This window comes from Phascolarctos cinereus, unplaced genomic scaffold (assembly GCF_003287225.1).
Source record: "Phascolarctos cinereus isolate Bilbo 61053 unplaced genomic scaffold, phaCin_HiC Scaffold_5;HRSCAF=322, whole genome shotgun sequence".
Lineage (NCBI taxonomy): Eukaryota > Metazoa > Chordata > Mammalia > Diprotodontia > Phascolarctidae > Phascolarctos > Phascolarctos cinereus.
In genome coordinates, this window is record NW_027555958.1 from 465,271,887 (window position 1) to 465,416,065 (window position 144,179).

Sequence of the window (144,179 nt, forward strand, 5' to 3'; positions counted from 1 at the left end):
AATCAACCCGAGAGTAGGGGGTTTAATTTCTGATGCTGGTGTCCCCAGTGCCTAGTACGGTGCCTGGCTCGTAGTAGGTACTTAATAAAAGCGTGTTGACTGATTGATTTAAAGTCAGATCTGACTCCAAATTCAGTGCTCTGACCCTGTGCCATCTGTAAAATGGGCAAAATCATACTTGGCCTACCTATCTCATAGGGTGGTAGTGAGACTAGCACCTTATAAACAATAAAATCACCATATCATTCTAGGTGATTCTTCTCCTCCCCCTCCTCCTCCTCCTCTGCCTCCTTCCCTTGACACTCAAATACTTTGTTTGAATTATCATTGATTTGAGGGTTTTTGGTACCACGTGTAATTTCAGTGATTATCAGTGTTTTTAGTACCATGAGGGTGTTTTCTATTCTAAGCAAATTCCGTGGATATGGGGATAGTATATGTGTACTCCCAGTGCTTGAGCATGTACTGGCACAGAGTACGCACATAATAAATGTTTATTGCCAACCCCTAATTTTGAGCCCATATGGGCATGGCTGTCTCAGTACTCAGAGGGCTTAACCCTGTTCTTCTTGGCCTTAGAGGCCTGAATGAGGAACAGTCATTAGAGAGTTGCAAGGAGCCAACTTTGGTCTTGGGTGGGGAGGTCAGCTTCCCTCTCCCTAGAGGTCTTTAAACAAAGATGGGATGATGGCTCTCAGGGCTGTTGCTGTTGGAATTTGGTTTTGGTTTAGAGTTGAACCAGATGGCCCCCAAGGCCCCCTTTCCAATCCTGAAGTGTTAAGGCTCCTGCTGACGTTAGAATCCCCTGCTCTAGCCACATCTGAGCAGAGTGGGCCCTTGAGGATGTATTTGAGAAAAATGGCATCCAGGAAGCTCTCCCGAGAAACCAACTGCCATTCTGAAAAACGAGACTCATGAAAAACCATATCATCCATCCTGGAAAAGGGCCCAAAGGTGGCAGGACGTTTGTGGAGGCCCACCCTGGGCCGGAAGCAGTGAGCACTGCCTAAGCCTGGGCCGCCATCTGCTGCCTTTCCCAAAATGCCCAGCTTCTAGAGGGAGCATGGATGGGATCTCCCAAGCTCTGAAAATACAGTTATTCTGAGCCTGTTTACATAAGAACCAGAAAATAAAGGCAGAGAGAGAGAGAGAGAATGAATGAGGGGGAGAGAAGGAAGGAAGGAAGGAAGGAAGGAAGGAAGGAAGGAAGGAAGGAAGGAAGGAAGGAGGGAGGGAGGGAGGGAGGGAGGGAAGGAGGGAGGGAGGGAGGGAGGGAGGGAGGGAGGGAGGGAGGGAGGGAAGGAAGGAAGGAAGGAAGGAAGGAAGGAAGGAAGGAAGGAAGGAAGGAAGGAAGGAAGGAAGGAAGGAAGGGGAAGAAAAAAAATGAACCATTCATGCGTATCCACAGTACCAGCAGTTGAGTAAAGTTTCCTTTTAAAATAGCTTTTATTAATGACCTCTATTTGTGGGTAGAAAGATAGACAAAGACACATAGACAGACAGATAGATGACAGATGGGTATGTAATCACTCTCTTAAATCAGGGGATCACAGACCCGAGACCCAGACGGCTCAGAGGTCACCATCTGCACCACATAATCTTCAAGAAGAGTATGCTAAGGCAGAGAGAGGTGACTTACCCAGCATCTCACAGTAATCAGTATCAGAGGCAGGATCTAATCCCAGGTGCTCTGAACTCCAGCCTCCGGAGCCAGGGCTCTTCCATGGAACCTATGACTCCTCCCTTGTAGCTCAGAATTCATCCGGCCTGGCCAAACCGACCGACAACCCAGTCTGACGATGGACGCCTGGCTCCATCTGTACGTTCCATCATGTTTCTGATGAGAAGCGGAAAGCCTGCTTCCCTGCTGAACCCCTGAAGCTGGGAGTCAAAGGCTTTCATGGTTGTTTTCCTGAGAAAAAAGTTTTTTAAGAAATTCCCCCATGGCTTCACCTGCTTCCCAGAACAAACGGCCAATGCAGCCAAAGACAATTTTTGCCCCTTGACCAGACAGTCAGAGAGTGGATTCTCTTTCGGAGGTGACAGAATCCCTGATGCTAGATTTGGAAAACACCTTAAAGGTCATTTAGTCTAGTCCTTTTATTTGGTCCAGGTGGAAACTGATGCCCTAAGAGAGGATGGGACATGCCCAGTCACACAGGTGTGAAGTGACCGAGCCCACGCTCAGAATTCCTAGAGCCAGGAGGCCAAGGCTCGGTGAGCTTCCATCAGTAGGGGTGAGAGTCAAGATTGAAACTCATGTCCTCTGACTGCAAATCCAGGACTGTCTCTCAGGACCTGGAGTCAGGAAGACCTGAGTTCAAATTTGACCTCGAGTGTTCACTGGCTGTGTGACCCTGGGCAAATCTACTTGCCTCAGTTTACACATCTATAGAATGATAATAACATCTACCTCCCAGGGTGATTGTTAAGAACCAAATTATATATTTGCAAAGTTCTTTACAAAACTCAAAGAGCTATAAATGCTAGTTATTGTTGTTGTTACTGTTATCATTGCCAACATCATCAATCCCCTCACATGTCACACGTTATCAAACTGGGCTGGTCTTTCCATTCCAGAGGCAGGGGCACCTCGCCTTCCTTTCTGCTAAAGGGTCCCTGGTCTTAGAAACATCTTCTGTGACCTCCTGTGACCAGCTGGTCCACTCAAATGAAAATCTTGTTGCTGTGACACATTTCAAAGAAATAGAAATTAGATTTCAGAGGGTTATATTTACTCCTATGTCAACATCAAATAAAAGAGAAAGAAGAAAGGAGAAGAGAAGAGGGAAGGGAAGAGGAGAGAGGGAAAGAGAGAGAGAGGGAGGGAGAGAGAGAGAAGAGAAGAGAGGAAAGAGAGAGAAGAGAAGAGAAGAGAAGAGAAGAGAAGAGAAGAGAAGAGAAGAGAAGAGAAGAGAAGAAGAGAGAAGAAGAGAAGAGAAGAGAGAAGAAGAGAAGAGAAGAGAGAAGAAGAGAAGAGAAGAGAGAAGAAGAGAAGAGAGAAGAAGAGAAGAGAGGAGAAGAGAAGAGAAGAGAAGAGAAGAGAAGAGAAGAGAAGAGAAGAGAAGAGAAGAGAAGAGAAGAGAAGAGGGAAGGGAAGAGAGGAGAAAGAGAGAGAGAGAGAGAGAGAGAGAGAGAGAGAGAGAGAGAGAGAGAGAGAGAGAGAGAGAGAAAGAGAGAGAGAGAGAGAGGAGAAAGAGAACTTTTGAACCATACCAAGGTAGATGTGTGTTGACTCTGGGAAACACAAATGTTAACAATGAAATGAAAGCCCTTCTCAGTTCCAAAGAGCTATGTTGCCTTAGAGCATACACCCAACTGGACCCATCCTGTCCTTGGGCTAATGGAAGGCGCTGATGAAGAGATAGGGGCCGGGCCCTCACTCATCCCTTTCTCCCTTTGTACTTAGTTTACTTTGTCAGGGGGCTTGCCTGTGTATTTTACACTTCTTTACATCTCGTACATCCCCCGCATGACAAATACTTGTCAAACAAAAGCCGGGCAGATTTATAACTCCCTTTTCTCTTGAAATGCACCAAAATGGAACTGCCAAAAGTTTATGACTTCATCTTCTTTCATACTTTTCCATGGGACGTTGGTTCAAACAGACAGACCCCGCTTGAGGTCAGCCGGAGGTCACATCACTTTCATTACTGAAATATAATTTACAATATGCCAGACCTAAACAAGTTTAGCCTAAAGGATTTGTCTAACGTAAACCAGCTGTTCCTGAACAATAAGGCTAATTTCCGGCCATCCCCCGTACAGTCTACTGGCTGCCTGTGGAAGCGTTTTTATGATTTCTTAAATGAGTACGAGATTTATGGGAAATTCAAAAATTCATCTCCGTGGAAGAGCTTGAGAATTTTAAAAATGCAAATTGCACTTTTATGGTTTCTGTGAGATGACGAAGGTGGCTGCTCATGTTTGACCATTTTACAGGTGTCCTGGAGGAAGTCCTTGGATTTCTCCATCTTGGGGTCTTTTCATATCTCTTGAGGCAAAGGGAAAGCTTCCTAACAAAGCCCAACCTTCCCAGCCTCAGTTTTCTCACCTGTAAAAGGAGAGGAGTGGGCCATGACTATTAAAGGTGTCCTAAAGCGGGCTCTCTGAGTCTAGGCATCTTAGAACCATAAGACCTGAAGTCCTTAATGATCATCTAGTCCAACTTCCTCATTGTTCAGGTGAGGAAACTGAGGCCCAGACCTTGAATGACTTGACTGAGGTCACACAAAGAGAATCAGTGCCTTTGACTTGCAATTCAACAGTTGTTTCCCTTCAATATGCTGACACCATGGGAGATGCTAGAGAGTAATTCTTAATATGTTTGGGTTGGACCAGATTGCCTCCAAGGTCCATTCTGGCTCAGAGATAATGGAATTTCCTAGGGAGGTGTAGTCACAGAGTGGGCTTACCAATGGTCTTCCACCGACTGCTACGAGGTGATGTGATATGTAGGACTAGAGGGAGCTGGGAACTGCTGCAAATGTCAGACAAAAAGAGAAAGGACAATTTTGTTCCAGCAGATTGGATGAGAACTGGTGTTAGACCTCATGGCCACCTCACGTGTCAGATCCCTGACTTATCCTTGTGAGACGCTCCAGATCAAACTGGGTTTGCTGGCCAACAGCCTTCTCTGATTTCAAACAGAGTTGCACTCTTCTAGGCAGTGAGCCCTATTTTGTCTAAGCAGACCCCTTCCACTCAAGAAACCCAGTCACTTTTCTGAGTTTCTTTTCAAAATGGAAACACCACAAGAAAACATAGTGTGAGAAAGAATTCATTTCGATCTGGGTAAAATATTTAGGGTACCTCAAAGGAAAAGATATCAGTGACAGCTGTTATCTTTATTTACTACCACATTATGTCCTCCAGAGATATGTCCTTGAGATTACTTTAGCCGAAGGGAGGGAGGGAGGAAGGAAGGAAGCATGGAAAGAAAGAAGGAAAGAAAAGGAAGGAAGGAGGGGAGGAAAACATTTGTTTAGCGCAAACTATGTATCAGGAACCGTGCTAAGCCTTGACAAATATAGATATGTAAGTTTTTTATTATTAATAAACATGAACATGACCTACTGTAGGCCTTATGTCATCCGAGTTGATGGGGGCATATGATAACAAAAGCAAAAATAGCCCCTGTCTTCAGGGAGCTTACAGAGTCTATTGCACATAAGCAATATATACAGATAAATAGGGGAGGGGAAGGCCCAGTTGGGGGATCAGCAAAGGGCTCCAGTCAGCAGGAACCCTGCAGCAGAGGGTTGAAGAATTCTGGGCATCTAAGAGGTGAAGGGAATGAGAGAAGGAGAGATGAGATGGAATGTTGTGTAGGAGAACAGGAGCTTGGCCAGTTGAGGTAGAAAGTAGCAGGTGAGACCCAGCAACAGATTTGATGGGGGCAGGGGGTAAGAAAGGGAGAAAGAAGATAACTTCAGGGTTGTGAACTTGAGCGACTTTGAAAGAAAAAGAGAATTTAGGAGACGTGGTGGATTTAAGCATGATAGATCAATGCTTTCTATTTTGGATGCATTGAGTGTGAATTACTTATGGGATATCCAGGTAGAGATGTGCCAGGCAGTTAGAGATTGAACATGCGGAATTGGAACCCATCTATCCGTCAATAATCATTTATTAAGCACCTACTATGTGCCAGGCACTGTGCTAGGTGCTGGGGATACAAAAAGAGGCAAAAGAGACAGTGTCTGCCCTCAAGGAGCTTAGATCTAATGGGGGAGACAACATGGGAAAGAATGCATATATACAGGCTAAATAGGAAATAATTAACAGAGGGAAGGGACTTGCATTAAAAGGGCATGGGGAAGGCTTCCTGTGGAAGGTTGGAGTTTAGCTGGGACTTAAAGGAAGCCAGGGAGGTCAGTAGTTGGAGCAGAAGAGGAAGAGTGTCCATGCATGGACTTTTCTATATAGAGATGATGATTGAACCCTTGGGACCTGATGATATTACCAAGAGAGAATGTGTAGAGAAAAGAGAAGATAGCACAGGACTGAACCCTTAGGTTCACCCATGCATAATGGTAAGAGTCAAAATGACTCCCCACCAAAAAAAAAAGAGATAAAGAGACTGATAAGGGGTTGGGAACTATAAAGTGGGGAGGGGAGACAGGGTCAACAACATCAATTGCTTCAGAGAAGTCAAGAGAGATGAATACTGGGAAGAGACCATTGGAGTTAACAATTAAAAGACAATCAATGGCCTTGGAAAGGGCAGTTTCTGTCTGGGGGTAAGGGCAAGAAGCCGGATTACAAAGGACCAAGAAGTGAATGAGAAGTGAGAAAGTGATGGCCACTAGTATTTATGGCTTTTTTAGGAGTTTGTGAAAAGGAAGAGAGACATAGGCTGGACAGCCTGGAATGGCTAAAGGCAAGCAAAGGTTGTCTTAAGAATGGAGAACAGGGTATGTTTAAAGACAGCAAAGTAAGAGCCATTAGATAGAATGAAAATTAGAGAGTGTGAGGAGATAACCAATGGGTTATCCATTGGTTAGCCTCTGGGGCAAGCTCCCAGAGGTCAGGGAATGAGATTAAATATACAAGTAGAGAGGTTAGCATTGGCAAAGAGAAAGGTCTCTAAGAGTGGAAAAAAGGAGGGCTCATGCTGAGGGGATTTGAATTCTGTGATTGGGAAGAAGAGGGACCTTGTGGCAGAACGCCTCAATTTTCTTATGGAGGCAGCATGGTTAGGTCTAGGAGCTAGAGCTCTGCGCTTATAGTCAAGAACTAGTATGGGTCAAAGGAGAAATTTGAACCCAGGTCTGCCTAGCTCTGAAGCTGGTTCTCTCTCTCTCTCTCTCTCTCTCTCTCTCTCTCTCTCTCTCTCTCTCTCTCCCCCTCTCTCCCCCTCCCCCCTCTGTCTCTGTCTCTGTCTCTCTCTCTCTGTCTCTCTCTCCTCTCTCTCTCTCTCTCTCTCTCTCTCTCTCTCTCTGTCTCTCTCTCTCTGTGTGTCTCTCTCTCTCTGTCTCTCTCTCCTCTCTCTCTCTGTCTCTCTCTCTGTGTGTCTCTCTGTCTCTCTCTCTGTCTCTCTGTGTCTCTCTCTCTGTCTCTCTCTCTGTCTCTCTCTCTCTCTCTCTCTCTCTCTCTCTCTCTCTCTCTCTCTCTCTCTCTCTCCCCCTAACCCCTCCCTCCCTAATTTGCCCTGGTATTTCTTGAATTATTCACAGTATCACATAACAAATACATCAACAAGTTATAAAACAAAGTGCAAAATGACCTAAGGATCATAATCTAACCACTTTAACTTCAGTTCAAGAAAATGAGGCTTGTTGAGATTACGTGACATCTCTCCAAGGGGATATCTCTAACTATAGTGTCTGAGGTTACATTCAAACTCAGGTCTACCTGATTCTCAAGTCATTAGGAAGTGTTTCCTGACATCAAGCCTAAGATTTCCTCTTTTAAACTTCCACTCATTGCTTCTTGTGCTACCCCATGAGAAGGGGGGCCAAGCAGAACCATCCTGATCCCTTTCCTAACTGACAGGTCATCGAGTGTCACATCCCCACCCTCCCTACACACCAAATGTTCTCGTAGGATCAGAGATTTGGAGCTAAAAGGGACCTTATTAGTGACCGAGTCTAGTCCCTTCACTGAGTACAGCTGCCTAATTTACAGATGAAGGAACAGAGACACAGAGAATGCCACAGCTAGTAAGCATCTGAGGCCGGATTTTACTCCATGTCCTTTTGATGCTTAAGTCCAATACCCTTTCCATACTGCCTCTCCAGGCTAAACTTGCTTCTACTAATTCTTCATCCTTTGTCCATAGGACATTCCATCGTTATCATCATGCCCTCAAATCCTTTCTTCTCCAGGTTCAAAATCCCCACTTCCTTTAAGTGATGTTTCTATGGCATAATTCCAGTGTCTTTCACCATCCTGGCCACTTCCCTAAGGATGCTCTCTAACTTATCAGTGGTCCTCCTAAAACATGGCTCCCAGAACTGAAGACAGAACTCCAGATGTGGTCTGACTAGGTTGAAGGATAGCAGGATGAGGACTTCAGAGTCTGATAAATTTGCATTAAGAATTAAAAAAAAAAACTCACAGTAACATACTTTCCCCCCCTCCCACAGAGCAAAGCCAAAGAGTTGCCTCTGTCTGCTGTCCGTTTCATGGAAGAATTGGGGGAATGTGCCTTCGGGAAAATATACAAAGGGCATCTCTATCTCCCAGGAATGGACCATGCTCAGCTGGTTGCGATCAAGACCCTGAAAGATTTTAACAACCCGCAGCAGTGGGCAGAGTTTCAGCAGGAAGCTTCCCTTATGGCGGAGCTCCATCACCCCAACATCGTCTGCCTTCTCGGGGTGGTCACCCAAGAACAGCCGGTGTGCATGCTGTTTGAGTACATGAACCAGGGTGACCTGCACGAATTCCTCATTATGAGGTCCCCGCACTCTGATGTGGGTTGCAGCAGCGACGAAGACGGAACCGTCAAATCGAGCCTGGACCACGGCGACTTCCTGCACATCGCGATTCAGATCGCTGCGGGGATGGAGTACCTGTCCAGTCACTTCTTTGTGCACAAGGACCTGGCCGCTCGGAACATCTTAATCGGCGAGCAACTCCACGTGAAGATTTCCGACCTGGGGCTCTCCAGGGAAATCTACTCCGCCGACTATTATAGAGTGCAGAGCAAGTCTCTGCTGCCCATCCGCTGGATGCCCCCCGAAGCCATCATGTATGGCAAGTTCTCTTCGGATTCCGACATTTGGTCCTTTGGCGTCGTCTTGTGGGAGATTTTCAGCTTTGGACTCCAGCCCTATTATGGCTTCAGTAACCAGGAAGTGGTTGAGATGGTCAGGAAGCGGCAGCTCTTGCCATGCTCCGAAGACTGCCCTCCCAGGATGTACAATCTGATGACGGAATGCTGGAACGAGATTCCTTCCCGGAGACCGCGCTTCAAGGACATCCATGTCAGACTCCGCTCCTGGGAAGGAATCTCGAGTCATACGAGCTCCACATCTCCCTCCGGCGGTAATGCCACCACCCAGACAACGTCGCTCAGCGCCAGCCCCATCAGCAATCTCAGCAACCCAAGATATCCCAACTACATGTTTCCAGCCCAGGGGATACCTCAGGGGCAGATTGCTGGCTTCATTGGTCCCCCCATACCTCAAAACCAACGATTCATCCCCATCAATGGGTACCCGATACCTCCTGGATATGCTGCTTTTCCAGCAACTCATTACCAGCCCCAGGGCCCACCTAGAGTCATTCAACACTGTCCCCCTCCCAAGAGTCGTTCGCCCAGCAGTGCTAGTGGCTCCACCAGCACTGGCCATGTGACTAGCTTGCCCTCTTCGGGATCCAATCAGGAGGCTAACATCCCTTTGCTATCCCATGTGTCCCTTCCAAATCATCCAAGTGGAATTGGCATAACCGTTTTTGGAAACAAAACTCAGAAACCTTATAAAATGGACTCCAAACAACCATCTTTACTAGGGGACTCCAATATTCATGGTCACACTGAATCAATGATTTCTGCTGAACTGTAAAACCCAATTTTTTATATAAATATGATATACAGTACAAACTAGAAAGGCGTAGAAAAGATTTATATTCAAATATTTTATTAAAGTAAGATTTTTTTGATTGTTTAGCAGACATTGCAACAAGTATCTTCTGTGAAGTGTAACTGTGTGCTTAGCAGGATGGGCCGATAACAGGCAGCAAAAAAAAAATCATTTGTTCAATCAACAAAAATTACTAAGCACCCATTATGTGCTAAGCGCTGGGAATACAGAGACAAAAGTGACGCAGTCCCTGCCCCAAGGAACTTCTGTCCTGTTCCTATTGTGCCTCGAACACCATGTTATGTTGTGTGACCTGGCATCAGGATTGTTGCACATCACGTTAGGTACTCAAAACCATCATCCAATGAAGAGTCATTTTCAAAGAGATGTCAGGATGGGATATCAAAGTCAAAGCGTGCATTGGATATCCAGTGGCTTTAATATTCCCCAAAGTCTATCCAGTAGCTTTTATGTGACTACCATGTTTAATTGCATGTTTAGAAAGGGCAAGACTTTAGTTCAGTTTGAGCATTGTGCACATTGGTATGAAAGACTGATGTTTACTTTTTTCTTTCAGTCCAGACCTGTGATTTCATCATTTAAGGAACTCCCGTTGTGGAAATTCCTTACACCCTTGCAGATTGGACCACTTGGCTGTTACTCACAGTCTTAGAAAGTTGCCCGAGGAACTGAGAGGCTAAGTAATTCACTGAAGATCCCTCAGCTAAAGGCAGGAAGTCTTCTTGACTCCAGTGCCAGACCACTAGCCACTCCATTCCTCAGCGTTTCAAAAAAGTAAGGGAATTTGAGAGCAACAACATTAAAATATAGGATTCAAGATGAGCCATGAGATGTTTTCATCATTTCTCCATGGGTTTTCTCTATGGTGAGGTGCCCATACTTTTTCTTGGATGTAAATTTCTTTTGCCCAAAGGGCAGGCCTTGTGATGCTTCTCATGACTCCTGATTCAGTTGTGTTAGAGCTAGAACTTTTCTCCATATTTATTCCACTCCAGCCTCTATAATAACTTGGGATCCAGGAATGTCAGGCATGGGAGCAGAAATAAATGCTGATGGAGGCCTGATTATTGTATAACACATGTCCTAATATAGTAGATGGCTTAAGCTGAAGTGATAATGAAAATGAACATGACCTCAAGGCCTGATTCAGGTCCCAAAGGATAAGCCCAAGGCTAGAGAGTCTCTAGAGATGTTCCTCTGGATTGACAAAGCCAATGAGTGTTGTATGGTGGCTGGTACCAGCTGAATGCCCCTTCCCCATTTTGTATTTATACATTGCCAAGAATTCAGAGAAGCATAACACCAACAAGATGGTTTACCATCAATTAATCGGGATTCCCAATTTTTTTTTGCCCCAGTCTGACCCTAATGATAACCAAATTTCTTGCTAACTTAATTAAAGGGATGCATTTTAAATGAGCTGGATATGTCCTATGGGCTTTCCTCAAATCCCAACATTTAAATGATTGTGGTTGTTGGAAGTTGATCGGAATCCAAAAAATATGATTCCTATATGACAATTATATTATCATAATCCACTCCCCCACCTCCCATGGGATTATAATGGATAGCCAGGATTTTCATTTTATAGAGAACCAATAACTTGGCTATTTCATCTGTTAAGCAGAAGCAACATGATATTATCTAGTATACGCAGATGGAATTACAGGCATGGAGTAAATGACCTTTACCAGCCAGACACGTTTTACTGAATTTGGAATTTGCATGCGTTTCATGTTTCTATACAGAAGGGATTTTTATATTTGATTTTCGTTTCTCTTGGGAAAACATTTCCCTTTTCTAAGAACAGTGCCTCATATAAAAAAAAAACATTAAAGAGACTCATAGGATGTGAAGTAGATCTTGCAAACAATATTTAGCATGAGAGAATTAGAAACATCTCGATGTTTCCATTTTAAAAATATTGTTAGAATGAAGAACAAAGCAAGTATGTGTTCAGAAAAAATGTCTCGGGGTTTTCCCAAATGCTGTCTCCTGAAATACCCAGAAAATAGCGTATCTAAACTATTAAATGGAGTTTATTTGCATTTATTGTGAGGCTACAAGAACAAATATTCATTGATTTCATGGCATGAATAAGCTCACTCAGAAGCTGTGTGTCTTCATTTTTAGGTAGGTTAATTAGGGCAAGATATTTTCTTCCTTTTGTTGCTATGCAACTGTTTACTGATGATGCTTCAAACCACAATTTTATATATGTTCATATGACAATCATTTTTTCCAAGAATATTTATTATTTTAGGTAAATACGGAATTTTAGTGAGTCTGAGTTTTTCCAGCAGTCCCTAAAAGGGAAAATAGCATTCCATGAGCCATTTAGCAATTCTTTGAAAAAAAAACATTTTTATAGCAACGAAGTAACATAAGTTTGAATTAATGTTTTATGAAGAAGTACGGCATTGTTTTTCAGCATTTGCATAATTATTGTGCTATATTCAGGTACAGGCCTTCTGGATTTTGAAACCACTTCTAAGAAGATCTAAAGTGCCATGATAAGACATCGTGGTATCTCTGTTTTGTATGAAAAGAGTATTTTTTCACAAATCTAAAAATATCATTTGCTCCATTGACAATACTTTTTGGTAAGATGCCTTTGTTTTCATATCTTTTTTTTTTTTGCACAAAACAATGTCCACGTTTTGTATTGCAGAAGTGAAAATAGAGTTCTGCCTTTTCTATCTCATCTGTTTCTCTTATTTTTTAATGATGTAGATTTTCTTCTAATCTCTCATGGCAATATTTGGATTGATTGCCTTGACTGTGTTTTCTTATTTTCACTGCATGCATTTTAATCACTGTATTCCTTGATGTTTGATTTATTAATTATGGGCATTTCAATTAGAAGAGCATGGAAATGTACTAAGAAAGGCTATTTTATATTGAGAATATATGCGTTTTGTATTCCACACACCAGAGATGATATTACACACTGATTATTTTATGCTGCTGTTTATTAAAACATTTTTAATATAAAATATTGGCATTTCCTGGATCTTGCTATAACAGATTTGGGGGAGATTGAAATAATAAGAGTAATAATAATTTCTTTGATAACTTTCTTTGATGTCACCAAAACAATGCATGACTATAATTTCTACCAGCTTCCTATCAACATCAGGACAACATGAGAAAGGTCCTCCAACTCACTGGGTAACTAACCCTACTCTCCAATGGTGAACTTATGGGAGGAAGTGAATGAGGGACACACAAAAAAGCACAAGCATGGGTGAGCTGAAATATTCCTCATCGGAGAGAAGTCCACCTTGGTGAGATCAGAGATCCACTGGAATGTAGGGATAGGGATTGGACCCTTGATTACACTGGTCTACCCATTCAGGCTAGCACCACCCCTGCCTTGGGGAGTTGTTTCAAGTACTGAAGTTAAAGTCACTTGGCCAGGGTCACAGGGCCAATGTGTGTTTTAGTGGTAGGTTTGAGCCCAGGTCTTCCTGGCTTTTTGGATAGTTCCTTATCTACGGTGCCATGCTGGAATACAGCAACAATAACAAAACTCACATTTGTTAATGCTAAGATTTTCAAAACACTTTACATATAGTATCCCATTTAAACAACATCCCTTGTCATGTTTGCTGTTAGCTTATACGGGAATAAATAAAAATAAGTGACCACTAGTCTATTTGAGAGAAATGATAAGAGGACAATGGGCATTTACGTGGGTTATACCATCATATCCATCAGTTTGACCTGTAAATCATCTTGGCTTGTAGAAGAGCCCAAGAATGCTATAAGAAAATCCAATAATTATAGGATAAATGTTGTAAGTTTTCTTAATTTGATGTCTGATACTTTCTAGTTCATGGGTTTAAATTCATTGAAGAGAAATCTAGTGTGTCCTCATATACATTTCAAGATTTCAGCTTTCCAAACCAAACCTAACACAATAAATCATTGCTTTGATCTGAAATGCAACCATCAGAATTGCAGGCATCATGGAAATTGAGAGCTTGAAAGCAAAACTTGGCTATGCTCACACACATGTGCACACACATGTGTATATATACACATATATACACACATGTGCATATATGTTTGGGTGTCTATATGTGTATGTACAGACACATATTTGTATCTCTGTGTGTGATTTGTTCTTTTCCAGAATTTGACAGCTGTGTGATTCTGGACAAATCACAACTCAGTTTCAGTTTCCTCATTTGTAAAATGGGGATAATTATGTCACTTACCTCATAGGATTTTGTTATAAAGACCAAATAAGATTAATATATATATATTGCAGGTAGCGAGGATCAATACAAGTGTTAGCCATAAATTCAACAAGATACTCGAAAAAGTAACTGGAAATTTTGACACTGAGGGCAAGTAGCATGAATGGAACCCTCAAATCAATTTTGTAATCCATGATGTGAAAAAAACCACAATTAATTAAGACCAATTCAGTTAAACAAAAGGGGAGCAGATTGTTTTCCTTAGTAATTCTATGCTGCTAAATGAGGGCACATGCTGCTTGGTAGTGTCTTTGTTGCTAAAGGAGTACATTTTTGTGGATTCTACATTTCAGTGCCCTGGTAAAAAGTCTCTCTCATCTCATCCTGGCTAAAGCTATATAGTTCCCTACTATGTGTGAGGAAAGATGAATCTTCTTTCAGAAATCAGATCCTGCTATAGATCTTAAAAGGGGGGAAAACCACCGTGTACTATATCACGTAGCTCCTAACCATATAGACCTGGCCCTTCCCTCGATACATTGATACCCTGAAAGATGTATTACTGTCTAGTAATTGTCACAGTTCAAATGTACTTTGCCATTTCATCAAAAGAGAAAATGCCCCGACTGGTGATTAAGACAAACTGTCAAGGAAAATGCTCATCACAACAAGAGCTGAGAAATCTTGTCTGTTCCTGCCATTGCTAACAGGACAAGGAAATACAGTGAAGTCTTCAGGGAACAATCTGTCATTGTGAAGCAGAGATCTGGTCATCACCTCTGTTGACTATAGGCTCAGCATAGCCATCACTCCACGGGGCAAGAAGAGCTGTGTCAACTTGAGTTTCTCCCTCCTGCCTCGGGCCACCATCTCCTCCTCATTTCTCCTCACTCTTGCTCCCAGGCACATAACTTCTCCATTCTCCAGACTATCCTCCTACAAACCATCCTCTGGGCACTGTAACTGACCATAAAGGCTTCCATCCCCTAATTCTCACACGCTACTAGCTTCCAGCACACCCTTCCCATAGTGCCTGGAAGAATAGCATTCCTGAACAAATGCAGAGATCTAGCACTAGGAGAGATCAGAGGCTTTCTCACCCAAACCTACCATTTTAAAGGGAAGGAATAGTTCCACAGAGGTTAGGTGATTTACCCAAGGTCACGCATGTAGGATGCATCAGAGACAAGATTTGAATCCTGGTCTTCTGAGTGCAGAACCTATATACTCTGTGTGTTCTATCAATACTAACTAATGAGAAGGAAGACTCAGTTCACTTCAGTGAAAATTTATTAAGCATCTACTATGTGCCAAGCACTATATTAGGGGATGAGAGTATTTGGAATCAAAACCACAAATATGCCTTTCAGTCAGTATGGGACACATGCAAAGTAAACACAAAGGAGGGCTGCTAAGCGTGGGCAGAGGGGAGAACTAGCTGGGAGAGCGTCCATAAAGACCTCTTGGAAGGGGTGGCCTTTGAGCCTAGTCTTGGAGGCAGGTAGGGATTGTAAAAGTCTGAGATGAGGATGGGCCACAGCCTGGGCAAAGCCATGGAGGTGGGATGCCACACAGGAACAACACAGTAGGAAACATGAGAAACTGTGTGATGGGGAATGATGAGGAAGACAGAGAGGAGCCAGGCTGGGAAGGCTTTTTCACGTCAAATGGAGGAATTGATATTTTGACCTAGAGACCATTCTTCCTTTTGGAATCTGAGTTCTCTATCAAGGCTCAAGTCTAGGGCCCCTTATCTGAGGCCTCTTCTGGTAGCCAGCTTTCTGAGTTCTTTCCCTACCCTGAAATTATTTTGCATAAATTTACATGTCTTCATGGTGTCCCTTGCCCCCATAGAATATAAGTTTCTTGAGGGCAGAGACTCCTTTTTATCTTTGTATTTCACTGGCTGGCACTGCGCCTGATAGATAATAAGCATTTAATTAATGTTGGTTGGTTGGTTAAACCCTAAGCTCCTTGAGCTGGGGAGTAGCAAGGTTATACCTGTATCTGGTGCTTGTTCAGATATAACCCAGGAGGATGGAAAGAGTCCTGGCTTTGGGGTCAAAGGACTTGCATTCAGATGTCACCCCTGCCGCTAGTGATGACCTTGGATAAGTCACCAAATGTCCCTGAGTCTCAGTTTTCTCATCTGTAAAATTATGGAGTTGGAGTCAATGACCCCATAGAGTTCTATTAGTTCCATGATTCTATGACTTCTAAGGTCCCTTCCACCATGGCCCTATGGCCTCCAAGATTATTACAGACACTTAAAGGAAGATCTCAGTAACTCATTCTTAAAATGGTTTGGAAGCCTTCTCCGTCACCTTCAAAGGGAGGAAAATTCCATTAAATTGAAACTATACACCAACACATTGTTTCCTTTGGCATCCTTTGACAATCTAGGGCACCTTTGTTGGTAGTTGTTTGAAAGGACAGACCATGGCCAATAGCCTCATGCAAAACACTTTGTTCAGTTTGCCCAAGACGCAGTTTCCCAGAGAGCCACCAAGAGTGTTTGTGTGGCCCAGTTGAAATAAGGGGAACTCCCAGGGAGTCTTCTGGGCCCTTGATGCAATGATTAACCAAAGGAAGAAAAAAAATGCCTCCCCTTCCATGGAGCAATCGAATATGGCAGGAAGGTCAAGGATGGGCTGCTTTGGGCCCATTTCTGAGCAGGTTTCCAGGCAGGAAGCTCCTGCTTCTGCTCTCGCTCCCACTCCTCCTCCCTTCCCTCTGTTTCCTGTTGAAGGAGGCTGACTCTCTGACCCAGTTGGCTGAATCGAATCACCTGTGGTTTGTTTCCATGTTTCCTTCAGCAGCTGTAGTCCATTAGCCCTTGGCTGGCTGTGTTATGCTGGGGGTGTGCTCCTTACTCCGTGCAGATGGCTAAGAGCTCCAGGGGGAAGAAGGGAGGGGGCTTCCAGAGCCTTCTCAGCCCAGAGAAATCAGGGAGATGACTTGGAGGTGAAACTTTGAATACTTTTCATTTATAGAACATTTTTCCTCCAACTAATAGCCTCACATGCTGGAGAAAAACAGGACATCAAAGAAGAAGGCTGGGAAGGGCATGGGGGTGGCAGCCCAAGAGAATGGGAGAGGAAAGAGATTCTTCAGGCCAAAACCTTCCAGCACCTGAAGGGTGTTACCATGAATACCAAGAGTATTAGGGCAGTGGGATCTCAGGGGGCCACAAACCCTGCAGAGACGTCAAAGCCCGACAGGTCAATCTAATCCTGCAAGAAAGAAAGCTGCACCAGAGTAGCCACATGGAGGCCGAGGGGGAGAGCATCTGGTGGGGCATTTGGGATCAGAGATCCCAAAGCTCCTGGTGTCAAAGTCACTTAGATCAGAAACAGCCAGAGGTTGAACAACCCTCACAGTGTTGAAGCTGGGAGGGACCTTAGAACAGAGGATGTCAAACTGGAAACGACCTTTGAACAGAGGATCTGAGAGCTGGGAGGGATCTGAGAACAGCAAATGTCAGGGCTGGGAGGGACCTTAGAACTGGGAATATCAAAGCTGGGAGGAGCCCTAGAACAGAAGATGAAGAACTAAGATTTATCTTAGAACATAGAATGTCAGAACTGCAAAGGACCCTAGAACATAGACTGTTAGAGTGGGAAGGGGCCTTAGAACAGAAGATATTAGAACAAAAAGGGATCTTTGGACATAGAATGTTAGAGGCAGGTGGAACCTTAGTATAAAGAACATTAGATCTAGAAGGGACCTTAGAACATACAATGTCAGTGTTGAAAGGGACCTTAGAACAGAATGTCAGAATGGAAAGGAACCTAAGAACAGAGAATGTCAGGGATAACAGCTATACTTCCCAGGCAGAATTACTGCAAACTTGGGCCTTTCGCTCTCCCTCATAACTAACATAACAAACCCCCAGTGATACTTCATACATAATCCAAAGAGTTCCAAAGGTTCCAAAAGATGCCTAAGTGTATCAACACTCTCTCCCAATGGACTCTGTGCGTGTCATCCAGAAGTCCTGCCTGGCTAAGCTCAGACATGCTTCTCAGCAAGTGTTTGATTACCAGGTAATGAGTAAGTTGGCTACAGCAACTCGGGGGAGAGTTCACACTGAAGAAACAGAATAGAAAAACAAGGTCACTCCTCCAGCTCCCATGGGGTACCATGCCCTTGGTAGCTGCCTCCTCTGTCTCCCCTATTCCTTGCTCATGAACCTCATAATAATGGCTCATACACACATAGAACTTGGCCAAGCACCTCCCTCATGACCACTCTGGGAGGGGGTAGTGCAGGTTTAATGACTCCAATTTTACAGATAGGAAAATAGGCTGAGAGGTGCCCAAGGTCGCTGAGCTAGAAGTACCCAGGCACATTTCAAATTCAGGTCCCTTGAAAATGATTAATGTTCTTGCTGCCTCGTGACCTACCTTTGCTATGAGCCAGGACTCATGGTTTAACAGTGTGCCAAGAGCCAAAACTCTGAGGGAACGGAAACATTTATGGTCGGTTTTCTCTCTGAAGAGAATGCTTTACTGGTACGCTCACTCCTCCAGCTGAGATGCTTAGTCACTTCCTCACCCCAACGATGCAAGCTTTTCAAACTCTATTTGAGATCCGTGGTCAACGTGAGGATTTTGTCATTTCACACAAAGGAAGACCATCTAGTGTAGCCTAGCCCTAGCCAGGAATTTCCTCTATAACATGCTCCCCAGTGGTCATCCAGCTTTTGCTTGAAGAACAACAAAGATGGGGACCTCACTACCGACCTGAGATAGCCCTTTCTACTTTGGCACACCTTTCGTTCCTGGAATGTCTTTGCTTCCACTGTCCGACTAGGATCCGCCCATGGCTCCTTGTTCTGCCCTCCCAGGCCAAGCAGAACAATGCTAATCCCTGGAGACAGGGCACCCTTCCACCGAAATTTCTTTTTGCCCCTTTTAACCAGTATTCTTGAGCACTGTGAGGGATCCCAAAGAATTGGACACAGCCACTGCCTTGAGCTTCTTAAAATATCATGGAAAAGGCACAACATAGACACTAACGAGATGAGTTAGGGAAGCACCACAGTGTACAGAGAGCCAGGCCTGGAGTCAGGAAGACTTGAGTTCAAATCCATCCCCAGACACTTTCTAGCTGTGTGAGCTTGGGCAAGTCACTTACCTCTATCTGCCTCGGTTTCCTCCTCTGTAAAATAGGGGTAATAACAGCACCTACCTCACAAAGCTGTTGTGAGGATCAAATAAGATAATAATTGTAATGCACTTAGCACGGTGAAAGGCACCATAAGTGTTATATAAATGTCAGCTATTATTATCAAATAAAGAAACATATTCAGAGCCTTCAGGAAATCTTAAATCCTCCTATGCAGCATTATCCATTCATTCATCTACTGCTTGACCAAGCATGAGTGAGAGTGCCAAGAGGAAACTCTAGTTTGGACAGAAGGAAGAAGTTCCTAACCAGCAGAGAGTGGACTGTGAGTGGACTGCAGTGCCTCAGGGGGAATCCCGTAGTCACAGATTTGGAGCTGGGAGAGACCTCAGAGGCTGTTTGGAGAAGGGAAGAGGGCAGGGAATAAGCATTTCTACAGCAGCTACTATGTGCCAGGCACCATTAAGCACTCTTCCAAATATTATCTTCTCTGATCCTCATGACAACCCTGCAAGGATTATCCTCATTTTACAGTTGAGGAAGCTGAGGCAAACAGAATAAGTGACTTGCCCAGGGTTACACAGCTTTGCCCTGTTCTCTTCCCTAGAAGCTGCAGAGAAGGCTTGGAGCTTGCAATGACTGCTTCTTGTATGGATTGTCAGTCATCACGTAGCTTCTTATCGCTCGTCATGGTACTGGGTGTTGTATTGTTGTGATTTCCACAAATGTCCTACTCAGAGGCTTCATCATGTGGAATCAACATTGACCTTTCAAACCCTGTGCTAAAGGAACCCAAAGTCTCTCCGATTCTGCCAAGATGGCGGAAAGAACCTAGGATGTTGAGCCAAATCCCAGTTTTGAAACTTGGTTGTGTAAGCTTGGGACAGTCACTTCATCTCTTGGGTCTCAGTTTCCTCACCTGTAAAATGAAGAGATTGGATTTAGTGACCTTTAAAGGCTGCTTCCAGTCCTGATTCTGTGATCCTTTGATGGTTATGTTAATAGTACCTACCTTGCAGTGTCATTGTGAGGCTCTGATGATATAAATCTTGTAAAAAGAAAACCCAACAACTTAGCCCAGTGTCTGACACACAGTAGGCACTTAATTAGTACTTATTCACTCCCTTCCCCCTCACATGGCCCAATCTCTCTGGGCCTGCTCCAACTTTGTTTTACTCTCTTTGGTTGCTATCAGACCTGCCATTACACAATACACACACACACACACACACGCGCGCGCACACACACACACACACACATACACACACACACACACACACACCCCTCTTTACCCACTTCATCACTAATGCTGAGGTTTGAAATGGATAGTGTGCTGGATCTGGAATAAGGAGAATGTGGTTCAAATCCTGCCTCTAACATTAACCAGCTTTCGTATTTTCAGTGAGTCAGTTTCCTCATCTGTAAAAAGGGAGGTTTGGACTAGACCTTGATGTCCCTCCCATCACTGAAGCCATGGCCATGTGAGTCCTATTTTCCAGATGACAATCCATCCATAACCTCTCATTCTATGTGACTCTTTTCCACCTCCTCCCACAAATCCTCCTATAGGATCTACCCAACACTGTGGTCGCCTTCCTTTGGTTTTTTGGGCATCTGTGGGTACCATTGTAGCCCTCCTTTATCTCTAGCTCTCACTGCAAGACCACCTCGCTTCCTTTTCCAATTTCACTTTTTCTGGGGCTGGTCTAGGTAGACAGATCCTGGATTCAGGCTCAGAACACCTGGGCTGGAATAGCGGTGCGTAGTCACACAGCCTTGCACAGGCTGGACTCTGGGCTTACGATGCACCCTCTCTTTCCCTCTGCCTTTTGTACATGTTCCGTATTCACTTATTTGTGAACATGTCGCTTCTGCCCGATATAATGTCGAATCCTTGAGAGGCAGGATTCTCCTGGCTTTGTCTTTTGTCCCCAGCGTAGCGCCTGACACGAAGTCAGTGCTTACAAGCACCTGGTCAATCTAAGTCCTTCTCCTTCACAGCACAGGTCAAGTACCACCTTCCACAAGTAACTGTTGCTAGTGGCCTCAGTTATTTTACTGCCTCATCTTCCCTAAATTACTTGGAATGGCTGTGTGCCTGACTGGGTGGAAAGCTTGGCCTCTGAGCCAGGAGGTCCTGGGTTCAAGGACCACCTTTGACACCTGTTTCACCCTGGGAAAATCTCTTCTCTAGACAACTCTCTGAAGCTCTTTGAGTTGCCAACCTGCGTTGAGAAAGGGGGTTTGCTCATCCAGAATGTCCCACAGCGATGACGCTGGGTCCAGTTTCCACCCCTTGCTTTGCCCACATTGTACATTGCCCTATCCGGGCTGTCTCTCTGCTCAGTAGAGTGTGAGCTTCGTGAGGGCGGGGGCTTCTTCATTTCTGTCTCTGTATCCTTAGTGCTTAGCGCAATGCTAAACATGCAGTAGGCACTTCACTAATGCTTATTAAATCAAAGAATGAAGTCACTTCCCTTTCCGAAGTTTCCATTTTCTCTTCTGCCGGTGAATGGATTGTTTTAAACCTTCTCTAAGGCCCTGCCCAGATCTAAATGCTAAATTCTTTTCTCACCTGGGTAAGAATATTTGTTGATGATTCTTTGGGCTTGGGATTCAGTGTGCAATGCCTGGGTGCCTGGGAAAAGCAGCATTTGCCAAGGCCCCAAATTAAAAGAGTGTGAGCTGAGGAAACCCACACAAAGAGAACGCTTTTTCTCTGAGCCTTCCCATTGCATTTCTGCAATGCTGTGTGCCTGCAGAAAACGGTCACCACTCGATGCACTCAGATGAGGAGCAGAAGGAAAGAAAGCTTGGTTCCCCTGAAACATTTCAGCCTCATACGTAAAGTCCCCAGAGAAGTTGCTCAAGGCCTAGAGGGCCTGGCTTAAGTCCTTGACACATAGAACCTTTATGAGCAAACCACCTCTCTGTGCCTCAGTTTCTTCATCTGTAAATTGGGTAGAGATAGGGCGGAACTAGATGAACTCTGACGTCCAACCAGCTCCAAATCTTATGTCATAGAGTCACAGATCTGGAGTTAGAAGGGACCTCTGTGGCCATCCAGTCTTGCCTCTTCATTTTACAAATGAAGAAACTGAGGCACAGGAAGTTCAGTGTTTTGCCCAAGGTCATATAAGTAGTGAAGTTGAGAGAAGGTATTCGAATCCAGGTTGTCAGATTTCAAGTCCATAACTCCTTTCATTATTACCACTCTGTGATATCACTGATGACCATTCTGCTGCTGCTGCTGCTACTGCAGATAATAATACTGGAAACCGAAAATCACATGGCAATTCAGGCTTGCAAGATGGTCCACATAAACCATCACTCGAAGTCTACTTTTAACAGAGGCCATGCTCACATAAAATAGGATGGATCAAGCCAAAAGTATTTATCAAGCACCTCCTGTGTGCCACACGCTATGCCTTAGCACTGGAGATACAAAGACAGAATATGAAACAATCCCTTCTCAGACAGGCTTGGAATTCTTTCTGGGAGCATGGACATCTATACAGTGACACCTACAGGTTGCATACAGAATAAACATAAACAGAATAAATACGTACAAACACAAAGTCGTTAAATACAAGGTGGCTTGGGAGGGAGGGCACCAGCCATGGGGAGGATCGGGACAGGCTTCATCCTTGAGATGGAGGGTGATGGAATCAGGGTGCTGATGGAGACAGTTTTTGGACAAGGCCAATGAGGGCATTTGTTCTGCTTGACTATGCACATGTGTTTTTTAACAAAGGTTTTGTTGTTGTTTTCAACAGGAGCAGGGAAATGGGAAGAAAATAAATGTTTTCTAATTAAAAAATTAAATTAAACAGGAATAAAACTAGATGACGTTTGAGATCTAGCTTGCAGGAAGAGGGGGATTCTCTGAATTTTCCACATAAGAAATTTCAGGAATTCACATCTCCGACTTCATACCCAAAGCTCTTTCTGCTGTTTGATCTTTAAAGATTAACATTCAGTATTGCTCCTGACATTTATATTGAGGAGGGAATCGGCGATTATTAAAAACAGAGAAACTTAATATTGGGAGTGAACATCAAAAGGTCTTGCAGACAAAGAGGGGATCATATGATTTGAAGCCCAAGCGACTCAAAGCATGTGTGCTGGGCTTTGCTTGCTAGTTAACAGTGCAGCCTACATCAAAATATGATTTAAAACACTTCTCACAGCTGAGCTGACATTTGGCAAGAGGAGGCCTGCCTTTGCTCTGGAGGATGAGAGTTCAAATCCAAACGAGGTTAACACTTTGTACGGCTGCATATTTTCCTGGTGGATGAGGGGAATGCTCTTTTTTTCTTCCCATTCGTATAAAATGAAAACATCTGTTTGAGTCCCTAGGGATCACATTAGAAAAAAAGCTGGTTGTTAAAGCTGCCTACGGCCTAGGTAACATTTAAAGGGGCTGATAATTATGCTGTCCATCACACTGATCTCCTAGGCTGATGAAAATTTTTATGCCAGCACTGGTTTGGTCTCCCATTTCATGGAATGCTGGGGCCACACTCACCTCTGCCCCCATGATTTCTGGAGCCATATGTTAGTAAAAGTTATTAACAGGGTGCTAAGTATTTCCCAATCTATCTTTTAAAAATTCGTATGAGTGTGTGTGTAAATACTTGTATGTGTATCTATTTTTTTAAGTTAGCTGAAGAAGGCAACCTGAGATGAAGAAGATGAAGGTGGCACCTGCCAGATGAGAGATGCTATCCCCACTGCCTTGGCTACTGCTTCCACCAAGACCTTGGTAGAGAAAGCCCAGGAGTCTGAAACAAGAGCCTGGGCAGTAACAATACTCCCCAGACCACTGGTCTTGCTTCTAGCTCAGGCCATAGTTCTCTTGAGGTGCAAGGGTTTGCCTGTTCCCTCACTACCAGTGATGAATAGGTAAGTCCAAGAACCCCAGGAGTGGCAGCACCACCTGCTTCTAACCCAGCCCCCAAAGCCATCTTCCCAAGACATAACTCTGTGGAGCCACAGACTGACAACTGGTCCTTCAGGTATTGCAGCCACAGCTACTGAAGACCCGGAAACAAAAGTTTTTGATTTTATCAGTGAAAATAACATTAAAACGACATTATTGTCTGCTTTGCTGCTCCTCCCTAAGAACCCCAGGGCCTTTCCATCTGACGTGCAGCTGAAACCTTTTAAAAGTGTTGTCCTGTTCATTAGAATGGGAAATCCTTGGACGTAGGGATTGTCTGATGGTTTTTATTTGTAGTTCTAACATTTAGCGCAGAGCTTTGCATGTATTAAATGCTTAATAAAAGCTTTCATTCATTCGTTCATTTTACATCCCTTCACTATAACTCTCCTGCTGCTCCACCCCCTCTTTTGCGGGGAGCCATCCCTTGGAACAAAGAATTTTAAAAAGACAAAGAAAAAAATAGACTTTGGCAAAAGTAACTATGCATCCACCAAATCTGATAGTATATGTGATGCTCCATCCCCATATCTCCAAACGTTGGCCGAAGGGGGGAGGGGCGTCGTGTGCATTTTCTCATCTCTTCCCTGGGGCTAAGCTTGGTTATGGCAATCCCATGAGGTTCAATTTGTCTTTGTCGGGATTCTTTCTGTTCCTATCATTATAGCCATCATGACTATTGTTTTCGTGGTTCTGTAAGCTTCTCCCTTCATCAGTTCACAGTCTTCCCATGCATCTCTGGCCTCTTCATATTTATCTGCTCTTTTATTATGATTATCAATTCTAACAGTACAATATTTTCCCATTGCATTCATGTACTTTTTCTTCATCCATTGCCCAGTCAGCAAGCAGCAACTTTGTTGCCAGTTATTTCTATCAAAAAAGTCTTCTCTGAATATTTAGGTCTAAATTGTCTTTTTGTTCTGTCTTTAGATTGAGTAGTTTCAACCCTATTTTCAAGGAAAACCAAAAAAGCTGTGATTTGCTTTTAATGACACGATATTCATTTAATAAACATTTATTAGCACCAACCATGTACCAGGTACTGGGAGTCTAGAGAAGTAATTAATATCTCCCTTTGCTCTCCAAGAGCTGAATGTTTAATGCAGGGAGAGAGGGTAGAGAGGTCTGTGACCAGGACAAGAAACATGTTCTCCTCAAGTCGCTAGACCTGCTCCAAAAACAATAATTATCTTAATGATCATTCACATCTTGTTGTTTATGGAGCACTTTCCTTAAGAGGAAAGATGAAAAAATGCAATTTTGGTAACACCCCAATGGACAGCCTGAATTCCTTACTTGTATCCTCTGAGGCCATGTCAAGAGAAAGTGAGAAAGACCCTAGAACTCTGAGCAGACCCCACTTGGAAAATTTATGGGAAGATATGGACAAGTCACCTAAGATAGACGAGTATGTATGAGTTTCAATCTGCCTTATTGGGTGGAACTCCTAAATCCATGATATCTCAGACCCATTTGAGCATTTGAATGAATCCATTTTATAGATGATCACAGCATTTGGAGGTAGAAGGGACCTTAGAGATCCTCCGCTCCAGTCCCTAATTATGCAGATGAAGAACTGAGGGGTTTACCCAAGGTCACACAGACAGTCAGTTGCAGAGCCAGGATTTGAACCTGGGTGTTTTTGAGCCTCCAATGTCCTTAAAGGAAAAGATATGCCACCATTTTATGTATTGGACTGGAGCAAAAGAATGGTAAGATCTTCAACTGTGACAGATTCCTTCATCCCTTATTCCCAACCTGTAGAACATTTGGAAAATAAATGAATTCCATCTATCCATTCATAGGGGGTTGATTAATGTCACTCTAGCTCTACCACTTACTGCCAGCGTGACCTTGGTAAGTCATTTCTCTTCTCTAGGTTCCACTGTGAAATCAGGGGGTTGGACTAGGTGACTGCTGAGGTCTTTTCCAACCTCTAAATCTTTGATCCTATAAGCTTTCAAAGAGGTGAGCCTTAGCTTGGAACTTAGACAACGTTTTCCTAAGGAGTATATGGATTTGCTATCCTGGAGAGCGCTGGGAAACATCTCCTGGAACACATTCACCAGCACCTCATCAAGGCTGAGGGCATCTCCTGAAATCTCACTCATTGGGAATGAACTGATTCACTGGCTTGGACTGGTTTGGATTGATTAGGGATGAATTTACTGACTAGGACATTCATGAACAGCAGCCATCCCTTTGAGCTGAGCCAGTAAACAGAGGGGTACAGTGATAGTCAATCCTTTTTATAAAAATTATAGGAGATCAGAGACAGAAAGCAGGAGAGCTGAGAGTGAACTGAGGTCCTAGGACGGGGTGTGACTTGAGTATGGACACCGTGGGAAGGCTCTGCATGCATACTTCTTTACCCTTAATGACTATACATTTTTTTAAAAAGGATTTGATTTGGTGGAGGAAAAACTCGGCCTTAAAGGCACTCCTCCAAAAAGGTTCCTCCCAAGCATATGTCAAATCACATAAGATTCTTTGAAAGATGTAACAACAGGCATAACCGTGTTTGATGACTGATTATTAATAGCAGGCCACACATAAGACAGGCAGACATATGTTTGCCAAATGTGTTTGCCACTGTCATGGAAGATATCCAGCAGAGAGTACAAATTGAAAAGGGGTTCCCTATAGATGGTTAGGTCCTCCAGATGCTGCTGTTTGCAGATGACATTGTAGTGATCACCCCAAGTCAAACCTCCTAAGAGCAGTTATTGGGAGCAATAATCACTCAAAAGGGAAAAAAAATCAGCCTAACTATTCACACAATAAAAACCAAGTGGATGAAGAAGCCTATTATCTGAATTTTGATATATGTATTTGGATGGGCAGCCTATAGAGTTAATTAGCTTGTACTTATATTCTGAGCAGATGCTGCAAATGGACCACGAATTGAAGCTAAAATCAAATAAAAGGAAAATGAGCTGCAGTATTTTGAGAAGCTGCAAAATTCTTTTAATAACTCTGTGTTTCTCCCTGAGACAAAGATTCTTAGTTTAACATCAATATTCTTCAAGAAATGGTGCATGGTGGAGAGTCATAGGAAGTGAGAGTTTCCAGAGAATTGAAGTTCAGTATGACCTAGAGGACAACAGAGGAAGAGATGAACCTTTGGCAAAAGTCATTACCAAATTAGCTGCAGTGCTTAGTATAATACCTGGCACATGGGAGGTGCTTAATAAATGTTCTTGATTGGTAATGATGTTATTCCTGTCCCTTGAATGTCATGTTTCATCCCTGTCCCCTAGTCCTAATTATTAGTAAAGTGACTTCGTACATCAAAACTGAGGATACCTTTAGTAACTTCCATCATGGCTCCTCTGTTCTGCCCTACGAAACTGAGCAGAATGAATCAAACCCTTCTTCACAAATATTCCTTTTTTTAAGCAGGGTGGGAGGTGGATGGACATGACCAGTGATTTCATCAGTGCTGATCAGCAGCTCATCTGTAGCATCTTAGAGATTTGCTGGGGCAGTTGGGAAACGAAGTGACTTCTTCACAGTCACACAACTAGCCTGCATCAAAGGTAGGAATTGGGCTCAGGTCTTCTTGTCTTTAAGTCCAACTCTCTCTTCCCTATGCCCAGGGTACCTCTCTTCACATTCTAGGCCTTCCAGTATGGAAGACAGCTGATATGTCCCTTCCAACTCTTCTTTCCAAAGGAAATACATCCATATCTTTGATCTGACCTTCCTATGGCAGTGTTGAGGCCCTTTCACCGTCCTAATTGCCCTTCCCGGGCTTCAGTCCCCTTTGGAAGGAGGGAAACATTGGTCCTACCCAAAATCTGGGGCCCAGAAATTAACACCAGACTACAGCTGTGGTCCAATCATCAGGTCAGTGGGACATCCACCTCCCATCATCAATGACTAGTCCTTTTGACAAGGTGATATTTATGGTCACAGTAGCTTTCTTCCTTATCAGGAAACAATGCTGACTCGTATGGAGTTCGTAAGTCATTAAAACCTTCCACTCTTCTGGCACGTGAGCTGCTGTCTGGCCACAGCTCCATCTTGTGCTTGTGAAGGTGAATTTTTTTGTTATAGGTCAAGTATCAACTTTATGTTTTGTCTCTGTTATATGTCACTTTATTGGATTTAGCCCATTATTCTAATCTGGTCAGCTCTTTATGGGTCCTGATACTTTCTTAACTTTTTTTGTGTGTCCTAGACCACTCTAATGAAGTCTATTGACCCCTTCTCAAAATAATGGTTTTAAGAAAATACATAAGATTGTAATGGAAACCAATTATGTTGAAATACAATTATCAAAATATTACCAAAAAAAGCTCATGGACCCAGGTTAAAAACCTGTATTGGTATATTTCCCAACATTTTAAAGTGCAAATTTGATAAGCATTATTTCTATACTTCTATTTAAAAGTTGGCAAAAACGTTAACTCTCACAGGGCCAAGTACATGTCCCTGGGACATTTCACTGACAACCTCCTTCTTTACTGATACCTTCGGGTTCAGATACTCCCGCTTTTGAATCCACCTAATTGTACTAACATCTAGCCCACATCTACTCATCTTTTCCATAAAAATAATATGAGTGACTGTTGAAGGCAAACAAATTGTAAGTTTCATATATTGATCCTCAGTTATAGTCCATCCATCCATCCATCCATCCATTCATTCAATAAACACATAGCTAGGTTCCAAATAGAAAATAATGAATCTTGTGAAATGGTCACATGCGTTTGAATTCACACTATTCAAAGTTCTAATTTTATAAAATATGGTCATTGGTTCCAGCCCAACAAATATGCAGTGCAAGTTTGAATAATGCGACTACTTCATGGATTCATTATTTGTACTAACTGGGACCTAGCCTTATTAAGTGCCTCCTATAGGCCAGACACCATACTAAACTGCTGTTGGCTGTCTTTTGTTTTCCAAGAGGACTGTGACATCAGGAAGGTGATGCCATGACTTGCAAGTGGATTGGATTTAACAGATGGAGGGCTGTGCAAACCAGCCTCGCTCTCCTCCAGAGTCATCTGGGTGCAGATACAGATCAGGTTGACTGGGACTGTGCAGAGTCACCAATCTCACTCTCTTCTCTGGAGCCATCTAGGTCCAGTGGTCAGAGAGAGATCAGGATGACTGGAGATGACTCCAGATACAGTGGGTGACCTTGGACTTTTTAAGCTAAGTTCTTTCCTAGGTCTCCACTTGACTGAGGCAACGCCCATTCAGTGATTAAGGCTAGATAAGAAATGGACGTAGAGAAGGACCTCTTTTACCTACTCAAACACAATCAGTCCCGGTAGGGGAAGACTCTCAGTGTTTCTGGACAAAATAGGAACAATTGCTATTTACACTTACTCTGAGCCAATCAGAGCCTAAATAAAGACCAAAGTGAGGCTTGGGCGGGACCTATTGTTGGCCAATCAAGCAGCTGGGTGGCACAGTGCTGGTCCTGAAGTCAGGAAAATTCATCTTCCCGAGTTCAAATACGACCTCAGACACTTCCTAGCTGTGTGACCCTGGGCAAGTCACATCACCCTCTTTGCCTCAGTTTCCTCATCTCTAAAACAAACTGGAGAAGGAAATGGCAAACTGCTGCAGTATCATGTTAAGCACTATGGATATAAAAGACAAAAATGAAACAATCCCTACCCTCAAGGACCTTACATTCTACTGGAGGGAAAACAACACGCACACAGACAAGTAAATACAAATATCCTCCAATGGAGCCATAATTTAGCTCATCAACATGGATGTTCCCTCCTGTGATACAGCTCCCGGCCCACCCCTGCCTCCCTATCCTGTGCAGCTTCTGTCCATGTCCTCTCCTAGGTTTTTCCTGGGGGATGCACACAGCATGATGGGGGCCTTTCTAGTTTTCTCTCTTAATCTCAAGGTAACAGTGGAGCACATGGGAAGTTCATTGTTCACCCCACACTCTAGATTTTTGACCAACTCATTTTCCTTTTGACAATAAATTTCTTTAATGATATACTTCACTCTTTTTTCTTTACTTGTTGTCTCTTGCAGCCTACACTATACCTCTCCATTGCCATCTGAGTGGTTGAGTGGCACCCCACTTTTGATTCTCCTTAGACTCTTCTGTTCCAAGACTCGTAGCCATCCTACCACACAAGTAGATTATTAATATTACAAAGATGGACCTGTGGTTCAGGGAGAAGTTAGAGGGCATTAAATGGACCAAAGGGAATCACCACATTTTCCTCTCCCTATTTACTTCCTTCTCCTATTCATTTTCCATTTGCAGCATCTATCCAAGGGGTTTGTGTGTGTGTGTGTGTGTGTGTGTGTGTGTGTGTGTGTTTCTGTCTATCTCTGTGTGTCTGTGTATATTCATATCTATACATAGATACATAGGCAGACCGGACAGAAAGACACACACATATATTTATATATAATGTATAGACACATATGAGGGAGAGAGAGAGACAGAGACAGAGACAGAGAAACAGAGAGACAGAGAGAAAGATTCATTATATAGATAGATTGTCCATCCACCTACATGTAATTTTTTCTTAAACAAAAGGTATTCTTTATGCATTTGATTTTTTTCTCTGTGTGGGTGCTTAGAGCAAGCTCTTTTGAATGGTTGTAGATCTCATCCAGAAAGCTTTCTGGGATTGAAGGCATCTAGCCCAGGGTCATCTACAAACAGGAATATTGGGAGGACTTCACCGTCTATTGGCAGTTCCCTCTTCAGTTTGGACTCTTCACTGGAACTCCTCCATGAATGCAGTGAATTCCTGCAGCAAGCGTAATTCTAAGCCTTACATGGTATCAATAATCAGAGGGTCATCAAACATATACAGCTCAGCTGTTATATCTTTCAAGAAATCTTGCATAATTTGGATGTGTGGGTGGGAGACACCTTGTTGGAAAAGAAAGTCTTATTATGATGTTTTACTAAATACAATGCTTTCCTACATATTAAAACAATAAACATCTTGTGTTCTCTGCATCTTTCAGAACATTATAATACAGCAAGGATGTGATCTAATGTGGAATATGGCTTGTAAATGGCTTTCAATATCTTTACTAATAACCTCTTCAAGGATGCCCTTAATGCCTGTGTAAATTTATTCCTATAATATTATTTGTATAGGTAGGAAAGTAAGCATATAAATCTGTAGTTGTTAGAATTCTCTTAGTTTCCCATTTTTGGGGGGTTATTAATAAGGCTTGCAATTTTTTCTTCCACACCTTGAATATATTTTCTGCTTCAGATACAATGAGACTAGAACCCTCAATGTCCTTTCAATTATGCTACCTCCAGCACAAATGGGCACTCTGGGTCAAATCCAGTTGCCTTTCCTTCTTTATTCTCCTTAGCACCATTTTTATTACCCCAGTCAGGACATCCAGGATTGGGCTTTTATATCCAGGTCTGGTTGCTCTGCTATCCTTAAAGGAATTTATCATAAAAGTCTTGGAAGATCTTTTCTTTCTTATTCTTGTTGTCATCCCTCCAGTTCCATCCTTAAATACCCACTGAATGACTTTGCTTAGTTATATCTCTCTCCAGGCTTTCTTTTATATGTCCTCCATTTTTTTCCCTGTTTTATGAAGCCATTGTGCTCATAATCTTCAACCACCAAAATATTCCATGTCTCCGTAAGATTTTACAAGCAAGTTTACAGTCTAAACCTGTGTCTCTCTGCTTGGCAAGTGAATCAGAATTTGATGATGGAAATATTTGTTAGGCTTTTTTCATCCTCTTTTTGTGAAAATTGATTACTACAATGAAACTGCATGAAGTTTAGTAATAGATGTCTTTCCTTTCTTCTGTCCCTGTCCGGTTTTCATGATCAATAACTTGCTTAAACAGATTAGGTTGGAATTGTTTGAATTTATACCTTATCTTTTTTGATTTGTATTTTTTCTTCTAGCTCTATACTAATTTCAATCTTTGCTGTAACTAGGTGATGGTCTGATTGTACACAGCTGATTCAGGAATTACTTACTTTCATCAGTAATGAGTCATTTCCTGTGATAAAGTGTGATCAGGTTTATTTTTTGTGATGCCACGTCCAGCACCTCCCAATTCTACATGAGGCTTTTGTACACCTTCCATGTTTTTGACCTATGTTTCATATTCCTGATCCCTGTTTTCCACCATACATTTTTTACCCTCTCCCTTTGGTCTCATCCTTGCTGTGAAGTCAGTATCAAAGCCCACGATGATTTCATTTGGAAGGTCTTATAATGTTCTCCGTAGAATTTCTCCATCCTCTTCCACAGCTGTTGTTGCATAGATGGCCATTATTTTCATGGTAGTCTTTGTGCAAATGTTTTATCATGAGCTCTGCAATCGTCTTGAGGAATTAGATTTCTTGTCCTCTTTGGACAGATGATAAAACCAACTCACACAACTTCCTTATCTGCCCTTCCAAGGAGGACCTGCCCTCCCAACAATCTTACCATTGGCCATGCAGCTTCCTTGCCTTTCTCTACCTGCAGCAGCACTTTTCCATCCAGACCTTCAGGAACCTTGCCCCAAGTCCCAGGGACCATTAATGCACTCAGCTTTGGAGCTCCAGCTCCGGGGCTTAGCTGTCCCACTCACTCATTGGTGAATGAGTGCAAACTCATGTAATCCACTTTATCTAATAAGCCCCTGACCAGACTATTCTCATTCCATTTAGCCATACGTCTGGGCCCTAGGCATTTTTTTTCTGACTGGCCCCTATGCCTGGAATGCTTTCCCTCCTCATCGCTACCTCCTGGCTTCCCTGGCTTTCTTTAAGTCTAAGCTAAAATCCCATCTTCTATAGGAAGTCTCTCCCACTCCTCTTAATTTTGGTGCTTTCAGTCAATTATTTCTTACTTATCTGGTATATAGCTTGTTTGCATATATTTGTTTACTTGTTGTCTCCTCCATTCCACTGGGAGCTCTTTGAGAGCAGGGGGCTGTCTTTTGCCTTTCTTTGTATCCCCAGCACTTAGCACGGTGCCTGGCATCCAATAAGCATCTAATGATGCTTAATGACTGGCTGACTTTCACTATCAGCCACTTATTTTTCTGCATTTTCCTTCGGTCTTTTGTATCCATTTATAACTACAGTGTCAAAATTGACCCAATTCAGTTGCTCCAATATTATATTTGCCCTTTGTCAATCAGTACAAGTGGAAATTATATCTAGAGTACCACCAGCTTGGTTCTAGTTTCTGGACTAAGATTTGTGAAAGATCATGAGACTGAATCAGAGACGTTGTAGTATAAGTGGAGAGGTGATGGGCAGAAGGTGTATTGTAGAGATTACAGTGATAAGATCTGGCAATCCAGTGGATACAGGGAGTGAGTGAGGGTGAAGAGAAAAGGATTACCTCCAGGCTACAAATATGGGTGACAGTGGTGTCCTCAACAGAAATGGGACAGTTAGGAGGAGAAGCATCTGTCAGTCGATAAGCACTTATCAAGGTCTTCCTCAGTGCCAGGCACTGTGCTAATGAGGATGATACAAAGAGAGGGCAAGAACACAGCCCCTTTTTCCAAGGAGCTCACTCATATCCTAATGGGAGAGGCAACATATAAATAATTAGTTATATACAAATTAAAAATCCCTAGAAGGAAATCTGATCTGGAAGGCACTAGTAGCAGGGGGGATTGGGAGAGACCTCCTGAAGAAAATGAAATTGGAGTAGAGTGTTGAAAAAGGCCAAGGAATCCAGCAGGCAGAAGTGAGAAAGGACAGCATTCAAGGCTTATGGGATAGTCAATGCCAATGCATGGAGTTAAGAGATGGAGTGTCATATTGAAAAGAGCAGCAAACAACACCCCTTCTGTTTTCCAGAGCCAGGATTTCATGATCAATTATCTTGTAATGACAATGGCATACAAGTTCAGAAAAGCAAAAGGAACTCAAAAGGAATAAAAACACTAACAATGCAATGTATGTAGCCTGGCAACAAAACTTCCTCTCTTACTCCCCATACTGCTTTCTTGCTTATGGTGACAATAGCCCTGAATTCAACTGTTGCTTTCAGATGGTAAGTAAATAATTGCTATCAATGTGATGGCAACCAATGAAAGCGATTTAGTTCCAGGATTATTCCCTGCAGAGAATTTTCTGTGATACAACCAACTCCTGTAGGCCTTTCTTTGGAGTACAAACATGCTTTTGTCATACAAACCTCTGTTTTGTAATGTGACTTGTTGCATTCAAATTTTAGGAAAAAAATATTCCATGTAGGCTTTTTTCTTTTTTTTAAAAAAATATTATTATTTTTAACATTCTTTTCTTTCAAAATTGCATTCCAAATTCTTTTCCTTGTGCCTACCCCACTCCCACCCACTGAGAAGGCAAGAAAAATTATATCAATTATACATGTGAAATCATGAAAAATGTATTTCCATATTAGCTATATTGCCAAAAAAAAAAGAAATCAAGAAAATTGTACTTCAATTTGCACTCAGAGTTCATCAGTTCTCTCTCTGGAGGTGGATGGCATTTTTTCATCATGAGTCCTTTGGAACTGTCTTGGATCATTATATTGATCAAAGTAGCCAAGTCTTTTCCAGTTGATCATTATTACAACATTGCTATTACTGTGCACAAGGATCTTTTGATTTTCTACCTCAATTTGCATCAGTTCACATAGGTCTTGCCATGTTTTTTTCTTCTTTCTGAAACCACTCCCAGAACAAACCACTCATGTCTCATAGCACAATAGTACTCCATCACAATTATATGCCACAATTTGTTCAGCCATTCCCCAATTGATGGGCATCCCCTCAATTTCCAATTCTTTGCCACCACAAAGAGAGCTGCTATAAATATTTTTGCACATATAGGTCCCTTTCCTTTTTCTTGATCTCTTTGGGTTATAAACCTAGTAGTAGTGTTGCTGGGTCAAAGGATATGCACAGTTTTATAGCCCTTTGGGCATAGTTCCAAATTTTTCTCCAGAATGGCTGGACCAATTCACAATCCCACCAACATTTATTGTGTATCTCTTTTCCCTCATCCCCTCCAGCATTTGTCATTTCTGATGGATGTGAGGTGGTACCTCAGAGCTGTATTAATGTGCATTTCTTTAATCATTAGTATTTTAAACCATTTTTTTCCCATACGACTACAGATAGCTTTGAGTTCTTCTTTTGAAAACTGCCTAGCCATATCCTTTGACAATTTATCAATCGAGGAATGGCTGTGTACCACTCCAGGTGGGTCTCTACCCAGTGTCACAGACCTTTCCTGCAGACCTCTTAAATTGTCTTAGGCTGGAAAGCTGTCTCACTCTGACTTTTTGTTGGCTCTGTTGCTCAATAATTTGATTTGAAGAGTTATTTTCATGTTGTTTGGAGGTGAATGTTGGGAGAGTCCAGTTGGGCTGCTGCTTGTACTGCCACGATCTTCCATATAAGCTTCGCATGAATTATTTACTTAATAAATGATTACTGGATTGAATGGAGAGGGATATGTGTGTGTGTGTGTGTGTGTGTGTGTGTGTGTGTGTGTGTGTGTATAAACAGAGAGGGAATAGTACCTATTAAAGAATGTAAGAAAGGATTAGTTTGAGTAGGATGGCAGTGTCAATGGGGTGGGAAGCTAGGTTCATTTGAGACAGTGGCATCAAACTACCTTCCCTTTCAGAACAAATCTATTTATGGAGTACCTCCATGTGCCTGGAACTATTAAGAGAATCATTCTGGAACTGTGTAAAATCATAGCATGTTTCTAGAGTGGGAAGGGCCCTTGGAGATCAGTTAGTCCAGTCCATTTATTTCACTGTGGGGAAGCTGATTTATACACAAAAAAGGGAAGGAATGGGAGAAGTGTAGGGCTAAAGAGAGGAGAGAACTGAATTTGATGGGGCTAAATCAGAAGATTCAAAACTGGAAGGAAACTCAATGATCATCTAAATACAACTCCCTCATCTTTAAAGTGAGGAGAATGAAGCCCAAAGAGTATGAGTGACTTGCTGCAGAGCTAGTAAACAGTGGAGGTGGGATCTGATCCCAGGTCCTTTGACTCCAAATACAATCAGTCAATCAACAAACATTTACTGAATGAAATACATCAGTCCTACCCCAATTCAGTTCCATAACAGTGTCTCCCCTGCCTTTGAATTCTGGTTCTGCTCCTTACTATCTAGGTGATTTTGGGTGACTACTCTTTTTTGGACCTCATTTCTCTATTCCATAAGAAGGACTCAGTGGTCTCTGAGCTTCCCTCCAGCTCTGATCTACTCCATGTCCTTGTATTCTGTGTTGCTGGACACTGCCTGCATCTTTATTCCTCCTGTGTTCCTTGTTCTACCACTCTAGGGACTCTTTCTGCTCTGATGTCCTAACATTAGATGTGGTGAAGGCTCCTTCCAGCTCTAACATTCTATATTTTTAAGTTCACCTTTAGCTCTGATAGCCTGTGTTTAGATGTTCCTCTCCAGCATCACCCCTTTCTTGCCCTACTGTTCTATGTTCCTTGTTCCCACCCCCTATATACCAAAGGTGCCTTCCTGCCCTGATTTTGAATTCTTTGTTCCTCATTCTATCATCCTATGTTTCTAAGGTTTTCTCCTCCTCTAACTAGTTCTTGTTCTAACATTTTTATGTTCCTTGTTCTAAGACCAAATGTTTCCAAGGTCTCTCCCAGCTCTGACATTCTCTAATAAGAGCTTTCCCCCCCCTCTACTTTTCTCCAGTGCCAACTCTCACATAAGAAGGAGGTTTCAACATATGTATTGACTCTCCCTTAAACACCCTAATCACTCAGTTCCTTAATTTACTCACTTTCCATAAGCTACTCCTCCACTCTACCTCAGCCACACACACAAATATACCACCTTCACGTTAGAAAATTCTGAGATCTAATGATATCTGACAATGAACTTATTGGCTACTCTTCATCCTCTTGTGACCTCCAAATCCTTCGACCCTTCAATTCTCCCCCAGGCCATCAGCTCTATACAGTAGCCACTCTCCCTTCTTTTCTGCATCTTAAGAGTACTAAGACCCCTCCCAGGGCTTGGGTTCTGTTTCTAAAGCTTCTCTCTCCTCTCTGCTAAGACGTTCTAGGGTCTCAGCTGCCTTCCTCCTCCTGCGTTCTACGTTCTATGTTCCGATGTTTGGATTTCTAAGGACGCTTCCCACCGCTCTAACATTCTGAGACTTGGGCTCAGTGGGTTAGAGGTCCGAATCACTTAGTCCGACAGTTGGGGGGGGGCTGGCTCCTATGTAAAAGGGACACTTTCGTTCCTGGAGCTCTAAGGTCCTACAGAGCCCACCAGAAGGGCTCCCAGCTCTGACTCCGCAGCCTCTGACTAGCCCTGGCTGGGCCCGCCCGGATGATGCTCGGCGTCTGCCAGTCGCCGGGACAACCGCCTCTGGGCTGGGTAGTCCCCGCCTTTCCAAAGTGGGGTCATTGGACGATTGACCTCGGAGCTGGGCCAGCCGGCCTTTCCCCCTCGCTGATTGGAGAAGGCGGAGACTTCTCGTCCCGCCCCCTCGCGGGTGCCGGGGCAACCAATCCCCCAGCAACGCCCACCACACCAACCCACAGTGGCCCAATAAGTCCTCCATCCATCACGACCCTCCGTCACCATCCTACGGCCTATGTTGCTGTCGGTAGCAACACACACACTTGGAGCCCCCTTCTCGCTGTCCTGTGTGTGAGCATACCTCCAGGTGCCGCAGGCCCTCGGACTTCCTCCCCTGGCCTGGGCTGGGAGGTGACGCAGCCCAACCGTCGGGAGAGCCCATCGCCAGCAAGGCGTTGGCTATCCCAAGCATCCTTGGGTTAACCATGCTGAGCCCAGGAGAAGCGGAGCCTTCGTGAGCCCCCGGACTGAGGCTTTCCTCCCCTTGGGAGCAGTGAGAAGCCCCTCGTAGGACAGCTCCAGGAAGTGCTTGGAAGGACACCTGCCCTTGCCTCAGCTTGGGAGCAAGCTTGTGTGTGGGCAGGCGCCTACATCCCTGCAGCCCTACCATGCATTGCAGGTCTTACTTGTTGCTGGAAAAAGAATTCATGGACCTCCAAGAACAAGACCTATTTGTGAGTAGGAAGGATGGGTGTTGCGGGAGGAGGGGATGGTATTGCCTGCAGTGATCAGTTTTTTGTTTTTTTTTTTTAAATCTTGATGTTTTCCCTCTCGTCTTCATGGTGCAATAGCAGGAGCAGGGTCAGAAGTCAGAAGAGTCAGAAGACCTGGCTTCACATTTTGTTTTGTTTTGTTTTTTAGGCAATTGGGGTTAAGTGACTTGCCTAGGGTCACAGTTTGGTCTGAGGCCGCATTCGAGCTCAGGTCTTCCTGACTTCAGGGCTGGCGCTTTATCCACTGTGCCACCTAGCTGCCTCCTGGCTTCACATTTTGGCACCATGACTGTGGCACCTGTGTGACCTGAGATGAGTCACTTAAGGCTTCCCTTTCCTCATCTTTAAAAGGCAGAGGTTTGACTTGATGACCTCCCAAGTACCTTCCCAATCAAAATCTATGATCCTGCGTGTGGTCTTTCACAATCGGGTGGAAAGGCTCTCAAAGTCCAAATTGCAAAGATAGGTTGGAGCTGTCCAGCCATGGAACGGACTCCCACAGAGGAAGTGAGTTTCCCGTCACTGGAGGGTGAAGAACCACTTCTTATAGATTATCTAGATTGGAAAAAAGTACACAAGAGAAGGCTCATTGTAAACTGGAAATCACTATAGAACATCAGCTATTATTAGTGCTACTATCTTGTAATCCAATTTCCTTATTTGACAAATAAAGAAACTGAGGTACAGGGAGTTGTTGTAGAAGAGACAAATGATTCAGTTATGAGTTGGATTGTATGACCTCTTAATACCCTTCTTTTTACGCTATTCTAAAGAGTTCTTCCATTGAGTATCTTGGGCTGGATTTGTGATTTTTTTTTGGTGTTGGGAACTGCCAATGAACAAACTGCTGCTGCCAAAGCAAATGAGCATGTGCTTTATAATCTATAGTCTTAGAGAGTAGCCTAGGGAAGTGAAAGGGTAAGTGACTTACCCCAAGTCACACAGCTATATATCAGAACCCACGTCTTCCTGACGCCAAGGCTGGCCTCCTAGCCACTGAATCTGCTGCCTCTCAAGTCAGGCATGTGGTATTTAAGCCCTATCTGAACGCAAGAGCACTTGATTTCAAGTTTTTTCTCTATTATATTCTTCACCTAAATAGTAGCACCTATACGTCAATGCCACTGTGTAGCTTTAAAGACTTCTACTCCATTGGACCCTAAAGCCACCAATTGTTAAGCAAGGTAAATGATGGTCACTGGCAGGCCTTAGACAAGAGCTGAAGAGGAGGAGGAGAAGGAGCAGGAGGAGGAGGAGGAGGAAAAAGAAGAAGAAGAAGAGAGAGAGACACAGAGATATAAAGATAGAGAGACAAAGAGAGACAGAGAGAAGTGAGAATGGAAAAAAGAAGGGGTTGGCAACCATAAATTAGAGCTGGAAAGGCCTTCAATCCACTCCTTCCTTTTACAAAAGAGGAAACTGAGGCCCAGAGAAAGGAACTCTCAGATAGTGTCAGTCATTTGGTAACTGGCATTTATTAAGAGCTTACTCTATGTCAGACACTGCCCTGAAGTGGTGCTGTGCTAAGACACGTGCTAGCATATGAAACCAGATTGTTTGATTCGAAACTCCGCACTTTGTCTAGTGCCACCTTCCTCCATTTCAATGGGATGACACCAGCAAGTACCTCAATGTTATCCCCGGATGGGGCTGGCATGTGGTCTCCCTAACCTGCTTTTTAGAGCACTGCATCCATTAAGGCTGTGAGGGATTCTGCTATTGTTACTGATCTCAGGATGGTGCTAGAGGAACCCAGAAGGCGGCAGAGTCCAATGTGCCAAGTGGGAATTTGTTGGCCCTCTGGTGAAAAAGAACATGAAATGTTTTAAATTGTGTTATAACACAAACATCACTGCACTTTGAAATTCCCAGAGGACTTTCCTTGTCACAGCTGTAGGAGGTAGGGAATAAAAGTAGCACCTTCATTTTAAAGATGAGAAAAACTGAGGCTGAGAGGTGATTTACTCAAGTTGTACAGACATACCGTTCAAACTAGGGTTTGAACTCATGTCTCCTCAGCCCAGTTCAAGGGCTCAGCATCTTTGTTAACAATGATCTATGATGAATGAATCTATGGATCAGATAGCCTGACATACGAAAAATGCTTTAGAAGCCTTAAAGTGCTCTCTAATGCTAGCTATTAATAGTAAAACCTTGCATTGTGTGGAATCCTCAATGACTTAAAATACCTAGGAGGCAGCCAGGCAGTGCAGTGAATAGTGTGCTGGACCCGGAGCTGGGAAAACTTGAGTTCGATCCAGCCTCAGATGCTTACTAGCTGTATGACCCTGGGCAAGTCACTTAATCTGTCAGCCTCAGCTTCTTCAACTGTAAGGTGGGGATGATGACAATTCATTTACCAGGGTGTTGTGAAAACAATAATAGTAGGAGTAGCAGCAGCAGTAGTAGCAGTAGGAGTAGTAGTAGGAGTAGTAGCAGCAGAAGTAAGCAGTAGCGGGAGTAGGAGTAGTAGCAGATCAGCAGCAGTAGCAGTAACAGTAGCAGCAGCAGCCACACTAGTAGTAGTTGTTATAGTAGCAGCAGCAGCAGCAGTAGCGGTAATAGTAATAGTAGTAGTAGCAGCTAACATGTATGTAGTACTTACCATGTGTCAGGCAGCGTTCTAATTGTTTTACAATTTTTATCTCATCTGATTCTCACATTGCAGACCTTAAGGTATAAAATCTAATTAACTTTTAAAAAAAGTATAAAGTTTTTAAAATGTGTCTTTCTTGGTAAATATATTTCACTTCTTGTAGTACATTTACTCCAATTTAAAGAGGAGTTTGCTGAGTGTTTGAAAAAATACGCATATAAAAAAATCTCATTTTTTGATTTGAGCCATCATTGACCATAATTCTGAATTTCTGTGATTATAATTTTTTTCAATTTAATTTTAATCATTCCTCATATTACCTGTGTGACCTTTGGCAACTTAATTAACCTCTCTGAGCCTCAGTTTCCTCACTAGTAATAAAGGCATTAGGCCAGGTGGGCCTCTTCCATTTCTGAATCCATCATCCTATGTACATGGTGTTGGTTTGGTTCTGGGGATACTCAAATTCTCTAATGGGCCTGGGATCTCTTCAGTTTGGGATTTCCCTTCAAAGACGCAGATCACAACCCATCCACGTATGCCATCCTTTGTGGCTTCCATCCATGTCCTTTCAAATTCAGAGTAGGGGTCCACCAACCTTCTCATTCATCCAAAGAGTCCCAGTGGAGAATGTTGGCTTTGTTATCTGTCTCTGTTGCCAGTGACCCAGGCAGTGGGGATACGAAGACAAAATCAAAACAGACCTTATCCTCAGGAAACTTATAATCTAATTTTGAAGTATCTGAATTGGAATGCAGTGTGGTACAGGGAAAGGAATGCTGACCTTGAAATCCCAGCCCCTGTGTTTGAATCCTGCATCTGCCATGTATTCCCTATGCATCCTTGGGCAAGTTACATACCTTACGTGGGGTTCAGCTTTCTCATCTGTAAAATGAGGGCATTTAATTAGATGATCTCTAAGACCCCTTTTAGCTCTAGATGTAACAATAACAATGATATTATATAGGCAGCTAGGTGACTGTGTAGATAGAGTACTGGACTGGAGTCAGGAAGACCTGAGTTCAAATCCAGTTTCAGATCCCTCCTACCTATCTGACCCTGGGCAAGTCACTTAGTCACTGTTTGTCTCAGTTTGCTCATCTGTAAAATGGGGATAATAATAGCACGGACCTCAAAGGGTTACTGTGAAGATCAAAGGAGATAATATTTGAAAAGTGCTTAGCACAGCCCTTGGCCCATATGTAAGCTCTGTACAAATGTTAGCTATTATTATTATTGACAATTAATAATGATAACAATAATAATAACTAGCATTTATATAGTGCCTTAAGCTTTGTGTAGCTCTTACCATATGTCACCTCATTTGATCCTCACAGTAACCTTTTGAGGCAGGTGCTATTATTATCTCCATTTTTCAGATGAGGAAACCATTGCTAAGAAGTGCTGAGTGGCTTGCCCAGGGTCACACTGCTAGCTAGTTGATTTTGCCATGAACAGGAAATCTTAAGCATAAACATGTATCAGACACAGGCCAGGGCAAGTCATTACTGTTCATTTTAACATTTGAACACTTGTAGTTTGCTTTTCTGATTGCTTTGTTGTTTTTTTCCTTATCGAAGGGCATAACTGTGACTCCACTAAGTAATGATTTACTCAAATGGCTAGCAGAAGTTGAAGGCCTGAAGGATACAGTTTGGGAAGGTTTGTGATTTCCTATTAAGAAATACTAGCACATCTTTTAAGTTTTCTTTTTAAAATACATTTTATTGCTCTTTGGTTTTTATGTCACAATCATTTCAACTCCTCCCTACCCATAGGAAAACCAAGCAAGAACCTCAGACATGGCACTTCCACCTGGTGCCGTACCCAGCATTCTGTCCGCTCTGGGATGAGGGGTTGGGGGGAGGGGCAGGAGCTTGGGCTTTGTTATCTGTTCTCTGGAACATTCAGTGGCTTTGCGATTACTCAGAATTTGACTTCTTTTCAGCGATCTTTTCCATTTCTATTACCATTGTCTCTATTGGTCCTAAATATTTAGCTCTGTACCAGTTCATGAAAATCTTTGAGTTTCTCTGAATTTCTCATATCTGTCATTTTTCTCTGCACAATAACATTGCATGTCATTCATATGCCATAGTTTTCTTTTTCAGTCATTCCTCAACTGATAGGCACCCATTCCTTGCCCCTTTCCTAACACAAAGATCTCTGCAATGAACATTTTGGCATATGTAGGTGCTTTTTCTATCCTTGACCTCCTCATGGTATAGATCTAGTGGTAGCATTTGTTAGGTCCACTGGTGTGGACAGTTTAACCAATTTTCTGACGTAATTCCAAATTGATAACAATTAGATCACTCCACAGTTCTGCCAATAGTATGATAATGGGACACATTTTATTAAATGTCTGTTATGACCAGCACACCTCACTGGGCACCCGAGGGAGCAACATCGAGGTAAGACCAAGGCCCTGCCCTCATGCAGCAGACTATGCAGAACAGCATGTACACAAGTCACCCCAAATCCCAAGTGAAGTAGAAATGAGTTCAAGAGGCCCCACTACTTAATAAAAAATAGCATGCTGTAAAATTAGAAAATACCATAATACTTCAAAGCATCTATTATGCCATCCCTGCAGATGTTTCTTTCAAGAATGAAAGTCCAAATGCAGCCATGCCTTACTATCCTGTATGATTGCTTCACCCATAGGTGTCCCTCCAACATGGCGGATGACTTCTATTCCACCTCTTAATGAGGCATGAGTAATAATGGATCAGAAGTGCTGTCCAATGGCCATCCATTGCTCTTGCTATATGATTAGCCCTTCCCCTGCTTCTTGTCGTGTATTTCTCTGATTGTATGCATCAGAGATTTTTCATCAGAATTTTCAGATACCATGAAGGAAATTTTAAAAGCTGTCTGATGAACACTTGTCTCATTTGATCACAATTTGGATCTTGAAGATGTCTTATCTTTACTCACTGCATTTTTAAAAAAATCTCAACACTGTAAATCACATCTAAGACAGGGAATACTTTTTAGCCATCTGGGTGAACAAAATTCCCATAAAATTGTTGATCTTCTTTCATAGTTTGGATTTTCCATTTTAAAATGGAATGAAGAAAATGAAGAAAATAGAGGAAAGCCTCATTAATCTGGCTTTCGATGATTTGGAGTGTAGGTTAATTGGGGGCATTGAGCTATTTTTTTAAAATATCATTTTTAACACAATTAGAAAGAGGTTTATTTTAAATTTAAGATTAGGAAGAATGTAGTTTTTCTCCTTGCTTCCCACAAAGTTCTGCTGACTATCCTAGATTTACATATGAAAAATAGCTCCTATTACGAAGAAATATATAGCAATGATATAGATAGTTGGAAAAGAAAATCCATAGCACCAGACAAGAGAGTGGGCCCAGACCCTCTCCATCTTTCTTGATTCTAAGGAACCTGCCCTTACTTGTATAGGGGAGTCATATTAACCCCCAAATTCATCTCCCTGGAGTTGGCAAAAAAGGTCAGTTGATCACCAGGTCTTCAGTAGCTAAAGAGAAGGAGCATAGGGCAGGCCTTTGCTCTTTGTCCTTCCCTTGCCCATACCTAAGTGATCATTGCCAGGTCTCAGTATTTATTGATGCCAAAGAGACTGACACCATGGAACTGGGGTAACCTAGGCAGTAGTACACTGAGTAGTGAAGCCGTATTGACGACAAAGTGAGCAGCGTCATATTTGGTGTAGAAGCTGGCCAAGAGGTAGAGCACAATGGGAGAAATACTGAGGAACTTTCTGGAGCAGGTGAACTGGAGCCCGTAGTCCATTGGGTATTACCTTGGTTGGGGGTCTCAAAGGGTGTCCCCTTCACAGCGTGCAGAAAGACCTACATAGCCAGGCTATGGATGACGTTGGTCAAGGTCCAGACAACAGGGACGCTCAGTAGAACCACATGCAGAAGCCTTCCCAGCAGGCTAGCCAGATGCCTCAGCTGTTCATCACTGCTGTGTTGGGGCCACCCCCACACTCATCCTGCCACAGTGGTGAGTCAGGAGCTCAAGCCACCCTAGCTTCTCTTTCCTTTGCTCTGACTCCCCCAGTTACTGTTTTGGTGACTGCAGTGAACCTTGAGCTTGGCGGGAGAAGGAGAGGAAGGCGCCTCTCCAGTATGCTGAAGCCTCTTCCACCGTTGTCTCCTGGAAGCAGCCCTGCCCTTGTACTGTCCTCCTTGGTCTCCCACCCCCGGCACTGCTGGTGCTCACTGGCCCATTTTGGTGTTCGGCATTTCTGTTAGCCAGCGGCCCTGCCACTCTCTATTTTTTTCCTTTTGAACTATGAATTTAATCATTAACATACATGAACATTTCAATATACCATAAAGAACAACAACAAGAAAGATTAAATAAGAAACTATGAAGTTTTGTCATGTGCTGTTTTTCTAAGTTGAGCCCCGCTGTAATAAAATCACACTGTTGATATTCCCTCTTCTGGGCCTCGGGTCCTCCCTTCTGTGTATTTTGGGCACTATTTGTCATGAAAGGTCCACAAAGGGGGCAGAGGGAGGACAGAGTCATTCCACTCTTACTGGAGAAACAGCATTTGTGAGTCAGCCGATCTGGACGGTGTGACTTTTGTTTCTTTATCCCAGGATTTACATTCCCATTGTTGATGAAGTTCTCGGTGGACTACAACAATGTCCCTCCAGTTGTGGCATTTAGCCCTATTCCCTTCCATCCCAATGGTAAGACACAGATGGGTGAGTAGCAAAGCAAATCTTCTGCCATTGGCACCATTACTCCTTGTCTTTCCAAGTCCCTCCCTTTTATACTAGACTAAGTCTGGTCCTTAGCACCTCCCATCTAAATTATGGCCACAGCCTCCCAATTGGTCCCCTTATTGCAAAATTTCAATTTACTTTCCATTTCCATTTTCATTCCAATCTACTTTCTATCCAGCTGCAAAGTGATTGTCTTTAAGTGAAAATTCTACCGGGTCACTCCCTTACTCCACTAATTACTTTAAGGGGCTTCTTCTTATCTCTGGATTTACCCTCTGTTTGGCTTTTACACCCCTTCCCAACCTGGTCCCATCCTACCTCTACAATCTCAGTATGCATTACTCCCTTCCCTACATTCATTGGCCCAGGCAAAATGGCTTTTGCCCGTCTCCCATTTCTCCCTGCCTCCCTCTTTATCTCTGCCTCACAGAATCCCTCTCTTCTTTCAGAATGGAGCTCAAGTACCCCTTTGTACACGGAGCCTTTCCTTATCTCCCAACAGTTCCCTAAATACCTTATATTGAACTTCTACGTGCTCCTATATGTATGTTTCTCTTTGGGCAACCCGGAAGCTGCTTGAGAGAAGGAATTGTTTTGTGTTTTGTATTTGTACCTCTAATATCTAGTAGGGTGTCTGGCACAAAGTAGCTATTTAATCATTACATTTTTATTGAATGTTGACACTTTCTTTTATTTGTTTTTCAAACAGTTGACCCCAAATCTGGCCGACCATGTATAGATTTTCTAGATAGCCCTGATCATTGGGATACTAACTATACGCTAAGTAGCATCTTACTTTCTATTCAGGTAAGAAAAGACTAATATAATTTTTCCTTTAATTTTTGAAATTTTCATTTCACTAGTCACCTAAAGTATAAAAAAGATTATATTTAAATCATTAAAAAAAAATCTGTGATCAGACCACGGAGTTGGGCCTTGGGTCCACATGGATAAAATGGGGGGAGGGAGCACTTTGCTGTTGGGGTATTGATGGTGATGAGGTTGCTGGACAAGCACAGAGAGCATCTTATTGTCATTCCCTATGCTGCGAGGGCCTCCAGAAAGACTCATAGATCACTGGAATGGAAGAAGCCTCTGCTGGTTACTTCAGCTTTTAGTCCCTGCCCTAAAAAAATCATTTGCTGTTTATTTTGTGAGTATTCCATATGGACTTAGCTGTGTACATGCTATATTCAATAGAAGGCAAGCTCCTTGAGGGCAGGGACCTTTTAAAAAAATTGTTGAACTATTGAAAGCCATGATCAAAAAAAGAGCCTTGACATCATCTTTCAAGAAATTATCAAGGAAAACTGCCCTGATATATTAGAACCAGAGGGCAAAATAGAAATTGAAAGAATCCACCAATCTCCTCCTGAAAGAGATCCCCAAAGGAAAACTCCTAGGAAAATTGTAGCCAAATTCCAGAGTTCTCAGGTAAGCTTCCAGAAAGAAACAATTCAGGTATTCTGGAAACACAATTGGGATAACACAAGATTTAGCAGCTTCTACATTAAAGACCACAGGGACATGGAATATAATATTCCAGAGGGCAAAGGAGATAGTATTACAACCAAGAATCACCTACCCAGCAACACTGAGTATAATCCTTCAGGGGAAAAAATGGTCATTCAGTGAAATACAGGCCTTTCAAGCATTCTTGATGAAAAGACCAGAGCTGAATATAAAATTTGACTTTCAAATACAAGACTCAAGTGGAACATGAAGAGGTAAACAGGAAAGAGAAATCATAAGAGACTTATTAAGGTTGAACTGTTTACATTCCTGCATGGAAAGATGATATTTATAACTCCTGAGACCTTTGTCAGTATTAGGGTAGTTGGAGGGAAAAAAAATTTTCAGTTCTCTCTCCTGGATCTATTTTCCAGGTCAGTTGCTTTGCAAATGAGATATTTTACATTGTCTTCTATTTTTTCATTCTTTTGGATTTGTTCTACTGTGTCGTGATTTCTCATAAAGTCACTAGCTTCCAATTGCTCTATTCTAATTTTTAATTAAGTATTTTCTTCAGCAATCCTTTGGACTTCCTTTTCCATTTGGCCAATTTTTCTTTTTCGGGAATTCTTCTCCTCATTGGCTTTTTGGACTTCTTTTGCCATTTGGGTTAGGCTATTTTTTAAGGTGTTATTTTCTTCAGTATTTTTAGCAAGCTGTTGACTTGTTTTTCATGATTTTCTTGCATCACTCTCATTTCTCTTCCCAGTTTTTCCTCTACTTCTCTTACTTGCTTCTCAAAATCCCTTTTGAGCTCTTCCAAGGCCTGGGACTGATCCATATTTTTCTTGGAGGCTTTGGATGTAGGAGCTTTGACTTTGTTGTCTTCTGGTTGCATGTTTTGATCTTCTTTGTCGCCAGAGTAAGATGATATAGTCTGACTCTTTTTGGGCTGCTTGCTCATGATCCCGGCCAGTTACTTGAGTTTTAAACTCTTTGTTAAGGTACAACTCTGCTTCCAATGTGGAGAATGTACTGTCCCAAGCTTTGGAGGGTTTGTACAGCTGTTGTCAGAGATACTTGTAGGGACCTGTAAATTTTCAGTTCCTCCAAGGTGGTATGATAAGGGGCGAGGTGTTTACTCCTTTCCTGGCCTGTGCTCTGGTCTATTAGTGACCACAAGCACTTCTTTCTGTCCTGGAACTGTGAGGTGGGTTTTCTCTCTACAGCCACTACAAGCTTCACCAAGCCAGTGCTCCTCCTCGCCCCAGGACTGCCACCCAGGACTGTCACCCAGATCCAAGCATGGGCAAAGCAAGAGATTCCTGCCTCAGCACTGGCAAAGAGATTCCTGCAATCCCCCTCTGACCAGCCACTGGATTCCCCCTCAGTCTATGGGCCTGAACCTCAGGAGGCAGCCTTTGCCCCAGGCCATGCTCAGGGAATGGAGCTGAGACTACCTCGCTCCTCTCTTAGCACCACAGAAGCAGACTTTTCCCACTGACCTTCAAAGTTGTCTTTGGCGTTTGTGTGTTGAGAAGTCTGGAAGCTTCCATAGCTACCCAGGATTCAGTCCTCTGAAGCCTGCTCCAAGTTCGCCACGGCCTGCCTGCCCACACCAAGCTGCGCTCCTTTCCCTGCCCAGCGCGATATGATGATTGATCATCCAGGTTGTCTTGGGCTGGAAGGCTTCACTCTGTCTTTTTTATGGCTTCTGCTGCTTTAGAATTTGTTTAGAGCCATTTTTATGGGTATTTGGAGGGGTTTGGGGGAGAGCCCAAGCAAGTCACTACTTTCACTCCGCCATCTTGGCTCTGCCCCGAAAACAATCTTTTTTTTTTTTTAATCATCTTTCCTCATCAGTGAAGTGAGGGCATTGGGCCAGGTCATAGGATCATCAGAAAACTGGGACGAAGAAACTGAGTTTCAGAGCAGCCAAGAGAGTTGCCCAAGGTCACACGACCTCTAAAGGCCCCTCCAACTCTCGTTCCATGAGCCATTTTTCCTTTGGAAAAACAAAATCTGCACTCAGCATTTTCCTGACAAGGCTTCGACAGTGTCTTCATTGTTATTTTCAAGTTTTCTTCAACCATCACTAAATATGTCTTAAGCACTTTCAGCAAGTTAACTGAGTAGACTAACCATTCCCCCTTACTGCCTTGCTTGTTCACTTTGCTGAGCCAACTCCCCTTTGCTTATATGTTATACTAGAGGAAGAGCCTGCTTAAGCCATGTCCAGAGAGCATAGATTCCAAGTCCACATAAATTCATGAGACTTAACTCTATTAGGGCAAATCTTGCCTGTTGATTTAATTGTACCTCTATATATCAGATAATTACCTTCCACACTTCTAAATATTCCCTCCCTCAAAATTGTCTTTTTGTTTCTGGCTATAAATACAGGGTCAACTTCTAGATGGAACTCCCATCTTTTCAAGAAGCCATGAGGAATTATAGTGGGACACATCTGTAATTGATACTTCTAATTTTTGCTACTATTTTTTCATCATTAAGTATCATTACTTAATGGTTGATGTCTAGGTTATAACTGGGAAGGGGCAGTTAGGGGTCTTTGGAAAAGAGGATAGCTCAAAGCATGCCAAGTAAACTTTACCAGATGTGTCTCTCCATGTCAGATGGCTGCTACTCTCTCTCCCTCCCCTGCTTCTTTTTAAAAAGACAAATACCCCAAACCGTTCTCTTAGAGACAAGTTTCATCTGTTTCCTGCCCACTTTGAAAGATATGCTCCTATCTATTCAAAACTTTTATTTAAGCAATGATGAGGTGCCTGTTGGAAAAGCATCTGAATCCATTTTCCAAACGGGAACACACTAATGACAGCAGTAGAGCTCCTAGAAGATAATTTTTCCCCTTGCTTTTGGAAAACCAGATGCTGATTTTAATCAGAGAAATATTGTCATTATTTATATAGCTCCTGTCAGGGGTTAATGGAGGCCCTGTCTACACTACGGTTCTTTCAATAGCTTCCACCATGACCACATTTTCTCTGTACACTTTTGCATGTTAAAATGCATGCCATATACAGTTCTGATTTTTAGAATAAATATTTGCCTTTGGGGCAGCCAAAGACCATTTTCTTTATGATGGAAAAAACAGCCCATGGCCTCATTGAACTGATGAGTTCTGTTAAAGCTGCCAGGAATTCATGTGATTTGTCCAAAAGCTCTGCAACAGAATCAATGAAACAGCCTTTGGAAGGGGATTTAAGATACCCTTAACAGGCCATAGAATATAAGCCCCTTGAGGGTCAGAACACTGTTTTGTCTTTGAACTCAACAGTCTATCACAATGTGTGGCTGGCACACAAAAGACATTTCTTAAGTCTTGGCGAAATCCAGTTGTGGAATGGAAATGGAGCAAATAGAGTAATTGTTCACAGAGTCACAAACTCTCAGATCTAGGACCAAAATGAACCCGAGAAGTCACCAGACCCAGCTTGCTCGTTTTATAGATGTGAAAACTGAGGTCAGGGGGGCTAAGTATATTAATATCCATAGAATCACACTGTGGTTAGAGCAATGCTTCGTCTTGTGAATTTAAAACTTTCATTTAAGTAATGAAGTTCTATCAATTTTGTCTTAACATAGTTATACCCTCACAATATAGACAAGTTAAATATAAAATCTGGCAAAACATTCCAACTCAGGAAGAAAATGTAGTTCATTGTAGAAGAGGATTAACTGTTTTCTGGTTGGCCCCAGGGGACAGAACCAGAAATAGTGGGTAGAAAGGACAAAGAGGCCATTTTAATCTTGAGGTTCATTGATACCAGAAAACAAAACAATTTCCTAATAATCTAAGCTGACCCAAAGTGAAATGGGCTGCCTTGCGAAATAGTGTACTCTCCTTACTGAAAGTTGGATGGCCACTTGACAGGTAGGTAGTAGAAGAAATTCTTGGTCAAGTAGGGGTTACACTAGATGGCCATCAAGTCTAAAATGATTCTGTGATGGCTGCGGCTCAGCACAACTCAATCCATTTCCCAAATAATCCACATCAATTTTACAGAACATAGTAGGAGAGGAACTTGTTTTGTTTTCAATATTTGGTTCATGGATTTATCAGGTCAAATGGAGGCTGTTCATTTCCATTTGACCCCCTCTCCCAGCCCTGGTAGATGATATATTAATGCACTGAGGAGGGGGGAAGGTTACTTATAAAATTTTCTACCTGCCCTGTTTGTCTTCCTCCAGGTTATGCTTTGTAATCCAACATTAACCAATCCAGTTAATGTTGAGGCAGCAAGAGTGATGTTAGAAGACATGTCTTTGTTCAATGAACTAGCCCTGAAGTCTCTCTACCACTCCAGCCCTGCAGATGGTAAAAGAAAAAAAATTACTGTTATTATTTAGACATATTGATTATTATTATTATCATTAGAGGAAAAACATTTTAGTAAATATGAGTCATAGGTGAGAAACAATATGACTTTGTGATTTTAAGCTCAGAATTGGGAAGAGAATCTTCATCTGTGTGAATGGTGGCAACATATTTTTGAGCTCAGTCTTGCCATCAGAGAGTTGGTGGGTTGATAATCATTTATTAAACATTTAGTGCTAGTACTGGGGTTGCAAAGAAAGGCAAAAATATGGTTCTACTTATGTTACCATTGGGAAGATAACATGGGGAAAATACGTCCATACAGTCTGTGCAAATGGAAGATAATCTCAGAGGGAAGGCAGTAGGGAGTGTGGTCAGGGAGTGAAGGGCAGGTTCTGTGCGGATGATGGGATGACCTGAACTTTGAGAGAATCCAGGGAAGCCAAGAGGCTGAGGTTAAAAAAGTAATTTCTCATAAACCAGTAAAGGTCATCCAAACATCGGGCCACAGGCTCATCAGAGACACAGAAGCATCAGTTGCTGCAGTTCCACTGGAATGTTTCAGTCATATCATGTGCTCACCATTGTGGACATCCCTCCAGTGGTGTTGATTACACTCCTTGCCATCGTGTCCTAGTCTTGTCTGGGACCTTGAGTGAATATCGGCCGAATGCCTCCAAGTCTTTTCCCGGGAGGGTTCTGGCTCCCCTGTGTTCTGCACTGGCAGCTTGTGAGCTGCTGTCCAGCTCTGAGGGCCGATGATTCCCATCTCTGCCTCACGAGCACGTCATGGCTCCAGCACAGTGCTCCACCAATGACACACGGGCAGAAACCTGAGGGTGAAATCTTGCTTTGAGAGCAAGGGAACATCCATTGTGGAGGAGTGAGTTGCCTTGTAGCAGAATGAATGCTTCAGTGGGGCCAGAAAGGCTGGACAGCCACACTGGTGATAATGTTATCCGTAATCTGGCCGAGGTAGGCAACAACTCAGTCTAATTAAATGAGCATTTCTCAAGCACCTGCCATGGGCCAGGCATGGAACTAGGGGTGGAGAAAAGAAAAACAAAAAAATGAAACAATCTTTGCTGTCAAAGAATCGTTCTAGGGTGTCATTTGTAGTGTAGTAGAAAGAGCTTTGACTTTGGGGTCCATGGACCAGGGTTCAAACCCCGCCCCCAACCATTCATACTAGCACAGGTCATTAGTCTCTTGGGGCCTCAGTTTCCTTATTTATAAAAATGAGGGGTTTGGGGTAGGTGCCTTGTAAGGTTCCTTTGAGCTCTGTGACTTGGTGATTTCTGGAATATGTTGTAGTTTCTGTGATAAGGCTCCTCTTTCCTGATTAGAGGTAGTTTGAAACACTCTATGGGAAAGATGGATTTGTTGAGGGGAAATACAGGCCCTACCCTATTGGTCATTATTTTTGTTTTCCAACATCCTTGGAGATTCTTCATTTTTCTGTGACTTGACTGGATACCTGTGGAGAGCTGAGCTACCTCCAAGTAAGGGTACTGAGCCTCAGATGTTACCTTCATTGTACCTTTCCCAGATCAGACAGTTTTCCTGGGCTGTAGACAGAATCCATGAAAACTATGTCTGGGGAGGCTGACTCAGGATATTCTCTAACAGATGGCCTTCCAGAGTCTGCAGGAGTTGACATGGGGACTGTGGCATCCACCCTTTTCCCAAGAACCATAAATTCTCTGAGTTGTCATTTCCTAGAGGTAGTTTCAGCAAGAGCCTGATGGAAAGTCTTGGAAAGCTGAGAAAGAGCCTGCAACTTGTCTTCCTGACTTCTCTCTTTCTAACTGCTCACAATCATGAACTGACTGTCCAAGCGCTCACAATCATGTGTTCTAGAACCCTGCTAGGAATGGAAGTGAAGCTCAGGGGACTCTAGCTTGCAGCTTGTACTTGCTTTTTGTGAAAAGTAGAACTGACTGGGCTGTTCTCCAACAGCTTCCTAGTTAGCCCTGTGGGATCTTACAGAGATCGCTCATAGATGCTCTGCAATCCTACTTGTAGCTCTTTCGGTACATACACTGGAAGGTCATTGGTCTAGAACTGGTGAATTGCATAACTCAGTATTATGAGTATTTATAAAGGTCAGCAGTGGTCACCATAAACCATGATAGACTCATCAGAGACAGGTAAGACCAAGCTAACTTCATTTCCCTTTAAAAATTATTTTTGATCAGGTAACTACTTTGGTTGACCCAAGGATTGTGATAGATAGACAATGTCTGAGCAAGATTTGAGCAAAATATTGCATAGAATTTCTCGGGTTATATTTGTAGATACAATGGAGAGATGTGGAGGTATATGATAGTGAGAGTTTGACAGATTTTAAACTTGTTAAAGAACTGGGTCCAGCAAGATGAAATCTAAACAGTATTAAATACAGTGCTAAAAAGTCCCTTTGGGCTAAAAAAAAAAAAGCAAATGCACAAGTATTCAAGATGGTGAAGGTGTCGTTTGGCAGCCATTCACACAAGAAAGATTTAAAGGTCTGACTTGATTGTGTGTGGCTAGGAAGAGGGGCTAATGAAATCTGAGGCTGAATTAATTAGGAAGTCTGCTGCCCTGATCGCATTAAAGAATCATTCCATTACACTGCACCCATCAGGCCCATCCAAACTATGGATTTTGCCCCTGCCCACACATTTTAAAGACTTGACAAACTGTAGCCCACTCAGAGGAGGGTGAAAAAGACGAGAAGTAATAAGGAGTTGTCTGTCAACCCTGCTGGGGAGAGGAAGAGGCATACTAAGCATTTATTGTCTCCTTATGTGCCAAGTACTGTGCTGAGGGCTTTACAAATATTATCTAATTTGATGTGGTCCCATAAGAAATGATGGGAAAGCCTGAATTGTTTAACCTTGGAGAAAAGATGGCGTGATAGCTGTCTCCAGCAATTTAAAAGATGTCATCTAGGAGGTATAAGACTCATCCTATGTTCCCCCAGAAAACTAAAGTACGACCAATGATATGGATACGCAAAATTCCACTGAACAACTGGTAAAAAACCAACCACCTAATGAACGTTACCAGTGATGGAATGCCTTGACTCAGGAAAAGGAAGCTCTTTGACACTGGAGGCGTCCTAGCAGCAAGGAGCTGAACATTTATCAGACCTGCTAGGGTCAGACGCCCCTCCTAAAGCATTAGAAGCTGGACCAACTGATGCCTAATGTCCCTTCTGACTCTTCAGTTCTGTGATTCTCTGCACTTCCCACAGTGCCTGGCATTTAATCAATACTTGTTGACTTGACTTTTTCTCTGAAAAAGAACTGGGAGGTTATTTAACTCAATTTTATCTAACACCTACTGTGTGCCAGGCACTGCACTAGATACTGGGGATGCAGTCCCTGCCCTGAAGAAACTTGCATTCTGTTGGGATGACATAAAGTTACAAGAAGAAGTGACTATTCATAGAGAAGGCCTCACATCCTGGAAAGAGCATTGGATTTGGAATCTAAAAAGCCTTGTTCAAGTTCTGGCTTCTAGTTGCTCCAAATGGTGCCAAATCACTTAAGCTCTCTGGGTGCTTCAGTTTCCTCAACTGTAAAAAAGCCAAAGTCAGGCTAGATGATCTTGAAAACTCCTTCCATCTCTATGTCCCTATTGGAACCACAGCACTTGGTTCCCATTCAATTGGTAACTGCTGGTAGATGCTCTGGGCACTGTCTCCATTCATTTCTATTTCATCTTTCATCAGCCAGCTGCCTGGGGATGTCCTCATTTTGAAAAAAAAAGGTTTCATGATAACAAAATGTTGTGGGGGGATTTCAGTTAGAAAGAATCTGTCTTCTATGTTGCCATCTTTGTGGGAAAATATTAATGACCTTCCTATGTTACACAATTATCTCAAGGCATGACGCTAGTAAAAACTTCAAGGTCTTTGCTTGCAGGAAGAGATGCAAAGAGAAGTCACAGTGTACAGAACTGGTGACACCATTTTTCTCTTGATCTTTTGTGGACATAAAGAGGCTCTTTACAATAAGTTTCAAAGACTTGTCTGGACAGACTCTGATAGTAATTGCAGTGTTGACAGGGGCCTTTGTAATAAAAGAATGGAAAGATATTATGAATGCATTAGGGAGATTATAAAAATTAATAGCATTACATACTGTCGAAAACCTGATAGCAAGATGAACACAGACTATTCTCTTTGTGTGTAGGAAATGCTGGATAGTGGACCTCTTCTTCTCCCAGTTCTTAGGCTAGGTTGAGGAAACCCTTGGAGCAATCAGACACCCAGAGGACAGGAGCAGGAATGCCCGAGCTCACAGCTCCTGAGATCTCCTAAGACCCCAGATATTCTCTGAGTTTTTTTCCCTTTTTGGTCATTTACCTTTGGCAGGAACAAAAATAAAAATATTCCCTCGATGGCTCAGAAAGAGAATTTTAAACTGGTCAAAGTTGACGTTTAAGCCCTAGTTCAGAAATTTTCAGGCTAGGAGGGGTTTTAGTAATTCATTGTTCATATGAACAACCCGATGCCCAGAGAGACCTGGTCACTTGTCCAAGTGGCAGATTTGAACTCAGATCTTCTGACCCCTTCTAGATCCGGTACTTTATCTACTTCTTAGAAACCCTGGTTTCTTTCAAGGTCCAGTTCTGGCATCACCACCTATAGGAAATCTTTCTGGGGCCCCCAAACTGCTAGTGACTTCCTTGTTGCTCAGTCATTTCAACCACATCCAACTGCCCATGACCCATTTGGAGTTTTCTTGGCAAAGATACTGGAGTGGTTTGCCATTTCCTTCTCCAGTTCATTTTACAGATGAGGAAACTGAGGCAAACAAGGTTAAGTGACTTGCCCAGGGTCACACATATTAAGTATCTGAGACTGGATTTGAACTCAAGTCTTCCTACCTCCAGGCCTGGTGTTCTGTCCATTGAGGTACCCCCTCATGGGGTAATGACTTACTATGCCCCCCAAGCCCCTCATATTTATTTAGTATTTACCTATGTGGAGATACACTTTGTGCCCCTTGTTGAAGGCCACAGCTGTCTCACTTTCATTTGTGCATCCCCCAGGCCCTTGGTACATGCCGATTGGTCAGTTGCTTTCCTTCCTCTTCCTTGTAAATTTCATGTTGACTCTCCACGCCTAGAAAATGAAGACCAGACCCTTCTGCCTAGCACCAAAGTTTTCCATAGCAGCGACCCTTTGTATCCATTCAACTTTGTTCAAAAAGATGGACATGTAGGTTTGATGTACAGAAAAATGTATCCCAGATGAAATGGGCTGACTTGGAAACATTGGCTCCCCCCTCTTGTGGGAGCTCTTGGAGCACTGGCAGGACCACCTCTTATCCAGTAGATTGTAGAGGGTGATAGGAGCTCTTTTTCAACAATGTGTTAGGATCAGCTCAACGGCCTCTGAGGTCACTTCCAACTCTGAGATTCTAGGATACTGGGCTTTTCTGTGATTCAAGCTTCCCTTATTCAGATTTACACTCCTGCCCAGTGGGCTCCCCCTCCTTTCTCAAACGCACCACATGCCGACACTGTGTGCCATTTTCCAGACCTCTCTCTCTCTCTGTCTAGCTTCTCTACTTATTTAAAACCTGCATAGTCTTCGGGGCTCAGCTCCAGTCCCACCTCCAAGAAACCATCCCTCATTGCCTCCGTCCATTGTCCCATCCCTTCTCGGAAGGTGTGCAGCACCCACTAGCACCAGCGCATAAAAGGGTATGACCCACATTTGGCCTCCATTCTCACCGCCTTTCACATTTACTAAAGGCTTATTTTGCTTTGTTCTAATTGATAGCTTGTGGAATCAACAAAGGTTTGAGACAACAGCAGGCCACCAGACTTAACTTTTACCCAACCTGCATAACTAACCACATTATCATCAGTTGAATTCAATTAAATTAATCAAATGATACATGCGTTACATGCTAATAAGTAGTACAATATAGAATTAGACAAAAATAGAAATGAAAAAGGATGGAGCAAATATGAAATAATATATAATCCTAGAATCACTGGGGAAACCACTGAGTTTCCTGAGTCGAGAAGTGACATGATTAGGCTGGCACCATTGAGAAATCATTTTGGCAATTGGGTGGACATTGGATTGCATTAAGGGACAGACTAGAGAGGGGATGAGGACCTGAACCACAGTGGTGCCTGTGGGGATATTGAGAATGGGATGTAGATGAGACATCCAGATGTGGCAACTGATTGGACAGGTGGGGTGCAAGAAAGGGAGAAACTGAGGATGACACTGAGGGGGCAAACTTGGATGCCTGAAAAGATGGAGGTGCTCTGGAGAGAAATACAGAAATTTGGGAAGAGGGGAACATTTGAAGGGAAAGATGGCGGAATGAGATCTGTTCTTCAGATGACCACTCCTCCATATCTACTCCTTCAGCTGGGATCACTATGTCTCACCCAAAAGAAAAAAGGAAGGGAGGCTCAGGGCTCTTACTTATTGGTACAGAGCCCAGCTTCTGAGCAGCACCATTCACAGGCATGAGGTGATATGGGGCAACAGGTGCTTATGCTGAGAAGGCTGGGGCAGAGGCTTTCCCAGTGGTCTCTGCTCATTGCCTATTGTAGGACCCTGGGGAAAAGCCAGGTTATAACCGACCTGAGGGACAGTTGGGCTTTAATGTAGGGAGGTTGCAAGCTTGCTCAGCAGAAGGACTGGTCTAGGAACTCAAAGTTTTAAAAATGAATGTTAAAAATTGTTTTTACATGTAACTGGGAAAAAACAAAATACTAAATAAAACTAAAAAAAAAAGAAAAAGTTGTGGTCTAAGTGGAGAAGCATTCTAGGATGAGGGGCTGTGTGATCATGTATAAGGCTAGATATAAATCTGAGTATTGCTGGGATGGTGGGATATGCATTAAGTAAAGCACTTTGCAAACCTTAAAGTGCCATATAAATGCTACTCACCATCATCATCATCTTCTTCTTCTTCATCTTCTCCTTCTTCTTCATCTTCTCCTTCTTCTTCATCTTCTCCTTCTTCTTCATCTTCTCCTTCTTCTTCATCTTCTCCTTCTTCTTCATCTTCTCCTTCTCCTTCTCCTCCTTCTCCTTCTCCTCCTTCTCCTTCCTCCTCCTCCTCCTCCTCCTCCTCCTCCTCTTCTTCTTCTCTTCTTCTTCTTCTTCTTCTTCTTCTTCTTCTTCTTCTTCTCTTCTTCTTCTTCTTCTTCTTCTTCTTCTTCTTCTTCTTCTTCTTCTTCTTCTTCTTCTTCTTCCCACCATCCAAGCGGCTGATCGTGCACTTTCTGGGGTCAGTCCACAGACTTCACTTTGGAGGTCACCAATGTAGTGAACAGAGAACTGACCTGAACTCAAGAAGACTTGGGTTCAAATCTCACACCTCTTTTCTCTCCCTGCTTCAGTCCTCCAAAGAATCTGTGATCTCACAAATATGTCTACATTGAAGTCCACTATAGACCATCCAATATATTTTTCATTCTGCTTGATTCTTGTTCCTTTTATTTGGGGGAGGGAGAGAGCTGGGGAACTCTTCCATTAGGAAACTTCCTCCACCAAGGAAGATCAGCAAATGTTCCGACATTTAGAGGCTTAGAGAGTTGGGGGAGTAAGAGGTAAAAGGATTTCCCCAGGGCCACATGGTCAGTGTGTATCGAGACTCAACCAGCTCTTTAGGTGCAAATTTAACACACAAACCTTGCTGTTATTCATTCTGGACCTAACCTCCCACTGAGCATCCACAGAAGGTTTATCCAGGATGCCAAAGGCCTTTATTTAGCTCTTTTTCCCAAATATGTTGAGGATTCACTAATACATAGGTCACATGAAGATATTCTTCCACCATTTATAACCTTGAATGGTAAATGGTTCAGTATCTTCCCCAGCTCACTAATTGTTGAACCAAAATTTCCACATTTTTCTTTCAGAGGAGACTGTTCCTGAAGAGAATGCTGTGGTCAGTTTCAAGCCGTTTCAAGTAGAAGAAGAAATGCCTAAAAAGTAATCATTTCTGTTGTTATTGTTGACATAATGGTATTCATAAAGAAAGTGTGGTGTCGTAGCTGGAGACCCAGCCTCAACACCAGGAAGAGCCGGGTTCCAGTCCTGTCCCTGACTCACACTGGCTCTGTGACCTTGGGCAGGACATCTCATTGCCCCTGCCAACACTCCCAGAATTCAGCTGTAGATGAGGTGCCCTCTGTCGATGTCCATTGGTAGGGAAATACCTCTCTAAGTGTTCTTGACACTGGTGAAATTTCAAGTACCATCAAAAAACAACTGTAGTGTTTATAGTTATCCATAAAATAATTGATGGATTTCTATTTTCTTAGGGACAAATTAAATTGTTTAATTTGTTAAGAATGACTTCTGTTCTCCTGTCCTACAATGAGTGGTAATTCCCCACCCCCAAGACTAGAAAAGGGGATCCCAAACCTTTTTAATTATCTAAGGTCTGTCAATCAGTCAATAAACATTTTTAAGCACCTGCTATGTGTCAGGCACTTGTGTTCAGCTCTGGGGATACAAAGAGAGGCTCTCAAGGAACTCCTAGTCTAATGGGGAGATAGCACACAATTACATACACACTACAGACGAGACAAACTGGGGTAATCAATAGGGGAAAGGTGCTATCAGTAAGGGAAAAGGATAGATTTAAGCTGAGATCTGAAGGAAACCAGGGTGTGGAGATGAGGAGGGAGAGGCTTCTAGACATGGGGACTTGCCCAAAGTCACACGCATAACAAACAACAGAGGCAGGATTGGAACCCAGATCTTCCAACTCTGGACCCAGAGTTCTTGCCACTATCTCCATTTGAGCTTCCTCAGAAATGTTATCAGCTCTACTGACCCTAAAATATCTAATTTCCTCTGTCCTCTTCCTGTACCACCCCCATTTCATGTTACTATTTATCTATAAACATTCTGTATGCTCTAAATAGAATGTAAGCTCCTTGAGAGCAGGACCTACTTTTTAAATTTTTGTCTTGGTATCTCCTGAGCCCAGCACAATTGTTGGGACACAGTAGACACTTTAAACCCTTGTCTGAAATATTTGAAGAGTAGATATAATCCTACCTGTAGTAGGCCCCAGAAGGTCATGAGGGACAAGTGAAATAAACTATGTAATGAGCTCTGAGAAGCTCATAGTGTTGTTGAAATGCCCACTCTTCATTGAATCACAAATCTGCTGTTCCACTCATTGGGCCCAAACATTCCTACAGAGTGACCCCTTTCAGGTCTCCATGTTGAATCTTGTTTAAGACAACTTCTGTCAGTCCTCTCCTCCTAAGGTCCAAGTCAGTAAAAAGTCTAGTTGGAATGAGCAAGGCTTTGATGCTAAAAGACCAGCTTAGACCTCATTGTTGATGACTCCCTATCTCTGTGTCTCTGTCTCTCTGCTTGTCTCTCTGTGTCTCTCTCTTGCTTTCTCCCAGAAAACCTTGGTTCAAGCCCAGCCTCTAACACCTGACTAACTAGCTGTGTAACCAAGAACAAGTCACTTTATTTCTCAGGGCTTTGGGAAACCCTCTCCTAAATTGCAGATTCAGTGCCATCTACATTGGTCCAGAGAGTTTCTTTACCTAGGAATTCCCTGGACAAATGAAACCCCAAGTCCTTCCTATGGGATACCCAAGTAGAGGTGGCCAGCAGGAAGTTGAAGAAATTGGATTGAAGCTCAGGAGAGAGATGAGAACAGTCTATGTAGATTTGGAAGTCATTTCTACGGAGATACTTAGTTGAATCCAGGAGGACTGATGAGTTTTCAACAGAAAGAAACAGCATAGAGAATGAAGAGGCCCAAGATAGAGCCCCAGGTTACCCCCAAAGCTCTCCTCTTTGTCCGCCATGATAACATGATGACTTCCTAAATGGACTTGTGAAAATCTCAGTATGCTATTTACTCACCATTCCCCTGATCTAGCAGACTAGTACCACTGTCCAAAGGTTCTATGTGATTATTTGGATGGGATTTTTTTTTATATGCTTCAATCTGTATTCAGACTCCATAGTTCTTCCTCTGGGTGTGGATAGCATTTTCCATCATGAGACTTTTGGAGATGTCTTAGATCCTTGCATTCCTGAGAAGAGCTAAGTCTATCAAAGTTAGTCATTGCACAACGTGGCTGTTACTGTGTACAACGTTCTACTGGTTCTGCTCACTTCACTGAGCAACAGTCTATTCAAGTCTTTCTAGATTTTCTGAAGCCTATCTGCTCATCATTTCTTATAGCACAATAGTATTCCATTACATTCATACACCACAACTTGTCCAGCCATTCCCCAGTTGATGGACATCCTCTCAATTTCCAATTCTTTGCCACCACAGAAAGAGCTGCTATAAATATTTTTGTACATGTGGGTCCTTTTCACATTTGTATGATCTCTTTGGGATACAGCCCTAGAAGTGCTAATCCTGGGTCAAAGGGTATGCACATTTTTATAGCCCTTTGGACACAGTTTGGATGGGACTTTAAGCCCATGCTGACTCCCAGCGGTCATTCCCTTCCTGTATAAGTTCTCAGAAATCATTAACTTTATGGTGTGTTCTAGAATTTTTCCAGGAATAGAAGTCAAACCTATGGTCTATAGCTTGAAGAATCCATCTCTTTTGTCCTGTGAAAACCACAGTGATTTTTGAGCACCCTAGGCTTTTGACAATTTTTTTCTCCATGGTTTTTTCAAAGATCACCAACAGAGGATGGGTAATCAAAGCTGGCATTTCTTCCACAACCCTAACGTCTTTCTGTGTCTGATGCCTTGACATTGGAAGGAACATAAAGCACAGTCCCTGAAGACCACTGACACATTCCTCTGGTCCTTCATGTTGACTAAAGCCAAAATATCCAGGTCTATGAAGCTCTTGCTATTAATTGCTACAACAAACTACCCATTTGCCATGACTTCCTATTGTCTATAGCTTTGTTTCCAGGGTGGTGCTCATTGCTTTGTTAGTATAGTGGGTTTTCCCACCTTTTCCTGCTTTTTTCCACCTTTTTTCTCACTTGTCTAGCCTACTTACTTAGGCGTATCTAATTCGAACTGAACGGTTTTCCATCTATGCCAAATACAACCAGCTATTGTCCTGAGCTGTAATCTGAAAGGACTCCTGACAAAATCTGGATCTGCCATTTCTTGACTTTCCATTTTTGACACTAATTAGACACAAGACATCTTTTACTTCTTCTCCATGCCTTATGGTCTAAAAGGTTGAGTTGGGGGTTTTGTGGGATTGAAGAAGAGATGTCCTGTGGGCAGTTGGAGGCGTTTGTCTAGAACTCAGGAAGGAGATTGGGATTTAGAATTCTCCATTCATCTCCATTGAAACCATGAGGGGCAGTGAGATTGCAAACACAGAGGATAGTGACGAAAGAGAAAGGAACAAAGGATGCATAACCTGGAAGAACATCGACCTCTGATAAGGGGATGAGGAGTCATCAAAGGAAGAAAGAGAAAGAGTGGTCAGAAAAGTAGAAGAGAACCAGGAGGTTCCATTGTCTCAGAAGCCAAAGAAGAAGGAAACAAGAAGGAAGGGGTGCACAACAGTGTCAGATGATTTGGAGAGGTCAGGAACCATGAATACATAAATGTTGCTTGTGAGTCTAAATTCCTATGCAGAATCTTCGAAGCCACCTGGTCCCACTCTGCCTATGTACCTTAATTTCCTGTAACTTCTCATCAGAAGCCCATCACTCCAGTATGGTCATCTCCAAATTGGCTTGATTCTCTCCTCCTCCCCCTCCCCCCTCCATCACATGGTCCAATCCCATTTCGTAACAATAATGAAGATGATGATGAAGATGAAGGATGATGAAAATGTTACTTCAGTGCATTGATGTAGGCATTCCTCCCAGATTACAGTTCATACACACCTCCTCATCTTGTTCATCAAAGACTAGCTTATGCTTGCTTCTTTTTCCACATCATGGTACATCAAGGTGTCATAGTGGGCAAAGTGCGGGACTGGAATCAGGAAGCCCTGAACTCAAACCCTGCCTTAGCCACAAACTCCCAGTGTAACCCTGGCCAAGTCATTTGCCCTCTCTCAGCCTCAGTTTCCTCATTGGCAAAGTGGAGATAATGACAGAACCTACCTCATATGGTTGTTTTGAGGATCAGATGAGATAATATGTAAAAGCACTTTGCAAACCTTAAAGTGATCTATGGATGCTAGCATTTAAAATACTCAGAGTGAATAGCACTGTGCTAGGAATGTCATAAGCACTAAATAGAAACCGATGATTGGTGGAAATAACAAATCAACTTTTATTTCTTTTTATTCCCAGTGTTCCTACAGGATGTATATACAGTCGATTTAGAGAAAAAGAATTCAACTGAGCAGCTTTCATTATTTTCACAGATCACTTTCAGAAATAACTTTATGAGTGTCTTTTTAAAGAAAAAAATCTTTAAAAATCATTGCTTTGTGTATACTATGCATTCTTTCAGTTCTACCTTTCAAGAGGAAACTTTTAATAGTTCAGAAAAAAAGAAACTCTGAAGCCAGATAGTTTGAAATTCAACAGGAAAGACCCTAAGGGATGTAGAAGGTCATGGGTTTCTTTTAAACAGACAAAAGACAATGGAGCTCATTGTACTTGAAGATGGCAAACACACACACACACACACACACACACACACACACACACACTCTCTCTCTCTCTCTCTCTCTCTCTCTCTCTCTCTCATTCTCTTTCTTTGTCTCTTTGTCTGTCTCTGTCTCTCTGCCTCCGTCTCTGTGTGTGTGTGTGTGTGTGTGTGTGTGTCAGTCTGTCTCTCTCTCTCTGTCCACATAGTTATTAGTTTCATGAGATGGTGTGTTGACAGTTTCTTTCCTCTCCAGGTCATTGTTAGCGGCCACATGATCTGTGATAGCAAATCTCAAACTTTTTCATGTAGGAGACAGAATACGCCTTCCATGTCAGCTCCCCCATTGCCAACTGCAGAAATATTTTGTTGGCCAATTCTTCTGAGTTACCTGCACGGTGGGGTCATGTGAAGCTCCCCCCACATTACGGCAACTCGAACAATCAGGATAAATCTAGTCTGGCCAGTTTTCAGTCTCCACTTGAATGTGATCATAGGAGTGAAGATGTCTTTGTAGAATCTCATTTTTAAAAAAATTAATTTGTACTTTTAAGAAGTATTAGAGACATTTCACACTTGGTGCTAACAAAAATTCCTTCTGACCCTTCAATGCAAATGAGAAAGTCACAGAATTTGGCAGTCAGAAGGCACTTAAGCCTGCCCTGAATCCAGCGCACAGCCCAGAGGAGCCACCATTAGGATGTACCTGGAAATGGCCCTTTGGCCCTTGAGTGAAAGGACACTTGCATTAATTTCCATCCAATCCACCCTGATGAGCTGCCACTTGTTATTCTTCTGCTCAAGAGCTTTCAGTGGCTCCCTATTGCCTTCAGCAAGAAGTACAACCTTCCCAGCTGGATACTGAAGGCCTTTCACAATATTTCTTCAACCTGTTTTCAGACTCATTTCATATTACTCATGGTACATGGGGAAGGGCCCTACCTCTTGAGTCAGAAGACCTGGGTTCAAATCCCACCTCTTTTGTTTACCTTGGGCAAATCAGTTTCCTCATTTGTAAAGTGAGGGGGTTGGGCTAGATGGCCTCAGAGGCCCCTTCCAGCTCTGGAGCTATGATCTTTCACGAGCACTGTGTTCTGGGCTAACTGGACAACGTCTTAGCTGCTCTCTGAGCTCAAAAAGGCATTTCCTGCCTTAACACAAACCGTCTCCCATGTCTGCTATGTTCCTTATTGATGACCCACTCCTCCTCTTTGGTCCAGGTGTGGCTCGGCTGCTATTGCCTCTGTATTGTGTTCTCTGGTGCCCCCAGGAAGGGCTGGCTTCAGTATTTTCTTGCCTTATGTCTCCCGGGAGCCAAACCTGCCTCCCTGTTGTTCTAACATCTCAGTGCTTTTCCACAAGCTTTTTCTTTGTTGGAATGTGTTCCCTTCTCATCTCTGCCTTGTGTCCTTCAAGGCTCAGCACAAAGGCTACCATTAACCCCGATCTATCTCCATCTCCCCCTCTCCCACCTTCCCAATTCAGCTGCCGGTGCTTTCTGTTCCTTCTGTGATTGATTTTATTTACTTAGCTGTACCTACATGTTGTCTCCCCCAATAGAATATTACTCCCTGAGGGTGCAGACTGTTTCATTTTTTCCTGAACACTGGTCTTCCTGACTCGAAGCCCACAGCATGGCCTCGATCAGTTATTATAATGAAGTGATGTCCCACTTAGGACATTTCTACACTCCCCTGGAAGGTTTTCTGATGAGTTCTGGTTCTGGGGCCTCTGTGTGCTAAGCCAGTATGAAATTTGACATTTGCAAGTTGATCATTATCTGATTTAACTTTTATTTTTCTTTTCAGAAACATTAAAGGAATTTCCTTTGATGAATACTACAAGACATGGTCTGGAATTGCAACGTCACAAACAGCCAACTGTTTCAAAATTCCAGGTCAGGTGATCTTGCCTTATCCTGCGTCCTCTGTGGGGTGGGGAGGGTGGACTAAATATCCAACTTTCCCCCTTTCCTTTGGCTTTTCCAGTTATCAGGGGCATGATTAAGGCCCTGCTTGAGCCTATTGATTCACTATAATTCCATGAGTGTTTGCTGAGTACTTCTTATGGAAGGGTCACTGGGCTGAGAGGAGGGTAGGAGTAAAGAAAGTCTGTAAGACAGAAGACACAGTCCATCACTTTGAGATCCTTACATTCTGACATTCAGAACTCCTTGACAATGTCCTTATCCAAAAAAGAACAGAAATCATGACGATATAAATATTTAATTACTACCCCCTTGGAGGGAAAGTATAAGCAAGAAAGACAAAAATATAGAAAAAGGCAAAAGAATAGAGTCAATTTAATTTGTGAAACTTTGAAAAGGCTTCTTCTATATGCCAATGACTGTGCTTGGTGCCGGGAAAATGAAGATATCATGAAACAGTCCCTACCTGCATAGAGCTTCCAATCTTCTGGTGTTGTTGGGGAAGAATGAGCCACGTATACATGAGTTTGATAAGGTAGTATGTGCTAGAGAATGAAATAATCACTCAACAAGGGCTGATTTGCTCATCATCTGCTGCATGCCAGGGACTATGCTAGGTGCTGAGGATCGAAAGGCAGAAATGCCCTCAGGGAGTCTTGAAAGAAGCCATGGATGTCCGTGGGTAGAGTGGCCAGACTCCAGCTAAGAGATAACTGGAGCCTGGTAGGCAGCGCCAGTGTGAGGAGTCCTAGCCTCTGTCTTCCGTGCAGATTAGGAGGCAAGAGCAGGTGAACAAACATTTGTTGAGTGCCCACTCTAGGTGAGCACCACACCTGAGGAAACCGGACAGCTGTCCAGCCCTCCTCCTCTGTTCCCCCCTGCCAACACACACAGGGTGAAAAAATGTTCATTCAAAAAAAAGTCCATTTTTTACTTCGAAGCTCGAAGCTCTCTGATCCGAGATAGCCAAGACACCTACATTCGAATGTTTCCTCCACATTGTATTCCAAAGTCAAGAATGAATCTTTTTTCCCCTAACTATCCATCATCCCATGTTATTACAATATAGTTCCCCTCTAAGATTTCCGTCTTGGAGGAAGCCACACTCTCCAAAAGACAGGTATTTGGTAATTTGTCAGTGGTTCTAGGATTTTCATTTACGAAGTTTGCAAAACAGATCAAATTTCTATTTCTCCCAGGAATGTGGGGCTTCTTATTTAGAAATGAAAATCCTTCTCTTCCTCTGTAACTAGGACTCTTGCACAAATCAGTCCATCCTCACACCTCCCCAAATCCTACATCAATATCATTCTACACAGCAAGACTTGAAGGCAGGACTTGATCTGCCAGCAGGTGTTGACCCACACCCCTGATTCCATCCTCCCCCTGAACTTGAGGGGTCATGGGGGCCTACTGGTTACACTTGACTCCTATTGGAGATGCCCATGTCATTTTTCTATCCTTTCTCCTGGTTGATAACTTGGATACCACTTCTTGTGTTATTGTTATTAATGTGTTGCAGCCTGCTTATGCTCACCGTACAACTCTGCCCTTTGGGGTCACCTGCAATCTTCTAGGAGAATCCTTTCCTGACCTCCCTTTGTTCCAGAGCTTTTCCTCTCTTAATCATCTCCAATTTGTCTCTTTGAGCCGTCACCCATCCTCTTGACTTATGTCTCACCACTGGACTCCAGTGACTCTGAAAAACAGAGGGAGGCTAATGACTTTGTGCAGCTCCACCTCACTTAACTGCAATTCACTCACAAGGCAAGACATTACCCTTGCGATGTCACTGATCCTCTTCACGAATGAGGGATGAACACCAACAATAATTTGTCCCATAGTTAGCTCGATTGTACATGGTTGTTTGCACGTTGTTTTCTCCATTAACGACTGCAAGCTCCTTGAGGGCAGGAGTTGTCTTTTGCCTTTCTTACCACAGTGCCTGGCACACAGTAGGTGCTTAAGAAAGACTTAATGACTAACTAACTGATTCTTCAAATATTGTGATATTTTGTGATTTAGAGATATGTGACATATGCCATCAGTGGAAGAAGACTGACATTAAAAATTAGGTTTTTGTTTCAGGGCTAAGCTGGGGAGCCTTGAAAAGGCAATGTAATTTCCTTAATGCAATTCAGCCTATTCTTATCCTCCTCATAATGTCTAGACCTAGCTCACTCTTGTTTGACAGTGTCTGCCCAAGCTGTATATATTGATGAAGTAGCTCAGTAGGCTCTGGATTGAACCACATACCATATTCTTGGAAACTGGCATTCTTCATCCACTTGGTTTTCCCTATATATGTGGGAGACTCTTCGGAATAGTTATACAAATTCTTTCAAATAGTTACAGGTCTCATGTGATATTCTGGGGTTCGATGCTATTAGTATAATTTCGCTTGTATCCCAGAGCTTCCGGAGGACTTTGTCTTTTATAGGAAATACACTTTCCATTTGGACTCTGAATTGAACATTCTACAGGACAGTTGCAAACCTTTTAATGACTACACATTTCCCTAAATATCGATAAGCATGTGATCATCAAACAAAGTTATCTCCATTGTTTCCTTGATTGAGGAAATTTTATATGATGGAAACACACATGGGCGAGACCTTGTTGGAGAAGGGTCTTCAGGGCTTTGCTTAAAAGAAAAACCGGTATATAGGAAATACAGTGCAATCTCTTGTTTTCTGTCCGTTTTCACTGTGTGATTGTGAAAATGCAGTCTGTTGTAGAAAACCTATGTTTTAATAATCATAGCTAGCATTTAGATAACAATTTAAAATTTTCAAAGTGTTTTACAAATATCTTTGTCTATCCTTACACAACAACCCTGAAGCAGAGAGATTAAATAACTTGTGTGAAGTCACATTTGAACTCATGTCTTCCTGACCCCCAAATCCAATGCTTTATCCACTGAGCTACCCAGTAGCATTCCCATGTTTTCACCAAGAATCACTGATCTAGAGCTGGCAGGAACCTCAGAGGGCAGCTAGTCCAATCTCTTCATTTCACAGATGAGGAAACTGAGGCATAGAGTAGTACAGTGATTTGCCTAAGGTCGTGCAGGAAGTTAGTAGCTGATGTCCCAAACCAAGGTCCAGCATTCTTTCTATTGCGCCACGTGGCCTTCCTTCAAAACCTGTAGTTTGTGGGTCATTCTCATAAAGAATTTATGTTGATAGAAAATAAGTATATGGACCCATAGTTGATCACCAAAATTATCTCTGATGTCTCCTTACTTTCCTTTTTTTCACTAGTATTTCTTTTCATGATTTTTGAATTATTCACTTTCCTCTCCTCTTTTTGATACTTCAAGAATTATTCTGTCAAGGTCCTCAAAATTTTGTCAGCATGGCTTTCCTCTTTGTATCCTTGGCTTGGTCTAATTTCTCCCCTCACTTTTGCTTCTTTATTCTCATTTCCACTCATGCAGCAGCACACAAGGGCCAAGATGTTGGCTCCAAATGTAGCAGCTCACTTCACTGATGAATAAGTCTTTTTTTACATATGTTGTTAGAACTATTCTATTTCTTTTGTATTTTTAGCTCTCCTTACAACTTGATCTTTAAATATTCTTATTTCAATCTGCCTTAAATGGGATTCATATCAAGATTTCTATAAACTATATAAACTTATATTATATATATGTATATATATATATATATATATATATATATATATAAACGAATCCTCCACTCACCTTTTTTGCCATTTTATAAGGCAACATTTCTCATCATTTCCCAATATCATCCTTCATAAGATTTTGCAAGTTAAGCTCATGCCCTAAACCATTGGTACTCTTGGCTTGGCTGCCATGTCCCTTTTCTTGGCAAGGAGATGAAGTGTTTGGTTGGTGAGATAGTCTTTTGAGACATTTGGAGAAGTGGGTCTGGATTTTAGAAGATGAGGCATAAAAGGACATTTATATTTGGGAGACATATTGAGCACTAGGAATTCCAAGAAAGACAAAAACTCCCAAGGAGCTTACATTTTAATGGAGGAAACAACATACAAATAAATAGGTATGTACAAAATATATAGAGAGACAGTAGATTGAAGGTAATTTGACCAGGAAAGGATTTAAGTGATGATCAAAGATAAGGAGATGAGTAAGTTTCAAGGGCGAGTCAGTAGGAGAGAAGAGGGCCAAAGAGAAAACATATGAATGTATCCTGAAGAGGAAAAAGAGTCAACAGAGGAAATGTGAAGGGGAAAATGAAGAGATTCTGGTACCTCTGTGGTCAACAGAGAGAGACAGAGAGAGAAACAGAGAGAGAGAGAGAGAGAGAGAGAGAGAGAGAGAGAGAGAGAGAGAGAGAGAGCGAGAGCTTCACACAGGAGGGAAATGTTGATAACATCAGAAATAGCAGACAAGTCAAGAAGGAGGACTGATTTTGAAAAAAAAATGTCTTTTATCTTGGTAGTTATGAGGTCATTGATGAGTTTCGGAAGAACAATTTTAATAGATTTTTGAAAATGAAATCTCAACTGTAAGATAATGATAAAATAATTCTTTGAAAAAAGTTTAGGATGTAGAATTAAATGGAGCATTTCTGATCATTTAGAAAGAGAAGTAATAATCATGAATAGCCAATATTGCTTCATCAAGACTAGGTCATGACAGACTACCTTGATTTCTTACTTGTCAGCATTAATAGACTAATGTATTGGGAGAATATCACAGACAGTGTATACCCAAACTTTAGCAAAGCAACTGATCATTTCTTATACTAGTCTTCTGGGCAAAATGGAGTGGTCTGGTGGATTTGGAAGAGGTTGAAAGACTGGGCACAATGAATAGAGCGTGTTGGAGTCGGGAGGACCTGAGTTCAAATCCAGCCTCAGACACATAACACTAGCTGCGTGACTCTGGGGAAGTCACTTAACCCCAATTGCCTCGCCACTTCCCCCCCCCCAAAGAAGAAGAAAGATGGGGGAAAAGTAGTCATTAATGGATAAATGTTGACCTATAGGGAATTCTCTAATGGAGTGCCCATAGGGTCTATATTTGACCCTAAGCTATCCAACTTTTCTATCAAGACCACTAGATGGCAATGCTGAGCAAGGATTGCTGCAATTTCGATCATTTCCTGAGCCAGATGACTTGGACAACTTGCTCCACTACCCCTTTTGCTTTAGGGGGGACTCCCTAGCAGCCCTACTATCCTTCAAGGACTTAGCTTTCTCTTTCCAATAAACTCACTCACCCTCCCTTCGTGACACTAAATGTTTGTCTGTAAGAAGAAAAATGCCTGTTCTTTGCTTGCTCCAAAATTGGGGTTATTAGGGGCAGCTAGATGGTACAGTAGATACAGCTCCAGCCTTGGAGTCAGGAGGACCTGGGCTCAAATCTGTCTTCAGACACTTGACACTTACTAGCTGTGTGACCCTGGGCAAGTCACTTAACCCCAATTGCCTCACCAAAAAAGAAAAAAAGGCAAAATTGGGGTTATTATCAACTCACACTTTTTATGCTAGAAGAATGTGGGTTTCAGATTGCTAGGTCATGGTTATAACAGCCCAACAGCAGTCATTCCACATTGCCCTGATGGCTCTGCTCTTCTCCACTCCCCTCCTCCATCCAGCCATCTTCACATCTGGACCATTTTGATTCTCTGAATCAAGGCATGCATATTCTTTTCTTTTCATCTTGGTAAGTGAACACCACCTATAATATATTATATATATATAATATATTTAGGCTTTCTGCTGACTAGTAGAATATTTTTTAATTGATAACTATAATCTAAATGACAGGTAAGGAACAAATAAGCTCACACAGCTGGCTCCTTTGTCTGATAATTAGAAAGGGGCCAAGTGTCTTTAGGTGAAAAGGGTAACAACATCAGTCCTAAACCTCCTGCGAGTTGTCCTGGCTTATCTTTCAGCAGCTGTTCCTGAGTGTATCTTGGGGGCTTCTCTCTGCTTGCGATGCCTTCCCTCATCATCCAGGTTGCCTTCTTTCTAAGTTCTTTTTCCTAAAAGGCCCCATAACCCCCAAGTTTAAAGAAATGGGTTTAATTAGGGGTGTGGATCACTGACCCCTGGCACTTTAGGTCCCTTCTCCAAGTCTTTCCACCTTTTCCATGGGTGTGCTGAGAGGCCAGTTATATATGCAATGTGCTGTTCAGAAAAAACTGGAGGGAAAGGCAACATAATCAGGAGATCTTCATGTTTTTGGCATCATAAACCCTTTTAAAAGCCTGTTAAAGCCTTTGGGTCCTTTGTCAGAATAATAGTTTCTAAATGTATAAAATAAAATACATAGTAATACTTAGTAAATCAATTATATTGAAATAAAGATGCATTTTCCCATCCAAGTTCACAGACACCCTGAAATTTATCCACAGACCTCTTGAAGGGATAGGAACACATACATTAGATAATAAAGGAATTTCTTTTTCTTTGTTTCTTTTTTATTATGAGAAAAGCTTGATATTTTATTTCTCTCCTTAATTTTTTAAATTCATTTTTCCATTTAATAGTATTTTTCCCAATTACATGCAAAGATAGTTTTCAACATTCACTTTTGTAAGATTTTGAGTTCCTCTCCCCTCCCCTCTCCCCAGGATGGCAATTAATCTGATACAGGTTATACATGTACAATCACCTCAAACATATTTCCACTGTAGTCATGTTGTGAAAGAAGAATCAGAACAAAAGGGGAAAATCACAAAAAAAGACAAAAAGAAACAAAAAGTGAAAATAGTCTGCTTCCGTCTGCATTTAGACTCCATAGTTCTCCCTCTGGATGTGGAGAGAATTTTCTACCCTGAGTCTTTTGGGATTGTCTTAGATCCTTGCATTGCTGAGTAGAGCTAAGTCTAAAATAGTTGATCACTGCACAGTATTGCTGTTACTGTGTAGTGTTCTTCTGGTTCTGCTTACTTCACTCAGCATCAGTTCATGTAAGTCTTTCCAAGTTTTTCTGAAATCTGCCTGCTCATCATTTCTTTTTTTTCTTTTTCTTTTTCTGTTGTTGTTTTTTTTAAGGCAATTGGGGTTAAGTGACTTGCCCAGGGTCACACAGCTAGGAAGTGTCAAGTGTTTGGTCTGAGGCTGGATTTGAACTCAGGTCCTCCTGACTTCAGGGTCGGTGCTCTATCCACTGTGCCACCTAGCTGCCCCCTGCTCATCATTTCTTATAGCACGATAGTATTCCATTACATTCATATAGCCCAACTTGATGGGCATCCCCTCAGCTTCAAGTTATTTGCCCCACAAAAAAAGAGCTACTATAAACATTTTTGTACATGTGGGCCCTTTTCCATTTTTTATGATCTCTTTAGGATACAGACCTAGAAGTGCTATTGCTCGGTCAAAAGGTATGCACAGTTTTATAACCCTTTGGGCATAGTTCCAAATTGCTCTCCAGAATAGTTGGATCAGTTCACAACTCCACCAACAGTACATTAGTGTGATAAAGAGAATTTCAAAGGGAATTTATTCCTGCACACCCTTTCATCATAAATCAGGACAACACCTGCCCTTCTTCAGTCTCACAGCAGTCTCTTTCCTATTCTTCATGATATTTCAAAAATGACTGACAGTGACTCAGCAATCACACCTGCCAGCTCTTCAAGTAATGCCCAGAAAGACCTTTCTGGTTTTCTCACACGTGCTCTCCCACCCCCATACTCTATGACCTAGCCATGCTGGCTTATTTTCTGTCCCTTAAGCCCAATGCCCATCTCTCTGCTGGGCTTTTGCACTGGCCATTTCCCATGCTTGAAGTCTACTCCCTCTTCACCTCCATCTTTGGAATCCCTGGTTTCCTTCAAGATTTAGCTCAAAGACTGACTTCTGCAGTAGGAGTTGAGGTTGATATCTGCAAGGTGAGCCTCAGTGTCTGGGGGGATGGTAGCAGCCTTGACAGTAATGAGCAAGTTAGGAAGAGGAGAGGGTTTGAGGGAAAGATAATGAATTCGGTTTTGGACCTGTTGAGTTAAGATGTCTATGGCACATACAGTTAGAGATGTCTAGTAGACAATTGGAGGTGTGAGACTGGAGATCAAGAGGGAGGCCAGGGCTGGACAAATAGATAGGAGAGTCATCAGCACAGAGATTTGCCCTGACAAGGAGGAGGGCCTTGTCCTTCATGTAAGGTAGGGTGAATGAAAAGATAGCAGGGGAAGAGATAGTGGGGAAGGCATCCCAGTGATGTTGGGAGATTTTTTTTTCAACATCAAGCCTCGTTTGGCCCCTTTGCAACTTGCACTCATTGTTTCTGTCTCTGCCCCCGGGACCAAAAACAAAACTAATGCCTCCTCCACAAAAGAACTTTCCAGATACTAGAAAACAGTCAGCATCACCTCACAGGAAGGCCAGGCAGAAAGCACTCTTAATACTGCAGCGGCTGACACCAGGGCCGTTGACCGGCTCTAGGGAATGGATCAAATCAAAACATCTGCAACATTAACAAACAAACATGCTGCCCCAGAATGGGGCCTTCTGCATGAGAAGAGCAAAGAAAACATTCAGGGGGCCTTGGAGCATCCGAGCTCCTGAGGGAAAATGAACAAAAAGTGCATGCCAAAGTCTTGGGACCTTGGGCAGGGAGGGAAGGAAAGAAGCATTTGTTAAGTGCCCACGATGTGCCAGGCACTCTGCCAAGCCCTTCACAAATATCGTCTCATTTCATCCCATAACCACCCTGAGGGGAAGGTGCTATTATTATCCTCATTTTATAGTTGAGGAAACTGAGGCACAGGGCTGCTAAGTGACTTGTCCAAGGTGATTCGGGGATAGAAAGGTTTGCGTAAAGAATGTTTCAAAAATGGAAGGGACCACTGGAGCACCCCTGAGCACCCCTACCTCTCTCAAGGAGGCTGATCCAACATGCTCCCTTACTCTATTTCTGTCACTAAATTAGGATCATTAGGTATTCCTACTGTTGCCTGCCAATAGCAGAGAAAGATTTCTGAGCCCCTGACTTCTTTCCCTTTATCAGGCAATTTCTTGAATAATAACAGGTCCTTACCTTAGAGAGGAAAGAAACCTAAAATGCAAACCTCACATGTGGGCTGTTGCCCATTCTTCCTTCCAAGGGCAAAGTGCAGCAGGTCCAGCACTCTCTGTCTCTGTCTCTGTCTCTCTGTCTCTGTTTGTCTGTCTGTCTCTCTCTGTGTGTCTCTCTGTGTCTCCCTCTGTCTCTGTCTATCTCTGTCTCTTTGTCTCTCTCTGTCTCTGTCTTTCTCTCTCTCTCTCTCATGATTTGCCCAATTTCCTGGAAATAATTGAGATGGATATTTAAATCAGAGAAAATTTCTTGAACTACTCTGAAATGAAAGGGAATTTTAAAAATAAGCTCGTGTTCTGCAGTTGTCTCCTTATCATCAGAAAGATAATTGAAGGCTAGAGAATGTTTTTGCAAGATTGTGATCTTGGATGAATAGTAAAGCGCTATTGGTCACATTCAGGTTGTTGGTATTAACCCTCATCCACACCCTCTGTGCTTTTCCAAGCTTATAAATCTGGGCTTGGTTACTGAATCAGAGCAGATTTTTATTTTATTCACATGGGTTTTTACCTGGAAGTGTCAAATCTGAAATGGTTTGCATCTGAAAACATTTGGCTGTATGAAATATATGTATATGGGTATGTATGTGTATATGCTATATATGAATATCTTTATGTGTATATACCTAACGTCTGGAATATGGTAAATACTTGCTTGGTGCTTTATGCATTTATTCATTCATTGGTTTCAAATCGTGCCTCTGATGCTGAGGAGCTATGTGACCACGTGTGAATCACTTCACCTCTGAATCTCAATTTTCTCATCTGTAAAATGGGGATAATAAGGAATGTATAGCTAGCATTTGGATAACACTTTTAAGGTCTGCAAAACACTTCACAAATATTGTCCAACTCGGTCATCACAAAGACCCCGAGGAGGTGGGCATTGTTATCATTCCCATTTTACAAGTAAAGAAACTGAGGCAGATGGCAGCAAAGTGAGTTGCCAGGGTCACACAGCTAGTAAGTGTCTAAGGCCAGATTTAAACTCAGGTCTTCCTGATGCCAAGTGCAGTGCTCTATCCCCTGTGCCACCCAAGCAAACATGAGATGGATATGAGAAGCGCTTTACAAACCATAGAGCAGCCTAGAAAAGTCATTTATTATTACTCTTACTGTCAGTGATTTAAATATCGGTAAATATGGGATATCTCCAACCATGCCCCAACTATCACGGTATAACAGCAAACAAGGGGCTTGGCAGGGAATCTGGTCACGCATATGGTTGTGAGCAGCGGAGTGTTGACGATGGAGGACTTGGAACCCCATAAGGAAATGTTTAGGGGAAGGGATTCTCGGAGAGCCGTGGGTTCTGTCACATGCAGGGGAGGCTTCCTGCCGTTCCTTTGCTGTCATCAAGACAGACAAAACAGCCTGCAGGCATCCTGGGGATGCTTGCCCTCACCCTAGGAGTCCTGGCTTTCTCAGCCTACTCCCAAGACCAGGGGCCACGGGTCATCAAAATGGCGGCAGAGCCACAAGGCAGTGGGAAGGAATAGGTGAAGCGCTGGGTCACAAGTGTGAAGGACTGAGGCCTGCTTCTAATTCTATCATCTAGAACTGACTGACCTGAGGGCAAATTACTTAAGGTTCAGGGTCTCCATCCTTTCATCTTTTCAATGGGGAGGATAATATGGACCTTGCCTTCCTTACCAGGCTGTCAAAAGTTATTGCTTCTTTTTGTTGGGGCAGAGTATGGTGGAAAAGCAGCTGGATTTGGAGCCAGGACTTGACTGTCTATGCTACCTACCTACCTGTGTGACCTTGGGCAAGTTCTGAAATTCTTCTGGGCCTCAGTTTCCCCATCTGTAAAGAGAGGTGGTTGGACACGATGACAGCTCTAAATCTTTCATCCTTTGGGTCTAAGCACCAGCTGGAACATCTGATGTGGAACCTCCCATATCAATTCAGCTTGAGGACTTCTCTGTAATTTAAAAATCTTAGTGGGTTGTTGAGGCCACTGAGAGGGTAAGTAGCCTGCCCAGGTTGCACAGCCAGTAGGAGTCTGAGGCCAACCCTAAACCCCGGGCCTTCCTGACTGCAAAGCTGGCTTGTGTTCACAATGCTACCTGGCCTCTTGAAGGTTAAAAGGCGATAGCTCAAGTGGGAAAGTGCCCTAGATGGGCCAATGTGCTAAGGAGAGAAGGAGGGATTTTTATATTTCTTGCTCCGAGGCATTCTTAGAGGATCCCAGGGATATCAGAGAACATTGCAATGTTTTTTGTTCCCAGATGTTTCCCCCTCCATTTCAGGGTAAACAAGAGAAACCCCAGCAGCTGGGGGTGGAGGGAGAGGGAGAGGATGCATTCGGGACTGGGACATAATGTGCAGTTGAAACAATGCTGGGTGGGCATAGCTTCTATCTCCTGATGCTGATCAGTGTACTAATCCGCATCTCTAGAAGTCCTCACCTGAACAAGAATGCCCTCTATGACATATTGAACAACTATTCAGCTACCCTTTGCATGTAGACCTCCAAGGAAGGCAAAAACCACTACTTCCCAAGACCAACCATTCTGCTGTTGAGTTGCTATAATTTTTAGGAATTTCCCCTTCAAATCAACTTCGATGTGTCTCTTTCCAACTTCTGCTCCAGCCCTGGCACTCTTTCCAGTGTACATTACCTCTCATCATTTGGCTTCATTCCCTACCTTAGATATTTCACTGGCCAATGACTTATGAGATGGCAAAGCAGAGCTAGAAGGGAATTTAGAGATCCTCTGGTCCATGTACAGGTAAGGAAATGGAGTCTCAGAGAGGGACTGACTTTCCCAAGGTCACATCAATAGTAAGCAGAAGGACTAGGGTTTGGATTCAGATTCTTTGGCTAAATCCAGGCTTTTGCTCACTCTAGCACTCTGCTTCCCATTGGTTTTGGAGTTTCATGAGTGGATCAATACTGATCTTATTGAGACCCAACAGGTCCCTTTGAGGAGTCAGTCAAATAAGTCTCAGCTTCTAATTTACTTTCATATTCTCTATGAAAGGGAAAAAGGCTTCAATCTGGTAGACAGAACCAGCATCTTTAAGAGAGATTTAAAGTGGAAGAGGAAGGAAAGATAGCAATTAGGTGGATTGTGCTTTTAAACAGGTTTGAGTCCAAGGGCCTAGAGGATTGTATCATGGGCTTTGAAAGGGACTTGCAGAATGTGATCATGAAACTCCCATGAGTAAAACATGAAGAACAAGAGAAGTCACCGAAAGTGAGAGGCGGGCAAGTATTGTCTCTCTTTTCAAAAGGGAGAAAAGATGGGTGCAAACATGTAAACTTGATGTCATTCCTCATAAACTTGTAAAGCATAAAGTCACGGGGGGACTGGCCCATGAGGAGTCAGTCTTCAGAGCAAGCTCAGATCTTCCCTTACTGGAGGGTTAGACAGTTGGGACTGGATGGCTTTCTTTCATTCGAGGTCTTGACCACTTAATCTGAGACAAGAAGAGGAGATTCTTGTTTAGATGTGTGGTACAGGCAAAAGAGGGTTCCCGGCTCTGCCACTTCCTATCTGTGTGACTTTGGGTAAGTGACTTAACTTTGCTAAGTTCTAATTCTTCCTCTATAAAATGAGTGGACAGGAGTAGGTGGCTCCCAAGATTTCTTCCGGCTCTAAACCTTTGACTGTGACTACATATGGGTTGGATTAGATGTCCTCTGATTCTCACAAGTTCCATCATCCTCAGCATATGCCAGATGCCATCAGAAAGGTCTGTGCACCATATTTCAAGGGCAGATATTGACATAGTAGAGATAGTCCAGACTAGGGCAACCAGGAAGATAAATGTGCTGGAAACCATATGAGCATCCTTGTACTTATGGAGAAGCTAATGGGTCTTATCTGCCTTTAATTCTGGGAAGATTGCCAGGTGGGAGAGAAGAGGATGTTGCTGCAGAGGTTAGAACAAAGACCAGCAGGTAAGCATTTAGGGAGGCAGACTGGGGTTTACTAGAAGGAACGATCTTACCAGCAGAGCTGTCCAACAGCGTCAACACTGCCTCCTGAGGCAGTGAGCTTCCCATTCTGCCAAGTGTCCAAACAATGAGTGAATGGCTAACGGTGAGGGATTCCTCTTTGAGAAGGGACACTGAGCGGATCGTCCCCAAGACTCCTCCCATCTCCGAGAAGGGATGTCCCCATTTCAACAGTTGTGAAAGAGTTTGTCACTATCGTTCTGTGAGTAATTTCTGATTTGCTCTTCATATGACCTTACTCAAACTGATCGCATGCCAAATTCCATTTCAACAAATCCTGTGCTAATGAAAAGAGCAGCAGGTGGCAATGTGGCATTGCAGAAAGAACATTGGCTTTGGAGTCATGGGTTCAAATCCTGCCTCCCATACTTACTCTCTGCATGATTTTGGGCATGGTATTGAACCTCGTTGGGCCTCAGATTTCTCAACCCTAAAAATGAGGAGGTTGAACTAGATGGCTTATGAGGGTCCCTTTTATCCCAAGCTCTGGGGTTCTATAAATAAGTTACATTATAAATTCCAGGATAGGGAAAGTCTTAGGATCCTCAGAATTTTAGAGTTGGAAGGTCTTCAGAAGTCATGTAGTTCAACCCACACCCGACTTCCTTATGACATGTTGGTTGAGTGGTTACCCAGCATTGGCTTTAAGACCTCCACCCCCTCTCAGGTAAGCTCCTTGCACTTTTGGGTAACTCTGATCATTGGGCAAGCCTCAATTTGCTTTTTTGAATCCTCCTGATTCTGCCCTCTGGGGCTGAGTGAAACAAACCTAATCCCCCTCTCACCGACAACCTTTCAATACTTAGAGACAGCTGTGGTGTAATGCACGAGCCTCCTTTTCTCTAGGCTAAACAACCCCAGTTCTTTCCGCTGGGATTCTGAGGGCTGGATTCAGGGCTCTTCCCCATTCTGGCTACCCTCTCCTGGATGCTGTCCAGTTTATCGATGCCCTTCCTAAAATGTGGTTCCTGGAACCGAACTCTCTCCCCAACTCTTGACAATGTAATGGAATTTGACATAGACATCAATCAGCAAACACTTATTAAATGCTCTTATGCTGGGCACTGGGCTGTGTGTTCACAGATCCTTAGTGCCAAGTAAGCTGCTTAATGAAAGATATTAAACGACATTTAGTGGAAGGCATTAAATCAAGCTGAGATATGAACACTTAGCAATTCTGAACTCATTAATGGAACTAAAATTTAGTTTGAAGTTAAGTAAAGATTCCTACAAGTCTTGATGTAGGAGCACTGAACCTGATCTTGACCCTAGAAGATTCTGTTTCTGACACCGACTGGCTCTTTGACCTGGATGAATCACTTACCTCGTCAGAACCTCAGTTTCCCCATCTGTAAAACAGGGATAATAAGAACCTTACTACCTGGCTCACAGATGTGTTGGGAGGAAGGGCTCAGCAAAACCTTCAAGTGTACATGCAAGTTACTGTTTTTCTGTTTCTCCTTCATTCCAGTGTCTCACGATCTCTCAGAAAACTACAAAAAATGGAAAGGAAAGAGCATAAAGTCGAGTCAAGCCTGGGATGCAAAGTAAGTAGCTTGAGTTCTGGCTGTGTATACACTATAGACTGGAAGCTCCCCGAGGCAGGGACTGTATCCTCAGGGCCCAGGTTGGACACAAGGGGCCAGTGAGTGCTTGTTGACTGAATAGAGAGAGCATTGAGTACTCATCTTTAAAGACTTGCCCCAAGTCACCTTCAACTCCTCTTTGACAAACATGAAGTTTCTACTGCGTGCAGAGCCCTGGACTGGGTCCTGGGGAGGGATAAAATGATGAAAGAAGGCAGAATTCTCGCCCTCACACGTACACTATCACATAAGAGATGAGATGTGTGCAGGGATATGACACACGCTGAATGCAATGATACGCCATCAGTCAACAGACAAACTTTTATTAACGATCTCTGTGTACCTGGCACCACACTGGGTGCGGGGGTTCAAGGACAGAAATGCTGTGTGAGATCCGAATCGGTGAGTCCTGACCAACTGAGTGAAATCAGGGAAGATTTTCAGTGCTGCTCTTCCCGCCCTTCAGTGGCCTTGGGCCTAGGGTGGCCTCCGCTGCTGGCTGTGGCTTTGTGTCCCCGGCAGTTCCGAAAGGAGACTGCTGAGAGATCCCCACTCAGGGAGGGGCCAGGGAGGGGGGTAGGTCCTGCCCAATAGGTCACTAGTTCCTGGAGATTCAAGGATTCTTATCTAAGGCACCCGAGGCAAGAGCCAGAGCTCAGATCCAGAACACGAGCCTGTGGTGACCTCTGTGAGAGTTGGAAGAGGTAGGGAAGAGATGTGGTCGTAGGGTCAGTTAGAAGAGGCCCAGACGGCAGGCTTAGCTTCCTTCAGGCTCATCAGCGTCCAAATGTTGGACTCGTGGCTACCCTTGCATGAGCTCCAGTAGGACAGCTCCTTACAATCACCGAGTTCGTAGTCTAATAGATTTAGAATTGTAGGGACCTCAGAGGTTTTTGAGTCTGGCTCCTTTACAGGTGAGGAAACTGAGGTATGGAGAAGCTAAATTACTTGTCCAAGATCATATAGCGTAAGACACGTAAATGGGAAAGCATGGGATGTATACAAGGGATCATCATACAAAAACTAAGAAGGGAAGAGAGAGCACAATATGGAGGGCCTTGAATGTCACCTGTGGAAGCTGAACTGCATGTGACACACCCTCAGGAGCTATTGGACAATTTTAAGCTGAGGAATGACCCTTTCAGAGGAGCTCTCAGTTTCTAGTCAATAATATTTGAGGGGCTTCAATAAAACGTTTAAAAACACACAGAAGAGAAGAGAAAGGTGTACAGAGGGGGATGCAGACCAGCAGGGTAGCAGCTACTGTAGGGCTACTGTGCTAAACTGAAGGTACACGTTAAAAATCAAACCATCCACACTTGAGATCCCAAGTCTCAAGTATAATCCTCTTTTTCTGTTCTTTGTTTACGGAAATGCTTGTATTTGCTTATGCTTGTCAAGTTCATAATTAAAAAAAGAAGAAAGTTTCCGAAATGAAATCACTGGAACCGAAAACATATCCGCGTTGCTGAGAGCCAGGATGGGCGAGGCTCTCCGCTTCAGCCGCTGGATCTTGCCCTCCAGCCCGCCGCCAAATACTCCAGGGTCTTATTTGCCCGTTTGTTGTTTCTGCGGAGCTCTCCCCGTGGCCGCTGCCTCAGAGCAGGGTCCCCAGCAGCTTCTTTCTCGCATTCTCACTTTCTAACATTCGTAATTGCAGACTAGAGGCAGCATGGCGAGTGGGCAGAGGCTTGTGTCAGAGTCAGGAGGAACTGGCTTCCAGCCCCCAGGGTGACCCTGGGCCAGCACTAAAGGTCTCAGTTATAGAGGAGTGGCTGGTCCGCACAGGTAGATGGAGTTCCCACGCCGGGACTAACCCACATCAATGATAGCACAAGTCTGAATAACCGTGCATCTACTTCTGCAGCTCAGTTGTGTCTGACTCCAGTTGACCTATTTAGGGTATTCTTGGCAAAGATGATGGAGTGGTTTACCATTTCCTTCTCTAGCTCATTTGACAGATGAGGAAACTGAGGCAAACAGACTTGCCTAGGGCCACACAGCTAGTAAGTGTCTGAGGCTAGATTTGAACTCAAGTCTTCTCGCCTCCAGGTGCTCTCTCCATTGCATCACCTCCAGTACTATAGATGTAGAGCCAGAGGGAAATTCATTTCCATATAAAGGAGTGCCTAATTTGTCATTAGAGAGCCTGAATTCAAATCTCAGCTCTGCTAGGGACAACCGGCAGAACGCTGAACAAGTCACGTAGCCTGCCTGCTCCGGCTCAGTGTCCTCATCTGTAACATGCGATTAGCCTCGGGGCCGTCTAGCTCCGCCGTGGGGATTCTATGGCCCTGAGGGCATCGTGGACCCCAGCTCCAGAGCTTCAAAGGACCTCGAAGCCTACCTCATCTCACCGCCTCATCTTACAGTTGAGGAAATCAGAGCCCAGAGAAGCCGGATTGCCCAAGGCCACAAGGGTAGTCAGTGGCAGTAAGGAAGACCTCGGATACCTTGATCTCGAGAGGGCAAATCTGGATGCCTCAACAATGACATGATTCAGTATTTTGGATTTCTACGGGACTCAGAATCCTGCTGAAAACCTCCCTCTTCCTTTCAAACAGTATAATTCAAACTACACTTTCCATCTAATTTTCTTTTCCTGGTTGACTTCAGCAATAACTTTTCTTGAAGCCCAAATTGAAGGAACGCTTTTTTCCCTCCTCTTTGATATTTTTCTGCTTTCAAAATGAATTAGGAGCAAGAGAGAAGCCTCTATTAGGCGGACTCGCGAGGTGGTGCAAGCCCGCTCTTTCCTGACGGCCAGCGTGGGGCTTCATTTAGAATGCAAGAGGAGGTTAATTCTCCTCCGACCCGACTTCCTTTCTGATTTCCTGCAACAGAACGGCTTTGTTTTATTTCTCGGCTAATCGATTCATTATGCAATCCCCCAGAATGCCCCGTGCCCCCAACCCAGGAAAAGTCAGATCTTGTCACTTCCAACTTCTCTGTCCACTTGGACATGTGGCGGCGGCAGCTGTGAGCTCCTGGAGCCCTCGCGGGCTTCTCCCTGGGTTATTGTGGAGGCTTAGAACAAATGACCGTGTGCCTGATGACCCTGTCAGGGGAAAACCCTCGCACTCAATGCCATCTGGTGGCTGATGAGGACCTTTGGAGCATTATGTGGTCTGCGTTTCAACTGTGGATTTCATTAGTTAAACTTCAGGCTGCCCAGTTCCTCAGTACTTTTCATTGGCTGACATGAATATTTTCTTGTGGTTAGATTTTGAAATACAAAGGTCTGATTATATAGGAAAGGTCAGAAGAATGGTGATATTCAAGACTGATCCCTAAATAAGAATAATTCATAGAATTACAGACAGAGCTAGAAAGGAGGCTAGCGGTCAACTGGTCTAATCCCCCTATTTTTATTTTTTACAATTGAGGAAACTGAGGCCCAGAGAAGTAAATGGTTGTTAAGCAACAGACCCAGGTATTGAGTTCGGGCCCCCTGTTTCCCCACATTCTCAAACATTAATTAAGCATCCACTCTGTGCCAGGCATTGTGCTGACGGCTGGGGACCTAAAGAACCAAAATTTATTCATAACAATCGTTGTTTTGTTTTGTTTCAGGCATGAAGTCTTGAGGTATTCCTAGGTAGAGTGTGGCCTTAATCATGCCGCTGCGTTAGAGCAGCTGAAACAAAAAGATGCCGAGAAACACTGCTGATGACTATGTAAACCGGTATTCAGTCTGTCTGAGGCTTGGATTACCCATGTTGTATGTAACAAAGTTGGAAGACCCAGGCATGATGTAGTGGGAAGAGTGGGAAGGGGAACTTGGAGTCAAGAGAGAGCTGGGTTCAGATCCTGTCTCTGACAATGAATAGCGGTAACTATGGGCAAAGTTATTCACCTTTCTGAGCCTCAGTTTCTCCCAGCTGCAAAATGTGAATAACAATACTACTCATGATACCTACTTCTCAGGGTAGTTGAGTTGGCTGGGGACCAGGACACCATACCTATTTTGGACCCTCTTTCCCATACCACTTGCCAAGGTCTCAATCTCCCTCCCTCCTGATCTTTCTCTTGGAACTTTGGACTCCTTCCCTGGAGGTCCTCGGTCTCATGGGTGAGCTTCTGACTTGTCTTGCACAAATCCAGGCCTCCTTGCCACTTTGGGGCCTTTTCTTCACCATATCTTCTCTCCCCCCACCCATTTATGCATTGTCTTCTTCCACTGGCAAGTAAGTGCCTTGTGGGTAGGGATCGTTTGTATTTGTATCCACAGTTCTTAGCACAAAGCCTAGAACATAGCTCAATAAAGATTTGGTCTGTCTACCCACTCCCTTCTGTCTGTCTGTCTGTCTTTCCCCCTCTCTCCCTCTCTTTCTTTCTCCCTCTCTCTCTGTCTCCCTCTCTCCCTCTCTTCCCATGAGATAATCAGTATAACACTCCTTGTTTAATGTTTAAAGCAGCATACAAATGCAGCTATTGCTATTAAAAGTGCCCTCATATATATGTATATATGATGTTTGTTTATTAAGGAATCCTGGAATCTGAGTTATCTGGCCCCTCAGAGTTCATCCAGTCCCATTGGTTTCTCTCATGCTGAGATCTCCTCTAGCCTTGGCTTGGAGAAGACTGTGGTGGTCTGCTCTGGAGTGCCGCTGGCCCTCCCTTCCGCTTAGAGCCAGCTCTGATTGTGAGGAGGCTTTTCTTCCCCCAAGCCTGCATCTTCCCACTTCTCTTCATTCCTTCCTTTCGAGGCAAAGGGAACATGTCCGGTCCTTTTGCTCATGGTGGCCCTTCCAACTCTCTGAGGCAGCTGGCGGGGCCTTCCCAGGTTTTCTCCATTCCTCCCCCTTGATCTTCTTTGTGACCTAGTGTCTAGTCCCTTCAGCATCTCAGTCACTCTCCTATTTCTGTGGCCCAGGCTGTCAGACAGCTCTGGAAAATGCACTACCCCAGACTCAACACAATCCTCGCGATGGTATTTGACCTCCCAGTCATGGTCCATAAAGCTTCTATTAAATACGCACGAACACATATACATATATACACACATGTACATGTATGTATATACATACATAGTGGATTTAATCTTCACAACCATTTTACTATGCAAAGAAGGATGAGAAAGAGGACAGTACTTAGGGATTTCTGTCTGTACAGTCCGTTTCTTCTAGAAAGCCAGCCTGGAAGCCAAGAGGATCAGAGTTCAAGTCCTGCCCCCTGGCACATACTGGCCATGTGATCCTAGAAAAGTCATTGACCTCTTGGTGCTCTAGGCCAATCTGGTCCTCGGAGAGGAAGGAACAAGTGTCTGTACAGAAGGATCCCTGTGGGCTCTAGATGGACTTAGTTTTAAAATGTGATATAATCTGTTTTTATCATTTAACATTTATGTATTTTGTTAAATCTTCACCAGTTGCCTTGTAATCTGGTTCTGGCAGCACCAGGAAGGGTGGCAGATGGCAGGTGGCCTGTTTCTGATGCCTCTGCTCTAGGCAATGATCTGCCTTAGTAGCGGGAATTCCTGATGTTGATGCAAGCACAGGTCATAGATAGGTAGATAGATTGTTCATATATCTCTATTTCTAATTCTGTCTTTCTATCAATATATATGATATATACATACACATATATATTTATACAGTATAATATACATTATATGTAGTATATCATATCATAAACATACTTTTTTGGAGGCATTTGAGGTTAAGTGACTTTTTCAGGGTCACACAGCTAGTAACTGTCGGAGGCTGGATTTGAACTCAGGTCCTCCTGGGCTGGTGCTCTATCCACCGCACCACCTAGCTATGCCTAATAACATACATTTTAACAAGGTAATAAAGCAGTGCAGTTGTATTATTTGCACCTTCTTCTGTATATTTTGTTTTCTTCTGTGCATTTTACAGCACATGCTGTATCTCAGGCTACATTAACTTTTTTTGTTTATAATTCCTCACCATTGATTCATCAAGTAGAGCCTGCAGTCCACTAAGGTCCCAGGATCTTTTCTCTCATGAACTGTCATTGCCCAGCCACGTCTCCTCCATCCTGTGCTTGTGTAATTGATTTTAAAAAATTGATTTGATGTCAATTATGATGAATTTTCACACAGTCCCATTTATATGAGGTACCCTGTAGCAAGGGCTAGACACTGCTAAGGATAGCGTGACTCGTTGTTGAGTCATTTCAGTCATGTTGTGACCTCATTTGGGGCTTTCTTGGCCATTTCCTTCTCCAGCTCATTTTTAGAGATGAGAAAACTGAGGCAAATGGGATTAAGTGATTTGCCCAGGGTCATGCAGCTAGCCAAGTGTCTGAGGCCAGATTTGAACTCAGAAAGACAAGCCTTCCTGACTCCAGGACTGGCTTTCTATGCATTATGGTGCCACCTAGCTTCCCCTGCATTGTGGCAGATGTCCTTAAAGATACAAGGAAGATACTTTCCAAGAACACAGAGTGGATTTGTGCCTTTGAAGATAGGAAGCCATGTGTTTTCTTTACTCACATGCCTTTACATAGTTTCTCCACTTATGTCCCACTCCAGGATATGGAAGTGACCACAGCCACCTGGCCAGTGGTAGTTCTTGCCAGTCTAGAACAGCTCAGAGCGTTGTCTCTGGGATGGATGTCAACTGTCTGAGGACTGACTGGGCTGGGCTCAGAGGATCAGCCACTTAACAAGGGCATCTCTTAGCTACCTCAGCTCATGGAGCCCACCTCCTTGTCAGTATTAATGGAGGGAGCTCTCCCAATGATGGAATGCTGGATCTCAGTGATGGAACGCTGGATATTTGAGAGATTGGAGCCTCTACTTCAATGTAACATAATTGAAGGACTGGTGGACTTACATGTAGGTGGGATAAGTCTGTGTTCAAATCCTGTCTCTGACACTTAGTGTGACTTTGGGCAAGTCACTTGAGTTTTCTAAGACTTGGTTCCACCATTAGTAAGATGAGGATATAATACCCATAATATCTTCCTTCAATGGGTTATTTGGGAAGAACAAATGAAATTGTAAAGTATTGTGAAACCTTTAAATTCTTATAGACAGACACCAATGAGTGTTATTGTGATTCTGCTAAAATCCCATTCCGATGCTGTCTCCACGCAAGAAGACATCTTTGGGTTCCCAAAGGCCATGACTTTTTTGTCTAAATGGCCTGATCCTAGGACATTTAGACAAAATTTTGGAACAAACAGTGTCCTTGCTGTCAAAAAGCCTTGAGGAAATGTTATGGTATACTGAAGCAACCAAGAAGCATTTTCTAAGCCCTTAATACACACTGGGCACCATGCAAGTCCGAGGACACAAGTACAAACAGCCCCTGGCCTCAGAGCTCACACTCTGCTAGGGGAGAGGACATGCAAATAACTATGTACATTCAATATACATACAGGAAAAATAAGAGGTTAGCTCAGATGGAAAGCATTGGTTAGCACTTGGGAGTTTGGGAAAGGTTTCATGAAGAAGGTGGTGCTCAAGCGGAATCTGGAAGGAAGAAAGAGATTCTAAGAGTGGAGATGAGGAAGGCTTCATCCCAAGAATGGAAGACTGTTGCCCCAAAGGGATGGAGGGTGGAGATGGGGCTTCCCATGTGAGAAACAACAGAGCAGCCAATTTGACTGGACCGTAGAAGGACTAGAGAAGTAGGGAGGTGCCTGGTGGTAAAGAGCTTTAAATGCCGAAGGACTTTATACTTAATCCTGGGGGTAATAGGGAGCCCCTAGAGTTTACTGAGTAGTGTAGTAACATGCTTAGTCTGCTGAGTGGAGAGTAGATTGGGAGAGACTTGAGGGAGGGAGGCTAGCTAGGAAGGTGTTGTCATTGTCCTGGCAAGAGGTGGTGAAGGTTTGAACTAGAGAACGGGTGATTGCTTGAGTGGACAGAGGAGAAGTATCTGAGAGGTGTTGTGTAGGAAGAAATGACAAGGTGTGGCCACTACTTAGCTATGCGGGGATGAATGAGCGTGAGGTATTGAGTCTGAGACTGGGAAGGTGGGACACAGAGAGGACAGTGGTCTCTGGACAGGAAGTCTGCAGGAGAAGAGGATTGGGGCAGGAAATGCACCCTGCCCAACTTTGGGCAGGACCCATTTGTTCTTAGAGGCTTCTCCCTGATTTTGGGGGGAAAGTTTATAGCATGGAATTAAAGAATTTGATAGCTTGGAGGAAGCTTATCAATCATCTTTTCCAATCCCACACTTTTCAAATGAGACAGTGCAGGGAAGCTACCGTTATAATAACAATGATAGCTAGCATTTAAGGTTTGCAAACCACTTTACAAAGGTCATCTCATCTTATTTTCACCGCAACACCCATTCTGCAAATGTGGAAACTGAAACAGACAGAGGTTAAATAACTCACCTGGGGTCACATAGCTGGAAACTGAGGCAGGCAGTGGTAAAGTGACTCACTCAGGGATACACAGCTGGTGTCTGAGGACACATTGAACTCTTCCATTGAGCTATGAGGGGAAAGAGCAATCGTGACAGTCAGAGGACCTTACTACTTGCGGGACTTTAGTCAAGCCACGCAACCCTCTGAGCCTTAGTATTGCATCTGTAAAATGGGAAGATTGGACAAGATAAGGGCCCTTAGGTCCCTTTTGGTTCTCAATCTATGATCCTAGGAACCAAGAGATTTTTCATTCTTTTCTTTTCTATCCCATAAGAATTTGAACAAAAGTTGAGAGTTGATACATTCTGACCTTTGCATATCTTGGTCTTAGGTGACAGGTGTGTGAGATCAATACCAAAGTACTGCAGTGTGTAACTTACACACTTGACCATCAGTTTACTCAACTATAGAGTAACTACAGAGTAAGGGGATTGGACTAGATAACCTCTCATTGAAATGGATGTGAGTCTGGACTCAGAGTTCCTTGGTTCTGACCCTAGCTCTGCTAATTCCTGCCTGTGTGACCTTAGGCTGGTCATTTAACTTCTTGGAGCCTCAGTTTTCTCATCTGTAAAGTTGGTTAGGGAAGACGTTGGACTAGATGACCTTTAAGATGTCTTCTGCCTCAAAACTATAATCCTACGAGGCTATGAGTCTGTAATCTGGTCGTTTTATGGCATGGTTTCTGGCCCCCAAAGTCTAAGCCTTGGGTGCCATCTTGTGGCAAGAAAGAATATAGACTTACGTATGGACTGAAAATGTTACAAAGGACCTTAGAGGTCATAGGATCACAGATTTGGGTCCCAGGAGTCATCTAGGGAATGTAATGATGAGGGGATGTCAGCCCGAAGGAGTTAAGTGACTAGCTCAGGATCACCCAGGAAGTAAGCAACAGCAGCAGCATTTGAAACCAGATCTTGAAATGCCCTTTCCAGCAGGGCAGTACTCTACTCTCAAGAGTCACATCTCTAACATCCCGACACCCAGCTATCTAACATCTGCATGGGCATTTCCACTGATGGGAAGCTCAGTCCCTCGCCTTGTCGGGAATCCTGAATCATTAGAAAGTACCACTGTGGGATGAGCTGAAGCATGCCTTCCTGTGACTTGTACTGATGAGTCCTACTTCTGCTCTCTGGAATCACACCCCTCCCAACACCAAAAAAAAAAAAAGATCCCTACTCTTTCTAGATAATGGCACCTACCTTACAGCGTGGTGGTGAGGATCAAATGGGATGACATATGTAAAATGCTTCAATGCGAGATAATGTTAACTTGTTACCCCCAAGTGCCAATCCCCTCCCTTAGAGCTACCTTGTATTTATCCACTTTGTGTGTATATTATTTGTTCTTTTCATATTTATTGTGCATTTATAAGTGTACATATGTGGGAAGACAAGTATATATATATATATATATATGTGTGTGTGAGTGTGTGTGTGTGTGTGTGTGTGTGTGTGTGTGTGTGTGTGTGTACTTGCCTTCCCCCATTGTAGTAAATATAAGCTCTTTGTGAGTAGGAATTGCTTCATTCTTAGTACTTGTATTCCCAGGCTTAGCACAGTGCCTGGAACATATAAGGGCCTTAGTAAATATTTGTTGATTGATTAAGTGCCTTATTAAGTGACTGAGGAGGAATAGGAAGGTGAGCCCAGCACTCTATCTATATCCCATTCCTGTCCGGAATTTCCTGTACCATGGTGTTGGCACCTCGGCTGACAGTTCTCCATTGACAGTGAGGCCTGTTTGCCTAAGGAACTCACTCTTCTGTTTACCTGGGTTTATTCACTAATCCCCTCAGCAAAGGAAAGCCCCCAGTTGGGTGTACTTCTAGCTACTTAGCTAATTCCCTGCTTCCCTGTGCCTACTGACTTGACTTGTGCTTGGCCAGTAGTTTTTGTAAACCCCTATAAAAAGAAACTTGGATACTTCCACCCTTTGCATCTTCTTTCTGATGTCAAACAGAAGAGGTCAGAGGGGATTGGCTGAATAATTCAGAGTACAGGAATGCAGTGGCAAAAAATGAAAGTGATGATTTCAGAGAAACCCAAGACTCTACGCGTTTGTAATGGATTTTGTTTTTCTTTTCTCAATTGGGATGGGGGTGGAGACAGTTAGGAGGGAAATAAGGTAGATGTTAAACTTTCATTTATTGAAAAAAATGCAGTATGGAGAAGAAAAAAACCGATGACCCTTAATACCTTCTGCCTCCTTTTCCAACACTTTGCTACCATCACTACAGAATCAGTAAGTAGATGCAGAGTACTAAAAGCCATTTGTTTCTGAGTTGCTGTGGCCAAAGAATTCATACCCTGCTAACTAACCTCCTGATGACGAGCCTTTCCACACCTGCCTAGGCTTGTCCTTGGATAGGCAGTGAAATGTAGTACTGGGACCAGAAGAAATTATAGGGGAAAAGATAGATGGCATTAATTATATAAACTAAAGATTCTTTGCACAACATCAAAAAATAAAAGAAAGGAAAAGGCTGGAAAATACACTGGAAAAAATTATAGTAAAAGATGGACATAAAAATTCTATGGAATGGTCAAAAGAGACAGAATGGCATAATTGATAGAAAGTTGACCTCAGAGTTGGGACCATCTTACATTAGTGGTAAAGCTGGAAATTCTTGTAATCTTTTTTTAAAGCCATATGGCATTATAGGAGTACATTAGAGCAGCTAGGTGGTACAGTAGATAGAACACCAGGCCTGCAGTCAGGAAGACCTGCATTCAAATATGGCCTCAGATGCTTATTAGCTGTGTGACCCTGGACAAGTCACTTAACCCTGTTTGTCTCAGTTTCCTCATCTATAAAATGAGCTGGAGAAGAAAATGGCAAACCACTCCTGTATCTCTGCCGAAGAAACCCCAAATGGGGTCATGAAGAGTTGGACACAACTGAAAAATTATTGAACATTATATAATAAGAGCTATAAAACATATTTTCTATATGATCTGATTATTTAACCACAAGAACTATAGACTCAGGATGTTATTGGCATTGGGAACATTTTTTTAAAAATCGATTCACAACAGCAAAAAATACTAGAAACCCACAATATATTGTTCCATAATTGGTGACTGGCTAAATGAAATGTGGCAGAGGAACATAATAAACCATTGTTTCAACATAAGAACTGAAACATACAAAGAAAGCAGAAAGTATGAGAGGATCATGTGAGGTGATGCACACTGGAGAAATTAAAATATCAATGAGATACCCAATGGATAAAATGATTTAAATGATGTGACTGTGACAGCAGCTCATCTCAGGAACTATACAGAAGAAAAACATCAGAGAAGGACATGGGCACACATAGGACTTTTCATTACTTGGTTGTCAAAATGAATATACACTTAAAAAAACAGAATAACAGAATGACTGCTTCATGTACAAGTTTTTTTGTAATTCTTGTGTATGCAAGTGTTTACTGACGAGCCCACATGAATTGTTATTAACTATAGATGAAGTTATATGCCTGTGGACGTGAGGGCTCAAGGGGGAGGGGAGCATGAGAACTCATCTGATACTAAAAGAGGATTTGGAGACAATCATTAGATTTGTTCTGCCGAGCCCTAGAACCAGGAATGAGGTAGAGACAGGCTTAATGGAAGGAGAGAATTCCTAATAGTAAGAGAATCCCTAAAGGGAGATGTGCTGCATTGGAAAGGAGGGGTAGACTCGAGTCCCCATTCATTGGAGGTCTTTATCCTAAAATGGAAAGACTAGTTTTCAGTGATGACATAAAGAGAATTGGGGAGAGTAGGAGACATGCTCAGGCATTGGCTGAATTGAGAGGCAGTGTGATATAGTGTGTAGAGAGCTGGTCTTGGAGCTAAGAAGGTCTGAGTTCAAGTTTATGCTCTGAGATATCCTGTGACTCTGGTACTCTAGGCAACTCTCAGGCCTATAAGTTGCAGAAAAGGTGCCAGCTTTCACTGGGGAAGGGGAATTTTCTCACCTGTAAGGAAAATAACATTGAACTTATAGGTCTGGTCCCTGTGCTCATTGGTGGAGTAGCTGAGCTCTAAGATTCTAGAATGATCTTATATTTCTTACTCTTAAAATCCTAACTCTCTGGGTAATTCCCCTCCTTTGTTTCCCAATGATTATGCCATTGGAAACTACATGGCAGGAAATAATGGAAATAACTGGACTTCACACTTGAATTAGCTCAATCATAGTGATTATACAACCTTCTAGACCTCACATTCCAGGTCATTTCTATATTTAAAAAAATACTGTACATTTTCAAAAGGGATATATGAGCTAGATGGTTAAAGAATATGAACCAGCAGCTTTCAAAGAAAGAAATCCAAACTATCGATAACCATATGAAAAAATGCTCCACATCACTAGTAATTAGAGAAATGCAAATTAAAGCAATTCTCTTCTACCTTATATCCACCATACTAGCACTGTCAATTCCAAACAGTGGAAAATGACACGTTGAAAGGGCTACAGGTAAAAGGACACAAGCACACTAGTGGTAGAAGTGAGGATTAGTCTAGCCGTTCTGGAAACAGTTGTGAACTAAAGCCCCAAAGTTATTAAGCTATTCAACTGCATATACTCTTGGCCCAATATGCTACTATTATGCTTATAATGCAAAAAGGTCAACAAAAGAGGACAAGAACCCAAATGTACAAAAATATTTACAGCAGCTCTTTTTATAGCAACAAGACCTGGGAAGTAAGGAGGTTCACATCAATAGGGGAATGGCTTAATAAGTTTTATAATATTATAGAATGTTATCATGTCACAAGAAATGTTGAAAGAGAAGGTGTTGGAGAAATCTGGAAAGACTTTTATGAATGGATGCAGAGAAAAGCAAGCAGAACCAGGAAAAGAATTTGTTTAATAATGATGTTGTAAAACTAAAACTTTGAGACACTTGAGATCTCTGATCAATGCAATGACCACCTTAGCGCCAAAGGACCAATGATGAAACATGCCCCGCCACCCATCTTTTGACGGAGAGGTGATGGACTTAGGGTAATGAACAACACTTTATTTGGACATTACCAAAGCAGGAATTTATTTCACTTGACTATATATATTTGTTATAAAGATTCCATTTTTTCTTTTTCAATGAGGAGAATGGGGGAAGGAGAAAAATGGTAGATTTCTTTTAATTAAAAAAATAAAACTTAATTTAAAATGAAGTCAAACAGACATACTTTGATTTAGTTTAAAAGCTGGGTAATTTCTTTTTCTCTTTCTAGATTTCACTCCATCATGGCTAGAATCACTCGGGAAAATAGGTTACCTACAAAATTAGACAGAAGCTTAATACAATCCATCAAAAATGCACAGATCTGCACACCAGGTAAATGGAATCCAATCTAACTTGTTGTATGTAGGACTTATGGAACTAACACACCCAAAGAGAAATTGAGAGGTGGCCACTCACCATCCTGTTTGGCCTCCTCTAGATCCTGACCAGTTGGTTTATGTTCTTCCCAAAATGCAACCCCAAGAAGTGTTCCAAGAACACAATATCATAGATGTTGTTTGACCATGGTAGAGTCCAGGGGCACTATGATCTTGATCTGTCTACTGGGCCTCTCTTAACAAAGCTTAAAACGGCATTGATTTTTTTGGCTTCTGTGTCATACTTGTGTGCTTATACTAAACCTGCTAGAACCCCCTAGATCTTTCTTTCACTGTTGCCAAACCTTTCCTATCGTATACTCAGGGAATTGATTTTTAAAAATGTAAGGCTCAAATGTAAGGCTTTAACATTACTTCTAAAATCACATCTTGTTAAATTCAGCACATCTTTTTTTTCAGCCAAAGACAAGGTTTATTAAAGAGCCACCATATTGGCCAGACTCTTGAAGAATCTGAAAGTCTATGAGATATTGGCTAGATTTTAAGACTCTGAGCAGTGGCTAGATTTTGGAAATCTGAGCCAAAATTCAGCACATCTTTAAAATAACTCTTGGGATTCTGACTTTTTATTCCAATGTGATCTTTCCCAGTTTTGTGTCATCTGCAAATTTGATCTTCATTAAAAATATTGATGAAATGTTGAACAGTCCAAGGCTAAGGACAAATCCTTGAACCATTCCAGCAGAGATGTCTTTACAAGTTAGCATTGACCTATTAACAATAACTCTTTGGGTTTAATCATTCACATGGTTATGAATTCACATAGTCATAATACTGTAACAGCCATAAAAATACCACCTGTGATTTCATTATCCTTAGCAATTCTGTACCTTTCCTCTATTGGTATCATTGGTGCCCCTTCGAATCACCCTAAGTAGGTCATTTGATTTAACAAGTCTTGGGAGGTACTTTGCTGAGTCTTGGATTCATGCTGTAAAAAGACAGAAGACTTTTCTATTTCTATAGAATATCAGGAAAGAACTGCCTCATTCCTCTTCTGTGGGGAGGGACCAATCACCACAACTTTTATCTCTTTCCTGTGACTGGGGCGACCCAAGGGTGACCTCTAGATCTCTGGCCACAGAACATCCAAGGTAGAAGGGACTTCAAAGTTCATCTAGTGTGGTCCATACCTTACCAAGAATTGTCTTACAAACATACTTGGCAAATAGTTATCTAACATTTGCTTGAAGACTTTCAATGACCTTCAAAGACCCTCACTAGCCCTTGAGGCATTCTATTCTATTTTTGACTCCAAATCCAATGTCCTTTCCCCTATACCATGTTAGGAAGTGCTTCTTATAAGCAAACCTTAATTTGCCTTTTTACGAGTACATAGATCTAACAGGAAGTAATCTCAAAGTCTGTTTAGTCTAAGCTTCCCCTATAACTTTACAGATGAAGAAACTGAGGCCCAGGGTGGTTAAGTCTAATCCCTTAACCCTACCTGAAGGCAGCTCTCTTGCCTTCTCCAGCACTGAACACAAGAGGAACTAGGGAGCAAGAAAAGAAAGGCCCCTGGACTAGCAGGTCTAAGGTGGGCTGGCTTCCCCTGATGTTCTGAAATGCTTCACCAGGGATACCATGGTCCAGGTAGCAGAGAGAAACATACTGCCATTGCCCCATTTCCTAAGGCCATTGCTGCCATCTGCTGGTGTCTGCAAAACATGACATTTCTAATCATCGCAGTGAGGAGTGCAAAGGATTGTACAGAGATAGATGCGTCCTCTCTACTTCCGGCAGCCTCTAGTCCCTAGGCAGAGCCCCCAGCTCAACACTCCCTGTTTCTCAGAGGCAATGTTGAGGCATGTGAGGAACTTACGCACGCATCATTTGTTACCTCAGTGTTACTTAGTATTTTTTCACCAGAGAGGTATTCTTGAGAAATTGCATAACAATTCATTATTTAGAAATCCAAATGATACCATAATTCTCCAGAACAGCCCACTTTAAGGAAATCTTGTGCTGAATAATTTTGGAGATCAAATAACTGAAGACTTAGATGGAGAATATTTGTAGAGCTGACTAGAGTTGGATGCAGATATAATAATGGACGTAATAGAATATTATGTATCTATTAGCTGTTATTATTCTCTGGATCTCAGCATTTGGCAGGGTCTTTCATATTTTTCTTGCATAGTAAATGTTAGGTATGTTGTTGCAAATGCAGAATTCACCTATGTAGAATCAGAAATTGCTTGTTGTTTGATTAAAATAGTTCAGACCCAAAGAGTAAATGTTAAAGAGTTGATGTCGATTCGAACTTCAGTGGAATGCATTAAAGATCTATGCTTGGTCCTGCGCTGTTCAGCTTTTTTTTTTTTTAGCAATGACATGGATTAAGGCATAGATCAGTCAGTCAGTCAATACTCATTTATTAAGCACCTACTATATGCCAGGCAGTGTACCAAGCTCTGGGATACAAAGAAAAGCAAAAGACAGTCCATGCCCTTGAGGAGCTCCCAACCTAATGCCATATTTGGCATGCTTATCTAATTTTAAGACGATTCAAAGCTACAAGAGATAGTTAAGACATTGCATAATACTGTCAGAATCCAAAAAGGTCTTGCCTGATTAGAACACTGGTCAAATTTAACAGTTTGAAATTAAATAGAGATAAATGCATTTTAACAGTTCTCATATATAGAAGGTTTAGATTTTATCTATTTGGCTCCAGAAGGCAAAACTAGAAGCGACAGATACTAATTGAAGAGTCAGATTTCTTCCTGATATATTGAAAAGTCATTAGACCTGCATGAAAACTGCACAAACTGTCTTGAGAAGTGGTGGATTCTACTGAAGAATTCAAGTGGAGGCTGGCTGTCCTATCAGGGAAGTCGGAGAAGACCTTCCTTTTCTCTGACAGAATAGAAAACTACAAATGAATGCCTCAGCCTTTTGGGTCACATGAACGACAGGATGGCCAACTAGACATTTCCCCCCATCTATCAAAACTCTCCAAGATAGAAGTTATGCACCAGGGATAAACAACTTCAGCCAGCCCTCTGGCCTGGGAGACCACGAATCTGAAAGAGACCTTGGGAACTGACACTCATGGACTCTGTGTTAGCTCATCACCCCCCCACCACCACCATCTCCCATCCTACTGGCAGCAAGGCCACATTAGCAAGCCCAAGGACGTGGCACAGGCTTACAACAAAGCTCAGCCCTACACCATAATCCCTCATCAGGCTTTCCAGTGCCATGGAGACCCCAGATCCAGGCTGCAGAAGTTTGCTTAGGTCTTGAAGACCAGCTTGACCACAGTCCTTCAGGATCAAGAGCCTTTGCGGGGCTGTCATCTGGAAGTACCAGTGCTGCAAGGCTCTGAACAGACAATACTGGGGAAACAAGGCTCTGAATTGCTGGTGCCAGGCCAGAGAACTAAAGTATAGTGAGAGTTGGTCAGGTCACCAGGATTAGGATGCTGTGCATGTGGGGAGCTGTACAGGCCTGCCCCAAGCCTGAGGGAAGAGCACAGCATGTAGCTGGAACCACTCTTGACCATGCAAAAGTCATTTGGGGCAGAGACCTAGGCTGGTCAACCGTAAATTGTCCAGTGTGGGAAGATGTTAAGACACTTTGCAGTCCAGGTCTTCCCTCCCCACCCCCACCCAAAAAAAATCAGAAAGGAAAGGTCAGGAAATGAGTGATAAGGAGACTCAGGGAGAAAAAATACTCAAAGTACAAAAGATTTCAGGATAAAGGAAACAAAAGACTTTGAACACAAACAAACAAATCAACAAGAAAAACACTAACATCAGGAAATATGGTCTCAAGATCTAATAAATGAGGGCAGCTAGGTGGCGTAGTGCATCGAGCAATGGCCCTAGATTCAGGAGGACCTGAGCTCAAATCCTTCCTCAGACACACAACACTTACTAGCCTAGCTGTGTGACCCTGGGCAAGTCACTTAACCCCATTGCCTAACCAAAACAATAATAATAATAATAATAATAATAATAATAATAATAATAATAATAATAATATAAATGAGTTCAGGCATCTCTGAATAAATACTGCAAAATGGAGGGAAATAATCCAATACTTGATAAGACAGAAGACCCTGTGGAATTTGAGGAAGATATGTAACCACAACACACTGTCTCTGAGTAATTTAAAAGATAAATGAGAATTATAAGAGCAGAATGTATGTCCTATGTAGGAAAAGAAAGAAAGAAAGAAAGAAAGAAAGAAAGAAAGAAAGAAAGAAAGAAAGAAAGAAAGAAAGAAAGAAAGAAAGAAAGAAAGAAAGAAAGAAAGAAAGAAAGGAAGGAAGGAAGGAAGGAAGGAAGGAAGAAGGAAGAAAGAAAGAAAGAAAGAAAGAAAGAAAGAAAGAAAGAAAGAAAGAAAGAAAGAAAGAAAGAAAGAGAGAAAAAGAAAAAGAAAGAAAGAAAGAGAAAAAAGAAAAGAAAAAGGAGCAAAATAGAAAAATTTGAATCTGCTGCAGTGGAAAGCCTCACAAAAGAAACAAAAGAGAGAACAATAGTTTGGTAATGCAAATGCACAGAAATGAAAGACAGAAAAATAAAAGCAAAAAAAAAAAAAAGAAACATTAAAGCAAAATATGCTCACTATACAAAAAAAAAAAAACAAAACACCAAACTCAAAAACAGGGTGTGTAAAGACAACCTAAGGATCTTAGGTCTCCCATAAAAATATGGCAGGACAAAAAACAATAACACCATAATGAAAGAAAGAAGAGGTGAGAACTACCCAGAACTTCCAAATATATAAAATAAAATTCTAATTGAAGAACTTTGCAGATCTCCTCCAGAAAAATCCCAAGGTTGCAAATTCCAAAACACATAGTAATTTAAAATTTCTATTTAGAAACAAGTTCTGGGGCAGCTAGGTGGATAGAGCACCAGCCCTGGAGTCAGGAGGACCTGAGTTCAAATCTGGCCTCAGACACATAATACTTCCTAGCTGTGTGATTCTGGGCAAGTCACTTAACCCCAATTGCCTCACTTAAAAAAAAAAAAGAAAAAGAAGAAGAAGAAGAAAAGAGAAAAAAAAAGAAACAAGTTCTGCAAGCCATTAGAAAGAACTTCAAATACAAGGGAAGGAATCCAAGACTATTCTGCATTCCCTAGAAAAAGGAGGAGGTAATGGAAAAATGTGTTCTGAAGAGTAGTGAAACTCAGGATGCATATAGCCCAGGATGGGCTAGCCTACAAATCTGAGCTTAACCATGAGGACAAAAGATGGCCACTCAATAACAGAGAAGAGTTTGAATTATTTTGAGAATGAAGACCAGAGCTGGAGAGGTTTTTTGTTTCTCAAACACTACAAACAACAGAAATGCAGGAGGAGCAAATAAATGCGATGAGAGCAACAGCAGCAAAGTGGTAACAGAAAAGTCAGTAAGTGATTCTTTCTAAATGTACACAGGGAGAGAGGAGTGAAGGCAGGACTCTGGTAGAGGCAGCAGTGAAGAGGTGGACAAGGTGCATGATGGACAGAACCTGGTGACATGCTGGCTACAGGTGAGTGAAGGTTATAGAACGGGCTAGAAGACCTAGGAGGTCCCGTCCACCCATGTGATTTTGTAACCTCTAACACCATCATTTTATGGAGACTAAAGCTCATAGGTGAGATGGGCTCACCTGATCTAGGGTTAGACTGTCCTCCAGAGGCCCATCCAGCCTCCTAATTTTGCAGATGAGGACACCGAGTTACAGAGAGGTGCAGTCACACAAAGTTGGTATTCAAACTCAGGTCCTGGACCCTCTAATTTGGCTACTTTTCCTGCTAAAAGATAGAATAGGAATGGATAAAAATGGATGAAAAGAGACAAAGATCTCTGGCCTCAGATACTTACTAGCTTGACCCTGGGCAAGTCACTTAACTCCAATTGCTCCAAAAAACAGACATGAACATCGATTACAGTAATTCCACAGAGAAGTTTAATTGACACAAATAACACAACAGGAGACCAAAGCAACCTAAAAATTGCCTTAATCAGCAAATACTTGCTTACTTGCCAAGTGAAGAGAAATGGAAGTCAAAGGCAATGATGATTTAGGAGATAAACTCATTTGTAAAATCTGAGCGAGAAACATGATAGAAGATTATAAGAAATGTCTCATAAAATAGAGAAGAGCAGTGGAGAGGAAAACCAGCTGATAGAGAGTTTGATAAGAGACCCTATGATGCATGTACATATCAAACTGGAGAGAAGGCAATGGACAAAAGGGAAAGATACGCACAGATTTTTTTAATGAATTCTTCCTTATCAAGGACTGTGGAGTACTTCCAATTGGACCCCAACGTTTAATATGTTTATAGTGGAGATATGCTTATAGAGGAGGCAGAGATAGCACTGTGGGGGACCAAGACGGAAAAAGCAGATGATCACACCAAGTACGCATAAGGGAAGTATGTACTGGAGGCAGCACAAATGTGAGGGCACTGAGGAATCGATTGTCAAGTTATCTGACGTAGGAGACGATATCAAAGTCATGGGGGGTGGGGGGGAATCTCTGACGTTATTACTGTCAAAACTCGTAACTAGGCGACTTAAACCAAACTCAATTTGATTAAATGTGATTAAACTAAAGAAAGCTTTATTTCTAATCTTCTAGCCAGATGAAATTTGAAATGAAAACAATCCACACACATTTAAAGTAGCCTTTATGTTGATTTTAGAATGAGCCACGCATGATTTCACAGCTTGTATTCATTCCATGGTAGATCACATCTCTCCTATATCACAAAGAACTGAAAGCCACAGTGGATGCAAGTTCACACTATGCTTATTGTTTGTTGATTATGTAAAAAAGTATCCCCTGTACCTTTCCAGAATTCTTACACCTTACGCCCCCCAACCCTCATATTCTTTGATCCAATGACATTGGCCTCTGTGCCCTTTCTCAAACAAGATACTTCATTCCCAACGGCAGGCATTTTCTCTTGTCTGCCATGCCTGGAATGGTCTCCCTTCTCTTCTCTGCCTCCTGCTTTTCCTGACTTCCTTCAAGTCTCAACAAAAATCCCACCTTTTAGAAGAAGGCTTCCCCAAGCCCTCTTAATTCCGTGCCTCTTTTCAATTCGCCCTGTGTGTAGCTAGTTGTACGTAGCTGTAGTACATGGTGCATGTCGCCTCCCCCATCAAACTGAATTCCTTGATGGCAGGGACTGTCCTTTTGCCCTTCTTTGTATCCACAGCACTTACTAGAGTGCCTGGCACACAGTCGGTGCTTAATAAATGCTTATTGACTAATAGTAGAGCTTGCCACCTTAAAATGTTATCCTCCAACGAGGAATACATTAAATACTGTAAACATTAATACGTTAAGGAATTAAAGAGTACATTAAAACTGTATCATATTCTTGAGAGGAATAGCTGCAGAGATAACTTTGTTAGGCAACCCTCTGATCATTAACATCAGAACAGACATGAAACAGGGAGATGTATGCTCTGGGAAGGAGTACCCCACTGTCAGGGAGGAGACCCGTGCACTCCAGTTCAAGTTGAAGAAAGATGCCCTATAGATGGAGAGATGCTCCAATAGCTACTTTTTGATGATGACATTATGCTGATTGCACCAAGTCCTGGAACCTCCTAAATGAGATTCATGAACATCTAAAATCATTTGGATTAATCATCCTTACAAGAAAAACCAAAGGGACGAAGAATGCCTGTCTTCTAGTCTCTGACACGTGATTGGATGAACAATGTGTAGAGCGCATGCATGTGGCCTATATTTTAGACAGATGTTGCAAATAGACTTAGATTTATATCCACAACTGAACATGAAGAGGAGAGTAGCTAGATGACCTTTGGGAAAGTGCAAATCCTTGAGTGACCTCATATTTCTCCCTAGAACAAAGACTTACCTTTTTAAGGTCAACATTTTTCTGCCATTGGAAGGACATGGTGGATCTGACTCCAAAGTCAGAGAATATTGTGATGTGCAATCCTGCCATGATCTCACAGTGAATAATAATAATAATAATAATAATAATAACAATAATAATAATAATAGTAGTAGTAGCTAGCATTTATATAACAAATTAAAGTGTGCAAAGCCCTTTGACATGTAACACATGTGTTGTGAAAGGAATACCACATAACTCACACAGCCCCAACAACTTACGGGGGATCTTGGCAAACTCAACCTCAACTTGCCAAACAATTGGAAGAGGATGATCCAGACTTTACAAGGTTGTGTAAAAGCATGAAAATACACCAAGAAGCAAGGCCAAGCTATCGTGCACTGCACAACCACAAAGCTTGAGCTTAAGCCGTCCTCCACTTAGTACTGTATTTTTTGTCCCCAAATGGCATCACATTCCTCAGAAGATCCCTAACCTTCCACTTCAGGGAAGACAAGGCATCCCCTCAAGCCAAAGCAACCAACTTCCAATTCAGATGAAGATGATGATGATGATTCATGAGCTTCATGAGTGAGCGATTGTTGTTCCATTGCCCCCCACTGGACCTCACCTTCACCTTCTCTTTCTCTCCCTCCTCCTACCACCTCCACACTCACACACCTTCTTCGCTCCTTTTGGTAAGTACCATCAACTGAACACTGAACACTGCCTTTTTTCAAAAGTTTGCATTTTTAAAATGTTGTGTATTTGGATAGAATATTAAATACGTGTTTCTTTTTACTGTTAACTATTCATTAATAACATTGTCATTCATTAACTATCTAAAACATTTTATGTGCAGTTAAGTAAAAGATAGAAATTGGGTAATAGTGATGTATATAGTGCAAAGGTATGTGGTTTTGTCATTATACGGACTTCTCTCCAACAGATAAGTCCTAGGGAGTTGCATGAGACCCGGAGAGCTAGTGTCAGAGGTGAGAACTGAATCCAGTTCTTTTTTATTTTAAACCCAACACTCATTCCACTCCACCAGGATGCAGCCCTATAGGGCAGTCATTAAATCCGTCACCCACCTCAAGGATGCAGACTCCTTGAGGAAAGGGACTATTTTACTTCACTTTGAATTCCAAGTGCCAGGAAAGCTTAGTGAGAGATCCAACCAAGTAAAGACATTGCAAGGGTGTCTGAGGATGAAACTGGGAGGACAAAAAACCTAAGAAAAGATAGAACAGATCTGCACATATTTTTTCTTAATAAAAAAGAATCATTTTACTGTCAAAGACAGTGGAGCCACTTTCTAACACTGTGATCTTAGATGTGCTTATAGAGATGGCGGAAATAACACTAAAGAAAACAAAGAGCAAAGCAAACGGGGTTAGACCAGGAGTACATGGAAAAGGTATGGGGCATTCTGGTGCAATGTAATTTTGAGAAAACCGAAGGATATATTCTTAAAGTACCTAAAATAGAGGAAAATACTACAATCATGAAAAACATTTTGGATGCTATTAATGCCAAAAATGTTGGATGAAAGATCATCAACAACTAATAACCAATATACATACCGACAGCAGCGTGCAGCCCATCTGTTCTGGACTCTCTCCCAGGGCCTTCTCCAGTGCTGAGCCCAGAACAAAGGGCTACTTCTGGGGCCTCCCTGGACTTCTTCATCCCCCTTCCTCATTCTCTGAAATTATATGGGTGTATAATCTGTAATCACACCCGTTGCAGTCTGTTAATTGATTCTCATTCTATCCACCTTAAGCCAAAATGACCAGATTTCTTGTGAAATCAAATTTAGTGTTGCCTTTGGGTATACACAGAGAGAGAGATAGACAGACAGACAGACAGACACAGACAGAGAAAGACAGAGACAGAGAGAAACAGAGACAGAGAGAGAGACACAGAGAGAGAGACAGACAGACAGACAGACACAGACAAAGACAGAGACAGAGAGAGACAGAGACAGAGAGAGAGACACAGAGAGAGAGAGACAGACAGAGACAGAGAGAGACAGAGACAGAGAGACAGAAACAGAGAGAGACAGACAGAGACAGAGAGAGACAGACAGACAGAGACAGAGAGAGACAGAGACAGAGAGACAGAAACAGAGAGAGACACAGAGAGAGAGGCAGGCAGAAACAGAGACAGAGAGACACAGAGACACAGAGAGAGACTGAGACCGAGACAGAGACAGACAGACAGAGAGAGAGTTTCACTACAATAAAGGCAGCTAGGTGGTTCAGTAGCTAAAGCCCCAGACCTGGAGTGAGAAGATCCAAGTTCAAATTTAGATTCAGACACTCACTGGCTTTGTGACCCAGACAAGTCACCTAACCTCTGTCTGCCTCAGTTCGCTCAATTGTAAATTAGGGATCATAATAACACCTACTTTCCAGAGTTGTTGTGAGGATACATTGAGACATTTGTAAAGTCCTTTGCAAACCTTAAAGGGCTGTATAATAAGACTGGGGGTTGATTGGGTTGAGCACTCAGGAGCATAGTTACTAACCTTTGTGACACACATGCGTAGTAAAGCACAACCTAATTCCTGCATAGGCCATGTCCCACAGTTTTATCTCAGTTTGCACCCTGACTCTTATCAGTTCCACGTCAGGAGATGGGCAGCTCATTTCATCATGAGTCCTCTGGAATTGTGTCTGGTCTTTGTATTAATCAGAGTGTTTAAGTCCTCAAAGTTGATTGACTTTACAATGTTGCTATGGTAGAAATTGTTCTCCTGGTTTTGCTCACTTCACTCTGCATCAGTTCATACAGGTTTTCCCAGGTTCTTCTGAAACTGTTCCTTTAACATTTTTTTATAGCACAATGGTATTCCATTATGTACCATTATCTGTTCATCCATTCTTCAATTAATGAGCACCCCTTCAATTTACACTTCTTTGCTGCCACAAAAGGGGCTGCCATAAATATATTTTTGAACATAATATTCCCTTTCCTGATCGCATTACTTGCTTGCCAATTGAATAATATGTCCTGCAATCTTTTGCTTAATCACCAGTGAAAAAAGAGGAACCATCAACAAAACAGAGGTATTTGAGGCATTCCTTTCCTCCAAAAGGAATAAGTGGAGAAATTATTCAATTGTCAAATACCCCAAACAACATAAGCATTATAATCATAAAAATGAAAATAATGAAGACAATTACCTTATTTTTGTAGATTATTATTTTTTCAAGAGTTGATGTGTAGTGTAAAAGAAACTATAATACTAATCACTATATGTTATGTCTACTTTGTTTTTATTACCATATGATTGTTGAGTACCACATTTCGATGGGAGGTCAGATGCATTGGCATGAACCCTGTATTAAGGGTCAGATGACCAGGTTGTGGCTTTATCGCTTGTTACTTACATGGGCAAGTCACTTCACATCTCTGAATCTGTCTTCTCATTTTTAAACTAGGCTTTCCTCTTCCAGCTCTCAATGCAAAGCTATGATCTTACGAAGCACTCCCAATATGTGTATTTAGGGGGCAGGAGGCAGACCTATGAATTCACCAATGTAGGGAACTTCTAGTTGGGGAACTCTCTCCATCAATGCAGATCACCTGTAAGTATAATCTTAGAAAATCACCTGGGGCCTAAGGTTGGGCTCAAGCCCACAGATTCCTAACTCCAAGGCCACTCCTCTATGCAACACTGCGGCTTAATTATTGAGCTTATTCATTATTCATTAAATATTCCTAGTGATTCGTTTCAGGGGTTTAATTCATCTGAAAGCAGAATGCCAGAATCTTGAAGAACCTGCAATTAACTGTCTTTTCAAGCTCCTATAGTTTAATTGTACAGAGTAAATATTAGTCATTATGTCAGGGGGAAATCCAAGAATTATTCCAACTTCGATCAGATTACAATTGTTGTGAAATTATATGACAAACATGAAGGGGTAACAGTATGAAAAAGGAAAACAATAGTGAAAGACATCACTTGTCAATGCATCGAGTGATCTTGATTTCAGAGGACTAATGGTGAAACACACATCTCCCTTCTTTTTGGCAGAGAGGTAGTAGATGCTGGGAGCTGAATGAGGTATACAGATATGGCCAATATGTTGGGTTTATTTGTTTGCTTGGCTTAAATATGCATCTTTGTTACAAGAGAGGGTTCTATTGGGAGTCCCTTCCCTATCGGAGTCATTGGGCAATGATTAGGATATGTAAGAAATCAATAACATATTTATTATTTTAGACATCTTTTATTTTTTCCAATAACATGTAAAGCTTTTTTTAACATTCATTTTTTTTAAAACCTCAAGTTCCAAATTCTCTCCCCCCCTACCATTGAGAAGGCAAGCAACAAGAAAGTAATAAAATATTTATTTAAAAAATGAAAGGTACAGAAAATATAAAGCTTAAAAATATAAAATTCTGGTCCCAAAACATTGCTAGAGTTTGCTCATATTACCAAATGATATTTTTTATGAAGTCCTCAGAAACAGCAGAGTGTAATCATAGAGTACTGGATTTGGACCCAGGGGATCTGTGTTCAAATTCTTACTCTAGTACTTAGCTTTTTTGCTCTGTGCATATGCCTTAATCTCAATTCCCTCCTCTGCAAGATGGTGACAACCATGCTTACAGTGCCCACCTCGCAAAGTTCTGTTATGAAGCCTCTGTTGGGTTGACTTTGATGCACATTGGAAATATGCGTTATTACTGTACTAAACCCCCAGAGTATTTCTTGCTTTGACATCTCTATTCCATTTGAATTTTTATTACTTCTAGAAACAAATACGAATGTTTTGAGTTCAGGAAATAAAGAAGAAATTGTCACAAAAAAGCGGAAAGGCAAAGAGAAGAAGAAAAAGAAGAAAAAGAAAATTCCCAAAGAAAGTGATGATATGGATGAGTCCTGGGAAAAAGAAGTGGAGAACCTGGTAGCCTGGACCAATGAACTCAACACAACCACATTAGAAGACTGAGCTTCACACACATGGCGAAGGAAGAATTCCCCTCTGCCCTCCCCAGGGTCAGGGCACTTTGTGCAGCCTGCTGCGCCTGCCGGTTCTGGTCCTTCTGAAATCCTCTTCTCATCCTGCTCAGCAGAAGCATCAAAATACAGATGAAAGTCATTGGAGACACAGAACTGAATAGCAATTTGCTTCAGTGTTTTGTACTAAGAGTTGTAGAGAAATTAGAACTGTCATTGGTGCTGTTTTTGTTCAGGGCACATGGTTCAAAATGCAGACTCGTTTAACTGGGGGGATGAAGAGAGCCAGGGACACCACCCCAATGACAGGAGATGAAGAGCCCTGGATACCCTGGGGAAATGGGACCTGCTACAAGGTGGGGCAATGAGAAGAACAGATTAATGGATGAGTCCTGCTAACTAGATTTTAAGCTCTGTTATTTCTATGCTACTAAAATGTATCGCAATTTAGGGGAAGGGTGGGGAACACCTGGTAGGAGTGTCCCCCTTGAGACTTTGGGCCAACATGAGAACATTGGGCATCTGAGAAGAGAAACTGTAGGAGGCAGAAGAGGATTACAGAGAGGGAAGTGGGAGAGTGCTCAAAACCAATTTTGTTTTGTTAAAATTTGACCTGAAGTCTATCCTCCTGGAAAGGAAGAGGAAATTCTCTTCTTCCTCCTTTCTGTACAACATGCTCCCAGCTCCTACTCCTGGGATCCAGAGATAAGGTTAATATATGAAAATTATAACTGCAGTTCTGCTACTGGGAACCTAACCCATGTTAGAAATGTCATTCCTATGGGGAAATGTGTTTTAAGTTTCAAATGAGCAACTTTCAGACTGTTTTGGATAGCACAGCCCTGCAGGATGGGAGACCATTTGTTCTCAATTCACTTCAATTTCAATTCAAATGAGAGAATAGAAATGAATTCCTATAAATCATAGGATGAGAAAAGCAAAGTAGCCTTAATGCACTGCAATGATCAGTCATCTCTATTCCACATTTCCAAATACGAGTCTATGATCCAGTGTTTAAACTTATGCCAATTATTTCGAGGGCAAATGATACAAATATAGTTTTACGTCAAAAAGGACCAATGACATCATCTGCCATTGCGTCAATTGTATGGTCTAACTACAGAAAGGAATGTCAGTGGATTTAGCACAGTCATGAGAAGAAGGCATTTTATTTGTCTCTGACGGTATCAGATAGTCTTTTTTTATACTTACAATCTCTCATCTCTCACCCATCTACTGGAGTATTCAGTTTGGAGGCTGTCTTTAATCTGATTTCAGCTTTTCATTCACATTCTTGGGGTCCCCATGGATATTGGCTCCTGGTTCTGCTCCACTCTACATCACCTGCTCTCTCTCTTCCTTTTTCCTCCCTCTGCCCCTCTTCCTTTCCTTCTTCCCTCTCTCCTTCCTTCTTTCCTATTGCTTCAATAAGTTAATTCTCAGTGCAAAAACTACCAATGCAGATGCACTTTTCTGCCATTGGTACTCTTGAGAGAGCTGCTGCATAAGGATACTGAGAGGTCAAATTACTTGCCAAGGGTCATACAGTAAGTATCCAAGTTCAGGCTTAAATCCATATCTCCCTGACCACAAGATGAAGTGTCCTACCAGACCACCTCACTTTGCTCGTCATTCATAAAGGTGCATTTTCCAATACACAGACCATGATTCATTCGGCCCCTTCCCCAATCAAACAACATCTACTTTGTTTCTAATTTTTTGCTATCACAAAATTGATTGGAAAATGCTTGTAGACATGAGGCCTTCTGTCCTTAAAACCCTTGGGGGAATGTGGCAAGCAGGAGGCTCTCTGGATCAAGGGTATGGAGAGTTTGGTAAAGAAGAAAGTATTCGAGATGCGTTTCCTCCACTAATGTCAAGGCTATCTCGATAAAGTGAAGGGGGAATTGAATCAGTTTCCAGGTAATTGGCCAGTGGAAAGGAAGGGCCAGGTTCAAGAGAAAGCCCAGGTGCAAAGACAGGCAACACCTGCACTTCATTTCATCACTTCTTCTTGGGCCAGCTGACTCCTCTGCTCTTAGGAGGGGAATTGAGATGAGTCAGGTTTATCCTGACTGCTTCACCAGTGACGTCCCACACTAGGCCAGAGCAGCCAATAGTAAGCATGATGAGATTTGAGAGGTAAAGCTGGAATGAATCTCAGAGGCTTTCAGTTCAACTCTCTCCTTTTACAGACAAAGAAACTGAGGCCAGGTTAAGTGACTTTCCCTAAGTCACATGGCTTTAACTGAGGTCCCTAACTACAGTCAGGACCCTTACCTCTGCAACACACTGCCTCCCACTAATCCTATTCAATCCAATAAACAGTAAGCACCTATAGACGTGGCCAGGCACTGTACTAATCACTGGGGATACAATTAATAAAACAATAATGGAACAGGCAGAGCAGCAGATGCAGAGTGGAGCCATCTGAGAGTTCAGTTTCTGCCCTCCAGAAAGGACAGCATTGGGTGGAGTTTGGTACCCAATCTTCAGCCCTCCAATCAGAGTGGGAAGGAGGCTGAGGCTTGAGTTGCAGCCTGGTGGTGTTTAGAAGTGATGAGTGATCGTGGGAGGAGCATCCTGGTTAGTGGGGTTGAACAAGTGGGCAGGGCAGCAGATGCCAGGTGGAGTTCTATTCTACCCAGCACCGCTGAGCTGAACGTAAATACAGGTAAGCTTGATTCCCAGCCTCCATTCTCAAAGTGGGGGGAGGGGCCAAAGAAGGTGGAGTGGGGCAAAAACCAGGCAACCCACAGACCTGGTCAAGCATGGTAATGTTATTGAATCCTGCTAACATTTTTCTACACCTGTGACTAAAGCATCCAGGCTATCTTTTTTTTGGGGGGAACTCCCACAAATGAGTTATTTTCTCAGAACAAAACCAACCCTCAGAGTGGATGTAGATGTGAGCCAGGGAATCCAGATTTAGAGCAAGGGGGAGTCAAAGACAACATTGAGTTCAATCCCCTCATTTTACACAGAAGGAAACTGAAAAGTGGCTTTCAGGCAGGGAATAAATAGAACCCTCAGTCCCCAGATCCCCTGTGCAGCTTCTGAGAGGTGCCATGCATCACTGGACCTGGAGTGTGAAGGCTGCCTTCAGGTCTCAGCTCTGCCGCTGGCTGGCTGTGTCCTCTTCAGCAAATCACCCGGATCCTGGGCCATCAGCTTCCAAGAAGGGCCATGCATCACTGGGCCTGGAATCTGAAGGCCTACCTTCAGATTTCAGCTCTGCCGCTGGCTGGTCCTCTTCAGCAAATCACCCAGCTCTTGGGCCATCAGCTTCTGAGTCAGAAAGATGGAGGGGCTTCTATGGCCCTTCTGGCTCTCAATCTATAAGGCAAGAAATGCTCTTTCTCATTAGTTGACAAACCCCAAATTGAAACAAAAATGGTAGTTTTATGATTTATACAGCTATGTATGTGAGTTCATAGGGCAATCCCAGGGTTATGGTTCCAGGATGGAACTCAACCACTGTTCTCCCAGGCTCCCCTCCGAGTTCACTCTTAGCTGTCTGCGCATTCCTTCTCACTTTCCTTTGCTGCATCATCATCCATGGCCCACTCTCTTTGCATGGGTTCTTTCTCAGGTCCTTTGCCCTCCCCTCCCTCCTCCCCTCCCCTCCCTTTCCCTCTCCTTCCCTCTCCTCTCCTCTTCTCACCTCCCTTCTCCTCTCCTCTCCTCCTATCTCCTAGTGATCTCATTAACTCGATGATCATCTCTCTCTGATCTATCTTGCCTACACGTCTCTCTTGACCTTCAATCCTGCATCACCAGAGCACCGGCTGGTCATTTCTTACCCGAGTGTCTCATGGGAATCAAGAACTCACTGTGCCCTTCCCCCTGCCCCAGGACCCTGCCCACGCCAATCTCTTCTGCTCACTTCTTTATTTCTGTCAAAGGCACCACCACCCCTCCGATCACTCAGGTTAGCAAACCTGGATTCATCCTAGGCTCTTTCCTCACCCATGTCTAATCAGTTGCATAAATCTGTTGGTTCGGTCTCCACAACATTTCTTGTCTCTTTTCTTTACTCACAGCCACCTCTGCTAGTTCAGGGCACTGTTGCCTCTACTCTATCGTCCCTAATTGCTCCCTCTGTCCCCTCCTTTCTCCTCTCCATCCTCTGACCCATTGATACCTACAGCTGACACACTAATAGTCCTGAAACCCCAGGCACTTGCCTACTCTGGAAGCTCCAGTGACTCCCTATCCCCTCTCTACCTTCTCTGCTTGGCATTCCAGCCTTCCCTAGTCTGGCTTCGGTCACACCACAGCCCACTGTGCATGCTAGGCTCCAGCCAGACCGCCTCCTAAATGCTCCTCGGTTCTACCAGCCTCTGGTCTCCCTCTCACTTCGACCTCACAGAATCCCGAGCTCCCTTACCTGTCAAACTGAGAGAGCCGCATCCGTCTCATCATCAAACTCAAATGACCTTGAAACCAACCAACTATTTACTAAGTGCTTACTGTGGCACTGTGCTAAATGCTGGAGATTCGAAGAAAAAGCAAAAACAGCTTTTGGCCGTGAAGAGCAGGCATTCTGATGGCATATTTGCATGTCGGCTATTTCTAAAAACTATTCTAGAGCCGCGTGCAGCTCGCTTTTCTTTGGGTTTTAATTGCATTGCGTTTCTCTCATTATTCTTCGGGCTCTGCTCCTGCCTCTCTTTCGCCGCCGTGCTCCAGCAGCCTTCTCACCCTGGAGGCTCACTCTGTCCCTGGGGCCCCCTTCTCTGATTGGTCAGTTCCATTGTGACTCAAGGAAACTTGCCCTGCAGACCCGTGGCTCCTCTGCGAGTTATATCATCTCTCAGCGCCCTCTAAATTCTCTAAGGCAATGCATTCTCAGCTCGAGGTCTGTGGATTTATTTTTAATGGATTTCAATAGTTATGTTTCAATGTAATTCGTTTCTTTTTTACTTTTTTTCTTCCTCGGGTCTCAGTCTGCTCTCAGCACACTCTTGCAGTCCTATGTGTTTGATCTTACGCATTTAAAAACATTCTGGGAAGGAGTTCCATTGGCTTCCCCAGCCAGCCAAAGTCTCTAGGACACAAAAGCAGTCTTTCTTCAAGACCATCAGGTGGGCAGGCGTGGGTCTGATTTGATAGAGGAAGCTTTCTCACCAGAAGTTTCCCACACCCAAGAAATCACAGGTCCAGTCACAAATGAAAACAGGTAAAATGAAAATAAAATAAAATCTCTTTAGCAGCCAATGTCCTCTAGATGGCGCTCTGTCGATATGTAAAAGGCACTAACACCTTTCAGCACGTAGCGGTATTTTTCTTAAAGGTTGGCCAGGCACCCACGCCACGCTCCTCGTTTTATTGGCCCACCATGGCTCTGTAACTTTTTATATGAGCCTGGGCACTTTTCCTTCGCCAGAAAGATGTTTAATTCAGCACTAGCAAAGGTCTACTCCCAAGGATAGGGCCGATGTTTTACCAATTATGCCTGTTGATAAAAATCAAAGGCTTGGGAAAAGCTGGAGGGGTCAACTAGTCCAGACCACTGCCTCCGGGCAGGACCACACAGGCACCAGCCATGGAGACAGGAGATTCTAGCCTCTTTTTTTGTTTTAAAGACTTCCAGACATCAGTGTAAATACCAAGAGAGCAGCCCTTAATTTAGACCAGGGATCTTAGGAGCTAAGCTCACCTCCCTTCCTTCCCCTGGGGGGGTAGGAGGAGAGAGGGTTTTCCAAGTCTTCTCTCTCCTGTAAACAGCCTCGTGTTCCCCCACTCCGGGCTGGTATTCAAAGAGAGGAACACCTAGAGACAAAGGGAGCAGGCACAGACCCTTCCTAGTTATTACAGATCAGTTTAACTCAAATTCAGAAAAGAGAGAAATCAAAATGTTATTCTTCAGGCTTCAGCATGCTCCTCCCCCAGCTTTCTAGCTGCCCTTAATGGGTTTGCCTTCCCTCATTACAATACAAGCTCCCAGCTCCTCTTGAAGTGTTATCTTCCTGCCCCTTCCCCCATTAGAAGGCAAGCTCTTTAAAGGTATGGGCTGTCTGGCTTCTGATTGTATCCCCGGTGCCTGGTGCACAAAAAACCCTTGATAAATTTTGTCTGTGTCTCTGTCCCTCTCCAATGCCAAGGGGCCAGTAGGTGTATTTTCTGCCAATTGATAGAGACCACTACCTATCTCTGTTTGCCCATCCCATGAAACTCTTGTCCATGGCTTTTCATAAATGTTTTTTTTTTGAGTCATGGGATTATAAATTTAGAACTATATGAGACTTGGAGGCCATTAAGTCCAACCTGCTCATTTTACAGATGAAGAGACTAAGGCCTATCATGTTTGTGACTTGGCCAGAGTCCCACAGCAAGTTAAACGCTGGAGCCAGAGTTCAAATCCTGCTGTTTCTTACTCCAAATCTAACTCACTCTGTCCACTGTTACCATGATGCTTCTCACAGCTTTTGGAATCCCTGCACTCACACATGCATTTGGAATGGGTTAAGGAGTTCATGATGAGAGAGGCTGAACAACTACGTTTTCACCGAATACCAATTCTCCAACCTTCTACGGGCTCCATGAGGAAAAAGAAAGCACCTGGGAGTGTTGGAACAGGCTGTGACTGAGGAGCAGAATCTTGAGGTCAAGGACCTTAAGGGTCAGGCACCTCTGTGCTTCCTCTAGGAATCTGTACAGGAAGGCCTTTTGCGGTGTGGCTGAAGGATGCAGAGGTGGAGGTCCTCTGGAGCTGGAGGAATTGACTGTTCAGAATTGTAGAGGCAGCACCTTGTCATACTCTGAGGTCCCTTACAAACTCTATTCTGAAGAAAGACGACTGAATCTCAGCTCTGCTGTTTACTTACAGGACCGCTAGGTGGCGCCATAGTGCATAGAGTGCTGAGCCTGGTGTCAGGATGACTCATCTTCCTGAGTTCAAATCTGGCTTCAGACACTTATTAGCTTCATGACCCTGGGCACATCACTTAACTCTGTTTACCTCAGTTTGCTCACCTGTAAAATGAACTAGAGAAGGGAATGGCAAACCACTCTAGTATCTTCGCCAAGAAAACCCCAAATGGAGTCATGAACAATTGGTCATACTAAAAGGACTGAACACATGAGCTATTTACTGACCCTAGGCAAGGAATTTCCCTTCTCTGGGCCTCACCTTCCTTGTCTGTAAAAAACAAAAGATGACATATAAATAGAGCTTTAAGGTATCTCATTTGGTCCTCACAAACGAGGACAAAAATCTCCAACTCACTGGCACGGTGCAATCATTGTCCCTCCATTTTACAGATATAGAAACAGGCTCAGAGAGAGCTGTCCTGCTTCTCCCAACTGTTAAGTGTCTGAGGTGAAGTTTGAAGCTAGATCTTCCAGACTCCAGGGGCAGGGTTCTATTTATCATGTGACACCGCCATTGCTGACTAGATGACCTGGACGGAAGCGGGATTCCAGGACTCCTCATCGTTGGGCTTTCCGGGTCCCCCTTGCCAAGGGAGACCAAGGTGTATCTATGGGCAGGTCCCTGAAGGTGCTGATGTGTCAGCTGCCCACCCGATGTTCCTCTGCCTTGTGTTCTCAGAACACTATTTGTGATGGGAATGCTTTTCATGGGGATCCAGCAGGAAAGGATTCAAACCAGAGAATTACTGGAAATGTGCAAATGCTGGCTGGCTGACCACTAAGTCTGGGGAAGAACCTGGATCTGGCCCCTGTTGGCACGTCCAGAGTTGGACTCTTCCTCTGCAGCTGCTCAAAGAGCGACTTGCTGCTCGACTGCCCTTCCCAATCCTTCTGGCTCCAAATCTTAGGATTTGATATTAGCTGTAAGGAAAGAGAAAACATGTATGTCTGCAGGTCACTGCCTAGTTAGCCCTGAGTCTATTCAGCAGAAATACTTTCCTTTTGGTGGAATACATGTATGCTATTTGGAGTCTTGATAGGTGCCATGTTTTAAAAGATATGTTGGCATTCCATGAGGTGCAGTGGATAGCGTGTTAGACTCGGAGTCATGAAGAGCGGAGTTAGAATCCTACAGCAGACACTCGACAGCCACGTGAGTCACTTAACACCTCTCTATGCCTCAGTTTCCTCATCTGTAAAATGAAGGAATGGAACTCAGTGGTCTCTGAAGTCCCCTCTAAATCTATGATCAGAAGAACCTATGGCCTCAACTTATTTTGGTCAAGAAACCAAAAAGGTCTTAAGTAATGAGGCACTGCCACCACCAAAAAACCAAGCCAATAAAGGAGGCAAAATATTTTGCAAGAGAAAGGAGCAGAAATCTAAAACATTTCCACGTGGATTAGGGTTAGACATCCTATTAGACCAGCAAAGTTCATTTTTGGCCACCTCTACTAGGTGGATTCCGGGAGTTCCAACCCAATGGGTCCCCTTGGCTTCATTTGGTTGTTACTATAAATTAGATTGACACTCCCAGGACTGGAGGTCAAAGATGTGACTAGCAATTTGGAGGCCTGGGACAAGCACCAGAAAATATAATATACTCAAAGCAAGACACATAGGAAGTGCCCTCAAACCAAATTTTAAAGAAAAATCCAGTTTTCAGTCAAGTAAATTCAAAATGGAAGGGCAGCAGGGAACAGGGTGGCAGTGGCCAGAGAGGCCTTGGGGAGAGACCTCAGACCTCGGGGCACCAGACCCTCAAGGGAAACACTTCCTGGGACCCAATTCCAGGATGATAACCCCATGAGCTGAGATCTAGGACACAAGACCCTTTTGGGGGGACTTCCTCCAAGGGGGGAAGCAGGGAAGCCTGGAAATGAGAGGCGCTGCTTCTGTGGGGTGGGGGGTGGAGTACAAGGGTGGAATCTGGGCTCTAATTAATCAATCAACACATACTTCTTTGGCACCAACCATCTTCCAGACACTGCTAAAAACAGATGCTGGGGAGACACAGAAAAGTTAAATGATCCCCACTTTCTAGGAATGTCCATTCTCTCAGGGGAGATAGCCCCCATATTAACTATTCTTATAGCCTGAAGGACTACAAGTGTTCTTGGTGCCCCTTAAATCTGGGCCAAGCCCCAGCTACCCAGCCCTAGTTATGCTTTGCCAAGTCATCTCGGTGTTTGAGGGACTGGCTCCTAGGCTTTTCTACCTAGACTAACTGAAGAGCACCCATGTAACCCACTGATTCTGGAGTCAGAGACGTGGCCTTGAACAACTATGTTGACACGAGCTACTTGTGTGACATAGGGCATCACCTTACTTCAGCTGAGGTCTGTTTCCTTATCTGTAAAGGGAGCAAGTTGGACTGGAACATTTCTGGGGTCTTTTCTAACTCTCAAGCGATGACTATGAATTCCAGCATGCCAGTGGTGGAGAACCAGGTGACAAGAAGTCGAAGCAGAGGTGAGTGATTTCCCAGCGTTTCAGGAACCACTCCTAAGCTGTTAGTAGTTACTCACTGCACTGGAGAAAATCCCAGAATGCAAAGTCTCCAGCCTCCTGTTATCTCGGTGGTGAAGAGATCAAGCAATCGTGTAGATAGAAGTTGATCTTTACAGACATTTCTGTTCAACCCTGAATTATAAGGGAACACATGAATTGTCTCTTCTGATGACCAAAGCTGCCGGGAACATTCCCATTGCTTTTTATAGTCTTGCCTGTAGATTCTCAGAGCAGGTAGAGGCCTTGAAGGCCATCTAGTCCAAGCCTGGAGGGAAGCAGGCAGGCCTGCTTGAATACCTTCAGTTGACCTAGAATCCATTGTATTTTTAAATAAGATTTCCATCCCTCTATATCTGCAGTCATGGCTGTCGTTCATGATAGCAGCAGAAGCAAGTAATAGCTCGACTTAGCATGGGCGTGTGGAAAAATTTAATAAGCAACCGGAGCAAGGGTGTGGCATGTTTTGTGTTTACTTCTATGTAAACATGGTGTTTCATACGTATGTTTTAACATATAGACACATATGCATATGTGTGAATAGATTGAAACAAGCATAGCATCTAACATCTAATAGGTGTCATAGACATTTGTTGAAAGGAATGGATGAATGAAATTAAATTAAATTGGAAATACAAGCAATCACCATTTATTAAATGACTACTCTGTGCCAGAGACTGAGATCATCACTGAAGAAACAAAGGTAAAAATGAAACAGAGCCTGCCATCAGTGAGCTTACATTCTATAGGGAGAGAATGCATGTATACGTAAAAGTACATACAACATATATGTGTGTGCATGTATGGGCACATACATAATACAAGTTAGTTGGGGGTACACTCATAGCTGAGGGCATCAGGAGAGGCTTCTTGTAGGAGGTGGCATTTGAGTTGAGCTTTGAAGGAAGCTAGGGATTTGAAAAGGTGGAGGTAAGGACATTCTGGGCATGGGGAATGGCTTATGTTAGGAATCGAGGAGCAGCAAGAAGTTTTTCCATGAGGGAGTGGAATATGGAAAATGCTTGGGAAGGCGGATGAAGTGAGATCGGGAAGAGCTTCAAATTCCCCTCACAGAAGCTTCGATTTACTCCTAGAAGCAAGAGGGAGTCACTGGAGCTTACTGCGGGGCCTGGAGGCAGGAAGGCTCGTCTTCCAGATTCTTCCTAGCTGGATGACCCTGGGCAAGTCACTTGACCCTGTTTGCTGAGTTTCCCCAACTGTAAAATGAGCTACCCACTCCAGTATCTTTGCCAAGAGAACCCCAAATGTGGTCACAAAGAGTCAGATATAACTGCAAATGACTAAACAACAACTTTATTACATATTATCTATTCTATTTATGTTATTCTACATATGATAATATAGACCATAGTACAATACATTTTTTATTATATATTATACACACACCCATATATATGTATGCTTGTGTATGTACTTATATATGTGTGTGTGTGTATGTATATGCATATGCAGAGGGGTGGGGGAGTGAGAGAGAGAGAGAGAGAGAGAGAGAGAGAGAGAGAGAGAGAGAGAGAGAGAAAATGAGGAGTTAGTGATGATTCCAGATAGAGAAACTGAGTGCCTGAAAGGATAGCAGCATCCTTGACAAAAACAGGAAAATTCAAAAGAGGGTTATTTTTTTTTAATCAAGTCAGGATCTGCCTCTTTGTGATTTGGATCAACAATTTCTAGTATTTTATTTAATTTAAATATTTATTGAGCGCCTATGGCGGACAATTTGCAGATGGAGGTGCTGAAGCCAAGTAGGATGAGTCTGATGCCTTTTCTAAAGGACAATTCTTCCCTGAAGTTGAGAGTAATTATGCTGACAGCTTCCCTGCCCCCATTACTCACAAATCTTCTGTTTTCCAATAAAATATCCCTGTTTTGAATTCAGCAGCTCCTCCTTGGATAATCTTCCAGTGTCCATTCATTACCCCACTCTTGGGGATACACCAACTTATCTACTTCTAAAATTGAACACACACAACTGGACACAACCTTCTAAATGGGGTCTAAGAAGTTCCAAGGACAAAGGGTTTATTCTACCCTCCCCCATTTTGGACATTATAGGGATGGGGATGGGACCTATGATTCCACTGGCCCAGAGAACTTCCAGGTGGGGAAATTCCATCTATCAATGCAGTGTCACCTCCTCTGCAACTTCATCTAGAAAGTCGCCTAGAACGCTGAGAGCTTATGTGACTTGTCCAATGTCAGTATGTGACATGAGTGACACTATAACCCAGGTCTTCCTGGCTATTTCTCTCGCCACCACACGGTGCTGCCTCATGCACTTGCCCACTCCCATTTATTGTCCACTAATCAGCACAAACATTAACGCAGCCTGACCCCACAGTCTTCTCAGTGGCTACATCACACTCCTACCTCACATTGATTTTGCAGCCCGCTAAAACCCTCAAGTCTTTTTTTCACATGTGATGCTGTCTAGATGTGTCTTCCTCATCCTGAAATTATTCAATTGATTTTTTGAACCTAAATGCATCACCTCCAATTTTATCCTTGAGGACATCTGTGCTTTGTAGAAACAGCTCACATCCCAGATCTTCTGGGATTCCACTTCTATCATTTAGCACATCAGCTACCCTTTCCAGCTTTGCGGCATGAGCCAATTTGATGTCCATGTGTCTTAGGGTTTCATCCAAGCTATTAATAAAACTGTTGAAAAGAACCAAGGATTGAGCCCTATAGCACTTGAGAGCTGGTCAACACTGGAGCAGAGATGTTCCCTCATGTGCTGTCAGTTAACATGCTTTGTTGCTGGTCATTCACGTACTTCTGAATTCAGCAGCTGTGCCTGTAGGCAAGTATACGGTTTTCTTTTTCTTTTTTTTTTCTAAAAAGATAACGTGAGAGAACTTGTAAAAAGCCTTTAGATACACATTATTGTGCTGGTCTATCCCTCAATTGAACCTGCCCAAAAAGAAAACAAGTTTAATTAGGCAGAATTTGTGGAATCACAGAATATCAAAGTTGTAAAGGACCTCAGAGGCCCTGCAAATGAATCCTCCTACAACCTATCTGGCAGCCTTTGTATAATAACCTCTAATGAAGGAAGGGGCATGACCACCTTCCCAAGGCAGCCCATTCCACTTTGGAATAGCATTAATCATTGGTAAGTTTGTCCTTACCACTAGGCTAGATATGCCTCCTTGAAGCTTCTACCCATCATTCCAAATTCTCTGGGGTGCTCTGGGTCTCTTCTGACCAAGGGATATTCTCCTATTCTTATATTTCTGTTGTAAAACTCATTTCAGTAGCTCTTGGTGATTTCTCTGGCTTCTGATTTACCTCCTCATATAAAAATCCTCAGGATGCTTTACTAATTACCTATTCTAAAGACGTTGACGTATAGGGATCTGACACCATAGATTGTTCTTCCTGTGAACTAAGGGGAAATTCTACTCTTGATCTTCTTCTGTGTCATATCTAATGGGCTTCCACTCACATCTGGACATTTGCCTATTTGCCCCACCCTTTTGGACTTCACTTAAACCAAACCAATGATTTCATTTCTTACTGGCAAAATCTGCAAATGCTTTATATTTCAGAGAGTACTGAGGCTTCCTCCCTTCTTGAATTGAAGGCTTTCGTGGGTTTTTTTAAGCAATAAGATTAACTCTGATCTAAGACTGAGCATAAAGGTTTTGTGTCAGAGCAGTTGCAGACTAGCTGAGGGAACCAGTGGATCTTACAGTGTTTGCCTGAGTGTGCTCATTTTGTCAAGTACAAACACTTGGACAGAATCCCGAAGAATGAATCCAGTCTTTCCCCATGCCTAAATTGAATTGAGCAGCTTGGAATGAATGGAAATGATGTGTTCCTGTTTGGATCAAACTTTTGCCTTTTGTCTCAGTTTGCTGAAGGAAAAAAAAATCCTATTAACACCAAACACTGGAGACAAAAAAAACCCCATTCAGTTTTTATTAAAAAACAAGTACTTTCTAAAATCTCTTTCTTTAGAAAAAGTGTTTCTTTTTTTCAGTTTTATTTCAAAATCTCAGAGTTGCCAAAGGAGCCAGAAGTCAATATCAATTTCAGACCTCAAAATCTCCATTAACACCCTCAGATCTTTTCCAGACAAACTGTTATCTAACCATTGTTCTTTCATCTTATACTTATTTATGAAGGTGGCTTTTTTAGACCAAGTGCTAAACTTTATTTTTATCCCTATTAAATCTCACCTTATTTAATTATGCCCAATTACTAGTCTTTTGCAATTTAGTTTAGAATCTTCCATTGATTATATTACTTATCCCTCCCAGGTCTGTATCATCGGCAAATTTGATAAGCGTGCTGTCTAAATCTTTGTCTGAACCACTCCTTTCACCATTGCTTTGGGCAGACACTGGTCATGGTAGCCTCCCCACATGGTAGTCCATGTGGACTCCATTCTCTTGGTCATACTCGCCTCTCCTCTCTCTGACAAGTTCCAGTGGCAAGGCCAGAGAAAGGATGAATGAAAAAAGAAGAGGGTTCACCACTGCATATAGATACCATGCTTTTGTGCTGTCACAGGACCTCTGACATCTTGGCTGAGGCAGTTATGAGAGCACTGGATATGGATTCTGGACTATCTGTGTTCAAATCTTGCCTCAAACACTTAGAAACTAACTGAGTGATCCTGGACAAGTCACTTCACCTCTCTCTGCCTCAGTCTTCTCATCTAATGAAGGATTAGACTCAATGATCTTCCCAGATTACTTCCAGTTTTGAATATATAATCTCTCTCCAATCCAAGGACTATCAGAAATTGCTCTCTCTCTCTCTCTCTCTCTCTCTCTCTCTCTCACACACACACACACACACACACACACACACACACACACACACACACACAGACTCACACCCATTTCTTTGGGCCCAGAATAAGATATCAGATATTTCAGTGAGTGAGATGACCACACAATCAAACACCAATCTATAAAGAACATAGTATAGCCACCAGTAGAACCAGGAAAACCTTCCAGTCCTTTTAAATAAAGACTCCAGAGGAATACTCCAGTCCTGGGTCTCATCTAACCAAGTTGCAGTTAATACTGTGAGGTCAAATTTGCCTCTGGAACTAGGATTTATGATTTCTTCCCCTTGTTGCCTTACTTTGTTCATTTACATATAGATGTTTAAATCATGGGTTAAAAAAAAAACCCTACAAAAAAGCAAAAAGGAAAAAAAAAACACCACGGGTTCACCCACTGGCTTCTTCCATGGATTTTCTTTCCTATGAATTGCTATAAGCAGCTAAATTGCTATTCTTTTTCTTTATGTTGGTTATGGTGCCTACCCATAGGCAATATCTCCTTCCTCTTTCCTTTTCAGTTTAAAGTCCTTTTCATTGGATTTGCAAGGCACAAGGCAAGTGTGCTTTCGGTATTGCCAGCCCTTGTTAGGTGCCCTACTTCCTTGGCCAAGAGGTTGTCATTCCTACATTTTCATCGGTATTTCAGAAATCTAAATCTCTTTCTCAGACTCCATCTTCTTAACCAGCTGTTCACTTCCCAAATGTGTTTGTCTTTTGTTCATTGCTTGCCTTCAATGAACTGCAGGGATGAAAACACTACCAGGATTTGAACCTATGCTCCATCTCTAAAGCCAGCTGAGCTGGCCGCCAAAGGAGTTAAAGAAAAATAAAAATAAAAAACTAAGCAAAGCTGGAACTATTTTTTTTTTTACCTCTAAGATCAAAAGCTATGGGATTTATATGTGGCATGGGCTACCTTGGGAGGTGATGACTTCTTTCTCTCTGGAGGTCTTTAAGCAGAGCCTAGGCATGTTATAGAAGAGGTATGTTATAGAAGAGATACTCATTGAGGTGCAGGTTTGTCTAGATGCCCACTAAGGTCCCCTCCAGTGAACTCTGAGTTTTGGGGATATTGCTCTGTTCAGGCAATGTTGTCCAGCGGAGAGAATACTGAATTTGTATTCAGAGGTCCTACAGTTGAATTCTGGTTCTGTCTCTTTACACTTATATGACTTTGTACAAATCACTTCTCTCAAGGTCCAGTTTACTCATATGTAAAATTCAAGGCTACTGCTAGACAACCTCTAAGGCTCCTTTGACCTCTAAATCTATGATCCTATGAAATTATGCAGCCCTGGGCATCATGGTTGAATCCTTACCTAGTACTTTATGCCTACTGAACCCCACGGTCATTTTCCTTTACCCCGATCCTTCAAGGTTATATAGCTGTAAGTCTGAAAAGGCAGAATCAGAATTCCCTGGAGCCACGAGTACTGGAAAGCTTTTAGCCTCCAGATAATTCTGATCACCAGCCAAGTAAAAGCATTGATCAGGGAGAACTAGATGCATTAAAGAAAAAACTGCAATTTATAAAGGGTCCAGTCTACATCCTGGGTAAGAAGCACAATTAAGCTTGATGGGTGGAATTAATGTCAGCGCCCTGCCAAGCTGGACTCTCCAACATCTAGAAAATGAGGGAGCTAGTCTTTGATGCTTTCTGAGCTCTCAGGTCCTTTCTGGCACTCTCCCATCTTCCAATGTTCCTTCCAATTCTTAAATATAAATTTACTGTACAGAAAAAAAAACCTTCTTACTAATGGGGACTATCCCCAAATTGAATGGGTGGAGTCACCTCACAAGGCAGTAGGTTCTGCTTCACTGAATATTCGAAGAGAAGCTCAATGTTTACTTGTTGGGCATATTGTAGAAGGAATTCTATTTAAGTTTTGAGTTGGACAGATTGGCTTCCAAGATCCTTCTGGTATTAACTTTGTGATTCTGTCTTGCACATCATTCTCCAAACTTGCCCCATCCTTTCCTCCCTCCTTGGCTTTGCTCACATGGTACCCTGGCCCTTCCCTTTACACTTCTCAATTAAAGTGAATTCAATTCACTTCACTTGGTATTTATTAACTTCTTGCTGTGGGTCAAGCACTATGGGAGGAGGTGAGGATTCAACTTCAAAAGGGAGAATCAACCCCTGCCCTTTAGGAACCTACATTCTGCCTTGGGAAATCCAATGTCAACTGCTCATCTTTGATGATTAAATTCTTGTCTCCTCCCTTCTACTCTAATCTATTCTCAACTAAAGGTGAACTCTTCATCCAGTCTGTCAAGAGAAGTCTGTTAATCTAGTCTCTTCACTTTCTTGGTGACTCCACTAACAGAGTCCTCTTCCACCCCCAGGACCATGGTGGTCACAAGATAGGGCCTGAACTCTCTGAGGAACCCAGATAACAAAACAAATCTGTTTTGTTAATATCATAATCATAATCATAGCTTAGTACACAGCACATTGTATTTTACAAAGCACTTTTTTTTATCACAAAAACCCTGAGAAATAGCAAGCACAAGTGCTATTTCCTATTTACAGATGAGAAAAACTCATCCAAGTGACTTTTCCATGGTCTCTAAGCTCCCTCACATCTTTAGATCCAGGATTCCAATGATGTCCAAGAGAGGACATACTCAATGGGACCATTGTTGAAACAGGGCTGACAGCACCCTGTCCTAGTCTTCTAGGCCCTCTACAAAGAAGAGGGGAGGGGACACAAAAAATGTAACACACGCTCTCTTCCAGTAGCATGGAAGTCACTGAAGCACTCAATTCTCCTTCCTGCTCAATTTAATTTTACTTCATTTCTTTCATTATTTTCACAAGTCCAATTGCACAGTTGATTTGAAGGTAGCTGCAGCCACTTATTGCAGGCACCCAAAGGTCTAGTTATGGCTGTGTTATTGACTCTCCAGGATCACCCAGAAGGGGTAGTATGTTTATTACAGGAGCACATTCCTAACAGGTTATTGTCTCACCTTCCACCTTTTACTGAGATGCACATGCTAGTGTGGCAAACTACCTGTCTTGTTCCTCCTTCCATTTCCAGACATTTATCACCCTGCTGTTCTTCTGAGTTGCAGATGCTTAAGCCGTACAGATGGTTCTTTCCTTGGACAGCTGTTTTAGCAGAGGGAGATTTGCTGAAGGCAACTGACTTTTCTTTCTTTTTTTTTTGTAATATAAATTTATTTATTTTTAGCTTTCAACATTCACTCCCACAAGTTTTTGAATTCCAAATTTATACCCCATCTCCCCCCTCCTCCCACCCCAAGATGGCATGCACTCTGAATATCCCTTCCCCTAGTCTGTCCTCTCTTCTATCTCTCCCCCCTTCTCTTATCCCCTTCCCCTTCTGTTTTCCTGTAGGGCAGGATAGACTTCTGTGCCCCATTTCCTGTATTTCTTATTTCCCAGTAGCACGTAAAACATTTTCTTTTAAACATATGTTTTTAAAACTTTAGGTTTCAAATTTTCTCTCTCCTCCTCCCACCCACCCTCATTGAAAAGGCAAGCAACTCAATATAGGTTGTACATGTGCAGTTATGCAAAACACGTCCATAGTAGACATGTTGTGAAAAACTAACTCTATTTCCCTTAATCCTATCCTGCCCTCCCATTTATTCTATTCTTTCTTTTGACCCTGTCCCTCTCAGAAGTATTTACTTCTGATTACCCCTTTCCCAATCTGCCTCCTCTCTATCATCCCCTGCTCTCTTGTCCCCTTCTCCCCCTATTTTCCTGTAGGGTAAGACAGATTTCCATACCCAATTGAATGTGTATGTTATTCCCTCCTTAAGCCAAATCCTATGAGAATAAGATTCACTCATTCCCTCTCACCTTCCCCCATTTCCCCTCCACTGTAAGAGACTTTTCTGTTTTTTTTTTGTGTGACATAGTTTACCCCATTCTACCTCTCCCTTTCTTCTTCTCTGAGTATAATCCTCTCTCATCCCTTAATTTTATTCTCCAGATATGACCCCTTAATCTTCAACTCACCCTGTGCCCTCTATCTATCTATCTAATATACATACATTAATTTTTTCCTCCAACTACCCTAATACTGACAAAGGTCTCATGAGTTATAAATATCATCTTTCCATGCAGGAATGTAAACAGTTCAATCTTAATAAGTCTCTTATGATTTCTCTTTCCTGTTTACCTCTTCATGTTCCACTGGAGTCCTGTATTTGAAAGTCAAATTTTCTATTCAGCTCTGGTCTTTTCATCAAGAATGCTTGAAAGTCCTCTATTTCACTGAATGACCATTTTTTCCCCTGAAGGATTATACTCAGTTTTGCTGGGTAGGTGATTCTTGGTTGTAATCCTATCTCCTTTGCCCTCTGGAATATTATATTCCATGCCCTGTGGTCCTTTAATGTAGAAGCTGCTAAATCTTGTGTTATCCTGATTGTGTTTCCACAGTACTTGAATTGTTTCCTTCTGGCAGCTTGTAATATTTTCTCCTTGACCTGGGAACTCTGGAATTTGGCTACAATATTCCTAGGAGTTTTCCTTTGGGGATCTCTTTCAGGAGGAGATCTGTGGATTCTTTCAATTTCTATTTTGCCCTCTGGTTCTAATATATCAGGGCAGTTTTCCTTGATAATTTCTTGAAAGATGATGTCTAGGCTCTTTTTTTGATCATGGCTTTCAGATAGTCCAATAATTTTTAAATTCTCTCTCCTGGATCTATTTTCCAGGTCAGTTGTTTTTCCAATGAGATATTTCACATTGTTTTCTAATTTTTCATTCTTTTGGATTTGTTCTACTGTGTCGTGATTTCTCATAAAGTCACTATCTTCCAATTGCTCTATTCTAATTTTTAAAGATGTATTTTCTTCAGTAAGCTTTTGGACTTCCTTTTCCATTTGGCCAATTTTTCTTTTTAGGGCATTCTTCTCCTCATTGGCTTTTTGGACCTCTTTTGCCATTTGGGTTAGGCTATTTTTTAAGGTGTTATTTTCTTCAGTATTTTTTGGGTCTCCTTTAGCAAGCTGTTGACTTGTTTTTCATGATTTTCTTGCATCACTCTCATTTCTTCCCAGTTTTTCCTCTACTTCCTTACTTGCTTCTCAAAATCCCTTTTGAGCTCTTCCAAGGCCTGGGACTGATTCATATTTTTCTTGGAGGCTTTGGATGTAGGAGCTTTGACTTTGTTGTCTTCTTCTGGTATATTTTGATCTTCTTTTCACCAAAGTAAGATAATATAGTCTGACTCTTTTTGGGCTGCTTGCTCATGATCCCAGCCAATTACTTGAGTTTTAAACTCTTTGTTAAGGTAAGAGTCTGCTTCCAATGTGGAGAATGTATTGTCCCAAGCTTCAGGGGTTTGTATAGCTGTTTTCAGAGATACTTGTAGGGACCTGTAAATTTTCACTTCTTCCAAGGTGGTATGATAAGGGATGAGGTGTTTACTCCTTTCCTGGCACAAGTATTCCTTTCTGTCCTGTCACTGTGAGGAGGGGTTCCTCTCCACAGCCACTACAAGCTCCACCACGCCAGCATTCCTCCTCACCCAGCAGCACCGCCCAGAACTTTGACCCAGATCCAAACAGGGGCAAAGCAAGAGATTCCTGCCTCAGCACTGGCAAATAGATCCCTGCAGTCCCTCTCTGATCAGCCACTGGATTCCCCCTCAGTCTGTGTGCTGGAAGCGAGGGGAGCAGCTGCCCCGCCCCAGGGCCACGCTCTTGGGGAGTGGAGCTGAAACCCCACCTTCCTGTCTCAGCACTGACAGAAACAGACTTTTCCCACTGACCTTCCAAGTTGTCTTTGGCATTAGTGGATTGAGGAGACTGGAAACCTCCACAGCTGCCCGAGATTCATACCTCTGAGGCCTGCTCCAGGTTTGCTGTGGCCTGTGCGCCCACACTGCGCTGAGCTCCGAGCCCAGCGCGATACACCTTCCTGATCAATCATCCAGGTTGTCTTGGGCTGGAAATTTGTTTCACTCTGTCTTTTTGTGGGTTCTGCTGCTTCAGAATTTGTTTAGAGCCATTTTTTATGAGTATTTGGAGGGGTTTGGAGGAGAGCTCAAGCAAGTCACTGCTTTCACTCCGCCATCTTGGCTCTGCCTCCGCCACTGACTTTTCTTTGCTCATTTAAATTCTTTCCTTTGTGAATAATATTTTTTTCCTGTTGAAATACCCATCTGCTAGGCTTAATCTAACATGCTTCCATCACATATTAATTTGTACCAAGTATTTGTGAATGCTGAGCTTCTATCAACATTTTTTTTTCAGGGAGGAAATAGGATGTAGCTGCAAGGGCATCAGACTTGGAAGTCAGGAAAGATCTGAGTTTGAAAAAAAGAAAAAGCTGTCTATATTCCTTGCCTCCCTTTTCTCACTTCCTCTTTTATCTTTCATTTCTTGATCTTTTGATAACTGCCTTCTCACCTCCTCACATAAATGAAATTGTTCTCTCCAAAGTTAACAATAGTCTTTTAAAAATAAATTTTCATTAATTCCTTTTGTTTTCACATCATGTACACTTCCTAATTTATCTCTTTCCTCTTAGAAGGTGACCCCTTATAAAAAAAAAACAACAACAGGAAAATAATACAATTCAGCAAAATAGAAATGTCTGGTGTTATGTATAGCACTCCACAGCCATGGTTTCCCACCTCTGCAAAAAAGTGTGTGTATACCTTGTGTTGGGAGAAACCAGGGGAAGGTCACTGATGAGTAGATTTAGAGTTGAAAAGACCTTGGAACCCATCTAGTACACCCTCCCCTTAATTTAGAGATGAGGACCTGTGTTACAAAGAGGTTAAATTCACAGAGATAGTAAGAAAGGGGCTGGGATTCAGACCTAGCCCCTCAGACTCCAAATCTAGCAAGTTTTCAATCGTCTCATGCCCTAGTCAAGTGGAAAGAGCCAGAGGATCTGAATTCAAATCTTGGATGTTCTGCCTATTACACATGTAACTATGGACATTTACTCTCCCTGGGCTTCAATTTCCTCAATTGTAAATGTCCTAGAAGACTTCAAAGATCCCTTCCAGCTGTAAATCTATGAACCTATAATTCCTTGGGGCCAAGCGTGGTTATTAGAATGTCAGTTTTGTTAGAATTTGTGTCATTTGTTTTGCCACAGTTCTCATTGTTATTGCTAGCGTCATTGTGGATGTTGTGGCTCTGCTTACTTTACTTTGCATCAGTTCATAGAATCTTCCCATGCTTCTCTGAATTCATCACATTCATCATTTCCTACAGCACATAAATATTCCATTCCATTTATGGACCAAAACTTGTTTAGGCATTTCCCAAGTGATAGGCACTCCAATCTATCAGTCCAGCCTTATTATTACTTCCCATAATACACTCTGGCCTTCTTTCTGTTTCTCACACATGACATTTTATCAGTCTGTGTCCCATCTCCACACTTGTACATCTAGTATTATGTGCCAAATACTGTTACACATTGGGAATACAAGCAACCCTAATGAAACAGTCCTTCCCTGCAAGGAGCTCATGTTCTTTTTGGAGGATGTATGTGCGCATGTGTGTATACATACATATATGTGTGTATGTATATGTATTAGATACAAATAAATTTAAAGTAATTTTGGCATAAGTCAATCAGTCAGTCAACTGGCATTTATTAAGCACCTACTATGTGTGTGGTACTATACTAAGCACTGGGAACACAAAGAATGGCAAGAGATGGTCCCTGCCCTCAGGAAACTCACAGTCTAACGGGAAGACACCATGTAAATAGCTATGTTAAAAAAAAAAAGATCTCTACAGGTTAGATTGGGGGTGGTCTTAGAGGGAAGGCACTTAGATTCAGAAGAACCAGAAAGGCTTCTTGCAGAAGATTCAACTTTAGCTGAAACTTAAAGGAAACCAGGGAAGCTGGAAGACAGAGATGAGGAGGGAAGGCATTCCAGAAATGGGGTGTAGGGAGATAAAGAAAGGCTCCATGTGCTTTGCAAGAAATTAGGTATTATGAAAGGCAGAGATTAGGAAGAAAAGCATTCCAGATATGGAACACTAAAGGAATTTCATGCTGACTTTACAGAATAGGGAACTGAGACTCAGAGTTGTCAAGTGAGTTGCCGATAGACACAGAACTAGGAATTGTTGTAGGGAGGATTCAAATCAGTCAGTAAATCAATCAAAAAATATTCGTTAATTGCTTACTATGTACCACATGCTGTCCTAGGCACTGGGGCTACAAAGACAAAAAACGAAAAAAGTCTGTGCTCCACCCTGGGTGTCCCCCAAGGCTCTGTCCTGGGCTTTCTTTTCTTCTGTCTATACTCTTTCACTTGGTGATCTCATCAGCTCCTACTTATCACCTCTATGCAGATGACTTTCAGATATAGTTGTCCAACCCTAACCTCTAATCTTGCATCTCCAACAGCCTGTTAGACATGTCGGACTGGATGTCCTGTAGCCATATGAAACTCAACACATCCCAAACTGATCTTATTCTCTTCCCCTCCCCATCCCCAAAGGTGAATTATTCATTGGAAATCCTCCTGTCTTCCTAACTTCCCTGTTACTGTTGAGGCTCCTTACCATCCTACCAGTCACCCAGGCTTACAACTTGGGCATCATTCTCAACTTCTCACACTCTAACCTCCTATATCCAGTCTGTTGCCGACACCTGTTGTGTCTACCTTCATAACATATTTCATATATGTCTCCTTCTGTCCTCTGACCCTGTCATCACCTGGTTCAGGACCTCATTACTTCGAGCTTAGACTAATACAATAAGCTCCTGGTTGGCCTCCCAGCCTCAAGTCTCTATCTACTCCAATCCCTCCTGTCAAATTCACCTTCCTAAAGTGCAGGTCTAGCCATACAACAATCTCCCCCACCCACCCCCAAAAAGCCCCGGTGGCTTTCTCTTATTTTTAAGATCAAATACAAAATCCTGTTTGGCTTTTCAAGCCTCCGTAATGGGGTTCCTTCTTGCCTTTCCAGACTTCTTACATCTTGCTCCCCCCATACCCTGTGATCCAGTGACCCCAACCTCCTTGTTTTTCCTCAAACAAGAGGCTCTGTCTCCCGACTCAATATTTTCACTTGCCACCCCATGATGCCTGGAATTCTTTCCCTCCTCATCTCTGTCTCCTGGCTTCCTTTAAGTCTCATCTGAAGTCCCACTTCCTGCAAGAAGCCTTTCCCAGTCCTCCTCAATCTTAGTGCCTTCCCTCTGTGAATACTCCCAACTTATCCTGTATGTACCTTGTTGGTACGTAATTGGGGCATGTTGTTCTCCCCATTAGACCGTATCCGCTTAGACAGCAGTAACTGTCTTTTGCCTTTCTTTATATCCTCAGTTCTTAGTATGGTGCCTGAAACATAGTAGATGCTTGATAAATGCTACTTGATTAATATATTCATTTATTCAACCATCTTTCAACAAACATTTATCAAGCATCTTCTATATACTAGGCTCTCTGTTATTGCTAGAGATGCACAGACTAAAATTAGATAGTACCTGCCCTCAAAGACCTTCCATTCTATCAGAGGAGACAATATATACTTCAATAAGTACATGCAAAATATATATGAATTAAACGCAAAACTATTCTGAGATCAACATATACTTAGAGAAATGATGACTTCCATGTGAAGGGCACTTTAGAGGAGGATGAAAAATATGTTGAAAAATACGGAGGAGTTGAGACACGCCTTTACTAGAGGACTCATGGATTCAATTTAATTTAACATCTGTTATGTGCAAAGTATTCTGCTAGGCACCAGGTATATAACTCCTACAAGGAGTTATATACTAGCGAAAGGATAATCAATACACAGAAAATGAAAAAGACAAGGTCAATATTTCTATAAAGAGCTATGTCATCATGAGAAAGAGAAAGGATCTACCATAGTTGGCCCCAACTCCACAGTCTCCAATGTGCTAAACAAATTGAAATGGTTCTTAAGAAGACAAGGTCAAGAAAAGCAAATGGACTGAACCAAGAACAGCACAGTTGGGCAAAAATGGAGGGATAATTTTACCAACTAGCTTAGGGAAAGGCAGCTCTCTGGAGAATGGGAAAAAATCAGGAGCGAGGATACTAGCCTCCAATCCCAATGGAGAAGACATCACTAACTACAAACATATATGGCTTCTTTCTCATCTGTGTAAAATCTCTATTAGAATGGTTCACACTATGAGAACAAAATGGATGTGTTTTTGCAAGTGATTCTCTATAGTTGAAAATATCTTTATAGTCATACACAATTGATTGAAGGGTATCAAGAGTACATTGTGATTTTTTTGTTTGTTGATTACTAACCCTCTCTCCCCAAAGCACTTGATTTTATAGATGCAAACACACATTTAAAGGCTTTCCAACAAGGACTCTATCATGGAAATGTTAATATCATAAAAAGATTTCTTGATAAGTTCAACCACAGTGATCATTGCACAAGTTTCTGATCATTAAAATGAGGTATACAGTCATTAATTAACCACCTATAAGGTGTCAGGCAGTGTGGTGGGTACTATGAATACAAAGGCAAAAATGAAATTGCCCTTACCCAAAAGGATCTTATATTCTACTAGAAGCTAATTGGAAGAAATTAAAGGTTTCATGAAGGGCAGTTAGGTAGCACAGTGGATAGAGTGCTGGACCTGAAGTCACAAAGACTCATCTCCCTGAGCTCAAATCTGGCCTCAGACATTTATTAACTGTGTGACTCTGGGCAAATCACTTAACCTTGTTTATCTCAGTTTCCTTATTTGTAAAATGAGCTGGAGAAGGAAATGGCAAACCACTCCAGTATCTCTGCCAAGAAAACTCCAAATGGAGTCACAAAGCATCAGACATGGCTGAAAAATTACTCAGCAACAACAACAACAACAACGGTTCCATGAAGGACTTACTGTGTAAAATCCAAGTGGAAGAGGGATTCCCCGTAAATGGTGACATTATCCATATGCTTGGCTTTGTGAAAGATTCTTTCCATTCCTTCAATACTAATGGAATTCTGAAGAGGCAAAGACCCTTTATGACTCAGGCTAAGGTTCTTAATTGAAGGTCCCCAAATAGATTTCATGGAGTTCATAAACTTGGAATGGAAAAATACATCTTTATTTTCATTAACCTTTGGTTTACTTTGTAATCATACGCATTTTATGCATTAAAATACCTTATTCTGAGAATAGACCCATAGCCTTCTTCAGGTTGCCAAAAAGGCCCATGACCCCAAAAAGATGATGAATCTCTGGACTACTGGGCCTGGAAAAGTGTAAGGGAGAGGGGAGTGGGGCATTCTAGTTGCTCAGTCTCCAAAGGGGCAACTTCTGTATTTCTGAGTTGTATTTCCTTCTTTGGATGCAGAATTTCCAAAGAAATACTTGTCAAAGCCTCATTAATACATTAGTTTATCATGATTATCATCTCTTGCAAGAGGGGGTGAATTATTGAGCAGGGACTTATTACCATAAAAGACATCTGTCAAACTCAATTACCTTGGGAGTTCATACACCAATTCCTGTCTTTTGAGTTAGGGAGCAGCCCTAAATGACCCAGAATCCAAATGTCCCTTCTCTAGTAGAGGCCATGAGGTTCATCCTGATGGTCTCCCTGGACCATCACCCCATTCAGCTGTACAAGTTCAATGTCAGAGAGGTAATGATGACTTACTCAAGGCATCTGAGTTAACCCTTGCCTGTTCCCTTTGTCAGAATGGGCTTCTTCATGGTCTGACCCTCCCATGATTTTAAGGAAGGTTGTCACTGCGTTAGTAGAGATCCTGACTGGATCCTAAGGCTGAATGTGTAGAATGTAAGCTCCTTGAGGACAAGGGCTGTTTCATTTTTGTCATTGTACCCTCTTGCATCCAGGATAGTGTCTGGTACAAGTGTTTAATAAATTTTTATCAAATTGGAGTAAACTGTGAGGAAAGAATCACAACACCCCAGAGTTAAGAAGGACCTCATCTAACCCACACCTGGACAAAGATTCCCCACACAACACATGTCCAGTGACCACCCAGACTTTCCTCAAAGACTATCACTGAGGAGGAGCCCCTAACTGCCAGAACAGCCCTCATAGCTAGGAAAATCCAAATCATAGGATTGTAGATTTCGAACCAGAAGGGGCTTCAGAGATTGAGCCGAACAAATTCATTTTATAGATGAGGAAAATGAGGACTGAAGAACTTAAAAGTCTTGCCCACGGACACACAGATTATAGGAGTATAGTTTTAGAGCTGGAAGGAAGGACCCTTAAAAGAGGTTATTTAGTCCAACAACTTCACTCTACAATGTAATAGTGCTTTGTTAGAAGTTTAGGCTACTTGAAATGGTTGGAGATGCCAGGAGACCTGATTCTGGAAAACAGGAGAACTGACCTATGAGTGGACATTCTGTTTTGCCTATCATGTGTTTGGGAATAGTCTTTTTTCCATTATCTGTGTAACCAAAATTGTCTGAATCTTTAAACTATCTGGGCTTTTCCTGCATTTGTATCTAAGGGTGAAGGACACCACTCACAGAAATTGACACCATATGGCATGGGGGAGGACAAAAGGTCATTTCCCCTCTTTAGGCTATGTGGTCCTAGAAATGTTTGTCTTTTTTTCTTCCAGCTCTAAAACTATATGAGGTCCCTCTTAATTATGGGGTGTTGTGATTATTTCCCCACAATTTACCCCAATTTGACAATCATTTATTAAACACTTGTACAAGACAGTATCATGGCAGTTGAAGTTTTTCCCTTCTTCAAGGGCCTGATCTTCATCTGCTGCTCTGCCTGGCTTCAGCTTCAAGAAACAAGGTGCTTCTTCCAGGTTAAGCATCAACTGCCATTTCAGATCCCAAAAGGCTCTGTCCCAAAGGAAAGAAGACACAAATGGGAAGTATACCTGTCCAAGGCAGAGATTTGTCTAGGTGGTCATAAACTCATGACTTGGAGCCAGGTGGGAGGAAGCTCAAAGGGTCATCCCTGCAATTTAAGGCTGGCAAGAAGAGATCTGAGGGATGGAGATCACATTTTTTAATATGACCATTGACTTTCATGGCTCAGAAGACAAACAAAAGACTTTTTGTCACTATACAGCACAATCCCCTGTGTCATCCTGGAAGGCAAGCAAGCAACCATATATTTGTTCTGGAGTAGTTGCTAAGGGTCTTTCCATTATACAAGCCCAGAAGCAGGCTCATAACAAGCTCACCCTTGTTTTATTGGAAGACAAACTATGAGCTCCCCAGTGAGGGAGAGGGAGAATACACACGTAATTTACAAAGCACAGTTCAATGTCAATGTCAGTAACCAACAAGATGAACAATTGAACATTTTCTATGAACTTCTTCAAACCTCTCTAAAATAGGACTTACCTCCAGAGATGAATCAATTTCAGACATCTCCATAGTCTAGGACACCAAGAACTTAAAAGAAGTAACAATTCCATGAAATAACAGTGGAGAAGGCTATTGATCTCTAGCACCTAATATACTTGCATAGCATTTCTTCCTAGTGAATGCATAGGCAGCTAGGTGGCATAGTGGATAGAGCACTGGTCCTGGATTCAGAAAGAAAGATTTGAACTCAGGTCTTCCTGACTCTAAGACCAGCATTTTAACCACTGTGCCATCTAGCTGCCCTAAAATATTATGAAAAGTCATTTTATGAAAGCCAAGGACATATAAAAGAATTCAGCTCTATACCACTACTCCTTCCCAGATCTGAGGGATCAGGCAGAAGTTTGCTCAGGCAGTAAGAGCAGCACAGTAGGGCAACACTCTATGCAACAAAAGAGCTCAACCAGAGAACTGAGGAACAGAGGGAACTGGAGCAACTTGCATGTGTGTAGGCACTACCACCATAAAAAGGGAGAGGGTCAGAAAGTGAGCAATAAGGGAAAATAAAGAAAAAAAATGCAGAAATTACTAAAGATCTCAGGAGGAAGAGAACAAAAAGTCTGTAAACATAAACAGATAAGTGTACAGGGAAGATACTAACAGAAAGCTAATATATCTCCTGGATCAAGTAAAAGAACCTAAAAACCTATGAAATAATATTGCAAGACAAAAGAAAATTAGTCAACCACTCATGAGGTAGAAGACCCTTTGGGTTCCTACAAGAGTATGGAACTATATCAGGATACTCTTGAATGGTTTAAAGGAGAAATAAAGATTGTGAAGACAAAATTTATGACCTACACAGTAGAAATAATTAGATTTGAAAAACATGAATCCATAGTAGAAAATCTCACCAAACAAACAAAAGATAGAATAATTGTTTTGAAATACAAATGCATGGGGAAAAGATATGCAAAAATATTAAAAGAAAGTATTATCTCCATACAAGCAAAGCATATTAATCTTTTTTGTTTGTTTGCTAGGCAATGGGGTTAAGTGACTTGTCCAGGGTCACACAGTTAGTGAGTGTTATGTGTCTGAGGCTGGATTTGAATTTGGGTCCTCCTGATTCCAGGGCTGGTGCTCTATTCACTATGTCACCTAGGTGCCTCCTAAGTATATTGATCTTGAAGACAGAATGTATAGAGACAATTTAAGGATCATAAGTCTCCTAGAAGAAAATGACAAGTTCAAAAATCTGAAAAAAAAAATGCAAGAAATATACAAGAAAACTGCCCAGAACATCTGAATACAGACATTAAAATGTCAGTTGAAAGAAGCTACAGATCACCTCCAGGAAACTTTCAAATTCTAAGATACATAGTGATTAAATTAAATAATTCCACTGATGAAACACAAATTCTATAAACAACCAGGAAAAAGGCTTTCAAATATAAAGGAAAGGGAATTAAAAAAACATAAGACTATTGTTCTCCCATCAGAAACCTGAGGAAATTATGTGTTCCAAAAAGCAAAAGAGCTCAAGATACAATTCAAGGTGGCCTACCCTGCAAGTCTGAAGCTAACTATTAGTGACAAAAGGTGGATGTTTAGTAAAAAGTGGTGTTTGAAACATTCTTAAAAAAGAAAAGCAAACTTGAAGAAATTATTTTCTTCTCAAACATCCCATACAACAGAAATTCAAGAAGCCATGGTGGAGAAACAGGCCTGAAATATCATGAACTAAACCTCACAACACGTTTTCTTACAGGTGAATCATTGTTTTTATAGGATAAATTGCAGAATGGAGGGTGAATAAATGGGGAAAGGGGAGGAAGAAGAAAGAGGGGAATATATAATATACCCTAAGGCTAATAGCAAATGGTGTATATCTCCTGTAGCCACTCAGGAAGAAGGGAGCCTACAAAAGAATGGATGAGAAAGCAAAGACAGGGATTTAAAAAGGGTTAGGGTTAGGATTAGGGGGAAAGTGGAGACTATATTTAATGGCAGGAGGGGATATCACTGATGAATGCTCCCATGGGAAAAGAGAGATATTCTATGATAGGAAATAGGGATGTTACAATGGGTATAATCAGTAGGGATTGGTGCTTTATGGTACCTCAGGAGAAAGAGAATCAAAATTCTTTATGACAGCTGACATGCAGAAGAGTGAGAGAGACTGGACCCAGGGAAGAGATTTCTTTTTTTAAATTTATTTTATTCATTTATTTTGATTTATCAGTAATCACTTCCATGTGCTTTTAAGCTTAAAATTTTTCTCCCCCTTCCTCCCCACCACCCTCCCCAAAATGGTGCACAATCTGATATAGGCTATACATTTATATTTCTATTAAACATATTTTCACATTAGTAATGTTGGAAGTAAAAGTTAAAACCAATAGGAGGAACCATCAGAAAGAGGAACAAAACTCAACAGAAGAGAAAAAAAAATTGCAATTCAACTTCCATAGTTCTTTCTTTGGATGTGGATAGCATTTTCTGTCATGAGGCCTCTGGAGATGTCTTAGAACCTTGTATTGCTGGGAAGGGTTAAGTTTATCAATATTAGTCATCGCACAACATGGCTGTTATTTATACAACGTTTTCTTGGTTCTGCTCACTTTACTCAGCATCAGACCATACAAGTCTTTCCAGGTTTTTCTGAAGTCAGCCTGTCCATCATTTCTTATAGCACAATAGTATTCCATTACATTCATATACCACAACTTGCTCAGTCATTCCCCAATTGATGGGCATCCTCTTAATTTCCAATTCTTTGCCACCACAAAAAGAGCTGCTATGAATATTTTTGTACATGTAGGTCCTTTTCCAATTTATATGATCTCTTTGGGATATAGCCCTAGAAGTACTATTTCTGGGTCAAAGGGTATGCACATTTTTATAGCCCTTTGGGCACAGTTCCAAATTGTTCTCCAAAATGGTTGGATCATTTCACAACTCCAGCAACAATGCATTAGTGTTCCAATTTTCCCACATCCTCTCCAACATTTATTATTTTCCTGTTTCGTCATGTTGGCCAATCTGATAGGTGTGATATGGGACCTCAGAGTTGTTTTGATTTGCATTTTTCTAATCAATAATGATTTAGAGCATTTTTTCATATGACTATAGACAGTTTTAATTTCTTCATCTGAGAACTGTCTGATCATATGCTTTGACCATTTATTAATTGGGGAATGGCTTGTATTCTTATAAATTTGACTTAATTCTCTCTATATTTTAGAAATGAGGACCTCATCAGAGAGACTATTTATAAAAATTCTTTCCCAATTTTCTACCTTCCTTCTAATCTTAGCTGCATTGGCTTTGTTTGTGCAAAAACTTTTCAATTTAATGTAATAAAAATTATCCATTTTGCTCTTCATAATGTTCTCTATCTCCTGTTTGGTCATCAATTCTTCTGTTCTCCATAGATCTGATAGGTAAACTATTCCTTGCTCTCCCAGTTTGCTTATAATATCAGTCCTTATATTTAATTCATGAACCCATTTTGACTTTATTTTGGTATATGGTGTGAAATTTGGGTCTATGCCTAGTTTCTGCCATACTCTTTTCCAGTTTTCCCAGGGAAGAGATTTAAAGGCAAATGGGGATGGGGTGGGTGGAGAATGTCAAAGAGAAAGGAATGATCAATAATAAATTTAGCTAGTAGGGACCTAGGTAAGTTCATAGAGAGCAATGCTCTCTTCATCATCTAAAGAAATTGGTATTTTTAAGAGTGAGGCACAGCTGAAAAAAAAAGGCTGGGGGCAAGATCTACAAGGCAATAATAATGAAGCTATTTAGAAGAAGACACCTAAAATGGCACTTTCAAAACTTTAATTTCATGAGGAATACAGAGGCTAAAGAAGGAATACATAAATATAAGGGTTGTGAACCAAAAAATAAAGGTCTAGAACAGACAGAAAGGGAAGGTCAAAATGAGGGGCTGGAAATAAATACTATGCGTCAAGTGAATCCAAAAAAGGAGTTGCCACCAAGCTATCAAAGCAAAAACTAACATTTTAAGTAAAACCCTGTCAAGCAGAGATTAATCCAAGAAACTTTTCCTTGTGACCAAGTTGTATTTACACCATTTCTACCATGAATGCAAAGATGACTCAATATTAGGGAAACAGTCAAGATAATTAATCATTAAAAACAAAAACATCCAAAACCACATGATTATCTCAGTGATGATGCTCTCAAAACCACATGATAATCTCCAGATGAAGAAAAAGCTTTTGGCAAAGTATAACGCTCATTTATGCTAAAAATAAAACAAAGTATAGTCAGAAGGACCTTTTTCACATCATAAAAATTATCTATCTAAAATTAAAAACATGTCATCATATGCAATGGGGATACAATAGAACCTTTCCCAATAAACATGGGATTAAGCAAAGAATTCTACTCTCCTTATTAACATTTTATATGGTTATGGAAATTCTAGCAATAGTAAGACAAGAGACAGAAATTAAAAGCATACATATAGGAAAAGAGGAGATAGTTCTCTATCCTATTTGCTGATGATAAGATGGTTTGCTTTAAAAAATCCTGGAGAATCAAGAAAGATATTAACTGAGAAAAATAACTTCAACTAAGTGGTAGGCTGCAAAGTAGACCCTCAAAAAGCAACAGCATTTCTATATAATAACCAGGCCCAAGAGGCAATAATAGAAAAAGAAATCCCATTCCAAACAACTACAAAATGCATAAAATATCTGGGGATCAATCTACCCAAGCTCATAAAATACTTATGCAGATTCAATTACAAGTACTTCTTAAAGAAATTTAAAAAAAAATTAAATATCTAGAAGAATATTCAGTGCTCATGACTGGGCCAAGCCAATTTAATAAAAATGACAATACTACTAAAATTGCTTTATCCTTTTAATGCTAAACCAATTTATCCAAGAGATACTTTGTAGAAATCAGTAAAATAATGACATTCATTTGAATAAAGGAAAGATCTAGAGTTGGGGGTGGGGAACCTGTGACCTTGAGGCTACATGTGGCTTTCTAGGTCCTTGGGTACAGCCTTTTGACTGAGTCCAAGTTTTACAGAACAAATCCCCTTAATAAAATGATTTGTTCTGTGAAGTTTGGATTCAGTCAAAGGGCTGCACTTGAGGACCTACAGGGGTTCCCCACCCTTGAAAGCAGCAGTTGTCAAAATCATCTGGCATTGATTAAAAATTAGCAAAGTAGATCAATGGAATAGACTACACAAGGGAGAATCAGAAACAATGGGATCAGTAACCTAGGCTTTGATAAATTAGAAAACATAAATTACTTTGAAGTAAACTCCCTATTTGATAAAACTGCTGAGAAAAGTGGAAAACTGTCTGGCAGAAATTGGACTTATGCCAACACTTAAAACCATATTCCAAAATATATTATAAGTGGATTACGACCTTAATATAAAAAAATCATACTATAAGAAGAATAGAAGTGAATCATAGACCTCTTAGAACTATGGCTAGGTATTCTGACTATGGCATGCTAGTCAATGGTTTACAACCAGATCTTCAAATAAAAAATGTCTACAGGACACACTTTTAAGTCTAATCTGTATCATTCACATTTTGTGCATCACTTTCTTAAGTCTAGACAGTCAACAAAACAATGAGTCAAGTTCTGATTCATAGCATTTGGTAATTTCCCAGGTATAAATACTCACACTAAAAATTGAACAACCAACTCTCATAAGCTAATTTTAGCTGGATCCACCACACCCCTGGATAAACATGATAATAAAAGCTTAAAATAGATAACTTTGATTACATGTGACTGAAAAGCTTCTGCACAAACAAAATTAATGCACCTAAGATAAGAAGGTAAATGGTTGAATTGGGGTAGGGAGGGAAGCTTTATAACAAATTTCTCTTAAAGAAGTTTGGCATATAAGATACATGAACAATTAACAGATCTGTATCTATAATTATACCTATGCCTTTATCTGTATAACCAAAAGTCATTCCATAATAGGTAAGCCATCAAAACGTATGACCAGTTCCCCAAAGAGGACTAGCAGAGTATTAACAGCCACATGAAGTGATGGTCCAAGTAACGAATAATAAGAAAAACACAAATGAAAATAAATCCTGAGATTAAACCACATGCCCCACAAATTGACCAAGAAAATGGGAATAGTGAACGTTGAAGGGGTGTGGGAAGAGAGGCACACGGGTACTTTGTTGGCAGAGCTGTGAATCAGCACAACCATTTTGGAAAGCAATTTGGAATTATGCAAATAAACTAAATAAATGTTCTTTTGTTACAGCAATTTTAAGACTAGACTTATGCCCCAAGGAGACCATTGACAAAAAGAAAGTCCCCATATGTACCAAAATATTTATAGAAGCACTTTTTTTTGTGAGAGCAAAGAATTGGAAACAAAGTAGTTGCCCATTGTTTGGGGAATGACTAAACAAATTGTGGTACGTGAACCTAATGGAATATAGCTGTGCTATAAGAAATGATGAACGTAATGAATACAGAGAAGCATCGAAAGATTGACATGAACTGATACAGAACAAAGTCAGTAGAACAAAGAACAATATGCTCACACAATGGCTACAGCAACCACAAGAAAATCAAAAGTGAATATTGCAAAATTAGAAAGAATAAGCATGGCTTGGAAGAAGAGACAGGAGATGACACTCCTCCCTTCCACTCTACCAGGGTGGAAGATCTACAAGGGTTGTACAATGCAAATATTTTCAGGTTTCTTTGATGTGTTAATCAGTTATGCTGATTTTTTTCCACTAGAAAATGTATTCCTCTTGAGAGTAGGAGTTCATTCTTTGCATTTGTATTACCAGTGCTTAGCATATAGTTTTGTTGCTGTTCAGTTGTTGAACTTTGTCTGACTCTTTGTGACCCCACGGACCATAGCATGCCAGAAAGGCCCATTGTCTCTCAAATGACCCCACTCATGCACATTGCTTCCATGACACTTTCTATCCATCTCATTTTCCACTGTCCCCCTCTCATTTTGTCTTCAATCTTTCCCAGCGTCAGGGTCTTTTCCAATGAGTCTTGTCCTCTCATTATGTTGCCAAAGTATCTAAGCTTCAGCTTCAGTATTTGACCTTACAATGAAGAGTCTGAATTTCTTAAAGAATTGACTGATTTGATCTTCTTTCTGTCCATGTGACTCTCAAAAGTCTTCCCCAGCACCCCAATTGGAAAGCATCAATTCTGTAGCTCTCAGCTTTCTTTACAGGCCAATTCTCACAGCCATACATTGCTACTAGAAGAAAAAACACAGCTTTTACTATTTGGACCTTTATCAGTGAGGGGATGTCTCTGCTTTTTAGTATGCTGTTCAGATTTGCCATAACTTTCCTTCCAAGGAGCAAGTGTCTTTTAATTTCATGGGGCAATCACTATCTGCTGTGATCTTTGAGCTCAAGCATATAAAATCTGACACTATTTCTATTGCTTTTCCCTCAAGTTGCCAGGAAGTGATGGGACCAGTTGCCAAGATACTCATTTTTTTTATGTTAAGCTTCAAACCAGCTTTTACACTCTCCTCTTTCATCTTCATCAAGAGGTTTCTTAATTCTTCACTTTCTGCTATAGAGTGACATCATCTACATATGTGAGATTGTTGATATTTCTCTTGACAGCCTTAATTCCGGTTTTGATTTATCTAGCCTGGCATTTCACATGACGTACTCTGCATATAAGTTAAATAAACAAGGAGAAGTAGGGAACAAGGGAGCGCCGTGTATAATTGTGTGCACAGTGGGGGTCTACAACAAGAAGTACATATTTTCCGATAATTTTTAATGATTTAATGATTTTGTAAATCATTTTTAGGCTTCTGCATCTGTAGATTCTCACTGGGAATCCTTTGCTTGCTCATGCATAAGCGTATTTGCGACACCAAATACCAAGTTTACTGCTTTTGCCTGTTAGCGAATGTTTCCCATCTGGGTCATTTTGGTGGAGATGTTAAATGGTGGAAGAGTACTGTCGATATGAATGTGGGAAGTAATTTTAATCATGTGTAATTGGTTACAGGGCCCAAGTTGCAGTAACTAATTTTTGCTGATTTATTTAACAATGCCTTGTTGCTTTGTATGCATTTAACATTTGGCTATAAAGATTGTATATATATCCAAAAGGGAGCCACAGCATTTAAACTGACCAACCTAATGTTACAACTACTTTGAGGTGGTGTGTAAACTAAAAGCCTTGAAGTGGCATGATTTTATATAACTTAGCAACAGAAGTTCAATCAATTTGTATTGCCATGCAAGGGTTTGCATATAATTATTTGCCACTTGAATGTTCTGTGTAGTGTTTTAACAGTGGTGGTAAATAAATATGGGTTTAATACTCCTTTTTCAATATTAAACCAATCAGTCTTTCCATGTTCAGTTCTAACTCTTTCTTCTTGGCCTGTGTGCAGGGTACTCACTAGACAAGGAAGATGATCTGGTCCTCCCATCTCTTTGAGGACCTGCCGCATTTTGCTGTGATCTACATGGTCGAAGGCTTTAGTGTAGTCAGTGAAGCAGAAGTAGATGTTTTTCTGGAACTCCTTTGCTTTCTCCATGGTCCACAAATGTTGGAAATTTGGTCTCTGGTTCCTCTTCCTCTTTGAAAACCAGTCTGCTCTTCTGGTAATTCTTGGCTCACATATTGCTAAAGTCTAGCTTGCAGAATCTTAACCATAACCTTGCTGGTGTGTGAGATGGGCATATGTGTTCATTAATTTGAACATCCTTCTTTAGGATTGGGATGTAAACTCATCTTTTTCCAATCCTGTGGCCGCTGTTGAGTTGTTCAAATTTGCTGGCATGTTGAGGGCAGCATTGTAGCAGCATCATCTTTTAGGGTTTTAAATAGCTCCATTGGAATCCCATCCCCTCCGCCAGCCTTATTGTCAGCAGTGCCTCCCAAAGCTCCATTCTCCTGGATGCCTACCTCTAAATCACTAACCACTCCATCTTGTTTATTGTTAATGTCAAAGCTTTCTTGTATCATTCTTCTGTATATTCTTGTCAACTCTTCCTAATCACTTCTGCTTCTGTTAAGTCTCTACAATTTTTGTCTTTTACCACACCCATTTTTGCATGAAACATTCCCTTGTTAGCTCTAATTTTCTTGAAAAGATCTCTTGTCTTTCCTACTCTATTGTTTTCTTCTATTTCTTTGCATTACTAATTTAAGAAAACCTTCCTGTCTCTTCTTGCTAGTCTCTGGAATTCTTCATTTAGTTGGGCATATCTTTCTCCTCTTTTATTTTTCACTTTCCTTCTTTCTTCACTATTAGTAAATCCTCATCAGACAGCCGTTTTGCTTTCTGGCTCTTTTTATCTGGAATGTTTTATTTTTGTTGTCTCCTGTACAATATTGCAAAACTCTGTCCATAGTTCTTCAGGCACTCTACCAGAGCTAATCCCTTAAATCTATTCATCACCTCCACTTCATATTCATAAGGGATATTATTTAGGTCGTATCTATATGGTCTGATGGTTTTCCCTACTTTCTTCAATTTAAGCCTGAATTTTGGAATAAGAAGCTCGTGATCTCAGCCACAGTCAGCTCCAGGTTTTGCTTTCACTGACTATATAGAGCTTCTCCACAATTGGCTGCAAAGTGTATAATCAATCTGATTTCGATATTGACCATCTGGTGATGTCCATGTCTTTTGGGTATTTGCTATGACCAGTGAATTATCTTGCCCTGCTTCCTTTTGTATTCCGAGGCCAAACTTGCTGTTATTCCAACTGTCTTTTGATCTCTTACTTCAGGGTAATTCCAAGCATCTATGATGAATGTGATATCTTTTTGGAAGGATGTAATTTCTGGAAGATATTGTAGGTCTTCACAGAACTGACTAACTATGGACTTTTCTGTATCATTGGTTGGAGCATAGACTCATCTACTGTAAGTTGAATGATTTACGTTGGACTTGAACAGATATCTTTCTGTAATTTTTGAGATTATACCCCACCACTGCTTTTCTCACCCTTTTGTTGACTATGAGGGCTACTCCATTTCTTTTAAGGGATTCTTGCCCACAGTAGCATATGTGATGGTCACCTGAATTAAATTCACCCATTCCCATCCATTTAAGTTCACTGAC

The 144,179-nt window shown here is 42.2% G+C and overlaps 2 protein-coding genes and 1 pseudogene across 2 annotated transcripts in view; 2 read left to right on the top strand and 1 right to left on the bottom strand.

The window, feature by feature from the left end:
• The window catches only part of ROR1 (receptor tyrosine kinase like orphan receptor 1), a 375,033-nt gene extending 362,483 nt beyond the window's left edge, over positions 1-12,550 (top strand). The window contains exon 9 of the mRNA XM_020993141.2: positions 8,091-12,550. Within this exon, the coding sequence (XP_020848800.1) occupies positions 8,091-9,515 (1,425 nt within the window). The 3' untranslated portion in view covers positions 9,516-12,550. The remainder of the gene's footprint in view (positions 1-8,090) is intronic.
• A 24,013-nt stretch (positions 12,551-36,563) lies between these two features.
• Positions 36,564-106,947, top strand: UBE2U (ubiquitin conjugating enzyme E2 U). Its single transcript, XM_020993169.2, has 10 exons — positions 36,564-37,834; positions 42,050-42,131; positions 45,068-45,160; positions 45,906-46,003; positions 50,864-50,990; positions 58,881-58,953; positions 65,349-65,437; positions 79,930-80,005; positions 93,628-93,731; positions 106,388-106,947. Exons 1-10 carry the CDS (start codon positions 37,769-37,771, stop codon positions 106,582-106,584), a joined length of 1,005 nt encoding a protein of 334 aa, XP_020848828.1. The 5' UTR covers positions 36,564-37,768; the 3' UTR covers positions 106,585-106,947.
• LOC110212885 (ORM1-like protein 2 pseudogene) lies at positions 44,049-44,704 on the bottom strand (annotated as a pseudogene).
• Positions 106,948-144,179: the final 37,232 nt, after the last annotated feature.

What these genes read in the sequence shown, in the direction of transcription:
- UBE2U (XM_020993169.2), top strand. Translation starts at nt 37,769, where the DNA reads ATGCATTGCAGGTCTTACTTGTTGCTGGAAAAAGAATTCATGGACCTC. An exon ending in TCCAAGAACAAGACCTATTT is followed by an intron (nt 37,835 to 42,049) that starts GTGAGTAGGAAG and finishes TCCTTATCGAAG; the next exon opens with GGCATAACTGTGACTCCACT. An exon ending in GAAGAAGAAATGCCTAAAAA is followed by an intron (nt 58,954 to 65,348) that starts GTAATCATTTCT and finishes TTTTCTTTTCAG; the next exon opens with AAACATTAAAGGAATTTCCT.